The sequence below is a fragment of the Lynx rufus genome, unplaced genomic scaffold, assembly GCF_022079265.1.
Source record: "Lynx rufus isolate CCGP_SWC_20201006 ecotype Redwood Valley unplaced genomic scaffold, mLynRuf1.p SCAF_7, whole genome shotgun sequence".
In the NCBI taxonomy this organism is placed as follows: domain Eukaryota; kingdom Metazoa; phylum Chordata; class Mammalia; order Carnivora; family Felidae; genus Lynx; species Lynx rufus.
The window spans coordinates 74485477-74607372 of NW_025814889.1; the positions used below are offsets into that span (position 1 = coordinate 74485477).

At 46.7% G+C, this 121896-nt stretch overlaps 3 protein-coding genes across 4 annotated transcripts; all 3 read right to left on the bottom strand.

Annotated features, from left to right (window-relative positions):
• Positions 1–10471: 10471 nt before the first annotated feature.
• Positions 10472–52549, bottom strand: RPAP3 (RNA polymerase II associated protein 3). The gene is made up of 17 exons (XM_047066023.1): positions 52491–52549; positions 49669–49852; positions 48274–48414; positions 44748–44870; positions 43805–43932; positions 34128–34249; positions 33341–33411; positions 32084–32209; positions 31016–31143; positions 26791–26912; positions 25322–25392; positions 25103–25204; positions 18290–18510; positions 16634–16820; positions 15711–15808; positions 14894–14994; positions 10472–12081 (listed from the first exon to the last, which is right to left on the bottom strand). The coding sequence occupies exons 2-17, from the start codon at positions 49819–49821 to the stop codon at positions 11996–11998; spliced, it is 1980 nt and encodes a 659-aa protein (XP_046921979.1). The 5' UTR covers positions 49822–49852; positions 52491–52549; the 3' UTR covers positions 10472–11995.
• Positions 52550–64751: 12202 nt separating this feature from the next.
• On the bottom strand, positions 64752–79934 carry ENDOU (endonuclease, poly(U) specific). The gene is made up of 10 exons (XM_047067155.1): positions 79880–79934; positions 74795–74917; positions 72427–72495; positions 71749–71883; positions 71103–71274; positions 70499–70698; positions 67641–67754; positions 66927–67033; positions 66028–66170; positions 64752–64872 (listed from the first exon to the last, which is right to left on the bottom strand). The coding sequence occupies exons 1-10, from the start codon at positions 79932–79934 to the stop codon at positions 64752–64754; spliced, it is 1239 nt and encodes a 412-aa protein (XP_046923111.1).
• An 11738-nt stretch (positions 79935–91672) lies between these two features.
• Positions 91673–121066, bottom strand: RAPGEF3 (Rap guanine nucleotide exchange factor 3). 2 transcript variants are annotated; one of them, XM_047067000.1, is made up of 28 exons: positions 121014–121066; positions 112893–113105; positions 107181–107234; positions 106990–107096; positions 106517–106638; positions 106204–106372; positions 105564–105648; positions 105165–105225; positions 104980–105056; positions 104643–104789; positions 104004–104116; positions 103609–103697; positions 103226–103304; positions 102869–103019; positions 102702–102784; positions 101826–101865; positions 99293–99374; positions 98816–98962; positions 96563–96660; positions 95965–96090; positions 95693–95874; positions 95372–95462; positions 95211–95261; positions 94233–94320; positions 93810–93874; positions 93122–93176; positions 92945–93016; positions 91673–92088 (listed from the first exon to the last, which is right to left on the bottom strand). In XM_047067000.1, exons 2-28 carry the CDS (start codon positions 112983–112985, stop codon positions 91970–91972), a joined length of 2646 nt encoding a protein of 881 aa, XP_046922956.1. In that variant the 5' UTR covers positions 112986–113105; positions 121014–121066; the 3' UTR covers positions 91673–91969. The 2 variants fall into 2 exon arrangements, with proteins under 2 accessions (XP_046922956.1, XP_046922955.1); XM_047066999.1 differs by lacking the exon at positions 121014–121066 and adding an exon at positions 113587–113907.
• Between the last annotated feature and the right edge of the window lie 830 nt (positions 121067–121896).

Below are 121896 nucleotides of genomic sequence, written 5' to 3' on the forward strand. Positions count from 1 at the left end.
GTGCCCTAATCTTTTCTTTATAAGGGCAACAATCACACTGGATTAAAATGACCACATGTTAACTTAGTTACCTCTTTAAAGACCCTATCTCCAAAGACAGTCACATTGGGAGGTACTGGGGGCTAGGACTTCATCATATTCAGCCACAACACCTTCCACATGCTCCTTCATGCAAATTCTTTCTCTAACACCCTCCGCCTTCATCTTTCCAAAATTTGTTGATATCTCATTTCCTAACCCCCAATTGCTTTTCTTTTTGCTGTTTATGGTTTATTCATTTGTAATTATTTACTACTATTTTTGTAAGATCTGAGGAGAGAGAGGAAGAAAACTAAATGTGCTTGAGACACCATCTTTATCCAAAAGTCCCGACCCATCCCTTTAATTCCCACCTCTGAAAAGTCTTGCTGAGGTCAGGCCACAGCAATCTCTCCTTCCTCTTAACTCCTAATTCATTTAATACATAACTATCTTCTGTTTTATTATTATTAGCCTTGTGACTCCACATCTAAGTTTTAAGCCTCTTAGTGCAATGATAGCTTTTGATATTTCTACTCTACCTGCTGAAAATCCGGCACAGGATTAAGCATGGACTATTTGCTTGATAAAAAACAAAACAAAACAAAACAAAACAAAACAAAACCCCCAAAACCCACCACATTAATTTTATGAATTTAAAATATAATCCCAGTCCTATAACTCAGACTCAATGTTGTATTATTGTTTTAATGTAGTGAACCAATGAACACATTACATCGTGGATTTCACAATGCCCCGCCCTATTATCCATTTCAGTTCAAGGGAAAAAAAGGAGGTAGAAGATTTCACATCCAAGTCGCAACACAAAAAGCACACTGCCATCTCCTGGATCAAAGTTAATAATGCAGTCCTTTAAAAAATGATAATCATACAGCTCCAGCTAAGAAAAGCAGATCTACAAAAAGTAATTATACGTGCAAATGAGACTCTGCTTTCCTTCTAACAAATGTTAAGGACAATGTCATTAACATCAATATTGATCACAATAGTAATGAAAATCTTAATCCTGAATTCAGGTCATTTACAAGCCAGTCAATTTGGCCTATTAACATGAGCTTCCAAGTTCATCTAAGGACCCTCATTCCCCTAGATGCTTTATTCTTTTTCTGAATCTCTACCAGGTCTGGATTCACAGTTCTCTGGCGGTTAATGATGTTGTGCGTTCAGTTAGTGACAGCTTTGTTCTGCTTTGCTCTACCGAAAGCAATGACAAAATCAAGTGTGGCACTGCAGCCTGACTTAGAAACATTTCAGACGGCAAAGGCTAAAGTTTGACAGACTATACACTCAGTTTGAACATTCTGACTTACTCTGATGACCCAAATCAGGCTTTCTTGGGTGGAAAAGAAGATGAAAAGGATGAGTAAAAAGGGCCAAGTCAAATCCCAGGTACCCAATGTAAGACACAAGGCTAAAATAAATAAATAAATTAATTAGTTAGTTAATTAAAGCCAACATTTGGGGAATCACAAGCATTCTCTGCGCATTCTGTATTAACTGGACTTTGTTTTTCTCTTGGGAAGTTTTTCCTATTGCTCTGAGAAAGACAAGTTGCATTTTGGTCAAGCAGATCTAAGGCTAAGTGCCTACCCACTCATCTTTCTGGGAAGTCCTGAAGATGGGAGTAATCCAGGGCCGGGAGCAGAGGCTACGGAATGAGAGGCCGAGCCTTCAAATGTAAAAGCTACCTTCACAAAATAACCCTCTGCACAGACTGTTAGAGGAGGGCACCTGGGTTTTGCTTTATCTGGTTTGGGCCAGCTGGGAGAGAATTCTGGACTTGAGGAGGGGCACCATGCAAGGAAGCAGTGGACTCCAAGAGCGGGGATGCCTGGTTTCAAGTTCTCTTTCTGGCCTGTAATGTTCTGATGACATCCTCAAATGTTGGATGAAGTCTTGTTAAGCTTCGCCTTCTAGTATCCCCTGTGTTTGGGAGGCTAACAGAGAGGTCTGGGCCCACACTTTGGGTTGAGCAGGCTTTGGGAGGTGCAGAAGCCAGAAGAAGTCGTCACAGGGTGGCCATGGCCAGAAAGCCTGCCTCAGCTGTCCATAGAAGCTGCTGACAAGGAGCAGTCAGGATGGATTTGTGCACGTGTAAACACTCCAGGGTGGGTGTTTCTGGGACCCAACGGAAGATGATGTCTTCCAGGGACACAAGTAGGAGGCTCAGGCTATGTCTGGGGAAAATCAAAGAAATGGATGGCCCACTAGAGCTGGAGCCCTTGAAGTTCTCCTGGTGAGTTACAGAAATCTATTTGAATCTGGATTCTGCCGTGTGAGGGCTTCAGATGGCCTTGCTATTTGGTTTGCAATAGGGCTGAAGGTAGGTGGGAGCCACTTACAGCATCCTACTGAAACTTCCCTCCCACCACCTTGCTCTAGTGTTTGCTGGGGTAGCAACAACCAGAGTACCTAACACTGAACTGACCCAGGAGAACACTCACCCTGGAGACCCATGGATACTTACATGAAGGCTGTGAGCCTAGGACCTCAGTGTCTCCAGGCCCCACTCAGGCAAAACTTTGAGCCTGTGGGAGGTAGACAGGGTCCATTTGCCTTCCTGTTCTCCTTCTCCAGTTGCCCTAGTTAGGTCACTCCCTACACTTCGGATTACTTGGAATCTCACCCTGGCTTTGGCCTCCCAAGTCGGCCTTTGGATCCTTTTAGCATCATCCTCTCCAAGGCCTGAGGGTGGTATGGATTTTATGAGATAAAATCCTCTCTGTTAATGGGCCAATTAGCTCTTTCAAATTATAATGCCCGGGCCAAGGTAAAATTGTCTCCAAGAGGTCTAGAATAGGTTTTTCAGGCACTGCAGCAAGCCAGTGGGGAGATGTACTTGGCAAGGGGCCCTCTGGCGCTTCTCGGTGGCCGCCGAATCCAGGCCCAGGGCTGAGGACCCGACTGAGTCTATAACCGAGCAGAGTTTCTACCACTGTTAGACTCTAGAGATAATACTGCCCTGGGCCTCAAATTACAGGCTTTTAGGGCTACAATCAGGTCAGTAGCAACTTCAGCTGGAGAAACAGCCTGGCACATCACTTTATTGCTAGGCAATAAATGGATGAGTCCTTCCCTTTGGTCCTTTTGCCATCCTAATAAGCTCATTTCTGCGCAATGAGCAGTGACCAATCACAGAGAATTCAAGGATGTTTAGCACTCACAAAAGGCTTGGTTCAAAGAGTAGAAAAGAGGATTGAACATGGCATAATCTTCAGGATATCGAACCAATGACCACAAAACTATGACAACATCTTGTTCCCAACTTGGCTTTTTGCCATGACAAATGCACCAGTTTACCATAATCCTGGATCTGCCTTGACTTCATAGTCATCATAGTTTTTGCTCTGATGTTATGGAACATGCACATTGAAATTATCCCAGTGAGAAATACCCAAATCACCATATTTTATTACTTAAATGGACTCCGTAAAGCAAAAATCAAAACAATTTCTTGATGATGGAAAATGGGAAGCAAAGAAAGTAGAAGAGAAACAGATGGCCAGTAGCTAAAACAGACCTGAATATCATATACAGACCCTTAGCCATTTCCCACCGCACATACACACGCACACACACGCTCCTCTCTCCTCTGTCCCAAAGAAGGACAGACCATTTCTGCACACTCATTTCTAACTGCATTTTGTGACCTCGTCAAAGTCCAGTCTATTTTTATTTTAGATCCCGGTCCCAGGTACTAAAGTACTGAAGGGAGGAAGAATACCCCCACGCACACCCTCCTAGTCCCTAGAAAGATCTTGTGACGCTGTAGAAAAAGGGATGCTGCTTGGCGTGGAAAGATGGAGCCTCTGATGTAGCCACAGCTGGGCACTGACTTTGATGTGTGCTCCCTGGCTGGACATTTGCCCAGTGACCTCACAGCCTCCCTGTGTGAACACATCCAGGGATGTCAGATGACTTTGGCCAAGACAGAGTGAATCCAATGGCTCATAACGGGGCTCAAACAAACACTAACAATACCCTTTCCTGTGTGCCAGCTCCCAAAGCCAACCACCCTGATGCCCGGCACAGAGGAGGTCTGCAGGACCTGTTAGTCAACAAGATGAACTGAAGAACTCACGCAGGACCAGACTTAACAAACTCTTGGCCACACTCTGTCCCTTCCCCATATCCTCCTCCCAGGTTTCAATACGGAACAACACCATCAAAGGTTAGACCTTCACGTTTGCTAAAAGTGCTAGGAGATTTCTACAGACGCTGAAGAGCCAACATCTTGCTGAGAAATTAAAATTCACTCTCATTTGGATTCCTATCAGCATGCTGTCTGTCATGCATGCGCTATTTTCTGAAGATGCAGTGGGTGGCAGTGATACCAAAGAAATGCCAGCTGCCAGCCTGCGTGTCTCCAGTCACCCTACTTCTGTGTTATTGGGGAGAGAGCTTGGCAGTGACTAAAGTGTGGAAGGAAGAGTATGAGTGTCTTAAGTCAGACTAACCTCTGTTCAACTCCCAGCTTCCCAGAACAGCTTCTTTCTGAGCCTGTTCCTAGGACGGAGATAGCATGTGCAAAGCCCCGGGTACAGTGCTACCGCACACACAACAGAATGCATATAAATGGCAGGTAACATTATCACCAAGCCTTTTGAATTGTTGTGACCAATAAGAGAGTTCCACATGAGAAACAAAATTCCTATTCCCTTTCCGCATTCATTTAAAATTCAAAGAACATTGGGGGAGGGGTGAAGTTCTCTGAACACAATCCTGCGGAACAGAATTAAAATAAGCCTCATTGATGATGAAAGGTCTTTAATGTTCAGGCAAGTGCTTTGAGCCAATTAAAAGGCTATTCGCCTGGAGGCTTCATCTCATTCCATAGTTTCATTCATTCATTCAGTTATTCAGCAAATATTAACTTCATTTTATGTGCCAAGTAAGGTGCTTTGGAAACCATCCCTTGAAAGAAATCACATTACATGTCTATAATCCCACTGATATGCAGACTAACTCTAGTTCCCACTGAGCCACCACTCAATGGTTTGTGGTGCTACGAGTTGAGTCATAAGATCATTACTGGATTCCATGAGTGGGGACCTGATTGAAGTTTCTAGAACCACCACAGAGTTTTGAGTTATGTCGCAATTCACACGACTTTGGGCAAGTAATTTAACCTAACAGCTGCCCTATATATCTCACTGGATAGTTTCAAGGGTCACAAAGGAGCAACTGAATGCCATGCAGCACCAGAGCACGTATGATACAAACTCTACCTTCAGGGCGCCTGGGTGGCTCAGTTAAGCGTCCGACTTCAGCTCATCATGATCTCACAGGGCATGAGTTCGAGGCCCACTATGTTGACAGCGCAGAGCCTGGAGCCGGCTTTGGATTCTGTGTCTCCCTCTCTCTGCCCCTCCCCTGCTCGCACTCTCTCTAACATACATTAAAAAAACAAATAAATAAAATAAATAAATAACCCACTTTCTACTATGGCCCTGATTCTTTGAGACAGAGTTCCAGATGTATTCCGAATGGTACTGCAAATTCCATTCTGGTACCTGATCAATAGAATGACTGAGTCATCTACCCTTGTGTGTTTCCACTACTCTGGCTATAGAATGGCTGCTTTTAAAATTCTCCTTTTGTAAGATCAAATTAATTTACAATCGCTTCCGCCTGGTGTTGGTGGACAGGACTCAGCGACAACTGTCTTGAGCTTTACTCACCTTTCAATCAGTGAAGTGTTAATCGAGTGCCTACTCTGCTCTGCTCTATGCAAGTCAGTCTCCATGCTGAGGGAGGAAACAAGCTTGTGTGGTGAGAGACTCATTACTAAGAGAGGCAGACCAGGTCAGAAAAGCATTTGATAGATTTCAGTAACTTACTAGCAGCTGAGAATCTTCTATTATTGATGACATCTTTACATATTTTTCAATACTTCTTCCTGTCTCTACCCAATCTCTATTAATCTCATTTTATCCTGTTCTTCGGTCCCACATCTCCCAAAGGATGCCCTAGTTTTATGAAACTACTGTTCTCCCGACTCTCAGCCTCAGCGTCATCTTCAATGTGTTCATTGGCTTTGGTGATTTTAAATGTCAGTCGGCAAGGCAAGCAGTAAAGTAGATTGAAACAGAACTCAGACAGGACTTCCTCATTTATGCTATTCCCTGAAGAGATGATAAACCAAAAGAAGGATCCTAATGAGGCCTAAATTTGTAGTTCCATCTGCGCGGATTGTATGACTGTTTCCTTTGATTTTTTTTCTCTGACCCCTCCGGCTGGTATTTGAAAAGTGTGAAGTTTAAATGCTACAATGTCATCATGTAAAAATACAAGAGCCTCCAGGAGACGCACCAGAGGACAACTCTACTACTCACGGTTCTCCCCCAAGGGATCTCCTGAGGGAACAGGACTGGGCTTTGCTGCCCCATTCAGAAACTGTCACAGCGGTTTCCATGCTGCCACTTTGTTGTCCATCCGTAACCCCTGGCAGCTAGGGTCACCTCTCTTCTAGCGAACCAGATCCTCTATGCCCTTCCAGGCCGCTCGGACCTCCTCACGCAGCCTTCCCTGGCTATCCCCGTTATCTCCAGCTCCAGAATCACCAGTCAAGTCCCTCCACTGCTGGGTCTTTCATGACACACAGTCCTGCTTGCTTTGCCGCCATCAACACAGCACCAGTCGCTGTAAAGGCACAGTACTGATTCCATAAATCGACGGTGTCCTACCTCCCACGTTGGACTGGCTGGTTGCAGTCAGAGAGATCAACAAAAACTCAGAGTATCTTCTTAGATCTGCTACCCACAGCCCCGTGTCCCGGGACGGGGAGGGCCCAGAGGTACACAGACCAAGCCCACCCCACCCGCAACACCACCACCACCCCGCACTGCTACCCGTGGTCCCCTCCAGAGTGGAAGTTCAGTGTGGCACCAGGGAAGGGCTGTGTATACACACAAGCTGTATTTCTGTTGATGGCAGGGTGTGTGTGTATGTCTTGTCTTTCTGTTATTAGATATGGATATTCTAAGAGAAATATAGATGAACATTTATTGGATAAAATTACCCAGAGGTCTTTTTTACTTAATTTCAAATGCCATTGTAAGCATCAGCCAATGAAGGATTATTTCCAGATACTTGAGGTGCTCCGACTTCAGGAGCAGCTGTTTCCAGAAGAGAGATGTAGAATTCGGCTCCTCACGAACAGGTTAGAATCAGCAGTGCACATGGCCTGCTATATAAAACAAATGATCCATCTCGTTAGAAAGGCTGCTCTTAGGGCTAATGTAGACGGAGGCTTTCCATCCTCACTTGAGAGGGAAATAATTGAATTTTCAAACCTATGTATAATTCAAAACAATCATGTTAAAAAGAATTGCTAATCAAGTCCTATTGTTGCCCCAAATTATTTGACAAAACATAATCAAAGTGATTTTGAAATAACCTGTACCATGTATAGCTTCACTCTTCTCCCTTTCAAGTAACTATTCTGGAAAAAGTTGTGAATAGTGTGATTCTCCAGTGAATTAGAAATTTTGCTTTATTTTTTAATTTTCTTTTTAACATTTATTTTTGAGAGACAGAGCGTGAGCAAGGGAGGGGCAGAGAGAGGGAGACACAGAATCCAAAGCAGGCTCCAGGCTCTGAGCTGTCAGCACAGAGCCCGATGAAGGTCTCTAACTCACAAACCATGAGATCATGACCTGAGCCGAAGTCAGATGCTTAACCAACAGCCACCCGGGTGCCCCAAAATTTTGCTTTACTTTTTAATGTGACCTGCTTCATAACTCACTTCAGAAAAAACTGAATCTCTCACACCTTTTTCAAAAGCAGACGCTCCTGAAAGTCTACTTTCCATACCATTTCAGATTTTTAAAAGCATGAAAACAAGATTTAACTACCTCTGTAAACACGAGCCGTCACAAAATACCTGCCATCCGCGCCACATCAAGTCGCAGCCCCAGAAGAAAGGAGACGTAGCACCGTACTGTTAACTGCCAGTTTTTTGGACTCCCTAGCTACACTGAGAGTCACCTGAGGGTAGAAGCTGTGTCTGGCTTTCCCCAGTGCTTAGTCCCCTACCTTCCTGTGTCACCCTCTGTGGTCTCTATTTCTGCGAATGAAACCACCACTCTCTGGGGGGAAAACTGGGCATGGTCTTCAATGCTTCCTTCTGCTTCTCGGCCTCTCACCCCAATACTCGTTCCACAACAGGATCAGAAGGCTGCACAGATAGGAAGCATTCACAGTACGTCCAGGGGTGCCATTCCCTAGGCAGTCGGTGCGAACGGGCGCTCGCTGGAGTGACGCGCTGAATGTGGAGGCCCTGGACCCAGAGCCAGGTCTCATCTATTCTACTTCCTAAATATTTCTCCGTTCTTACCACTTCTCTCTCTCCTTATGGCTAGTACTCACCATAATCTCTTACCTTAATCACCCAAAAAGTCTGCCAAGTTGCCCTGACTCCAGAGTTCCCATGCAGCTGTGCTTCCCACAGCAGCCAAAGGCAACTTTGTAAGATACAAACCTGACGGCCACTCCTCTACGTGAATCCTCCCTAGTTTCCCAGTTCGCTCACGGGAAAGTCCACGTCTCTTATGATCTTGGCCCGGCTTTCTTCTCCCGCTTCATTTCTTACCGCTGTCTAGCTCCCACTCCATGCTCCAAATTGAAGTTTGTCACACAGGGCTTGTATTTTGCATCTGTTCCTGCTGTTTCCCATGACCCCCTCGTATTACCTGTCATAACAGCTGTCATACCGTTTATTTTATCCCCCACACCCTTTTAAGCTTTGTGAAGGCAAAACCCATTTTTAGTTTGTTCATTTTGTATTTCCAGTGCCTACTAGCGCCTGGCATTAGATGTGTACTCAATAAATACTTGTTGAATGAATGAATGAATGAATGAATCAGTCAAACAATAGTTTAATTAACATTAAAGGTTTTAATGTTAAACAGAATTCTGACAAATATCAAACATTACGAAATTATAAAAAGGTAAACTGAGCTTTGGTACTGTGTTCAGAAATGCTTTCTCTTGACACAAATAATAGATTTGTAGGTTGGGAGTAAAATCTTTCTCAAACGCATTAACATAAATTACTGAAATGGTAGGGACTTGGGTACACTGTACCCATTTGTTGAAATTAATGCAAATAAAAAGCCTGGAAGGAAGTCAATAAATGGTAGGCGTGGTATTTCTGTCAATAATGCAAGATTATGATTTAAATGTTGCTATCAAGTAAGGAGATATTATTAACACTGAAGAACTAGATTTTTAGAAAGAAATCACTTGGGAAGTTCTGCTTTTGTGTTTTTATGTCAATTAGTGATATTACTATTATTAACAAAAATAACTAAGCACTATATGACAGGCACTGTATTAAATGCTTATATGTATCAGCACATTTATCTTTCCAAGAATCTTTGAAGGAGGCACTTACTATTTTTCTAATTTTACGTAAGGAGAAACTGAGGCTTAGGTAGGTTGAGCAATGTGTCTGAAGTCACAAGCAATTTAAGTGCAAATAGGATGTACACTCGGAATACAAAATGACTCTCTTTACCACTGTGCTATTTTGCAGTAAGGCAACAATAAGACATTCCCTAAAGACTATACTTTATTCCAACAACTTTCAGGAAATGAGGGTAACTATAATAATAATAACAATAGTAACTTAAAGTGCTTGCTATATATCTGGACTCTGTTCCAAACACAAATGTGTCCACTCCTTTAATCCTCATGGTCACCCAATGAGGTAGAAACTACTAGTATGTCCATTCCACAGCTCAGGAAACCAAAGCAAAGCAAAGTGATTGGTCCAAGGCCCTAAAGCCAGAAGAATGAAGCCAGAATACAAATATGAGAAGTCTGATTCCAAACCTTTGTCTTAACCACTACATGAAATCTTCTCTGGGGGAAAACAGGCTAACATTAAAACTAATACAAACTCTAAAGTAAATTTTGGGATCCATACTTCAGTCAGTCCACAGTCTGTACGGAAGTAATGCAAAATAAATATTCCAGGTTGGACTAGTTCAAATAGCTGTAGGTTACAAATAGAAGACACTATATTCTGAACCTGTTCTGCTATTTTTTAGCTCTGAAATCATGGAACCATTTACCCTGTAAATCTCCTTTTCTTGTGTTAAAAATGGCAATCACCTATCGATAGATGAATGGATAGAGAAGATGTGGTGTATATATAAAATAGAGTATTATTCAGCCATAAAAAAAGAATGAAATCTTGCCATTTGCAACAACATGGATGGAGCTAGGGAGTATAATGCTAAGTGAAGTCAGTCAGAGAAAGGTAAGTACCATATAATCTCACTCATATGTGGAACTTAAACTAAATGAGCAAAGGAAAATGAGAGAGACAAACCAAGAAACAGACTCTTAACTATAGAGAACAAATTGGTGATTATCAGAGGAAAAGTGGATGGAGGGATGGGTGAAATAGGGAATGGGGATTAAGGATGACACTTGTGATAAGCACAGGGTGATGTATGGAAGTGCTGAATCACTGTTCTATACCTGAAACTAATAGAACACTATACTATGTTATACAGTATGTTAAACAGTATGTTACTACACTGGAATTAAAATTAAAAACCTAAAAAAAAGGCAATCACACTACCTGCCCTAACTAGTTTGTAAGCCTTTTCTAAGGATCACTCAAGAAAATAAAGAACATTTTTGCCTTTGGAATGCACTTCTGTACATCAAAATCATTAAAGTCATTCAAAATTCAATACTTGTAGCTTATGTGTAAGCTATACATAAAAGGCTCAATTTCATTGCCTTTCCATAGGCCAAAATAGAATACACTTAGCAATGCGTAACACTAACGAGCTCTATCCTAAGTGTATTGTAAAATACGGAAACTACACAAATTATGATCATTTTAATAATGCATACCATGAACTGGGAAATTATCTTTGTAAACACAGTACGATTATTACTCAAGCAATTTTAAGCATATGTACGATGTAACAAAATAACCAACAGTATAAAATAAAAGTCCTAAATTTGTCTTACTGATGCTGGTAACAGCTACAGAATGGTGACCTAATATTTTAACAACCTGATGGCCTCTAAAATTAACTTAGTTTTAACATTTACAGTATGCCCAAAATTTGCTAGGGTGCTATTTTAAACATTTACTAAAGTTGATTCCTATGGTAAAACTGAATTAAATTGTGTAAATACCAATTGAGTGCTTTATTATGTGCAAAGGACTGTGCCAGGTAGTATGTAAAACAAGGATGAGTAGAATACCAGCCTTGCTTTCAGAAGCTTTACAGACACCACACTTAACACGCAAACACACACGCAAGCTACATGCTAATTACAACTTTAAACATTCTTAGTTTTTAAAATTCTTACACTTTACTTTAGATAATTGTCTGCCTTTAGAAGACATAAATGTGGATATCAGGAGGAAAAAAACCTGCAGCATGAAAACTGAAGGATGCTGTGACTCTTTGATTAACCTGTTCAAAGAGTCTAGTTAACAGTGTCCTTTCAACATAAATACTAAAATTATACACCCTGCAATTAAATAATTTTATATTACTTAACTAGCATAATGATATTAAAACTATAGAAACTATTTATCTACTTAACCCCTATACCAATATAACTTTATTCATATGCTAACGAGGAAACCTTGTCACATGGCTACAAAAACATGAAAATATAAAAATACTGTTATAATTATGGGGTACTGAAGAATGTAGATTTAAAATTTTAAATGACGTAAAATATTGATCTTCATAAGTATACATTATATTTTTATTTCTGGAAAATGACTTATAAATAGTTCACTTGAGGACATTTCTAATTACTTAAGTCACAGTTCACTGTATAATTAACTTACGTCTACAGATAGTCCTTTCCTGTATGATTTCATTTTCTTAAAAAGCAAAATACTTTATTTTCAGTAAAAAAAAATTTACATATGAAAGTCAAAGACAATAATTTCAGTAAACAATGGAAATCAGCCACCATATCTTTTCTTAAGTTCTTCAACAGACTTATCCTTCAATCCTGATTTGTCTATGTGATTGAACAACACATGTGCAACTGAAAAAAAGAGAAAAGAATCATTTTAATCTCCATTTTTTAAAAACTAAGTGAAACAAAAACTAAAGGCAATAACCTGATTTGCGAAGTAAAACTCTTCATATTTTAAAGCAATAATCATTAGGATTATTTATAAATTCTAATTCAGATATTTAAAAAGGTTATCTGAGAAAAAAACACAGGAAACTAATGACATTTCTTACCAGAATATTCTGTAAAAAAAATTCCCCTACTTTCTCAATAACATTAAACTTGCAGATTAAACTTAACTGATTCTGTACTACCTTAAACACTTTTGCCTGTGTAACAAGTATACTTTTAGTTTCTTAATATTTCAATTAACTGTTTTTCAAACTGAAACCATTTTATTTTAAAAGAAAATTCTGGATCACTACTGTAAATTAAAACTTCCTAATAACATCACAAAATCATGTTAGTGATACATTTTTATAATATCTAATAAAATATGTAACCCTTAAAAGTTAAAACAGGGCGACTGGGTGGCTCAGTCTGTTAAGCGTCTAACTCTTGATCTCAGCTCAGGCCATGATCTCATGGTTTGTGGGTTCTAGCCCCAAGTCAGGCTCTGTGCTGACACTATGGAGACTGCTTGGGAGTCTCTTTCCCTCTCTCTCTCTCTGCCCCTCCCCTGCTTGTGTGCTCTCTCACTCTCAAAATAAAAAAATAAACTTAAAAAAATAAAACAGAATTTGCCTATAAATCATATAAAATCACCTTTCATACCACTGAATGGCCCACATTCAACACTGGAAAACTCCGTTATAGTTCATATATTTCTCAACATTAAAACCAGCTACTGGTTGTTAATGATACAACAGATAACAACAGCTAAATATTAATTAAATGCTTAGTTACATGCCAGGAGCCCTTCCAGGTGCTCCCGTTTAACTTGGCTGGCAATGGTGACCCAACCAAGACAGTACTGTTGGTAGGCCAGTCTAAGGAACCAACTCCCATTCTTTTTTTTTTTTTTTAATTTTTTTTTTTAACGTTTATTTATTTTTGAGACAGAGAGAGACAGAGCATGAACAGGGGAGGGGCAGAGAGAGAGGGAGACACAGAATCTGAAACGGGCTCCAGGCTGAGCTGTCAGCACAGAGCCCGACGCGCGGCTTGAACTCACGGACTGCGAGATCATGACCTGAGCCGAAGTCGGACGCTTAACCGACTGAGCCACCCAGGCGCCCCCAACTCCCATTCTTTGAATACACTTGAACTTCCCACATGACAGTAGCAAGAAGCTCCTTTCTTCAATGCATCTATACTGACAGGCTGTTATGCACTAAGCACGGTTCTAAGCCCTGAGGCCTAGAGAACAAGGTACACAAAGATCCTGTTCTCAGGGAGCTTTCATTCTAACAGGGAGAGAAAAATAATAAACAAATACAGGAAATATTTTCAGCTAGTTACATACTATGAAGAAAAGTGAAGCAGGGTTAAGAAGCCAGAGGTGATGAGGGAGGGCAGGGGAGCAGTTATTCTGAGTAGGTCTATTGAGGAAAGGTGCTTCTGAGGTGGCAACTCTCAGGTGAAAACTGAATGAAGTGAAGAAGTAGGCAAGGGGAAGACATTCTAGGCTGAGGCAACGGCCAAACGCAGAGCGCCGAAGGCCAAAATAAGTTTACTAGCTTGATATATCTAAAGATATAAAGTCAGTATAGTGGAGCAGGAAAAAAAGTAGTACAAAAGATTAGAACAGTAATTAAGAGAAGCCAGTATTTTTTAGGGAATTTCAGGGGCTATTTTTGACTTAAAACAGAAACGTCTTTTACTTTTTAAACTCTACCCAAAAAGTTCATGTAAAATTACATGTCCACTTCTCTAAGTACAATATAAAATGTATTTTTCTTAGTGATTCAAACTCAATGTTGCTGCGAGAAACATAAACAAGAAAAGGAGCCCAAAGTACGTTTAGTCCAGGAGGTATATGAAAATGGTACACAGTTTTTGCTATTTTTAAAACTAAACAACCGGTACTCTTGTATTCTAATACCTTTCTCTTTTTCCTAAAACTTAAGTAAAGTCCCAAACTCTAAGTAATTGAAGTTCCCGCACAGTTCGATTTTAGTCAGGTTTCCCTAAGCTGACACCTCATGGTAAAGACCAAGATGTAGAAATAAATAAGGAATACAATTCTGCAGGCTCATCACCTGCCAATTTCCCCCCCATAATCCAGCTGCACTGTACTATTTTAGTTTCTGAATTCAGTCTGCTCTCTCCTGCCTCAGAACTTCTGCATACGTCACTCCCTGGGTCAAAACTCTTCCCCACCCTCTTCATTAATCAACTCCTGTCCTTCTTTGAGGATTCAGCTGAAATCAAACACAAGAAAATTACTCTCATAGTATGAGTCCCACCTCCTTGCACTCATGCCCAGTTACCTGCTCCTGTGGTAGGTACCCTTTACGTGGTCCACGACAGCAGGCTCTCCACCGTTATGCTCTGATGCATTTTCAAGAAGAGTCCAGACTATAAAGCCAGACTGCCTAACGTTGAATCCTGGGTCTGACTTCCTACCTAGGTGACTTTGGTCAAGTTCCTTACCTCTCTATGCCTCAGTTTCCACCTTTGTAAAAGGGAACTGATAATCACACTTACAACTCATAATGCTGTTGTCAGGATTAAAAGATTTTATTTCACTTAATTCAATTTAACTTAATTGTGATTAAATTTAAATGTATGTGCCTTACACATAGTAAATATTCAATACATGTTCCCTATTGTTTGTTGAAAACATAAAGGAACATGTCAGAATAAAGAGATCTGGAAAAGCTTTCTTCACAGAACTTACTTTTTTTCTCAGGTTCTGACATAAACATCACTGCCATATCAAACCTTTTTAGTTCAGAAAGTCTCTGTAAGATTTCAAAGATGAGTGATGGCTCTTCTTTCCTGAAATAATCCAAATATAAAACAAATGATTAAAAGTAGCTCATTTAATTCTGTTTTTTTCTAACACAGTATTTCTAATTATATAGAAATAAGACCTCCATTTATCTTTCTCCCTGGATACAGTCTATATTTTAAGTGCCCAAAGGAAGAGATTTATCGTCAACTGAAGAAATTACAATATTCCTAAATGTGAAGCTTAGCACAGACTTTATTAACTTGCTATCACATCTGTCACTTCTACACCTTCCTTTCTTTAAAAAAAGTTTTTTTAAGGGGCGCCTGGGTGGCTCAGGCAGTTAAGCGTCCAACTTCGACTCAGGTCTCATGATCTCATGGTTTGTGAGTTCGAGCCCCACATCAGGCTCTGTGCTGACAGCTCAGAGCCTGGAGCATGCTTCATGCTTCAGATTCTGTCTCCTCCTCTCTCTGCCCCTCCCGTGCTCATGCTCTCTCTCTGTCTCTCAAAAACAAATAAACGCTAAAAAAAAATTTAAAAAAATTTTTTAAGTCCTTTTTCCTCCTACCTAGTCATTTCTCTTTTTATTGCTTGCATTTGTCACCTTTTTACAACTTCTGTAATGCTGAAATTTACTAAAAAGCTGATTTAGTTATACAGAAGGTAGTAATAATGAAATCCAAGAGAATGACTTTCCCAAATCACTAGAAACAGCGTAACATTACAATACGCAGGTATAAGGGGAAAAAATTCAACTTACTCAATGTAAAAGTCATGCAGAATTTTAATGATTTGGTTGAATACATCTGGATCTAGATTCTTCTGAAACAACTTAGGATACATGGATGGTTCAATTTTCTTGGAAGAGATATAAAGAGTTAGAAAACTACATTATGGCAACATTCACATATCACAAATTATGTATATAACAATTGCTTAGGTGAATATGGTAAAGAATAACTATTATGCATTAGTCCTTACTGAGTAATAATGAGGTCACAGTGAAATGTAACTGTGACAGAACAAAAGTTAGAGGAACTGTAAGATAATCACTCTGCTCAAGGCAGAGAAAAATCTCATGAACAGAGAGATGGAGATGTACACCCCCTTAGGAGAGACAGGAAACTTGAGAGTGCTCTCAAGGAGCAATAAAAATAACCAGACAGTTTAAAAAATAGAATTACATGAGACAATGTATTTAGAAGTAATTGCGTTCTGGAAAATTGCAAGGGATTATTACTATAATCACACTTGAGAAAGACAATGCTAAAATCCATTGTTTGGTCAATTTCATAAGATTTGTTCTTTTTCTGGGAGCAAATAAGAGCTCATTTTCAGGAGAATGACTGCCTAAATATTGCAAGCAGTTGCTTGGGGCACACGGAAGGCACTCAATGTATTTTAACTTCTTAAAGAAGTTAAAGAAGAATGAAGAATTAAGTTTAGGTTATGGTTTTTCAAATTAGATTAAGTTATTTTAGACCACAGAATTTAACACAGAACCTATTTCCAAAGGCTTCCTGGTTGCAAATATGTAAAATAGTCTGGCCAGGGTAATATATGCATTCAGCAAGTGCTCTACAACCCTCTTATACAAGAGCAAATACAGTACTCTTATTATATAGTGACAAAAGCAGCTCTGACCTTTCTCTTAACTAGAACTGCTAGCTTCCTCTTTCTTACCTTCACATACCGATACAACAGATCTGGGGAATTTTTAAGTTGTCTGAAATCAGATTCAAGCTGAAACGAGTTTGCAGGAACAGGAGGAAGAACAGTAGTGATAAACTGAGCAGGTGCTCTGTCTATCTGTATAGAAGTCTTCTCACTCAAAGACTGACATACATCCTGTTTCAGGTTGACTTGGGGTCTGAAATATTTCAGAAGCATCAAACAATTAGAAAAGAACCACAAATCGTCAAACCTTATATAAGGAGACATCAACAGAGATTTTTTAATTTCTGACTTTACTAATGTATTATTGTAACTATTTATATTCTGCACATAGCAAATTCTTTTAGCTGTCCATATCTGTATTTTTGGTAAGACAGATTATACTTTTGCAAATTTTCACATACTGGCTATATAACAACTATTCTCATCTATAGGGCTAATATAACCTGGTCACCTTTTAAAGCACACCATTTCTATATACGACATTACTACATCACATACACTCACAACTCAGCCTTTCCGAAATCTGAATTAGCACGTGTCAAGAAAGATACTCCAAGACATTAAGTGCTTCCTCCTTTAAAAAAAATATCTGCCTAGTGTTTTCCTCAAATCACTTATCACTATCACTTTAAATAAAACCACTGAAATTCAACATTAAAAAAAAACTTTTAATAGGATTGCTGAGTGGCAATACAAAAATGGATGAATAAAGCTTCAACATCCCAAAATAAACCTAATTAATCTATATCTTTTATGTTCTTACCATTAAGCATACATATGACTATTTTAAAATTCCAAGCATAATTTAAGGAGCCCACAAATAATCTTATGTATTAATGACTAGAATAACGATGACTAAATTCTACACTTTTTATGAAGCTTCCTTTTAAAAAATTAAAGATTTTTAGGAGTGCCCGGGTGGCTCAGTCAGTTAAGTGTCCGACTTCGGCTCAGGTCATGATCTCACAGTTCGTGAATTCGAGCCTCACATCGGGCTCTGCGCTGACAGCTCAGAGCCTGGAACCTGCTTCATACTCTGTGTCTCCCTCTCTCTGCCCCTCCCCCACTTGTGCGCACTCTCACTCTCTCTCTCTCTCAAAAATAAACATTAAAAATTTTCATAAAAAAGAAACTAGGGGCGCCTGGGTGGCGCAGTCGGTTAAGCGTCCGACTTCAGCCAGGTCACGATCTCGCGGTCCGTGAGTTCGAGCCCCGTGTCAGGCTCTGGGCTGATGGCTCGGAGCCCGGAGCCTATTTCCGATTCTGTGTCTCCCTCTCTCTCTGCCCCTCCCCCGTTCATGCTCTGTCTCTCTCTGTCCCAAAAATAAATAAAAAACGTTGAAAAAAAAATATAAAAAAAAGAAACTAAAGATTTTTCTAAATTAAAAAGTGAAATACATACACTGAAGTTCTAGAACAAAAATGCACAGAATCAATTTGCTCAAGATACTTTATTTCTAACTCTCCCACTATGGTATAGGAATAGCGAAACCTCTCTTACAGTTAAGTACAAATGAAAAAGAAAAACTAGAATGTGAAGTTGGGCAGTTCAAAGAATTTTGGTGATGAGCACAAACCAGAAGTCTCATCAGTAATATCAACTTTCTAGTGAATTATAACCATTCCAGATGAGTATAAAATAAGAGTATTTCTTCTACTCACGGCCGGGATGAAGTATCACTGATTTCTTCTATTTTCAGTACTTTTGCTTTTGGAATATCACTTGTGGGCAAAAGGTCATCTTGGCTTGAATTTTTCTTACTTGTAGCGCCTGCACTTGCTATCCCATTTGCCAGAGTAATGTTATTAGCAGCAGTATCTGGCACATCAATAGTCTGTATCAAATTACCAGTTTCTTCAATAATAACCTTCTTGAGTGGTTTCTAAAACAATTAAAATCAATTCTTTAAATCAACGTATTAGGGTTTTCTATTTTAGGATCACAAATTAAAAGGTTGCAGTGTTCTTACAGCTGATACCGGCTACGTATTTTGAGAATGTACTTGGATTTTAATTTCCCAGACTAACAGTTGTAAGTAAATTCAATTTGATGGTTAGACACACAACAGGAGTCATACTCTGAGAATATAAAGACTAAAAAGATACACAGTCCCTACCATATGGAAGTCTAAATGGGAGAAAGAAGAGATGCTCCTATACATAATTACAAGACAATGGGATGCATGCTATAAAAGGTGAAGTACAAAATGCTAAGAGAACAAGGGAGGCTTCACAGAAAAAGGACACATGAACGGCAATGTGGAAGGGCACTGCATGGTCAGTGGAAATATGAGAAGTCCAATGGGGCTGGTGCAAGGGGAGGAGTGGTGGTATGGACAAAGCCTGAAAGGCTCCTTAAAGGCAGTTTATAAAGGAATTATGCATCATGTCAAGGAGTTTGGACTTCATCCTACAGGCAACAAAGCCAAGAAAAATGATAGCCAAACCTACAGTGGGCTAACTGAAGACACGCAGAAAAAGGTCAGGCAGTTAATTAGTATTCTGTATGAAACAGACTAACATTAAAATCGAAGTCAATTTTCTAATATGTAGCAGCTGGATAAAACCAGCGAAGGATTAAAGATCTGCCAAATGTATTCACGAAGTTGGTCAGACTTGACCATATAGTTTTTAATTTAATAAAATAAATAGGGTTCACTCTTTCAGTCACTGTGTCAAACACGTTCAATTTCTTCTTAAGTTTACATATAATACTCTGTTAGTAATAAAAAATTTTTCTTCAATATAATCTAAGTGTTCATTCCAACTGTATGGTTGAACTTTAAATCAAAATGTTGTAGATACAAAAACTTTTGGGGGGCGCCTGGGTGGCTCAGTCGGTTGGCTGAGCATCCAACTTCGGCTCAGGTCATGATCTCATGGTTTGTGAGCTCAAGCCCTGCGTCAGGCTCTGGGCTGACAGCTCAGAGCCTGGAGCCTGCTTTGGATTCGGTGTCTCCCTCTCTCTCTGCCCCTCCCCTGCTCATGCTCTGTCTCTCTGTCAAAAATAAACAAAGATTAAAAAAAAAAAAACTTTTTTGACACATATACTGAACTCAATGACATACAAACTCAATGTTAAATGCAGACATTCTATTAACACAGCTAAGACTAACAGTTAACAACCAAATGTTACTGGATGAATATAACTTTTAAAAGCCATTAGCAAATTTGTTAACAGAATCACAGTAGCAGTTCTATTTAAAGTGCAATTACGTTAAGCTAAGGCCTTCGCTTTGCTGAGAAAAATCAACAGCAACAGTTTTCTATGAAGATATTAACCAAGAATGGGCATGTGTTAGTGCTGCAAAATAAACTGTCATTTCTGACAGGCAATAATCATTGAACCAAATCAATATAGTCCCATTTAAAGCCAAATCCTTTCACGGACAACAGATGTGTCAACATGATCCCAATTTTAAAATTTCCTAATCGGTGGTCTCTATTAAGTGTAGGCAGCTCCCACTGGGAGCTGCTGAGGGCTACTGATGGTTAGGGGGGCAGGGGGAATGACAGTATGCTGGTTAACAGGAGTCAAACACAAAAGATATCACTACAGAAAGATGAAAGAATATATGAAAGCTTCAATTAACCATTTTTTTAAATTAAATTTAGATGCATGACATTTTACTTAGCTCTATATGAATATGGCCATTTCAAGAAAAGGAAGAGAAAAATAATAAACAGAAAGGGAGAAAGAGATGGGAAGTACCAGGTAGAAAGGTGAAGTTTTGCTACAGGAAAACAGAGAAATGAAAATAAAGTATTTCAGCAGAGGCTATGAGATCAAGAAACGCTTCATTTACTACCACCCATTAGGGAGCCCCAGGTCCCAGATACTCTACATCACTGCTCTTCTACATTCTCTCCGGAGATTTGCCAGAAGTGCTCTCAGGCTGTCAGCCCTTGAAACAGAGACTTCCCTGGCCTAGGCTCTCACTTGACTAAAATCATCCTAGGACTCTCTCCACGTCCTGGGCTTTCCTCTCTTTCCTGACCACTTTTCCCGTGATCGGGTTCCTGAAAAGGAAATTAATATTCATTTCACCTAAAACTGCCTTAGCGTTAATCGGTATTATTTCCTTTGATCTAAACTAACCTGTGAGTTATTCTCAAGGAGAAAAAGTAAGGATCACACAGGGATTTGGTAACTGGCCCAAGACTTCAAAGTTTATGAAGGGGAACTAAAATCAACTCTTAAAAACATTACATCAAACTGCATCTTTGATTTTTTAAATAACACCCACTTTTTTACTATAGAGACCTATTATAAAAATAAACAGCAATTTTCCCTTCCCCGCTAGGATACTGATTTTGTTTGGGATCATTTACAGAATGGTTTACCTCAGATGTTTCATTTCATAGAGGTGTTTTGTTTTGTTTTGAGGTCTTCCCACAAAAGATTTAAATACATGTTGCGTTTTCAAACTATTAACATAAACTGATTTTTAAAGTGAGGGAGAAGAGAACCTAACAAATATATAAAAGCTCCTCAGGGCACACTGGCCATGGTACATCACATACACAGATATTTGGTTTACTACATGTCAATGTTTTTATAATTATGGACAACGAAGTCTGACAAAAGCTTTTTAAACCTTGTGAATTAATTTTTGTGAAAACATCTTACAAAGATGTAAAAGTTTAAACCACTTTTAATTAAACATCTGATCACCTTTACTGAAAAGAACAGAATAGCAGCACATTAACATAATGTATGAAAATGAATACAATGTATAAAAGCTACTAGGTTTATGCCTGGCATATGAACAAGTAGTCTCAGAATAAAGTCACAGTAAGAACACTAGGGGGCGCCTGGCTGTCTCAATCAGTAGAGCATGCAACTGTTGATCTCAGGGTCCTGAGTTCAAGTCCCACGTTGGGTGTGGAATTAAAAACAACACTGGAAAAGCATTAAACTAAGAAATTCTGTTACTAACCTGAAATATGAACTTGACAAACTTTCTTTGCCTTTCTTCCTTTGTAAAAGGAAGACAAAGTATCTGTTCTGACTTCCTTACAAAATTATTTCTCTCAAAGTATCTGCCATGCGTAACAGTTACTTCCAGGAGGCAGGGAGAGAATCACGAGCAGTGAGGGGCACACAGGGAGATTTTGGGGGCTGACACCTTTCAAGTTTTGACCTAGCTGATTTCATGGGTGTTCACTTTATAATTATTTTTTAAATCTTAATTTGTCTTGTGTACTCTTCTGTATATGTGAATGTTAGAAATTACCATACAGTCATATCATATATATATATACTTATATATATATATTTGCCCTAAATGAGTAACTTTAAAGATCCAGCACAGAACAAATTGCTAAATTCACGCCAGCTATTCCTTCTAATATTGCAGGGGGAAAAAACTGGCTTTGTTGGACTTAATGAAAAATACTACAGTATACCAAAAACAATGTGCAATGGTATATTTTTTTAAAAAAATTTTTTTTTCAACGTTTATTTATTTTTGGGACAGAGAGAGACAGAGCATGAACGGGGGAGGGGCAGAGAGAGAGGGAGACACAGAATCGGAAACAGGCTCCAGGCTCCGAGCCATCAGCCCAGAGCCCGACGCGGGGCTCGAACTCACGGACCGTGAGATCGTGACCTGGCTGAAGTCGGACGCCTAACCGACTGCGCCACCCAGGCGCCCCATGCAATGGTATATTTTTAAGGACGATTTGCATATACTACATTTTTGCCGTAGGTGCTGGTATTTTTTTTTTTTTAAGGTGTAGATATAGTACTGAGGGCTTTGCAATGTTAGGGTAATAAACCTGACTGAGGACATTTTAACGATCCTCAGGTTTCTCAGGACATACATGCGATGGGCTGTGTCATTTCCCCACACAGAGCTGGGAGCAGGTGTCTCTCAGAGAGAATGAGACTGTTTACAGCAAGGTGGACATACCACTTGTGCAAATGTGCATTGTACAAAGACCATGTGCTGGATTCTTCAAGCCACGAGGCACACCTCTAACTTTATTTCCAGCTGACTGAGCCCCAGGCTGTCCCCAGTTGTTTGATGAGTTATGAAAACACCCGAACCAGGGCCCTGTGGTGTCTTCACTAAGTAAAAGGGACAGGTCTCCCCCTTATCCTTGGGGGTCACCTGAACATGTGAAAAACTCTCTGCTTCTGATCAGGGACCTGAGAGTAGAGAGTTTAAGATGGTGAAGGAACAAATGGGGGTTCGTTTTAATTCTGCACAATCTATGCAAATCACAATAGGCCTCCAGTCCTCCTAGGGCCTTTATCAGATCCAGAGGCTGGTGCTGCTCCCGTGAGGAACAGCAGCTCTGTCTCTACCAAGGGTACAGAGGACAAGAGAAACGCTGCGGTCATTTTCAGTTGTGACTCTTCCGGGAAACCTTCATCTTTTTGGACAGCACCCTCTCCTGGCCTTACCTCTGTTTTGTGTGTTGTGTGGTGTGTCTGCTGCGTTACTTATTTTCAAAGTCCAAACTCTTAGCTCAGGAGCCTCCAGGCTTCTCTGTTTTCAGCTTGTTGTCTTGGTTGTGCCTCCAGAAGCCAAAAGCACTTAAAGGCTGAGGACCTTAGGGCTTTTACCGCGCATTTCTGGGAATAACAACGAGGATGGCACCACACTCCATACTGAAGTCTCATGGCCTGGCTGACTCCCAAGAACTCCTCTATGTGGGATCGTTGTTGTTTGCTCCTTTCCTGTCTCCAGTGAGACAATTAACCTGTTCAGAATGTCTGCGGTAATCCTCACAACTGGAAAATGTGAAACCTCATCCCTCCAACTTTACATTGTGTGCTTTGCGCCATTTTGAATGGTCTTAGGTAAATTTCCTAACTCATCACTGCTCCTTCTCTGGTGGCAGATGCGCTACACGGAATCCCTCCAGTTGTACCCTGGGTAAAAATATGCTTAATTATCAGAAGTCACCCAATTACCAGAAGTCTAGTATTTGTGCTAGAAAACGTACACTGGAAATGGAAGTTATGAAGAAAGAAAATCAGTTAAAACTGCAGGGCCAGTTCCCCACAAAGTCCTTCAGTTGCGTTCACATGAGCACGTTCTGCTGTGTCCTGAGTCACTGTTAGAACGGATACCACCCCTCATGATACATCATGGGAGTTTTATACTAGAAGCTGAAACACATCTGTGTTGACCCTATCATTTAGAATTTTTGTCTTTTTCCATAGAATATAATCACTGTGTCTCACAGTGTACTTAAAAATCAGAATTGACAAATTAACATAAATATAACTGAGCTTAGTTAACATTTATAAGTAACACGCTCCTCTCAGAAAACACGTTTTCAGTTCCCCTGTAAGACTCCAGACATCCCTATCCAACCAGAGGTCTGAGGCCATTGACAGAACTTCCAGAGAAGACTTCTTTGTCTTGGAGGGACACAGAGGGAGGTCAGGGCTGACAGGCAGAACTTTTCCATGGGAGTGGCTATGATTCCACGTGCAGAGTATGGGCTTTTGATTCCCATTCGTTCTCTTCTCAATATACAAATAACAACCTTCTGTGGCCACGGAGAGGGAGGGATGCGAATGCCTGTCTGAAATGCTACTTTATTAGTCTGTAATTACTTGTGTTCATCCTCTAGGATGCGACCCCTTGCTGTTCTACATTCGCAAACATGAGCAGTGACGGGTGGTGACAGTCGTTTAACCTCCTGGCATCTATTCCCCCAAGCTGTAGGTGACACCCAGTGGGAAGGGTAGCGTTTTCTGGCACTGATGCTGCTCTCTTGCAACCTGGTGGTTGGAAAGGTGGCAGGTGCTGACACCTGCTTTTTTGGGTTTCAGCTGCTGCTGGTATTGGTTCTTCTGTCATATCAACATAGCTTTCACTTCTGTTCTGCAGGTCAATATGGATGCAAGAGAACTTCCTCCCTTACCAGGACCATCCTGCACGTCCTACTCCATGCCCCCCCCTCATCACCATTCATGCGCTACAAGCCACCTCTACCTCCCACATCTTGGTGGCCCCGGGGAGTGCACCTACCACCTCCACCTGCAGAGGATGTGAACAGTAGGAGTTGACATGCAAAGCACATTCACCTTATTTCTGTTGTGGTTGAACTCAGGTGCTGATTTTAGATCAAACCCCACACAAGATGCAAAGCTCTTATAATAAAATCATAATCTCGAACAAGAATGGTACTAGCAATTAAAAATATTTAATTATTATAAAATGTAAAACGACTTCAAATATCTTTAATATCAGAAAACATATAGAAATATTTAAATTTATACCGCTAAATTAAGTCACTGAAAAAGTTATACCAGAATTCTAAATAGCTGAATTTTCTCCAGTTTTATTATGTCAATAATCCTAAGAAGTGTTTTTTAAAGATTCTAAAAATGGTCCTAAGAACTTTCAACATTTCAGAGTTTATTAATTCAACAGTTTGTTTCCAACTCTTATTAATACAACACTGATACTTAAAATGGAAAAAACTGAAAGAAAAGTGCTTTTCACTTACAGTTGACCCAAGATGAGATGGATTATCAACAGGTTTTATCACGTTTTGCCTTTGTGCAGAATCGAGAAAAACATCATCCCAGTGTCCTTTCTCAATTAAGTCCTTGAAAATAAATTTGTAAGCATGACTATCAAAATATCCTCAAGTTATTTATGTTAACAGATAATGTGTTTCTGTTTCAGAAAATAAGACCGTATTTTGGTGAAAAGAACACATTACCTTTTTAATTTTGGAAAGTTCAGTTACTGCTTGCTTATTCCCAGGTTCCAGAAGTAAAACAGTTTCAAAATCTAAAGTGAATTTTTAAGAACTACAATAAATTAGTGAAAATACTTTATGGAGTTCAAGACATGATACATTTAGTTAATAACCATGTTTATCTCAAGAAGTTTTACTCAGGATGCTAGAAACAGGGGAGCAACAGTAAGAGCTAAGCATTTACTAAGTGCTATTCTAGTTACTTTATGTGAATTCTCATGTAACCCTCATCACAACGCCACTTTACAGATGATACAAATAAGACCTAGAGGTCATCTAACTCACCAAAGCTCACACACACTATTAAAGAATGACAGGGTCACTCAGCAAATGTAAGATAGAATCTAAGAGACCATATAATGGAATATTGTTCAGCCTTAAACCTTGAAGACATTATGCTAAGTGAAATAAGCCAGACACACTCCCTCTCTCTCTACCCCTCCCCCATTCATGCTCTGTCTCTCTCGGTCTCAAAAATAAATAAACGTTAAAAAAATAAAAAAAAAAAAAAGAAATAAGCCAGACACAAAATGACAAATATTGCATGATTCGACTTATATAACGTATGTAGAATAGTCAAATTCATAGATAGAAAGTAGAATGGTGGTTTACCAAGGGCTGGAAGCGGGGGGGCCAAGAAGTTCTTATTTAATGGGGAGATTTTCAGGATTAGATGATGAAAAAGTTCTCAAGATGTCTGGTAGTGATGCTTGCACAACAGTGTGAACGTACTTAATGCTACTGAACTGTACACTTAAAAAGGGTTAAGATGGTAAATTTTGTTCACGTTATGTATATTTTACTACCATTTTTTAAATGCATGAGCTACAGCTAAAGCCAGGCTTAGAGAGAAACTGTCATATTTAAATGCACGTATGAGAAAAGGCGGCTGAAAATCTAAGTACTGATGTCAAAGTATTAGAATACACGCAAATTAAACCTAAACAAAGCTGAAGAAAGAGCAGAAATAAAATGAAACAGAAAACACACACAATAAAACCAAGTTGGTTCTTTAAAGAAACTAACAGAATGAATACTTAAAATCTGACAGATCCTGGAAAAATAATTAGTACCAAGAATAAAAAGGCGCATCACTCCAGATTCCACATTATCCTCTAACCCTGAACAGCTGATCCCCTTCCCTTTTCTTTCTGCCTTTTCCTTTTCACTGATAATTCAAATTATTCATTAATTTCTACTGGCAGTTAGCCAGATTAGACTATATGCTATTAAAGTAAAAGATAATCAGGTCCACTACGGAAGCCATATTCCTCCAAATATGCAAACTATGAATAATCTAAACTGAAAGAAAATTTACTTCTCTAAGTTCTGTATTCTTGAACCCTGGAAAAGCTACATGAATCTCTGCTTCTGTAACTTGGCAGTCTCATCAGGACAAGTGAGTGACAGTTGTCATAAAACAGTCGTACCTTGTTTGGCATCATTTAACTTTCCCAAAAATGTTCTTGCCGTTCCTCTCCTGGCAAAAGCTTTAGAGTATGAGCCGTCTAATAAAATAGCTTGTGTGCAGTCTTTTTCAGCTTCTTCATATCTATTAAACACGACAAAATTACCAACTGGAAAATGCAGCTTATAAAAAAACTTCACATACGGGGCGCCTGGGTGGCGCAGTCGGTTAAGCGTCCGACTTCAGCCAGGTCACGATCTCACGGTCCGGGAGTTCGAGCCCCGCGTCAGGCTCTGGGCTGATGGCTCAGAGCCTGGAGCCTGTTTCCGATTCTGTGTCTCCCTCTCTCTGTGACCCTCCCCCGTTCATGCTCTGTCTCTCTCTGTCCCAAAAATAAATAAACGTTGAAAAAAAAAATTAAAAAAAAAAAAAAAAAAAAAAAGAAAAACTTCACATAAACTGGAGTTCCTAATGTAAAAAGCAGGCATATTATTTCAACTAAAAACTCCCAAATCTGTCTTTGAAGGAAGACCATTTCTTTTTTATTCTTCATTCTCACCAAAACTTGGGATCATCTGGTAAGGAGGGAAAAGGTACCAGATTAAAAGAAAGCCAGAAAAAAGTGTGCTGGAAGGATGCAATAGAATGATGGTAAAGCACAAGCAGAGCAGACGAAAGAATCCCACTGCTGGCAGCCTACCTCCCCTCTAACTTTACGTGCAGTACACATAAGTACTACACTAACAATTAGAACTGGCACTAATTTTCAAATACAACTTCATGAATATTTACCCACAATAGACACCACCTAAGGAAAACAAGACCATGGGACCTAGGACTCCTTATATCATCTAACGCTTTTCATAAATTCTACTCAACCATGCAACCAGCTATCAATTCAGTCAGACTGGGTAGTGCTCTATAAAAACAAAAAGCTAAGGAGACCTTAAAAAAAAACCCAAAAACTTAAGACCCTCCTATATTTGAAAATGACATTAATGAATTACTGTAAATTTATTTGGCATGATAATTGTATTGTGGTTATGTACAAAAAATCCTTTAGGGATTAGATGTCATAATACCTATGATTTGCTTTACAATAATTCAGAGAGAAAAAAGCTAAATGTAACAAAAAAAAGTACGGCTTGTTAAAACTAGATGATTTGGTACATGAAGTTTATTATATTACTTTCATGAAAGCTGCAAAAATTTCATAATAAAAATATTCTAAAACAGTAGAATCTCCTGTGATTACATTCTCCCCAAGGCCTACATGACTGCTATCCTACCCTTGAAACAAGACCTCCTAAGAACAAAATAAAATTTCTAATGAACTTAAACATCCCTTAATCCTTTAATTCGCTTTTCAATGAAAGAAAGAGTATGTCTGTATATGTGCAAATGTGTGTGCCCTATGCCTCTACCAATATATTTTCTACTTTGCTGATTAGGTCATTCTCCCATTCAAGACATGAGCATGGCCCCCTCACTTTTCAGGGTACAGTACTTTAAAGAGCACAAAGCCAAGGGCTTGTCTGGCTCTCCAGCCTTATCTCTATCACTGGACCCTGCATAACAGTCATAATACGAACCACTTGCCCTTTCAGAAGTTACATGAACTTTTCCACTCTTGTGCCTTTATACCTGAACTGGGACACTCAACCTATTTTTCACCTGTCAACCTATTATTCACTCTCACTGATCAAAATAATGTGTATCTCTAATTGTGTCTATTTTTTTAATTTTTAATATCTATTCATTCTTGAGAGAGAGAGAGAGAGAGAGAGAGAGAGAGAGAGGGCAAGGGGCAGAGAGAGACGGAGACACAGAATCCGAAGCAGGCTCCAGGCTCTGAGCTGTCAGCACAGAGCCCAACACAGGACTCGAACCCACAAACCACGAGATCATGACCTGAACCAAAGTTAGATGCTTAATCGACTGAGCCACCTAGGCACCCCATGTTTGTCTGTTAGTTTAAATGAGGATATATATAAACAAAATTTACTTATATAACAGGAGTTCCTAACCTGAGGTCCTTTGAGAGATGTGAAAAGCTGAATGGAAAAAAATACTACATGCTTATTTTCAGTTACTTACTTTAAATGGGATTTAGCTTTTCTTTCCATTATAACTGCAGACAATAAACCATGGTAGCAAAAGCAGTAGGTGATTTTACACTAATAAGTATCACTGATATTTTCATATCACATTACAACTGTTACAAACATCTCAAAATACTATTTATGCTCACCACTATTTCAGAATTACAGTAGTAATTTAACCTGCTGTTTGTTTGTATGTGATCACAGAATCCCTGTTTATAAATGCTCCTATGACCTAACTGGCCAACTATCGGGCAACTCTGTCCCTAGCAGTCATTCAGATGCCAAAGAGTAAGGTCATGTGTTATCACACTGGGAACACAATCATCTGTGCACCTTTTTGGGTATTTCCTATCCACACTTATCAGTTCATCAGTATGTGGAAGAAGATGTCACAGATCACCCCAAACCTAAAGTTTCACATTATGTCTTTAAAAAAAATTTTTAGCTTAAAATTTACCTGTATTTTTTTTAAAGTAGGCTCCATGTCCAGCATAGAACCTGAACTCACAGACCTGAGATCAAGACATGAGCTGAGATCAAGAAGTCAGACACTTCACCAACTGAGCCACCCCAGCACCCCGAATTCGCCTATGTTTTAAATGTAGTTTCTCATTTTGTTGTGGTATGTATATCACTGTATCACAAATTTTTAAAAACTGTTTCAATAAAATTGGTTTCCTTTGTACTCTCAAATGTATAATTATACATGGAAAAATACTATTCTGAAGAAGGTTCCCCATGCAGCCAAAGGGGTCCATGGCACCAAGGTAACTCCGAATCCCTATTTTAAGTATTTACATGTTTTTTTCTTAAATTCTGTCACTAGTGTATAAAATATTATTACAACAGATACAAAGAACCATGAGACACAGTTTCTGCCATCAGATATTATCCTGATTGTTCAACTTGGAACCCCTGAGTACATCCCGAACAGTTGTTTAGTACCATAGGACCAAGTTTTAGCTGTATATATATAATCAATCAGCTTATCTCAATGGCAACAATTCTCTTTTGTGATGTATGGATATGCATATATAAAACACTTCCAGATAAAAATGTGCCCAAAAGGTTCTGAGGTTAAAATAATTTTTAGGGACACCTGGGTGGCTCAGTCAGTTAAGCATCCGACTTCAGCTCAGGTCACGATCTCACAGCTTATGAGTTTGAGCCCTACATCGGGCTCTGTTACTGACAGCTCAGAACCTGAAGCCTGTGTCTCCCTCTCTCCCTGCCCCTCCCCACTCAAGCTGTCTCTCTCTCAATAAACATTAAAAAGATTTTTTTAAATAATTTTTAAATCATTAATTCAGAATAACACGCATGAAACAATTAATGTTAAACTGTGTAATGGCAGACTATTAAAAGTGGGAAAAGGGGTGCCTGGGTGGCTCAGTCGGTTAAGCATCCGACTTCAGCTCAGGTCACAATCTCGCGGTCCGTGAGTTCGAGCCCCGTGTCGGGCTCTGGGCTGATGGCTCAGAGCCTGGAGCCTGCTTCCATTCTGTGTCTCCCCCTCTCTCTGCCCCTCCCCCGTTCATGCTCTGTCTCTCTCTGTCTCAAAAATAAATAAAACGTTAAAAAAAAATTTTTTTTTAAATAAATAAATAAAAGTGGGAAAACAGGGGCACCTGGGTGGCTCAGTCAGTTGAGCATCCGACTTTGGCTCAGGTCATGATCTCACAGCTCATGAGTTCGAGCCCCGCGTCGGGCTCTGTGCTGACAGCTCAGAGCCTGAAGCCTGCTTGGGATGCTGTGTCTCCCTCTCTCTCTGCCCCTAACCCACTCGCATTCTGTCTCTGTTTCTCTCAAAAATAAACAAACATTAAAAAAAACAAAAATAGTGGGAAAATAATAACAAGAGCTAATATTTACCGAATACATACTGATATTCAGTCTCTCTCTCTCTCTCATTTAAATTTAATGCTCAGCTGCTTCTGATTCTGTGTCTCTCTGCCCCTACCCCACTTATGCTCTCTCTCTCTGTGAAAAATAAACATTAAAAAAAAATTTTTTTTAATAAAAAATAAATTTAATGCTCAGGAGTAAATAAATTATATTTTACTTAATTGTCTATCTAATAAGCCAATTTATGGTAAATTTCATTTTCACCCTGAAAAGCTATTAAATACATCCAACACTTACTTCTGAATCTTCAGATAGGCCATTGCTCTGTTAGCCGGAAGAAGGGCATTAGTGCCATCTGCTGCTATTCCCCGAGTGTAGCATTCAATTGCCCTTTCGTATTTCCCCTCTTTGAAAAATCCATTCCCCTATCATTTTGGAGAGGAATATAAAGAAGAACGAAAAAAAATGCCAAAAAGTTAGTTGAATTCAAATCTTAAGTAAACACTACAAGAATACTCAACAATATTAAACCAGTAATTAAAGTATATTTTAATGTTAAAAATCTAGTCCATGATATATGCTTTAGAATGTTAGTTTAGGTGGTTTTTTGTAATGGCATTCTTCTCTTTTCAGAACTAAAAAGAAACATACACCACTATACTACTTTGCAGCATTAACCATTATTCTACTAATTAAATGTTAAAGCTTAAATTTAAAAACACATTGTAATATAGGCTCAAATATTATACTCTAGTTATACCAAAGGTTGCACAATAGAATTTCATAACCCAAGTAATTTTTGTGAAAGGACAGAGTACCAAAATTGTACAGTTCATTCTTTGGTAACATTAACATGTCTAAACACAGGATAAATTAAACCATATTAGAATGTGCATACCAGATTACCCTGTAACATTCATTTATAGGCTTATCACAATCAATAATCATTCCATAAGTATTTATTAAAAATCTTCTGTGGATCCATGAAAAACTATAGATGTATTAAATTAAATCTCAACTCACAATTTCTAAACAAATTTATCAGAAACAGTCTAGTGTGAATTAGCGGAAAAATAATTATATATAAGAATGAACTGTAACTTATTTCTATGCTAAATTTACATCTATATGTAAATATGTTAAAATAATCAGAGTAATTTGCTCCCTAAACTATGTTTTTTTTTTTTTTAATTATGTGCCAAGTCATCAATTACTCAAGTTTTGAATTATAAGCTCCAGAGGTTTTTAGTGTAATCTGCAACTCCTACTGAAGAATTTAAATATTAGAGAAGACAGAAACAGACGAACAAGAAACAAAGAGCAAATTCAACAAAACATATGTATGTTGAAATCCCTCTGGATTACCAGATCTTTCTGTGAAATGGCCTGCTGCTTATTCTGTTGCTGTTCAATGTGCTTTTTCTCTTCTTCAGTTGTCTTAATCATCGTATCAGCTCCCTTTGGGCATGAATTTTCTTTGGATGCTAAAGCCTAGGAGACACAGTAGTCCACTAAAATAAAACAAGTAATACAAGATGCATACATATTTCATTGTGAAATACTAAATTACTCAAATATATTAGAATTTCTACATTTCAAATTAATACTGAAATAATATCTTTTACTCTAATTCAAAATCTAATTCAAATTAAAAAACAAAACAAATACATAATAAATTTAATACACATCTTATTCCAATTAAAATCACTAATGGCAGTTGTTCATTTATTTATCCAACAAGTATTTACTGAAATTCTACACAGGCCAGGCACCATCCTAGAAACTATTTTCAAAAATAAACGGATAATCAAGACATCACCAAATTTCTCAAACTTCATATTCACAGTCATTACTTGACCTCAGACAAAATACAAAAATATATAACACAGTTCACAATTATAAGACAGTTGATACATTTATCAACAGATTTTATGTGCTATAAGTAATGGCAATATTTAAAAGCAGATTTTCCCCAATCATTGTCACTTTTTTCTCAAAGTTTCAATGCACAGCACAATAATTATAACTCTGATTCAACAGCAAAGTGAAAGGAATATGTAACTGTACACTATAATTTGACAAAAAACTTTTTAAGTATTTTCTTACTGTTAAAAAATTAGTATTGTTTTTGCTAAGATATAAACTATAAACACAGAACAACTTAAAACTAACAAAATCAAAGAAATATGCAAAAACTTAGTACAGAAATAAAAGCACAAGCCAAAAAGAAAAATTATGGGGATAAAGAAAAATAACTGTCATCTGGGAAAAAATAAAGCAGCAGGAGTTGAAAAACCTCCAGTGATTTTTTTTGAAGATTTTAAGTAATCTCTACACCAACAGTGAGGCTCAAACTCACAACCCCAAAATCAAGAGTCTTATACTCTATACCAAGTGGGCCAGTCAGGTGTCTCTCAGATGACTTTTTTAAATGATGATTCCTAGGGATCCTGAACTATTCTACTTCCTCTAGCTTGCAAATTTGTTTAGTAAAACTGTACAGTACAAAGAATTAAAATTTTAAAAAGTCTATATTAAGTAATCTATGGTACAAAGACTATGCAAAAACCTTTACTTCATCAAATAAACGTTAAGTAATGCACTTAAATAACTATGTTTTACCTGATTAATTTTCCTGAGTTCATTCGTTGCTTCAAAGTTATTTGGTTCTAGTTCTAATACTTTTTCATAATCTAAGTAAATTTGAAGATAAAGAATATGTGAAAGACAAGATATTAAAAAATTCCATAGAACAATCATTTGCTACATGTGACAAACAGGCATGCATCCTGCAGCAAAATTACGAGGAACCGAGAAATACTAACCAACAGGAGGTTACTGGACTATCTCCATTCTCCACCAAGACAAACAAAATCCTAACAGAATCCCTTGCAAATCACCCTCTTCCACCAGCCCCAGGAAGGACACTTACTATCATTAAGTTGTACATCTTAAAACCAGAAACAGCAGAATCCTATTAGATTATCAACTTTATTCAGATTTTATGATTTATAGTACACAAACTTATTTTATGGAGTAACAAAAGGCTTAGACTTTACAAATGAAGAAAAACATGTCAAGGACTCTATGTGCCGTGCCTCTCTGCCTCACGATATCCAACAAGATGCTTTAATCCCTATTTTACGGCTGAAAAACTGAAAATCACTGCGGACCCACAACCTTCCCCTTGGTCACATAGCTAATACACAGTGGAGTAAGAATTTGAACCAAAGTCTGATTGGTGGCAAATAATGCATTCCTTCCCAAAGTAGCAAAAATGAGATTTCTTCAAATACAGAAAGCTCTCTGAGGGTAGTAACTGTGATTACCTAGTATTCTTTGTATAGCATCTGTTAAATTAAACTATTAAAGAGTGTTTTAGATAATAATAAGATGAAAATATTAATACCTTTTTTGGCATCCTCTAACTTTTGCAAAGCAAATCGAGCAGCACCTCGTCTTGTATAAGCCTTGGTGTAACTTCTATTCAAGGCAATTGCTAAATTACAATCAGACTCAGCAACAGCAAATCTGCAATTTAAAAAAGTTGAAGTTAATAATATTCATTTGTCAAACCAAAACTTCAAAATTTGTTTCTGAAATCCCATCTTCTTTTATTTACTTAAGGCTACTGAAAAGCATTAATTCATGATGGTGAGATGTAAGTAACATTCCCTCTAAAGGAAAAAGAATGCCCACTACCACTGCTTTCTGTCAGTATTATATTAGAGGTCCTGGCTAATGCAGTTTCACAAGAAAGAAATATACAGCTAAAAGACTGGAGAGGAACAAAACTCAGATGATGTGATGGTCTACCTAAAAAACTCAAAACAATCTGGAGACACTGTTAGTAATAATGAAAGTTTGCAAGGTGACTGCTTTACTAAAGATAAGCAACAACAACAACAACAAAAAAAACAGAAATAAATCTAACAAAAGATATGTAAGACCCATACGCAGAACATTTGAAGACTGTCTTCAAAAACATTAAAGACTTAAGTGAAGACGTATCATATTCATGATTTACACTAAGTCACAAAACCATAGCAATATAATTCTCTCCAAACTGATCTACAAATCCAAAGCAATTAGAATCAAAATACCTACAGAATTTTTCAAGGAGTTTAACAAGATGATTCCAGTATTTACACTGATAAGCGAAAGTCCAAGAATACCCAAGACATTCCCAAAAAATAATAAGGTAAGAATACATGTCCTATGCCAAATATGGAGACTTATTATAATGCTATAGCAATTAAAGGTAGTATGGAATGAGTTATACGGATAGGCAACAGATCAACTGGAGAACAGAATGATGAAAAAGAGATCCATGTGGGGCACCTAGGTGGCTCAGTGGGTTGAGCTCAGTGGATTTCGGTTCATGGTCTCATGGTTTATGAGACTGAACTCCACATCAGTCTCTGTGCTGACAGTGCGGAGTCTGCTTAGCATTCTCTCTCTCCCTGCCCCTCCCTTGCCCTCTCTTGCTATCAAAATAAGTAAATAAACATTTAAAAAAAAAAAAAAAAGAAAAAGAGATCCATGCAAACTAAGCATACGACAAGGTGGCACTGCAGATCCATGGGGAAAGTGTGGATGTTCAATAAATAAGACTGACATGACTGAAATAGTCATATGAAAAGATATGAAATTAGACTTCTACCTTCAGCATACATAAAGACTTAAACATGAAAATTAAAACTTAAAAACTTTTAGAAGAAAATATAGAAGACTATTATGAGTTCAGCATGGGAAACTATTGTTGTAACAAATTATATTTTTTAAAGTGCTAACCTCTAAAAAAAAAATCAATAAATTGAAATATATTAAAATTAAGAATTTCTGCTCATTGATACTTCACAGAGAAAGAAAAAAAGCAAAGCTGCAGATTGGGGGAAAATAATTATTATAAACAAAACACTGAAGGATTAGTATCCCGAAAGAATTCTTAAAAATCAATAGAAAAACAGACTTACAGAAAAATGCCCAAAAGACAAAACAGGCATTTCACAGGGAAACAAAGGAATACAGGTGGCAAATAAATATATAAGATGTTCAACCTTATTAGCAGTTGTGGAAATGCAAATTAAGACCAAGGTGAATTACCATTTTGCACCCACTTGACTGAAAACAATTAAGAAGCCCGATTCTACCAGTGTTGGTAAAGACACGGAGCAAGCATCCACACATACTCCTAATGAGAACATAAACTTATACAACTACCTTTGCATTACTTGTACAACTGGTCATCACCATGTAAGTAGAACATATATATACATCCTGGGACCCAACCCCAAGAAACCTACAAAACTGTCAACATTATCACTGCTTTAAGGAAAGGAGAAAAGGGTGGTAGGGAGGGAGAGAAGGGGGGAAAGAGGGAGAAGAAAAGGAAAGAGTGAAAGAAAGGAGGCAACCAACAATCCAGCACCAGGAAAATGGATATAGGGAGGAAGCCCTGGTGGTGAAGAAAGATAAGAGAGAGGAGAGCACACCGGGAAACGCACGGGGAGAACACTTCCCCAAAGCCACTGGTTTGGAAAACAAGGGACTAATTTTCTAGTTTCTGCAACCAGCAGGGCTCAAAGCCAGGAGTTTTAGAGGTCATAGGGCAGGGCTGGGATAGAGCCCTGAAGGGCACTGCCCTACTCCTGGAGGGCAGGCAGGCCAACAACCCTGGGGCAGACAGTACAGTGATCTGAGGATCCCCTAAAATTGTTCCCTCTTCTTGGAGCACATCTATGAGAGGTGGCTTTCAAAAAGGGGCCTCTCCGGGGATGAAAGAACCATTTCCATCCCCCCACACCTCTCAGCGTAGGCACAGAGACACTGACTGAGGGCAGCTAACCCAGACACTGGCTATTTAACCTGCTTTGCTCCAAATCCCATGACCCTGAGCTACAGCGATTGCCCTTCTTGGTCAAAACTGCATCCATCCCAGCACAGTGAGACCCTCCTCCAGAAGACCAGCGAGGGTCCCCACCAGACCAGGTCCCTAAAGTCTGGAGTTTTAAAAGTCAGCAGCCTTGGCTACAACAGAGCCCAAAGTGCACTGCACTGTTCCAGGCAGGCAACATAGAAAGAGCATGAAACCAGCAATCTGAAAACCACCTGGGATGCACAAGGGAAAATTATTTGCTCTTCTGGAATGCTTCCCTGAGAGCACAGAGACCCCTCTCTGAGGACAAAGGAGCTGGCTGACACCAGTTCCCTCCCCTACCACCCAGCATAAACCAACTTCAGTCAACAACACGGTGCCAACACTGGCTGCCCTACCTGCTCACACCAAGTCACACCCACCTGTGCTCCACTGGCACTGCTTTTCTCAGGCAAGAGTGCCTAAGTCGCAGAGCAGCGGGCCCCTTCCTCAGAAAGCCAGCAGAAACCTCTGCATGCACCACATCTACTGGCCATAGAGTTCTGCAAAGCTCTGGTTCTAGTGGAAGTAGACTTAGGTCTCATTTAATAAGTGGACCAAAGCACACCTAGTTAAAACTCCCCATACTCTGGCTAATCCAAACACTGCCCACTGCAGGCAAGGAGAGCCTCTGCAGATGACTGACCTGAAAGACAGAGCAGCCAAAACCCAGCAGCAGAGTGCATGCAGCACACACCAGGGACACTTCCCGAAGCTCCAGGCCTTGGACACTTATATGACCTCTTCTTCACAAAGCCATGACTCTCAGGAGCAGGAAACATAACAGGCTTTTCTAACACAGAGGAGAAGACAGAGACTCAGACAAAATACCAACATGGAGGAATTCATCCCAATAGAAAGAACAAGAAAAGATCCTGAACAGAGATCTAATGGAAAAAAAGCATAAGTAATATGCCTGATGGAAAATTTAAAGCAACACTTAAAAGGATACTTGGTGGTCTTGAGAAAAGCATGAAAGACATCAGGGACAGCCGTACCACAGACAAAAAAGAGCTAAAAAACAGTCAGAAATGAGAAATGCAAGAACTGAGATTTGAAACAGACTGCATGTAATGACCACAACGATGGAAGAAGCAGAGGAACAAATAAGTGATACAGAAGATAGAATAATGGAAAATAATAAAGCTGAACAAAAGAGAAGAATTATGGATCACGAGAATACTAGGGAACTCAGTGATTCCATCAAATGTAGTAATATTTGTATCATAGGAGTCCCAGAAAGAAAGACAGAAAAGGGTGCAGAAGGTTTATTTGAGGAAATAATAATTGAAAACTTCCCTAATCTGGGAAAGGAAATAAACATCCAAATCCAGGAGGCACAGAGAACTCCAATCAAAATCAACAGAAGCAGGCCAACACCAGACATATTGTAATTAAACTTGCAAAATACTGTGATTAAAAAAAAAAAAAAATCCTAAAAGCAGCAAGACAAAAGAAGTCCCTAACCTACAAAGGAAGACCCATAAGGCCAAGCTGCAGATCTCTCCACAAAAACTTGGCAAGCCAGAAGGGAGTAGCATGATACATTCAACACACTAAATGGGAAAAATATGCAGCCAAGAATACTCTATCCAGCAAGGCTGTCATTCAGAATAGGAGAGATAAAGAGTTTCCCAGACAAACAAAAACTAAAGGAATTCGTGACCACTAAACCAGCCCCGCAAGAAATATTAAGGGGGACTCTTTGAGTGGGAAAAGACCAAAAGCAACAAAGACTAGAAATGGATAGAGAAAATCTCCAGAAACAACAATAAAATAACACTAAATTCATATCTATCAAGAATTACTCTAAATGTAAGTGGACCAAATGCTCCAATCAAAAGACGGTGTCAGAATGGATTAAAAAAATAAGACCCATGTATATGCTATCTATAAGAGACTCAGCTGCAGACTGAAAATGAGGGGATGGAAACCATCTATCATGCAAATGGAAGTCAAAAGAAAGCCAGAGTAGCAATATCAGACAAACTAGATTTTGCTTATTTTTTTTAAGTTTATTTATTCAAAAGAGAAAGTGCACACATGTGTGCAACCGGGCAAGGGACAGAGACAGAGAGGATTCCCAGGATCCCACGCAGGCTTTGTGTAGCCAGAACTCACAAACCATGAGATCATAACCTGAGCCCAAATCAAGAATTGGGACACTTAACTGACTGAGCCACACAGGCGCCCCCAGACAAACTAGATTTTAAACCAAAGACAAGAGAGGAAGAAGGGCACCATATCATAATAAGGGGACTATCCAACAAGATGATCTTAACAATTATAAATATTTATGCCCCCATATGAGAGCACCAGATATGTAAAACAATATCAAACCTAAAGAAACTCATTGATAATAATACAATAACAGTAGGGGACTTTAACACCCCACTTACAGCAATGGAAAGATTATCTAAGCAGAAAACCAGTAAGGAAACAATAGCTTTGAATGACACACTGGACCAGACAGACTTAACAAGTATATTCAGAATATTTCATTGCAAAGCAGAATACACATCGTTTTCAAATGCACATGAGACATTCTCCAGAAGAGATCACATACCAGGTCACAAATAAGGCCTCAACAAGCACAAAAAGAGAGACATCATACCATGCATATTCTCTGACCACAAAGAATGGTCTGAAACTTGAAGTCGACCACAAGAAAAAATTTGGAAAGACCACAAATACATGGAGTTAAACAACATGCTACTAAAGAATGAATGGGTCAACCAGGAAATCAGAGAAGAAATAAAAGAATACATGGAAACAAATGAAAATGAAAACACAACGGTCCAAAACCTCTGGGATGGAGCAAAAGCAGTCATAAGAGGGAAGTATATAGCAATACAGGCCTATCTCAAGAAACAAGAAAAAACTCAAATAAACAACCAACCTTACACCTAAAGCAACAAGAAAAAGAACAAATGAAGCCCAAAGCCAGCAGAAAAAGGGAAATAATAAAGATTATAGCAGAAATAAAGGATACAGAAACTAAAAAACCACCAGAACAGGTCAATGAAACCAGAAGCTGATTCTGTGAAAAAATCAGTAAAATTGATAAACTCCTAGCCAGACTTATCAAACAGAAAAGAGAAAGAACCAAAATAAATGAAATCACAAATGAGAGAGGAGAAATAACTAACACCACAGAAATGCTAACAATTATAAGAAAAAAATTATGAAAAATTATATGCCAACAAACTGAAAGACTGGAAGAAATCGAAAAATGTCTGGAAACATATAAACTACCAAAACTGAAACAGGAAGAAATAGAAAACTTGAACACACCAATAACCAGCAAAGAATCAGTAATCAAAAATCTCCCATAAACAAAAGTTCAGGGCCAGATCAACTTCCCAGGGGAATTCTACCAAACAATGAAAGAAGAATTAATGCCTATTATTCTCAAACTAGTGCAAAAAAATAAAAATGGAATGAAAACTTCCAAATTCATTTTATGAGGCCAGCATTCCCAATTCCAAAACCAGACAAAGACTCTGCTAAAAAAGAGAACTAAGCTCCAATATCCCTCATGAACATGGATGCAAAAATTCTCAACAGAATACTAGCAAATCAAATCCAACAATACATTAAAAAAATCATTCACCACGATCGAGTGGGATTTACTCCTGGGCTGCAAAGGTGGTTGCAAATCAATTAACGTGATACACCACATTAATACAAGAAAGCAAAAGAACCATATGATCCTTTCAATAAATGCAGAAAAAGCATTTGACAAAGTACAACATCCATCCATGATAAAAAAAATCCTCAAAAAAGCAGGGATAGAGGGAACGTATCTCTACATCACAAAGGACATATACAAAAAAACCCACAGCTAATACCATCCTCAATGGGGAAAACTGAGAGCTTGTCCTCTTCCAGTCAGGAACAAGTCAGGGATGTCCACTCTTACCACTGTCATTTAACACAGCACTGGAAGCCCTAGCCTCAGCAATCGGACAACAAAAAGAAATAAAAGTCATCCAAATTGGCAGAGATCAAACTTTCATTATTTGTAGATAACATGATACTCCATACAGAAAACCCAAAAGATTCCACCAAAAAATTGCTAGAATTGATATACAATTCAGTAAAGTCGCAGGATACACAATCAACAGAGAAATCTGTTGCATGTCTATACACCAATAATGAAGCAGCAGAAAAGAGAAATCAAGGAATCCTTTTTACATCTGCACCAAAAATTGTAAGATACCTAGAAATAAACCTAACCAAAGATGTAAAAGATCTGTACTCTGAAAACTATAAAACATTGGTGAAAGAAATTGAAGACAACACAAAGTGGAAAAACATTCAATGCTCCTGGATTAGAAGAGCAAATACTGTTAAAATGTCTATACTACCCAAAGCAATCTACACATTTAATGCAATCCCTATCAAAATACTGCCAGCATTTTTCACAGAGCTAGAACAAACAAGACTAGTATTTATATGGAACCAGAAAAGACCCCAAATAACCAAAGCAATCTTGAAAAAGAAAGCAACACTGAAGACATCAGAATTCCAGACTTCAAGTTGTATTACAAAGCTGTGGTCATCAAGACAGTATGGTACTGGCACAAAAACAGACACATAGATAACCCAGAAATGGACCCACAAATATATGGCCAACTAATCTTTGACAAAGCAGGAAAGAATATCCAATGGAAAAAAGACAGCCTCTTCTGGGCACCTGGGTGGCTCAGTTGGTTAAGCATCTGACTTCGGCTCAAGTCATGATCTCATGTATCGTGGGTTCGAGCCCCAACTATGCTCTGTGCTGACAGCTCAGAGCCTGGAGTCTGCTTCGGATTCTGTGTCCCCTCTCTCTCCCATGCTCATACTCCCAAGCTCATCCTCTGTCTCTCTCCCATGTCTCAAAAATAAATAAACATTAAAAAAAAAAAAATTTTAAGCCTCTTTAACAAATGGTGTTGGGAAAACTGGATAGCAACATGCGGAATGAAACTGGACTACTTTCTTACACTATACACAAAAATAAATAAATTCAAAATGGATGAAAGACCTAAATGTGAGACAGGAAACCATTAAAATTCTAGAAGAGAACACAGGTAGCAACCTCTCTGACCTAAACCATAGCAACTTCTTACCACGCATGTCTCCTGAGGCAAGAGAAGCAAAAGCAAAAAAGAACTACTGGGACTTCATCAATATAAAAAGTTTCTGGGGGCGCCTAGGTAGCTCAGTTAGTTAAGCATCTGGCTATTGATTTTGGCTCAGGTCGTGATCTGGTGGTCATGGGATTGAGCCCTGTGATGAGCTCTGCACTGATAGGGCAGAGTCTGCTTGGCATTCTCTCTCTCCTTCTCTCTCTGCCCCTCCTCCACTTGTGCTCTCTCTCAAAATAAATACATAAACATTTAAAAAAATAGCTTCTTCACAGCAAAGGAAATAATCAATAAAACTAAAAGGCAATCTTCAGAATGGGAGAAGATATCTGTAAATGACATATCTGATAAAGGTTTAGTTACCAAAATCTATACAGAACTGATCAAACTTAACACCCAAAACAACAAATAATCCAGTGAAGAAGTGGGCAGAAGACATGCATAGTCATTTCTCCAAAGACGTACAGAGGGCTAACAGACACATGAAAAGTGATGCTCAACATCACTCATCATCAGGTAAATACAAATCAAAACTGCAATCAGATATCACCTCACACCGGTCAGAATGGCTACAATTAACAACGCAGGAAACAACAGATGTTGGTAAGGATGTGGAGAACAGGGAACCCTTTTACCCTGCTGATGGGAAGGCAAACTGGTACAGCCACTGTGGAAAACAGATGGAGGTTCTTCAAAAAGTTAAAAAAAGGACTACCCTAAATTCCAGCAATTGCATTACTAGAAATTTACCCAAAGGATTAAGAAATACTAAATACATGCACCCTGATGTTTATATCAACATTATCAATAGCCAAATTATGGAAAGAGCCCAAATGTCCATCAACTGATAAATGGATAAAGAAGATACGGTATCTATACACAACGGAATATTACTTAGTCATCAAAAAGAATGAAAGCTTGCCATTTGCGTCAACACAGATGGAGCCAGAGAGTATTATGCTAAATGAAATAAGTCAGTCAGAGAGAGACAAATACCATATAATTTCACTCATATGTGGAATTTAGAAAACAAATCAAATGAACTGGGGTGGGAGAGAGGAGACAAAGCAAGAAACAGACTCTTAACTTTCGTGAACAAACTGAGGGTTGCTGGACGGGAGGTGGGTTAGGCTGGGGTGGGGAGATAGGTTAAGCAGATGATGGATATTAAGGAGTGCACTTGTAATGAGCATCAGGTGTTGTATGTAAGTGACGAATCACTACATTCTATACCTGAAGCTAACATTACACTGTATGTTAACTGGAATTTCAATAAAAACTTGGAAGAAAAAAAAAAAAAAATGAAGACCCCATCCCCACTTTCAAGGGAAGATGACAGTTATCTTTTTATGATGTATGGTTCCCAAATGCTACTCTGCATGCAAATGCCAAAATTTGGGACAAATTTTTACCACTTTATGTTGAAAATCTGGAAAAGAAAGGCCATGTGGGAAATTTTTATAAAGCGAAATTGATTTCATTTAAAAGACTGCTCTAAGATTATGTCCTTAATACTGCCAAATGCTCTTTTGTTCAAGAAATTATAATGAAAGCAAATGATTGTAGGTTTGTTTTACTATGCTTAGTAATGAGAATAAAAAGTCAGTAACACTATTAAAAAAAAAAAAAGATGGGGCGCCTGGGTGGCGCAGTCGGTTAGGCATCCGACTTCAGCCAGGTCACGATCTCACAGTCCGTGAGTTCGAGCCCCGCGTCGGGCTCTGGGCTGATGGCTCAGAGCCTGGAGCCTGTTTCCGATTCTGTGTCTCCCTCTCTCTCTGCCCCTCCCCCGTTCATGCTCTGTCTCTCTCTGTCCCAAAAATAAATAAACGTGGAAAAAAAAAAATTAAAAAAAAAAAAAAAAAGAAGAAGAAATATGTGTCTGGAGTTTCTCTACAACTTTTCAAGGCTTAGTAACTCATGCCTTTTTATCTCTGAATATTATGTCATTGCCTGGGTGTATGAAAGATTCTTTTCTTAAATCAGTGTCGATACACACATAAAATATTCACAAACATTATGGAAATGCCTTACTTTTTCAACCTAAAGTATGCTGACGCTCTGTTTGTTGGCAACACAGGATTATACGGATCAGCATCCATGCCTTTGGTGTAGCATTCAATTGCTTCATCATATTTTCCTTGTTTGAAGTATTTATTGCCCTGAAAAAGCATATGAGTCAGATACATACTGGCACAGAATTCCAGAGACATTTGCTTTCAATATTATGTATAGCTTTCTAACTCATTAGCTCTGTAATCAAGGTTAACAGTAAAGAAAAGAGAATTAAGCAAAACGGTCTTTCAACAAATGCTGATAATTCACTATATAGTCATAGTATGGGCACAATCCAAAAGCCCTGGTAGAAAAATGAGTAACACACCTAGCACTATATACTTTTTACTGACAATAACCCACAGAAATGTAACAAAAGAAAGGCATCAAGATGAAGTTTAATCTGAAAAGAGTTCCATCTTTTTGAAAAGCATTATTAGTTTTATAACAAGGCTTTTCCAAAGAGGGATGTTTAACATTCCAAAAAGTAACCAAAGATGGCCTGTGATATGGAGGAGTGGAATTTAATACTCATGTCACGCTGATTTTAAGTTACTTTTGTCTACTACAAAAAATCCTAAAACGACTCTCTGTACAGTCCATGCACTTTACATATAATAATTCCCTTAATATTCATAATAATCCATTGAAATTTACTAATAATATTAATCTGATATTTACAGTTAAGAAAACTGAGGTACAAGCAATTTAAAGAACTTGTCACAGGATCTGAACCCATGTAATCTGGTTTCAGAGCATACATTCCTAATCAACAAGCTCTACTGTCTCTTGATATGGGTACAGCCAATAAAAACTTAAAATTTGAATACCCCCCAAACTATGTTGAAGAAATACTGGGAGCCATGTGATTTTCTACATATCCTGCTTACATGAAGGAAACTAATGCTAACCTAAAGAATACCTTTTCTTTTAGAGTAAGAGCCTTTTGTGAATCTACATGAATCCCATCTTCTTCTGACTCTGATTCTTGAGACACAGAATCATGGGTACTCTCTTCTTTATCAAGCTCATCAAGGATGCTGTCCTGAAATTGTAAGTAGGAAAACTTAGTGTTCATAACTACATGACCATTAAAATAAAGAAGACATAAAAAAAGAAAAAAAAAAAAAAAAAAAAAAGGACACTCAATAGAACTTAGGTTGTTATCACCTAAAGACCTAAAGGTCTAAGGTTGCTTTCAACCCAAATAACCCCTCATGGTTAGGATTATATCCAGAGAAAAATGTACCCTTAGAAAACCAAGATCCAAACCACTTAAAGAATCTACCTTTGAACACATAAAGTAAGCTAAGTCAATAGGGTCCACAAAACACCCCTAAGTCACAAACTATTAGTAGTGAGGTATTAGCTTGACATAACCAAAGTTTGCAAATAACCCCAAATTAATATAATAAACAACCAATAGCCAAGAGTGTTTTTTACTAAAATGCATTTTCCTTCCTTAATCTTAAAACATTAAAAACTGCTTGTAGAACACAATAATTCCTAATTGTCAAAAAACCTATGAGGTAAGTATAGTTACCCATTTTTCACTGCAAGGAACCGAAACACAGAAGTTTGTTAACTCAACATCACTCAGCTAATAAGTGGTCAAGTCAGGATTTGAACCCAGGCAAATCTGACTCCTCTGTCAGCAGCTGTTATACTGTTTCTCAGCGAATTCCAAAAATATAGCAGACTATCAAAGAAAATATGTATTATGCTAGTCCCGCAATTCCCAATCTCTTTGGGATCACACTTTCCTTTCATGGTAATAAATCATCTCATGAACCCCATCAATATACTTTAAATATATATGATAAAAGAATGGTTTTTACAAAGAGATTTTAAACTAGTAAGCATTAAAGAGTTCACTAAAGCTCATTTAAATAGTTTAATGTTTTTATTTATTTTGGGGAGAGAGAGGCAGAGTGTGAGTAGGGGAGGGCAGAAAGAGAGAGAGGGAGAATCCAAAGCAGGCTCCAGCTTCTGAGCTGTCAGAGCAGAGCCCGACGCAGGGCTCCAACTCATGAATGGTGAGATCATGACCTGAGCCGAAGTCAGATGCTTAACCGACTAAGTCACCCAAGCACCCCCACTAAAGCTCATTTAAACAAAAACTTCAATTATGTAAACAAAATGGTTTTTGCATTTAACAAACAGCATACTATTTTATGTAAAAAAAAAAAGTATTGACAAATTAAAAAATAAAATCTATGCTTAGTTACACTGAATGAACATTAAGAGATAGACTGAAGCTTAGCTGTGTGTTAGCATGAAGATTCCACAAATACCACCACCCTACCAACATTAACGAGACAAGATTATCCATTCCTGCTATGTTTATATGTGTATAACACCACCAGCAGCAGGACCCTAAAGCACGATGCTCAAATCTCAAAACAGGAGTTCAATCAGTATCTGTGAATGAACAAACGTTTGTGTAGAAAGCACCTCTCTAGGTAATGATCTGAGATGATGCTTTTCAAGAAAAAGCATTATAAGATACCACCTTATGAAAAGGAAAAGGCTACATAATGAGGGGTAAGGTCACAAAAAATGAAAAGTGGACTATATAATACTCAGCAGAGTAAAAGTCATGTTCAGAAAGTATCATTTCCCACAGTAATAAATCCAAGACCTAAAACCATACTTCTCTTACATCAGGACAATACTGAAACAGATAGCAAACTATTTAATTAATAGTGCCAGCTCCATCTTGAGTCAATTAGCCTTGGTTTCATTAAGAAAAATACAACTAATTTGGAAAACCACTAAGCAGTATCTTCTAAACCTAAATGTGTATATAAAGTATGACCTGGCAAATTCCCCCTGGGTGCTTATATCCATCAAAAGACACATACAATAATGTTCATAACAGGTTTGTTCATAATAGCAACCCAAATGTATGTCAACAGAAGAATGGATACACAAATTGTGATATACTCTCACAATGGAATTCTGATCAGCAATGAAAAAAAGAAATTACTGCTACTGACAATACAGATCAATGTCAGATAATGCTAGCAACCAAAGCTAAACAAAAAGAGTGCATACTATATGATACATTTATATGAAATTCCATAACCGGCAAAACTCATCTAAAATATTAGAGATCACAACAGCAGCTACCTTTGGGGGGCAATCAACTGAAAAGGGAGGTTTCTGAGATGCTGGAAATGTCTTATATCTTGATGTGGATGGTGGTTTCTCAAGTATATATATGAGCAAAAATTCCGATTTTTGCATTTACTGTATGTGTAACCTCAAATAAAAATGTTAAACAGTAAAGTGCAAATAAAATAACAAACACAAAAATCACAAGAGTGGTTATCTATGGAAGTAGAGGGGGAGAAAAGAAGATGGGGTAGGAAAGGAGCACACTGGTAGCTTCAACAGGACTGAAAAATTCTCTGTAAGTTACATGGTGGGCTCACATATTCATTTTATTATTATGCTTTAGACCATATATCTTCACTTACTCTTTTGTATAAATCGACTATTACATTAACACTTTCAGAAAGACTAAAAAGGAATATATATTTCAGATCAATCAAACCAAATCAACCCTTAAGGTGGGTGAGAGTCTAGAATAAGGCTGACCAACAGATTGCCTTTCACAGGCTGACCTAATGATGGCTGCTTGAAGCACTACGTAGAGGGTTCGGAGGCAGAGTACTGGTGGTAATTTTCCAGTTACACCATGTGTTACATGTGGGAGATGGGAGGCAAACAGATTTACCCTCATCTAGAAGGGTGAAGCCCATTCTCTGGGGATCAAGATAGGCCTACTTTTATTGTCCCATAGCCACAGCCCCAAGACTAGACACTAAGACATTCCCTTTCCTTCAGTCTATAAAAACATATAGCAGAGTCCTTCTTTTCTGGGAGTTATTACTATCTTAGAATTCTGGCTGTCTAGGGATTAGAGACGGCGGGGAGGAGGGATGTGGGTGCAAGTATTAACAGACAGCACAAGAGAGATCTTTGTGGCGATGCAGTATTTTTGAGTTCTAAATGCCATGGTGGTTACCCAAGTGTTCATGGGATAAAATGGCACAGAACTATATACATTGTACCATATCGATTTCCTGGTTTTGATACTGCACTGTAGTTAAGGAAGATATAACCACTGGGGTAAACTGGAAGAAGAGTACACTGGACCTCTACATATTATTTTTGCAAAAAGAGAAAAAAGGAAGAAAAAAATAGGAAAGAAAGAAAAGAACACTGGCTGTTTTAGCCACTATACACTGAAAGAGGGCTGCAGGAGAAAAAAATAGTGTAGCAAATTGAAGAGCACTATGAATGAATTTGTATCCACATAAAACAATCCAAATGACAAAAACAGGCATGAGAACTTTATTTTTCATTTAACCCATGACTCTTAGCTAACTCTAAGATAACTTTTTTCAAATACTAAGAAGCACAAGAGTAGATTAACTTACCACATCAAGTTTTGCCCATGCTTCATAATCATAAGATTTTATCCTGTTTTTTGTGTTTTCATCTTTGGTTTTTTTAGAAGACTCTTTAGGTTTGCCTTTCTTCTTTTTCCTAAAATTCCCATTTCGAATAGGAGGTAAATTCTAGGGACAGGGGAAAAAAACACACACAACGTTTTAAGCCCTGCTCTATTAATTACATTTTTGTGTAACTAGCAATGTTTAAAATTCGCACTAAATTATACCTTCAAGTAGGAAGTACTTTTTATTTTTTAAGTATGTAAAAACATCAATTTACCATCTTCACTTATAATAATTCATGCCTGAAATGTTAAATTCATTCTCTGACAAATGTTGAACATTGCTTAGTCACAAGAAAAGTTAGTATCTAGAAAGTTTCATTATACATTTAATTTGCAATCCTAAATGCACACTTCCAAACCTGCCTGATCTTCAGCCTTACTATAATGAATTAGCAGTAGTACAACAGCAAACTGAACTGCCTCCACATCATTAGTATGAAAAAGCTATCCATATTTAAATGCGTACTCTTTTTTTTTAAATTTTTTTTTTTCAACGTTTTTTATTTTTATTTTTGGGACAGAGAGACACAGAGCATGAACGGGGGAGGGGCAGAGAGAGAGGGAGACACAGAATCGGAAACAGGCTCCAGGCTCCGAGCCATCAGCCCAGAGCCTGACGCGGGGCTCGAACTCACGGACCGCGAGATCGTGACCTGGCTGAAGTCGGACGCTTAACCGACTGCGCCACCCAGGCGCCCCTTAAATGCGTACTCTTAAGAAAAACGTTTGGTTGTACCATCTACATTTTACGCTAACAGTGTATGTTAACATATCATGAAATATATAATTATATACGATCTGTATAATATATATACACACTAAATATTGTATGATGTTACTCATTTACGTTAAGAATTATCACATGGCCTTCCTTTCAGGAACTATTCGCTAAGTCTTAAAACGTCTTCATGTAGTTAATATAAATAATTACAAAGACTTTAAAAAGCAGAATTTTTCAGAATGCCGACAGGCAGCAAATCACTTCAAATTCAGTATTTTCACAAAACATTTTAAAAAGCTGTGCTTTGGGGCACCTAGGTGCTTCAGTCAGTTCAGCGTCAGACTTCGGCTCAGGTCATGATCTCATGCTTCATGGGTTCAAGCCTCGTGTCAGGCTCTGTGCTGACAGCTCAGAGCCTGGAGCCTGCTTCGGATTCTGTGTCTCCCGCTCTATCTGTCCCTCCTCTGCTTGTGCTCTGTCTCTCTCTCTTTCTCTCAAGAATAAACAAACATTAAAAAAAAATTTTTAATGGTTCTGCTTCTCTTTAAACTAGTTATGCTGGAGGCTAAAGTAGGATTTAATTAAGAAATTTACCTCTTCAGGAACACCATTCTGTCTTCTTAGTTCCATATCCTTCTGCTTAATATCCTTTTCCCAGTTTTCTAAATCTCTCATAAAGTCTTGTAATTCTTCTGCATTTTGTTTCACTTGTAGTTGTAATTCAATTGCTTTATTTGTCGAAGTCATTATGGCCTGCAGAGTTTTGACCAACCAATCTCTGACAAGAATTAAACAAAAATATTTGATTTTTTTGAAGCTTAGCTAATTATTTTTTACCACTTCATAAATGGTCAAAAAACATAGAGGAGAGCCTAAAGTGATGCTGAAGAAAGAAAACATCAGTATATTATTTTTTAGATGAATCAATGTTTGCTGAATGAACAAATGAAAGACAGACAAGTCTGGGAGTTGCTGCAATCAATGTAAATGAAAGGCAATGAGGAAATCACTGAAATTAGCAAGTAGCCCATGGTAGCAGACTGTCCGCCCATCTCTAGCTTATAAATTAATCCTAATTATCTCCTTTACTCCTTTTCAAAATTTATTGAACTTCTGCTATGTGACAGGCCCTGTAAAAACAAGACAAGGTCTTACGTCTAGTGGAGAAGGAAGCAAAATAATCAAGTACTGAGCAACAAAATATTAGGCTAGGCAGGGTTTCTTAACCCTAGGGCTATCAATATTTTGGGACAGATTATTCTTTGTGGTAGGAGATGTGTCCTACGCATTGTAAGATGGTTGGCAACATCTCTGGCCTCTTCCAACTAGGTAGCGGTATTCCCCCTCCCCTCCAGACTGTGACAAAGTGCTCCAGACATTGTTAAATGTCACCTGGGAGGCATAATTAACTCCTGGTTGAGAGCAACTGTGCTAAATAGAGGTACACAGAGATGCTGTGGGACTGACAACAAAGGACAGGCATAAATCAGATGGTGGGTAGGGTGGTGGGTTCAAGGAAAGAGTCCCCAAAGTTGCTGTAACTAGCCAAGCTTCAAATAGGCCAGCCAAGTGATTAACCATGGAGAAGTGGGCAGGCAGACTGAAGGACTAAGAGAATGATGAGAGAGAAGGCCAAGGTGGCTATGGGACAGGTCTTGAAATGCCATGCCATGAGGTCTGAAAGCTATGTGAAAAGTATTATAGTGGGAAAATAAAAGATACTTGATGACTGATTCACATAAGGAGTGGGGGAGCAGAGGACTTAACCAGTGTCTTAGATTTCTGGCTTGGGAGCCTGGTTAAATGAGTAGTGCCATTTTGAGGCTGGATCACAATTTTAAAAGGAAAAAAAGGGTGCACCTGGCTGGCTCAGTTGGTGGAGCATGTGACTCTTGATTTTGGGGTTATGAGTTCAAGCCCCACATTGGGTGTAGAGATTACTTAAAATATTTTTCTTTAGACCTTTAAAAAAAAAGAAAGAAAAGGAAAAAGCTTCAGGATTGAAGGACAAGAGGAAAGGCAAATATCTCAGTTTGAGATATGCTGAACTGGGTGCTTATGGAAGATCAGGATATAACCAGTAGGTACTTATAGGTAGTCACACAGGGCTAGAGATACAAATTTGAGTGTCGCTAGCATAAAGGTGGAAATTGCAATCATGGATTTGGACATGCTTAATCACTGTAACTACAGGTTTAGGTGGGGAAGGACTGGAACCTGGAAAACACTATCATTTGGGGAACAAGCAGAGGAAGAGATGCCAACACACATAGGAAAAACTAGGCAGCAACAACTAGAGAGTTGGTAGGAAAACTTGGGCGAGTAATTTCACCGAATAGAATTCTTAAGAGTTCAAGGTGAGAGAGGTTAGCAGTGCCAAATGACACAAAGATCATCTAAGAGTAATGAAAGTGCATTATATTTGGTCATGTAAAGATTTATTAAGAATTTTATTGAGATTTAAAGAAAAAGTGGAAATAAAATGAGATGCTGAGTAAATGAGATTATATTGAGATTAGCGTGATTCTGTAATAATCTAAGATTGCTCAGGAGTATAGTCTGGCGAAGACAAACAAGATAAAATCTAGGAAAAAGGGTGAGTGATGGGATAAAGTTCCCAAAAAGGTGGGAGGGGACTCAAAGCTTAAGAGGAGTGGGAGAGTAGAAAGGGAAAGAGAGAAATTAGAAAAATTAGTTTTCTAACGGTTGCAAATGCAGATAGGTCTTCTGACCCCTAGCCTGGCCCTAGAACCTAAACTAAGTTTAAGATTCTTTTCAGGCAGTGCCCATGTTTGATCACATATGTAGATCTCATTTGAAAAAGTAAAATAAAGCGAAACCAATATAGTGCTTTGCTGGGGGCTCAAAAATAGGAATAAAGCCGCAGCAAGCCACTGTGATGCTGCAAAGCGTCGAAACCCTTTTCCATTTCATTCATCACCTCTGCTGCTCCCGCAGGCGCAATGGCTGCCAACGGTACCTGCGACGAGGCTCGAGTCCGAGCAAGCACCCAGAAACTTCCAGCACGGGGCGTATCGCTTTCACACTCAATATCCGAGCGAACACTGCACACCGACGCCGACAGGGGGCGTGCCCCACCGCAGTTCTCTCGGGAGAGTGGATCTGCGGTCCGACCACCGCAAACCCGCCCAGTACCCCGGGCAGCCGGGGTGGAGGGACGGTCAGCAGAGCAGGCCGTCCAGACCCGGGCGCGCGGAGCAAGCCCCTTCCGCAACGCTCACCCGGGACGCCGCTACCCTGGACACCGCCGCGCCCTCGCCGCCCACCCTCACGCCCTCACGCCCTCACGCCCTCCGCCTCACCCGGGACCCACGGCCGCGCGCCCCCTTCGAGCCACGCGACCCCAAAAGCCCCGTCGGCTGTCAAAGCCGGCGATAACGACAAGGCCGACTCACCTCACTAGGCCGTTACTGCCCGCAAGGCCGGCATCCCAGGCTCCCAGCAACTCACGCCGAGCCCCGCCTTCCTGAGCTTTCCCACAAGTCCCCGCGTGCCGTCGCCCCGCCCCCTGGCGTCCAGGCGGAGCATGCGCAGAAGGTCAGGTACAGTGCGCGGTTCTTCTCAGGGTACAATTAGAGAATTGACAGGTGCGTTAAAGCCGAATCAGACGCCTTGCCTGCTTCCACTATAACTAAACTTCACGGGAGATAACCCCCAAACTGCAGAGTCACCCTGACTTGTTCCTATTGCCAAAATAATAACTCCTTGACTATTTCCTTGGACTCCCCTCAAGATGATTTCATTCTGAATATTTGCCCTGCGGGTGTCTATAGGTCACGACCTTTGTAAGTACGATAATCATCTGAGAAAGTTACTGTTTATCTGAACAAACTGTGTAATCTTGTAACTCTGACAAATGTGCAAGGTTGTTTTGTTTTGCTTCCTGTAAGTACTTGTATTTGACAAACCAATTCTTCAGTCTGCCTCTCTTCACCTTTGCGAGTAAACTCTGCTTTTCTAAGTGTATCTGACTCTGAGTCTTTCTTGGTCGTGTGTCAGTACTAAGGTTTCTCTTTAGAGTGCCCTGGCTTACAAAGAAGAAAGAATGTGAACCTTTTAACATTTCTTGCGTCTGCTTCCTGTATGAGTGAGCTTTCTTTAATTTTTCAGGACAACTCTAAAATTGTAAAACAAAAATAATTTCAAAAGTCCATGAAAACAAACGGAAGCAAAGAAACCTGTCAGTTCGAAACAACTCAGTGATCTCAGACATTAGCCTCAAAATCCAGTTCAGTGGCTCTCAGGCTTGACTGAACTTTGAAATCATCTATGGAGCATTTTAAAAAAAAATCTTATTTCTAGATTTTGTCCCCAGAGATTCCGATTTAATTTCCAGTGCAGCCTGGGAATCCTGATTTTTTAAAGCACAGGATACAATTGTTCATTTAAGACTGGGAGCCACTAATCCAGATAATCATCAATGAAAACCCACCCTGGGGTCCTCTCTTACAAGGGCAGATCATTAGCTCATCTTTCCCACTGTATATTTATATAGTATCTTTGTATTTTCACATCATAATAGTCAAATCATCAAGTGTATCATCAACATATTTACTAATGAAATGATCCTTTTGGTTTTGTGTTTTCAATTATAATAAATCATTTTAAAACAGATATTGATTTATGGATGTTCTTAACAAAAGCAATCTATTTTTTTAAATGAATTCTACCAGAGTCAATTGAGATGAGAGGGATGGGGGCTGCTGGCTCCTTTAGTAAAACCTCATAGACCCTTGGGTGAATCCTCCCTCCTATTTTTCTTCCTCTCAAGTCACATAATAGACAATTTCTTAGTGAGTACAGAAGCAAAGTGAAAGGAGTTAAATCAAATGGTCTTGATGGCCTTTGTTACCTAATTCTGAGGCTCACATTGTTCTACCAAAAACAGCTATGCCTGTAATGACCGCCTTCTCTCTTGTGAGCCCAGACATGGGCCATTGTAAGTTCTTTTCTAGAGTGCAGACTTCCCCACTTCTGTTGACATGTCTTCAAATAGTTTTCAACAAGGTTGGTAAATTATGCTTTTATGTCTCATTAATTAATTTCTTTTTAGGGAAAACAAACCCCAGTCATCTCAGTTGCACTTATTGTTAATATATGAATAGTCACTTTCAAAAAGGTGTCTCTATGTGTTCTATATGTTGAATTTCTAATAGTGGAAGTATATATAAATGTTTATTATTGCAAGAGTAAAATGCTGCAATTAATGATTATGAATGGTGTTAATTTTGTCAATGGTGTTAATGTCTGAAAAAATTATTGACATCTTCAAAATAGCTAAATAAGGAAACACTCTGAAAGTTAATACGAATCTTAAGAAAAGGAATACTAGAGGCTCCTGGGTGGCTCAGTTGGTTAAGCGTCCAACTCTTGATTTCAGCTCAGGTCATGATCTCACAGTTCATGAAGTAGAACCCCACATCGGGCTCTGAGCTGACAGTGTGGAGCCTGCTTGAGATTCTCTCCCTTGCTCTGTCCCTTGTGTGCTCTCTCTCTCTCTCTAAAAAATAAATAAAACAATTTATGTATGGGGTTTAATTGCATGTGAGATAAAGCCCAGTATAAGAGTAGCTTAAACATGAGAGAATATTTCTCTCTCAAATAAAAGAAGACTGAATATGAGCAATCCAGGGTTGGTATTTGTCACAGACTTTGAGTCTGGAGTTCTCTCTTGTCCAGCAAGAGAGTGGATGCAGAATTGAATATGAAAGAGGCTAATGTCTGGGAGGAGACAAGAGCCCCCCACAGAGGTTTCATCTCCATATTTTTTGAGCTCTCAAGATCTTATATACATGGTGAATGTGAAGAAAACTATCAGATAGTAATCATTAACTCGGTATAAGAAGCAAAGGGCCTGGGGGCAAGTGGAGTTTGTGATCAGGTACATTGGTGTCAGATGGAAAGGAATTTTACTCATGATCCCATTACAGTATCTCGCTACCTAGCCTCGGGTGCTTTCGCCCCATGGTGGTGGCTTTGTGCCCGAAGCTTTTTCCTAACCCATTTATGTAAGTAGAACCTATTTCTCCATAGGTATGATAATTTCAGTGTCAGACCCAGGCACCTTCAACCTTATGGCTCCATCATCTTCAGCATATGGCTTCCCTGGTGGCTCAAGATGGATGCTTAAGCTCCAGCCATCGTATCTGCAATCCAGACAGCAGGAAGGGGCAGAGTGGGAATAGTGGCCTTTAAGAACACTCCTTTTTCCATGCCACTGGCCAGGACTTAGACACGTGGCCACTCCTGGCTGCAAGAGAAGTTTTTACTCTTGGAAGTTATGTTGCTCATCTAAAAACAATTCAGGAAAAACAAGAGGAGAGCAGATATTGAAGGGAAATTAGTAACCTCTCTCATAGGCCTTCGTAAGTATTCTTTGAAAGAATGACAAACACGTAAATGAGTCAATACTGCTAGAAATCCAAGCTCACTCTAGCCAGAGGAAAGGGGTTAAATTTTGTAACCCTGTTCTGCTACTTACTGAGAATGTGGCTTAACCTAAGCCTTAGTTGCCTAGGTAAAATTAAAATGGTAAAGATAGAAATAACTAATAGACTGAGCAAAATGTATGTAAAAACCCAACCTAGCACAGTCTGGGACAGCTTGAGATCTTAAATATTAATTCCTGCCCCTCCCTCCTTAGCAAAGCTAAGATCCAGACTCTGGGATGTGATTACTCCTACATTTCTGACTCTGTCTCCCACTTGACTGCCTGGAATACCTCTGAAGAGGTCTGTAAGGAGGATGAGTACTAGGCACCAGTAGATGAATGTTAAGGTTAATCACAGGGAACATGAGCTACCTCTCTTCATGAAAAATGAAATCTGTGTAATAAGCGAGACAGGTAAGCATTATCGTAAGTAATAAGCGTATTATACTTTTTACCTCACAACGTGATGGTAATATTATCCCCATCATACCAGTGAGGAAACTGATCTGAATAATTAAGAAATTTGCCTAGACAGCCAGCAAGTGACAGGGTTTGGGGAGGTACCTGGCCATTCTGACTTCAGAGCCAGCACCTATGGCCACCGTGTTCTACTGACTCACTGTCTTGTTCATTTGACTGTTAGCTCCCCTGAGGAAGGACAAGATGAGGCCCTGTTTCATCCATCTGAATTTTAACTTGCCTGAGGTATTCCTTCCTACCTGGCATTTTCCTAGCATCTGTGACCTACATCATCTGTTTACAGGTAAGAACTCTCTTTTTATCTCTATCTCCTCCTCCTCCCTCACTTCGGTCAACTCCCACAACCACAGAAGCTACATCCAGAAGCGTCCTTACGTTCCTTGTGGATGTGGTCAAGGGGGCTGGTTACAAGAGCTAGGGATCACCAGTCACCATTTACTGGACCCCATAATCTATGTGCAATGCTCCTTCCAATCTTTGTTTTTAGACTTTATTTTTTTATAGAAGCTTTAGGGTTCCAATAAGCTGAGAGGAAGGTACCGAAATTTCCCATATACCTCCTGCCCACACATACCTAGCCTCTCTCATTATCAATATCAGTCATCAGAATAGTGCAATTTTTTACCAAAGATGAACTTAACATTGACACATCACAGGCACCCAGAGTCTTAACTTAGTTTAACTAAGACCCAGAGTCTAACTTTAGTTTAACTAAAGGTTCACTCTTAGTACTGCACAGTGGGTTTGGAAAAATTTATAACAACAATACATCCATCATTGTATCATATGGAATATTTTCACTGTCCTAAAAATCCTCTGTGATATGTCTATTCATCCCTCCCCATTACCTGCAATTCCGGGAATGACTGATCTTTTTTATTGTCTCCATAGTTTTCCTTTTTCCAGAATGTCGTATACTTGGAATCATACAGATGTAGCCTTCTTATATTGGCTTGTTTTCACTCAGTATAATGAATTTTAGGTTCCTCCATGTTTTTTCATGGCTTGATAACTCATTTCTTTCTAGCGCTGAATTATATTCTATTGTCTGGATGGACCACAGTTTATCCATTCACCTACTGAAGAGCATCCTGTTTGCTTCCAAGTTTTGGTAATTATGAATGCAGCTGCTATAAACATTCACATGCATGTTATTGTGTGGACATAAGTTTTCAGATCCTTTGGGTAGATACCAAGAAGAATAATTGCTGGATCATATGGTAAGAGTATGTTTCGTTTTGCGAGAAATTGCCAGACTGTCTTCCAATGTAACTGTCCATTTTGCGTTCCCACCAGTAATGAGTGAGAGTTCCTGTTGCTTCACATCAGTACCAGCGTTTGGTGTTGTCAGTGTTCCAGATTTTGGCCATCAAATAGGTCTATAGTGGTGTCATGTTGTTTTAATCTGCATTTCCCTGATGACATTTGATGTGGAGCATCTTTTCATATGCTTATTTGCCATCTGTATATCTTCTTTGGGGCGGTGTTTGTTATGGTCCCATTTTTTAATTGAGTTGTTTTCTTATTGTTGAGTTTTAAGCGTTCTTTGTATACTTTACAAAGAACACAGTCTATTATCAGATGTGTATCTTGCAAATATTTTTTCCTAGTCTGTAACTTCTCCACCAATGCTCTTGCTACTGTTTTTCACAGAGCAGACATTTTTAATTTTAATGAAGTATAGCTTATCAACTTGTCTTTCATGAATCATGTCTTTGGTATTGTATCTAAAAAGGCATCACCATACCCAAAGCCATCTAGGTTTTCTCGTATGTTATCTTCTAGGAGTTTTATGGTTTTGTGTTTTACATTTAGATCTATGATCCATTTAGAGTTAACTTTTGTGAAGGGTATGAGACCTTTGTTTAGACTGATGTTTTTTACATGTAGATGTCTGGTTGTTCCAGAATCTTGTTGAAAATATCTTAACTCCATTCTATTACCTTGGCTCCTTTGTAAAAATCATTGGCAATATTTATGCGAGGCTATTTCTGGGCTCCCTATTCTGTTCCATCGAACTACTTGTCTTTTCTTTCACCAAACACCACACTGTCTTGATTACTGTAGCTGTATAGTAAGGCTTGAAGTCGAGTAGCATAGTCCTTCAACTTTGTTCTTCGCTTCCAATATTGTGTTGGCTCTTCTGTGTCTTTTGCCCCTCCATATAAAGTTTAGAATTGATTTGTCAATACCTATAAAATAATTTGCTGGGATTTTGATTGGGATTCCATTGAATCTATAGATCAAGTTGGGAAGAATTGACATCTTGACAATATTGAATCTTCCTATCTGAACATGGAATATCTATCCCTTTACTTATTTTTACATCTTATTCATCAAAATGTTTTAATTTTCTTCGTAAAGATCTTATATTTTGTCAGGTTTATACTTATTTCATTTTGGAGGATGCTAATGTAAATGGTACTTTGTTTTTCATTTCAAATTCTACTTATTCATTGCTGGTATATAGGAAACCAACTTACTTTTCTATATTAACCTTGTATCCTTTAACCTTGCTATAAGCACTTATTAATTCCAAGAGGTTTTTTTGTTGAGTCTTTCAGACTTTCTACATAGATGATCATGTCATCTGTGAATAAAGATAGTTTTATGTCTTCTTTTCCCAATAAGCATACCTTTTACTTCCTTTTCTTGCCATATTGCATTAAAAAGAGTATTGTGTTGAAAAAGGGTAGTGAGAGGGGACATTTTTGCCTTGTACCTGATTTTAGTGGGAAACTTTCAAGTTTCTCAGTATTAAGTGTGATGTTAGCTGTAAGTTTTTTGTGTATTTTTTAAATCAAGTTGAGAAAGTTTCCTCTTTTTCCTAGTTTACTGTGAGCTTTTATTATGAGTGGGCATTGGATTTTGTCAAATGCTTTTTTTGCACCTATTAATATGGTCATGTGATTTCTCTTTTTTAGTCTGTTGATGTGCTAGATTATATTAATTGATTTTTGAATGTTGAACCAGCCTTGCATACCTGGAATAAATTCTACTTGGTCACAAGTATAAATCACAAGATTTATATAATTCTTTTTATACTTTTTTTTGGATTCTATTTACTAATTTTTCTTGAGGATTTTTACATCTATGTTCATGAGATATATTGGTCTGTAGTTTTCGTTTCTTGTAATGTCTTTGTCTGGTTTTAGTATCAGCATAATGCTGACCTCATAGAATTACTTAGGAAGCATTCCCTCTTTTTCTATCCTCTGAAAGAGATTGTAGAAAATTGGTTAAATTTCTTCCTTACCTATTTGACAGAATTCACCAGGAAACCCATCTGGGCCTGGTTCTTTCTCTTTTGGAAGGCTATTAATATTATTACTTCTTTAATAGATATAGGCCTATTCACATCATCTGTTATTTCTTGCGTCTTTCAAGGAAGTCATTCATTTCATCTAGGATCGAATTTATGAGCATAGAGTTGTTCATAGTATTCCTTTATTATCCTTTTAATTTCCATAGAATCTGTGGTGTTGTTCTTCTTTCATTTTGATATTAATAATTTGTGTCCTCTCCTTTTTTCTTGGTTAGCCCAGCTAGAGGCGTATCAACTTTTTTGATCTTTTCAAAGAACTTTTAGTTTCATTGATTTTCTCTATTGGTCTCCTGTTTTCAATTTAATTGATTTCTGCTCTAATTCTTATTATGTATTTACTTCTACTTATGTTTTACTTAATTTTCTCTTCTTTTTCTAGTTTCCTAAGGTGGAAACTTAGATGATTTATTTTAGATCTCTCTCCTCTTCTAATATATGCATTAAATGCTATAATTTTTTCCTCTAAGCACTGCATCTCACAAATTCTGGTAAGTTGTATTGTCATTTTCATTTAGTTCAAAATATTTTCAATTTTGTCTTGAGATTTTTTTTTTCCTCGACTCGTGTTATTTAGAAGTGTGTTATTTAATGTCCATGTATTTTAGGGTTTTCCAGTTATCTTTTGTTATCTTTTGAGAGCAGACATTGTAGGATTCTATTCTTCTGAATTTGTTAAAGAGTATTTTGTTGGCCAGAATGTGGTCTATCTTGGTGAATGACCCATATGAATATGAATATTTGATGAAATAGTTTATGGATGTCAATGATATTCAATGTTGATTGATGGACAGTTTAACTGTCCTTAGTGATTTTCTGCCTACCAGGTCTGTCTGCTTCTGAGAACAAGATATTCACATCTCCAACTATGATACTGGACTCATCTGTTTCTTCTATTTTATCAGATTTTGCCTCTTGGAATTTCATGCTCTGTTGTTATATGCATACACATTAAGAATTGTTACATCTTCCAGGTGCCTAGGTGGCTCAGTAGGTTAAGTGCCTTGACTCTTGATTTCAGTTCAGGTCATGATCTCATGGTTTGTGGGTTTGAGCCCCACTGCCCAGGATTCTCTCTCTCTCCCTCTCTCTCTGCCCCTCCCGCACTCGTGCATGCTCTTTCTCTCTGTCTCTCTCAAAATAAATACACATTTTAAAAAATACAAAGAATTGTTATATCTCCTTGCAGAGTTGACTCCTTTATCGTTATGTAATGCCCTTTTTTTTCCCCTGATAACTTTCCTTACTTTGAAGTCTAGTCTGTCTGAAATTAACATAGTGATACCTGCTTTCTTTTGATTAGTGCTAGCATGGTATTTTTTTCTCTATCCATTTACTTTCTATCTATGTGTGTCTTTATATTTGAAGTTGGTTTCTTGTAGACAACATATAATTGATTCTTGTGGGGTTTTTTTAACGTTTTATTTCTTTTTGAGGGTGGGAGGGGCAGAGAGAAAGGGACAGAGGATCCAAAGAGGGCTCCATGCTGCCAGTGCAGAACCAGATGCAAGGATCAAACTCACTAAGCATGAGATCATGACCTGAGCTGAAGTCAGAAGCTTAACCGACTGAGCCACCCCCCTTTGATCCACTGTGACAATCTCTTTTATTTGTTGCACTTAGACCACTGACATTCAAAGTGACTATTGATATAGTTGAATTAATATGTACCATATTCATTACTGTTTTCTATTTGTTGTCCTAGGTCTTTGTTCCTATTTTTGTTTCCCATTCTTTTTCTGGCTTTTATGCTCTTTTAAAAAAATTTTTTTTTTTACATTTATTTATTTTTGAGAGACAGAGTGCCAGCAGGGGAGAGGCAGAGAGAGAAGGAGACATAGAATCTGAAGCAGGCTCCAGGCTCTGAGCCTGGCTTTTATACTCTTAATTGAGCTTTTCATGTGATTCCATTTTTTTCTCCTTTCTTAGTAGATCCATTATATTTCTTTTTTTTTTTTTTACTTTTTTAAATCATTATCCTAGATTTTGCAATATACATTTACAATATTAATCCATATCCACTTTCAAATAACACTGTGCCACATCATGGGTAATTGGAGTACCTTATACTAACAAAATAACTCTAATCCCTTCCTCTCATCCCTTGTACCTGTTATTAATTTCATTTATATGTAAGGATAAATATATACATATATATCCATAATACATATATGTATACAAGTATACATAAGTATGTGTGTGTGTGTATATATATATATGCATAATATATGTGATAGAACACATTATTGCTGTCGTTATTTTGTATATGTGCAGCCAAAGTGAGCACTTGCTACTGTTATTCTGAACAAACTGTTGTCTTTTAGAGAAATTAATAATAAGAGAAATAAAAGTTTTTACTTTATCTTCACGTTTCACTTCTTCTTTTCCTTCTCTCCAAAGAACTTCTTTTAAAAAAATTTGTTTAATTAAGAAAGTCTTTGGGGCACCTGTCTGGCTCAGTCAGAAGAGCATGTGACTCTGATCTCAGGGTTGTAAGTTCGAGCCCTACATTGGGTACAGATGTTACTTAAAAATAAAGTCTTCAAAAAAAAAAAAAAAAGACAGTCTTTATCTCTCCTTCCATTTTGAAGAATAATTTTTCAGGGTCCAGAATTCTAGGCTGGTGGGTTTTTTCCTGTCAACATTTTAAATATTTCACATCATTCTCTTCTGGATTGCATGGTTTCTGAGGGGAAATCAGATGTAATTCTTATCTTTGTTCCTCTGTAGGTAAGATTCCCCCCACCCCTGGCTTCTTTCACAATTTTTCTTTATGTTTGATTTTCTATAATTTGAATATGATATGTCAAAGTAGAGTTGGGTTTTTTTGACATTTATTCTGCTTGGTGTTTTCTGAAATTTCTGGATCTCTGGTGATGTCTGTCATTAATTGGGGGAAATTCTCAATCATTATTGTTTCAAATATTTCTTTTGTTCCTTTCTCCCTTTCTTCTCCTTCTGGTATTCTCATTATGTGTATGTTACACCTTTTGTAGTTGTCCTAAGGCCTTGGATATTTTGTATATGTGCAGCCTAAGGCCTTGGATATTTGTCTTGGATGTTTTTCAGCCTTTGTTCTCTTGCATTTTGGTTTTGGGGATTCTTTTGAGCTATCTTCAAGCTCAGAGATTCTCTCCTCAAATGTGTCCAGTCTGCTAATAAGCCCATCAAAGGTATTCTTCATTTCCGTTATAGTGTTTTCATCTCCAGAATTTCTTTTTGGTTCTTTCTTAGGCTTTCCATTTCTCTGCTTACATTTTGCCCATCAGTTCTTGCATGCTGTCTACTTTATTTATTATAGCCCTTAGCATATTAATCAGTTGCTTTAAATTCCTTATCTGATGATTCCAACATCCCTGCCATGTCTGTTTCTGATGTTTGCCCTATAGCTTCAAATTATGTTACTTTGCCTTTTGGTATGCCTTGCTGATTGCCAGGCTTGGTAAATAGGCCTTTAGTAACGTGGTGGTGAGGTGTGGGGAGAGGGGAAACGTCCTACAATGATTGTGGCTGAGTCTTTTAGTGAGCCTGTGCCTCTGGATTGAGAATTTCACGAGTGTTTCTCAGAAGGTTTTTTTCTCCCCCTTTGTGTGTGAGAGGATGGCTAAAGTGGGTTGATTTGGGTATTTCCCTTCCCCAGATCAGTTAGGCTCTAATAATATTTCAGCAGGTTCGCCTCTGGCTAACAAGTTTCCCCCAAAGGCAGGCTTTGTTAAGGACAGAGTGCTCTAGTTATTTCAAAATGATTCCACCTCTCCTCCCTATGCCAGAAGCCCAAGGGGGTTTCTCTCTGATACACTCTATGGGACCTGGCGGAACTCCAAGAGGTAAATCTCACAATACTGTGGCATCCCCCTGTGACTGGGTTCCTGGAGTTTTTAACTCTCAGAGTAGTCTGTACCGCCCCTCCATCAGGCAATTCATCAGTTGCAGTTCAGATTTTCCTGTCTTGTCACTGCCTTCTGCAATGGTTTCTGCCTGAGAGTCTCCGCCCCAGTAAGCTGTCTTTCCAAACTTATTCCAATCTTTATTTGCCTGACTTTCCAATCCTAAGGACATCTGTTTGCCTGTGTCCTCTCCTCTCTTCCAGATCCAAGAAGACTTGTTGCTATTTCAGTCTGTTCAGCTTTGTATTTGTTGGTAGGATGGAGTAGTAACTTCCAGGCTCCTTATATGTGGAACCAGAAGCCATAAGTACACTCCTTCCACTCTTCCCGTTACAAATCCACCAGGAAGAACTCCCTTCCCCTGTTGGCTAGAGAGACTTGGTGAGTCCTCAAGGACTTCGAGATACCGCATTCCCACACCATCCTGAAGAGACACTGAAGCCAGCAGCGCTCCCAGCCCTGCTCCAGGGAAAAGGCAGGGAGGGAGACAGACACTTGGGTGGGGTCACATACAAAGAAGGGACAGATTTCAGGTTTTCTTAATGACTTTAATTGGAGACTCGAACGCTGTAAACCATCATTCAAACCTAGTTCCGTGAGACAGTATCTGGTTCTCCCTGAGGTCAGGGAGAAATGCGTAACTGAGGTTGGAAGAGGGAGTCCCACTCTCCCTGGTCTTTAATTCCAGAGTAAAATGATGGCTGCTGGATAAGCCCTTAAAATAACTGTTAATGCCACCAAGCTGTAAATTCCTTTGTTCTGATGCAAAATCTTCTTCCCATTTGGGGGACTCTTTCACAAAATATGTGGGGTCAAAATACACCTCTGCACCTGCACTAAACAAGTAGAATGCTTCTTGATGCAGGCACTGAGCTGGCTGCAAAAACACCCAGGCCCGGAGAAGTTCACTCCCTCCCAGGTTCACTCACAGTGCCAACCCATTATCCTCTCCATCAGGCATCAGCGTTCTCCCAGACCCTGTTCTGAGAGCATATAACCCTAGAAAAGACCAAACGGCCACTGCTTAATTTCCATGACCAGAGTCCTTTGAGGCCCTGACATAGGGCTGAACTTGAGTTTGCAAAGCTGTGTACGATAACAGCCGTTACAGTGACCTTAAATTTTTATCTGCTGTTCTTCTTAAGAACAATTGAAAACACCTTCACGGTAACGATACCGTCAGGTTTGCCCTCTCACCAACCTACCCAAAAAGGAAAGGGGGAAAACTCCTTCCCTTTACATTCAAAGGAAACATGAGGCCTAGAGACGTCAAGGACTTGTATCCATCAGGGCAAAGGGCTGTGGAGGGCTCCCATCTTCTCTGTCTGGACTCTGTTTCCAAAATGCTACAGCACAAAGATTTGACAGTTTCTCTGCATTTTTCTTACTTGTTTCTTTTCCCTCTTTCCCATAAGGGCATTTTTAGACTTGGGAATCCCCCCTCCAGTCTTCCCCATCCTCCTCCAGCCCAGAGCAGATAGCACCTGAGTCTTGCAAGAGCTCCCACTGTCCTCATGCCCCTGTCTGGCCCTAAGCTCTATTGGGTGGAAGATACCACATAGGCTGTGGCGATGTATTTCTTGCCATTTCCATAGGTGGACTTGTCCCACGTATAGGTCTGGATGGCCAAGGGGTATCCACCCAGGCTTAACTGGCACCTGTGGGGAAAGACGGCCAAGTCAGAGGGGCCCATCACATCTCTCCGCACCCATCCCCTGCCTAGGAAGATCAAGCCCGACCCATGCAGAAGGGCTCCACCCGGACTTGAGCAGCCTTTAAGAGACCTGCCACAGCTTTATTTCAGCCACTACCTCCAGCACAAGCAGCCCTTCAAAATCTGTGCCTTATTTTCTATCTTCTTAAAGAACACTGCTCCTCATCTCCTCCAGAACAGTATTATTCTAAAATCTCAGACTCTAGGGCTGAACCCCCCAGAAATGAAATGTCTTGTTAGGGTTTTAGAAGTAGTAGGACCCCAAATCCTCAAATGTTGGAATGCATGGGGCCCCGTGGTTTCTAGATATACTCTCTGGGAGGTCAGGTTCCCACTAGGAGCCTTGGGGGCCAAAGAGAGAGACTCGGGGTCCCAGGGCAGCTCCATTTTCTCACTGTTTTATTTTTTTTAATGTTTATTTTTGAGAGAGAGAGATAGAGAGAGAGAGAGAGAGCAGGGGATGGGGCAGAGAGAGGGAGACAACGAATCCAAAGCAGGCTCCAGGCTTCGAGCTGTCAGCACAGAGCCCGACACAGGGCCCTAATCCACAAGCCTTGAGATCCTGACCTGAGCCAAAGTCAGACACTTAACCGACTGAGCCACCCAGGCGCCCCTCACTGTTTTATATAGGAAGGTTCCGCATAAGATTTCACAGGTGGTTCTGCAGCTAAGGTAAAGTTTGGCAACCACCAGTCTTTTTTTTTTTTTTTAAATGTTGATTTATTTATTTTGAGAGAGAGCACGCATGTGCATTAGCAGGTAGGGGCAGAGAGAGAGAGAGAGAGAGAAAGAGAGAGAATCCTAAGCAGGCTGCTCACTGTCAGTGCAGAGCCTAATGTGGGGCTCAATCCCACGAATCGTGAGATCATGACCTGAGCTGAAATCAGGAATCAGACGCTTAACCGACGGAGCCACTCAGGTGTCCCTGGCAACCACCAGTCCTATCTAACAACTCCATTTCACAAGTGAGAAAACCGAGGTCCAGAAGGGTGATTTGTCCGAGCCACGGAGTCACAGAACCCAGCTCTCCTGACGGTCCTGGCTGAGGATGACGTGTGGCCCCAGTCTGCTCCCCGGGCCTGGCCGGCCCAGTACTTACACTTTGCCGGGCCTGGCAATGAAGCACAGGGAGTAGAGCGCAAACTCAAACTCGGGGCTGCTGCCGATGAAGGCTGAGCCCACTTCCTTGTAGTAGCCGTCCCAGTTGAACTGCATGGCTAACACGTCGGGGTAAGAATCCCACTGTGGAGAGTAGCAGAGAGGGCCTGGTGAATACCGCAGAGTGGGGTCTGACAGAGACGTGGCAAACGATTAGCAGCCGGCCAAGATTTGGCGATGGCCCGTCTGAGTTTTCTGGGGAGGCTGGCTTCTTCAAGTCGACCAAGGAGACAGTCTGGCCCGCTAAGGTGTCGGCACCCTCCGTCTGGAGCTGCCAGTGTGCATCTCCCAGGGAGGCCAGAGCCAACATTCCTGTGACTGACAGCCGGAGCTCTGTTTCTTGTGGCCATTACGTGTGGAGGAGGAGGACAATTTATTGCCCCCAAATTATTTCCTGGCACAGGGCAGCAAAGATTTCTTTTTTATAAAATGTAAGGGGTTGAACTCAGACTAGCCAGGCTGAAACTTCCAGCCAAGGCCACCTTCTAAGGAAATTCAGGCAGGGGGTAATGGCACATCTTTGAGAGCGGTCTCCCGCCCCCCCCCCCCCCCCGCCATGAGAATCCTCCCCTCCCCTCAGCCTCGCATCCAGAGATGGTGCTGTCTGCCTCCTGCCCTCTGCAGCCTGGAGCCTTCAGTGTTTAGAAGGGGATCTCGGGGTCCCAGCTGCCTAAACGTGCTCTCCAGCAGATAAGGAAGTCATATTCACAATCCCCACTAGGTGGCCAATGAGAGTCACGGTGAGAGGCAAGTCTGGCTATTTGGAGTGCAGAGTGAGGGCAGGAAGTCTGACTACTCATAAGGCTTCTTCAGCTCTTGGGGTCATCACTCAGTACTCACAGGGCCGTCATAGATGTGACTGTAATAGTCAACCAGGCCCTCCTTCTCTTGCATGTAGAAGCGGATCCAGTTATGGAAGCCAGTGACTTTGCCTTTTTTGACTTCACCTATAATAAAGAGTTCAAGGTGGGTGATCTGGGCCTCCCCTCCAACCCCTACGGCCCCTCCCATGCCGAGGCTGTCCCCCTTCTTCAGGCTTTGGCTTGTAGCATGCACACCTGCTCAGTCCCTTGCCCTGACTTCCCAGCATCCCACACATCCCTAACTCTCACCTAGGAAAGCCTCCCCCACAACCCTTTCAGCTCAAGCTCTTGGGAGGATTCCTCCTCCTGGCTGGCCCTGGTGATCAATCTGGATACTCCTCTCAGCCATTTCCCCAGGAGCAAGCCAAACCTGGTGGGAGCTTCATGGGTTGGGACAGTGAGGAGAAAGCCCATGGCCCTCTTGGAAAGCAGAGGACCATCCAGAGGTAGACGGTCATACCCCCCAAACACATCTCCCTTCCTATGTGTGCCCTTGGGGAGCCCCAGTATCTGGTCTCCTTTCCTCTCCAGATACTCCAGAAGAGACCGTTCTTCAAAAACAGCTCCTCAGACGTGTCCCTCCCCGTTAGCTGGCTTGGCTGCCGATTCATCAATGCCCAATGCCGTCCTACTCCTGAGGGAAGCTCTCTTCATTCCTCCAACTCTTTATTTCCAAGCAGAATAGTCTCACCTGAGAAGACATGTTCAAAGCCACTTGAGTCTTCCTCTCCATTGCCTCTTGAATAGAGCCCAAACCACATGTTCTTCAAGTCACTGACAAACTCTTGTTCCGAGCTGTAGCGGTCTGCGGAGAGGAACACGGAGGACTTAGGAGAGGAGAAGGTGGGACCAGGTCCTGGGGAGCAGGGAAGGGTCGCCTGCTCCAGCACATCAAGAGACACACGGGTTCAACCATCAAATATGTATTCAGTTGTGTATTCAATAACTATGCACAGTGCCTCTGTTCTGTGCCAAGCCAGATAAAGGCTGAGGATCCAGCAGGGAAAGGCAAGGACAAGATCCTTGCCTTCATGGTTTCTGTTCCAGTGAAGAGACAGATATTAAACAATGTGATTGAAAATAAGTGCCATAAAGAAAATAAAGCAGAGCATCCCATGATGACTGGAGGTGGGGTGGGGGTAGGGGGCTCTTCTAGAAAAGAAGATCAGAAAGGCTTCTCAGAGAAGGTAGCACTAATCAGAGACCTGAAGGAGTCAGCCATGTGAAACCAGGGGGAAAGATTCTTCCACGTAGAGGGAGCAGCAGGTACAAGGCTCTAAGATGACTTGGGCTTCGTGTTCAGAGCGAAGAAAAAGTCAGTGTGGCCGGAGCATAGTGGGCTGCAGGGGAGAGTGGTAGGAGAGGCGGTCTGAGAGGTAGGCAACGGCCCCCCACACAAGCCATGGCAAGAAAGCTGGGTGTCAGCCAAAAAGTAATCATACAAAAATATTTTAGATGTACCGAGTGCGTTCTATGTGCCTGAAATGTTTTAAGTGCTTTCAGTCCGCACACTGACGGTTCACATAAGGTTGATACTAATTATCCCCAATTTAGAAATGAGGAAATCGAGGCAGATCTAGGCTATGTAACTCACACAAGATCACGGAGTTAATGACCGGTAAATATGGCCCATGAGCTCACGTGATCGTTACCTACGGCAACTGGTCTCTCGACTCTTTTATAGCTTCTGAGAGGACAAAGAGCCACCAAAAGGTTTTAAGCAGGGAAATTATGCGATAGCTTTGTTTTCAAAGGCTCACTCTGGCAGTATATGTAAAAAGCCAGCAGGGACACCAGTTTTGAGGCTAACGCCTTGTCCAGGTCTGAAACCGCGGTGACAGCCATGGAGGAGGGGTGAGAAGCAGGGAGATAGATCTTGAAGGAGGATGTGCTGGACATTACTGATGGGGCAGTTGGAGGTGAGGAGCTGTGAAGCAAAGAGAAGAACTGAATATAATTCCCGGGGTTTGGGCCTGAGCATTGGGATAAGCTGTGGTGTCACTGATGGGATGGCACAGCCCGAGGAAGGAGGTCTGGAAGAAGAGGTGGGAAGCGTGAGTTCTCTCCCCACTAAGTTCTGAGTAGATGCCACGAGAGCCACGTGAGACGTCAGAGAGGCAGCGGGGAAAAGTTGGGGCTGGAGCTCTAATTTAGGGAGCCATCAGATATCGACTGCCTGCCGCCCAGAATTGTGTGCTGGAGGCTACCAAAGAGGTACCAGACATCTTCCGTCCTTTCAAGGACTTAAAGCACAGCCGGAAAACAAGAAAGAATACACATGAAATAAGACAATGGTTTCACCATCTGAAGGGCTACCACTTACCCGGTGCTCGGCTTTCCCTTCGGTGCTTTACATGCATTAATCTGCCGAGACCCCATTTCACAGATAAGGCTCAAACAGGGAAGATCATTTGCCCGACAAGTGGCACGGTCTCTCCGGCCCAAGGCGATTTGGGGCTACCCCACCGCCCCCCCCCACCGCAAACCCTTGACCTCTGAGGAGATGCTGAAAGCCAGCAGTGAGCTGGGGCAGGTGCAGCTTCAGCAATGTGGGATGTGAGCTAGACCTGGAAGGACGGTCTGGATTTGGACAGGGAGAGAGGTGAGGACAGGATAAGTAGTGGAACAGCCTGGCCCCAGTATCGAATCCCTGGGTCCCAGAGAACTCGCAACGTCCCTCATGGTCTCAGACAGGTCACCTAGCCTGTGTGAGCCTCCGCTTCTCTCCTCTGACAAGCTGGAGGGCTGCCTTGACCTCCAAGACTCTCTCCTGTGTTCACTGCAGAGGAGCACCAGGGGGCGATGCCGGCTCGCGCTCTCTTCACAGGGATTACTTGTGTGTCACCGGCTTTACCTAAAAATGCGTGTCACTCACTCTTAAGGGAAGGTGGGCAGGTGGAATGCAGAGGCTCTGAGGCAGGGGAAAGACCTGGACAGAGCTGCCCACGAGGCAGAGCCCAGCTGCCTGGAGTTCACGAGAGGCATCTGCACGACCCTAACAAACACAACCCCATGCCAAAAAGTCCTGCGGCTCAAACCTTTTTTTGGTCTGATTCAAATGTGTCCCTGCCTGGAGCCGCTCCAAACAGAACCCCTCCCGGGAGAACGTCCCTCTCTGAACTTTTGGTGATTTTCTGTTGCTGTTTCCCCAGAAAAAGGAGGGAGGAGAATCAGGGACCCTACGTGCCCAGAAAGTAGCGCTGCCCCTGGGAGCGGCTGCGGTGGGGTGGAGTGGGGTGACTCCCCATCCTGCAGAGACCCTGAGACTGAAGCAGTGAGTGGCGGGGATAAATGAGGCAGCTAAGGGTAGATCAAAAAGAGAGGCGACCTCCAAGCCAGACAGAGGCCTTCTTCAGCCCCTGAGGGCCACGGTCTGTCCTGGGCTCCTCGCTGGCCCCTTCCCTGCCCCTCACAGGCATCCACTGGCCACTTCACGGTCCCCACCTGCTCTCTTTGCCTCCCCACCATGGAGCCCCAGGGCTGGCAGGCTCTCCTGCAGACACCCGCGTCCTCGGCACCGCCTCCTGGGGCCTGGGGAGGCTCACTCACTCTGGTGATGGAGGAAGGCATAGAGTTCCTTCATGACCACGGTCTTCATGACCTCTCTGAGAAAGGCATCCTGCTCGGCCAGCTGCTGGGCACTGAAGTGCTCCCCACGGCCCGTGGCCCGCTGGTAGTTGTTGAGGAGGTTGATGAAGGCAGCGTAGGTCGGCTTGGAAAACAGCTTCTCGTTGACATATGTGAAGAGTCTGGGGAAGGCAGAGGGAGGCCCAGTGAGAGGCCGAACATGGAGCAAACCCCCCCCCCCACGGGAACTGCCAGACAGGCCAGGGCAGGCAGGGGAGGGTTGGGTTGGGGAGCAGAGCGGGGACTCGAGACGCTCTCCAAGGGTGTACGTGAGGTCACTCTTTTCTTCCCCTTCAGCTCTTGGAAGGTCAGTTCTATTATCGGCCCAATCACAGCAACCCTCCCAACGGGACACCCACAGTCCCTCAAGACAACTTTATTTGTCTCTGGAGACCTTTTTTTTTTTTTCCTCAACCTTTGATCCTTCCCGCCTTGAGGAGAGAAGAACGGGGGCAGGGAAGAAAGCAAAGCCAGGGTGGGAGTGGGTAGGGGGAACTTTGCTGGAAGAGGAGTGACAAGAACTCACGGCTCTGGGCAGCAGTCCACTTGGTCTCTGGTCTCCGAGGGCGAGATGCGGTTTTGGCTGTTAATAATGACATCTTCCTTCTGGGCTTTGTTGGTGTCTGCCCTGTAGATCTTCTCAGAGATGCTCTGCAGTTCCTCCTTGGTTATGGCATCACTGCTGTAGGAGAAGCCCTCTAGAAGGAATTCGGGAGGGGTATCTCAGCCCAAGGCAGGCCCGGCGGGGGAGGCAGCGATCTGTATGCCCCCTCTCTTGGGCAACTTCCAGAAGCCAGCAGCCAGGGAGACAGGCCGCATGGGTCACCCTCGTGGTTGGAGAGCAGCGGCTTGGGGCCCAAAGGATACTTAAAATCAGCACGTGGCCTTGCCCACAGAATGTCCACACAGTGTCCACACCGCCCCCTCCTCTGGGGAGGTTCTCAAACTTGGGCATGCACCAGAATCCCCTGGAAGGCTTGCTAAAACAGGTCAGGGGGCCCCACCCCCAGAGTTTCTGACAGTGGGTCTGGGGGAAGCCCCAGAGTTTGCATTTCTAATAAATCCTCAGGTGTTCCTGCTGCTGCGGGGTCCAGGGACCACCCCCTGGACAACCACTGCTCTGGAGAGTTCCTCCGTCTCTGGGGCTGTGCTAAAGGGAGCAGGAGACTGACCGTGGCCACACAGGCTCTCGAAATCCTTGCAGCAGTTCCCAAACTCTGGGCAGCGGGCATCACAGTGGCATGGTTGGTGCCTGTCGAAGGCCTCCTGGCAGCGGTCCCGGCAGGAGCTGGGCGCCGAGTACAAGTCTGAGAAAACAGGGGAGGGCGGGTGTGTGTGTGTGTGTCTCTCGTGTGTGTATCTGTGTGTGTGTGTGTGTGTGTGTGTGTGTGTGTGTGTGTGTCCGCGGCAGACCACTAGAGGGCGCCCTCCATCCGACGGCCAGTTCGCCCTCTCCAACCCCCCAGCCTTGCCCTCGCCCTCGTGCACTCCTATTCCAGATCTCCAGGGAAGGAAAACAAACAAGCTAAGTTGGTGCACACCCTTCGCAGTCCGGAAGCCCTTTCAGAGAGGCCGAACTCTACTTTCTGGCCTGTTGTTTTTATAATCTTCCCACTCTAAAAATAAAATCTCTTCCCCCTTCCCTCTGTAGGCCTCAGACTCCCTTCCTGCCTACAGCCCAGGCTGCAGAGGCCAGCCCTCTCACCACCTCCAGGTGCTGGGTTGGGGGGGCGTGTCCATCTGGCTTAGGCCTGGGCCTGTGGCCACCGGGATGGCTGACCCCTCCTTGTCACCCTTTCATGTCCCCCCTCCTCTGGCCTGAGGGCCCCGCTTTAGGAAGGCCAACTTACGGCTCACTGGGGCCTCTGTCTCTTCCTCCAGCTCCAGGAATGGCTCTGGCACGTTGGGGTCCTCTTCCACTATAGGTCAGAGAAAGAAAGTCACCAACCACCCCCGTGGGGTCCCTTCCCTTTATCTCGGTTCTCAGATCCCCCAACCTCAGGGACAAGCAGTGCAGCGGCAGAGAATACAAAACAAGGGCTGAGGCGCGGGGGGTAAGGCCCACATGAAGAAGGAGACAGACTGAAAATGGCTGCAGACTGTATAAAAAGCGAAAGGAACCTCCGCAGGGGACAACTCTTGCTTGCCACGTTAGCATTCAGGTATTCGGCGGGATCGGCTGAAGCGGGAGATCTATTTGTATTTGCTCATCTGTGTAAAGGGGAGGGGTGGCAGAGGTGGTGCCTTCTGGACTGAAAACTCTGATTTTCATATGACTTTTCTTTAGTCTAAGTTGGTAGATGGACAGGCTTGACATTCTCCAAATGACAAGGCCCTCACTCACTTAGAACATCCCTTACCTATAACAACTCCCCGTCAGAGTCAAGGGTGAACTCCACCCAGGCCCTCCAGGACGGAGAACTGTTTGCTGAGATACCAACTTCCCTTCTTTCTTTACAACACTTGGCAGTGGCCACAGAGACTGTCTGGGGGGAGGGCGTGTGCAGAAAAGCACGTTTTTAATGCTGCCCTATTCCCTGGCCTGCCGGCTGTGTGACTGCAGCCCCGCTCTGGGCAGAGCAGGGTGGGCGGAGTGGGGGGTGGGGAGGAGGAGGAAGGCTACTCCTGGGGACTCTGAGCTCCTCTCCCAGGCGCTAATTTGCCCCAAAGAAGCAACACTATTACAAAGTACTTCAGAATCTGTTAGTGAGCTTTCTGGAAAGTGTTGTGTTATTACCATCAGAACTGCGGGTCGGCTGATTGATTCAGCCAACCGATATCTTCTGATCACTTACTTTGCGCCAGGCTGCGTGTTCTAAGTGCTGACAATCCACAGGGTTCTCGACGCAGCCAATGTTATGCTAAATGGACTTTCAAGGGCTGATTTAGAGTCTGGAGCGTGAGCATTGTCTATATTTTTTTTTCTGTGGGGAAAGGATTCTGCGTTGCAAATCAGAGACTTGGAGATGGACTGGCTCCAAAGCTAAGTATTGTCTCTGCTGTGAAATGCCAGCCCGATGGTCCAAGGTGAACGGGCTCTCCTGTGTCTCCTGAATAGGGCACAAGGCAGGGAAAAGGGGCAGGCTCTGATTCTGGCAGTGAGCTCCGGACCTGGGTTTCCCTGCCTGGGCCTGATCAGCAGAACTTCTGCTGGTGGTGTTTTTGTGTAAATTGAACAAGGGTTCCTTCAGGGTGGAAGCAGCTCGGTGAACACATGGCCAGGTCAGCAGATACCAGAATTTACTTCGGGAAAATTAGGAAAAGGTACTCCTTCCTCTCAGCAGACCGAGCTCTTCATCAGGGCACATGGCTCAGCAAGAAGGGTATCGATTCAATTTTGGTCCAGCTTGCCTTCTCAGCCAGGTGGCCTTGTGCAGTGCACAACCTGCACAACCGTATGCGGTGGTCTTGCTGGCCATTGCCTACCGTTGGCTTCAGTGATCACGTTTACCAAACTGAGAAGCAGGGCACATGGTTTGGCAGTGAACTTAGCAAGGCTTTGTGTCACAAAGCAGAAGACCATTTATCTGGTGCTCTACAACACTGGAGGCACCCAAGCGGAGGAATTATTCAAAATTCTTTTTTCAAACGATTCCTTTAAAACTATGTTGTTAGCATAGCAGACAAACAATTGGCTTTTGAAGGTGGTGCGTGTCCCGTTCAATCGCTAGGCAGGGAATGACAGATTGGAGATGTTGCAGCCACTGGGTCCACTCATTATAGGACAAGTAGAGTGAGTCACAACAGTACTGTGACGCGCGCAGTCTTCCCGGTGGCTTGAGCATCGGAAAGTTCGATGCCGTTATTACACTTCTGCGATTTAACGTGTTGAATAACAATTGGTAACGTAATTCACACTATATTAATGTTTGCTGTCATTTTGCTGTTGGGGGAATTACTTAAACTTCCCAGATAGGACTGTTAATCCTGACGGTTCAGACATATACTCCAGGTAAATGCTATCTATTTTCCTTTACGTTGGGGTTTTACAATGGGGACGTCCTAAAATACCTGGGACGAATAGTGGCCAAATCCCTGACCCTTGCTCTGTGCCTCAGTGTCCCCATTCGGGCCCTTTGAGCCCTGTCATCAGTCTTGAACCCCGCGATGAACCACTGGATGCCCAAGCCAGCGTCCCTTCAGGCAGGCTGGGCATGCGCCTGGACTTGGCCTGGCGTGCTGTGCCTCCCAGAGCCCTCACTCCTCAAGGAGCCTCACCGGTACACAGCTGGTCATAGTCTTCACAGCAGTCCCCGTGCCGGGGACACCGGCGGTCACACTGGCAAGCAGCATCCCGGTTAAATTTCTCATTACAGCGAGACGCACATGACTCCATTTTTCCTGTGGACAGTGAAGGTCACAAACTCAGTGCTGTGAGGCTCCTATTCTCCTCATCCAGGTGCCCCCTGCAGTAGGGTTTGCAGACGGGGAAGCAGGGAAGATCATTGCTATCTGCAAGGGAGAGATACATGCGTAGCCTCCCGAGCATGACATAAGCCTCGTCCTCACCGCCTTCCACCCACTGTGTATTGCAGGGCTCGTAACACAGATGAGGCTCACAAACTCAAGTGCCTATTGAGACCAGACCGCTAGTAGAAGCAGGTAAAGAAGCAGGGGTGGGGCGGGCGGTAGGAAGAGGTGGGGACCGTGACAAACTTGGCAGGGGTGCTCTGCCTGAAATCGGCAGCCACTCTCAGCTCCAGTCACTTGCTGCCATGTCGGGACGCAGGCTCGGTGTTGCCAGAGCCTCTAGTTTTTCAAGAGAAGCCTTCATTTTTAGGTGAAATTTCCCAATTTAAAAAAAAAGAAAAGAAAAAAGTCAGGCAGACCAAAGAAAGAGGTCCGTGGGCTGGTCGTGACTCACAGGCCACCCTTCACCCGTCATGCGGACGAAGGCGAGTCACTGCCGCCCCAGGGATCCCACCTGCCCTCTCCCCTCTGCCACCCCCTTCCTCTCATCCTGCCCCTTTTATGTCTTCTGCTGCTTTGTTCTTTGCTCCCCTTCGTCCGGTCTTCCCCACACCCTGTTTCCCCCTGGGTCCCAGCTTTCTGTTTCTGCTAGCCTTTGGAATGCGTTTGAATTAGTTCATGCTGGGGGTGGGGGGGGGGGGTACGAGGAGGGTACAGGGTGAGATCTGGGTTCTGGAATAGGCTCTGTGATGGAACCGCAGACCACATCGCTAGCTCCGGCCAGATGACTTTTGCAGAAGCAAATTTTCAGTCACGAAGGGCGTGAGACAAAAAAGTCTTGAAAGCAATGGCACAAACCCACTACCACTCCTAAAGACGCAAGCCCCACCAGGGTGACAGCTGGCCTTGGGGGCCCCTTCCTTCCACTTTGAGCTTTAAGGGTAATTACAGAGTCTCTGTTTCCACTTGAGGTTCCTGAGGTTTGGATTTAGCGAAGGCTGGGCTTGGGGGCCAGGCTGTGGGCTACGGAGGAGGTCAAGATCAGAGTCAGGGTGACTGTTAGCATCGGAATTTGAATGAACTCGGAAACGGAAACCTCACTTGGGCCAGAGTTGGGATTAGGCTAGGTTGAGACGACCGGGATTTGGGCTGGAGTTACATTTGTTGATAAAAGTAACAATTTTGTCTCGACGTTTGGGTGAGGAATGTGGGGGATGGGTTTAAGACCGCTTCAGGGTCGAAGAATGTGTCAGGATCAGGAGAAGGGAAATTATCCCAGTTTTGCCTCAGATTAGATGTGGGGTTTGGGTCCGGTTGTGACTGCACACAGGTACGGTGTCTCAACTTAAGCCTGGAGTGGGTGGGAGGTGGGAGGTGAATATTAGGGATATGGATTCAGTTACTGGTTTGGGGTCCGGGAGGCGGGTTTATCCTGTGCTAATGAGGGGGGAATGGCAGGGAGGTTGAGAAACCAGACCCGGTGCCCAAACGGCAGGGAGCTGGAATTCGGGTTCTTTGGCTTTCCAGCTACAAGATCTTGGGCAAGTTATTTGACCATCTGTGCCTCAGTTTCCCTATCTGTGAAAGGGTCATAACGATGGAGACCATCTCATAGAATATTTGTAAGAATGAAATGGGTGGATACCGGTAAAGCACTAGACAGCACATGACACGTAGTGGCCGCGTGTGTTCGATAAATGCACAGTGACAATATTCCATGCCCACCTTCAACGTGGCAAGCGTTCAGACAGGCTGAAGCAGTCTTCCCTGTCGACATACGTAATCTAGCTGACTCCCTCCCCGCGTTTCAGCTGGGCCATCCCTTGGACTGGGGTGTCGGTGCATTTATGTTGCTGACGGTGACGTCATTGCTGTGAGCCTGTGTTCTTTACCTCAAAGAGGTGTCAGGTCAAGGTTAACCAGATCCTGAGGCAGCCTCAAGTTGCGCACAGGGCCTCCAATGTGGCCAGGAAGGCAGGCCTTTGATCCGATGGACTGTCCTTAAAAACAACCAGGCCCGGGGCGCCTGGGTGGCTCAGTCGGTTGAGCGGCCGACTTCGGCTCAGGTCATGATCTCGCGGTCCGTGAGTTCGAGCCCCGCATCGGGCTCTGTGCTGACGGCTCGGAGCCTGGAGCCTGTTTCAGATTCTGTGTCTCCCTCTCTCTCTGACCCTCCCCCGCTCATGCTCTGTCTCTCTCTGTCTCAAAAATAAGTAAACGTTAAAAAAAAAATTTAAAAAAACAACCAGGCCCAAGGCCACTGGTCCCTTGGGGCTCAGGGGAAGTCCTCTTGAATCTAAATGATGCTCCCTTGGAGCCCCAATGCAGAGATCTTAAGGAGAAATTTTTAGGCCAGGAGGAAGGCTTGGTCAGCTGCCCGCTCGGTCAGCCTGGCAGTACACCCAGAATCCAAAGGGAGAAAATCCAGACAAATCAGGGCAACATTTACAATGGGCCAGATCAGCAGAGTCCAAGGAGAGAATTCACTTCTTTCCAGCAGCTGGCACCAGTTGAGAAGGCCCCAAGTGAATGGTCTGTTCTGGGGAGCTCAGAACACCCCCCACTGGCCCTGGCTGCGGGGACTTTTTCATCTCTGTTCAAGAACTTTGTCCCCAGTAAGAACCCCCTTCCAGGGGTTCCCTGTAAACTTGGTCTTCTTCCAGATGACCTGGGGATTTGAGGGGGGATTTGAGGGGGGAGGTAGGAGGGACTTTTCCTCGCAGGCGCCTTGCTATGCTGTCCTGGGGACGCTCAGTGGACTAGTCACCCTGACTCCTCACTCCAGCATCCCCGCCCTGTGCCTCTGGGCCACACAAGGCTCTTTGTGTGCCTCACCCACTGGTCAGGTGCAGTCACTGCTTCAGCAACCATCTGTCCCTTGCCCTTCTGCCTCATCTCTCCGAGCCTCTGCCTTTCTTCGTTTTGGCCTTTTCTATCTCAGGTTTTCCCTCCATCCCCCTCTCCTCCTCTCCCATGAAATGTTAAATTTCTGTGCACTCTTCAAGACTTCAGTATGCCAGAATGCCCCCTCCCTATCCATGCTGCCCACCAAGAGAGTCTGGTCCCAAGCCTGAATGTCCCTATTATATTAGGCCCTCTGATGATTGGGGCATCCTACATCCATGCCTGTCCAGGAGCCCCGGATGCTGTTTCCCTGGAGACCTAGTCAACCAAGAAGATTCATTTCTAGGACCAGCTTCCTGCCTCGGTTCACTTGAAACAACCAAGGTCCTGAGGCCGGCAGTGACTCCTTCATCTGATTCACATTCTTGAATCTCAGTTCTGAGATGTTGGAACCAGGAGAGACGAGCAGAGCCTCTTCCCTCCCACCTTAGGAAAGAAGGCATCGCCCACTGGCCCCTCCTCACCTCCCCATCCACCCCACGGCCAGATCAGATCACCATCCCAGACTCAGGGGTCCACCTGCACTTCAGAAGCCACTGTTGCCTCTGCCCTCAGGGGTGTCCGCCCGGGGACCAAATGTCTCAAGCCGCTCTCCTCTCCTGAGACTGGGATGTGCCAACCCAGCGGCCACTCCTTCACGCTAAGCTAAAAGGTGTCATGCCCTCCCTTATTGGCAGTCCACCACCCAGGGCCCAGACAGAGCTGACTCCCAGCTGTTCTGCTGTGGGTGCCAGAGTAGAGGCGGTCCGTCCCGGTGCAGAGAGCCTGGGAATAGCTTTCTCCTCCAAACCTTTTCCATTTGGGCATCCCGCTAGGGGTCTCCTTAGACATAACCTGACTGGAAAGGACTCCAAGAGGGAGTTTTGCCCAGGAATATTTATAAGCATAATCATAACCAAAACCCCAGTTCATTGGAGGCACCTGGGTGGCTCAGCCAGTTAAGCATCCGACTTCGACTCAGGTCATGATCTCACGGTTCGTGAATTCCAGCCCCAGCATCGGGCTCTGTGCTGACAGCTCAGAGCCTGGAGCCTGCTTTGCATTCTGTGTCTCCCTCCCTCTCTCTCTGCCCCTCCCCTGCTCTCTCTTTCTCTCTCTCTAAAATAAATAAACATTAAAATTTTCTTTAAAACCCAGTTCATTGAGATCTCACTCCGCATAAGGTACTTCTTATGCATTCTCTTAATCCTTACAACAACCCTATATAGGAACGACCTGGGTTGGGTGGGATGGATATCAAGCTCTGATTCTTTCTCCTCCGGCAGGGGAGAATTCCCCACACACCTCTCAGCTCGGCCCCCTCCCTTGGCACTCGTTCCTACTCACCCATTAACCGTCAATTAACACATCGGCATCAGCATTTTGCACAGCTACCAGGCAGGAAGCCGCCGGTCCCACCTCCGGCACCGCTTAGTAACTGCAGGCGGGACCCTTCTCTGTGCTCTGGTCCCTCTGACACTGGGTCAAAGAGCCATTCCTCTGACCACTTGTACAGCTGGGAGAGCACATGGCCCACCTCCTGGTCAGGGGCTTTTCCAGTCGCCGCCCCCGCCCCCGCTCCCAGACAACCTCACCCAACCCCAGGCAGTGGAGCCAGTGACCAAAGGCAACCAGGCCACTCAAACCCAGCAGGCCCCAGCCCCAGCCCCCAGCCCCAGCCCCAGCCTTATACCACATAGTGAGCCCGCAGACAAAACCTTGGTGAGATCACAAGTCAGGTTGGACTAAGAGATGTTTGGAGCTGGTCTTCCAAAGAGTCACGAAGGAGCATCCATGACATTAGTCCATCAGCCCTGCAGCCCCCTTTACACAGTCCCCTTCACCCCAGAGATCACTCCTGTACTCCAACAGGGACAGGTCTAAGATGCTCCGTGGCTGTAGAACAGAGCTGACCCTCTCTTGTCCCACTACCTTCACTTTCTACCAAGTTCCCTACCTCTCTGCCTCTCTAGGCAGGACGCTTTTCACCCCCACCAGATAACGACTTACCAGCCCAGGCCAGGCTGCAGAGCATGGCCACTATCAAGGGCACGCAGGCCCTCATGGTGCCCGGTTGGAGGCCAAAAGGGGACTGGCTGTTGGACTTTCACTAGAGTCAAGGTGAACGTCACAGCTCTCAGATGAGCCTTATTTCCCAGGCTGATCCTTTTAAAGGCATCGGAACTTGTGGATCTGGTACCTCCAGATCCTTCCAGGAAGAAAAAAGGGAGGGAGGGATGGACAGGAGGTGGAGAGGGGGTGGGGCCCTGCAGCTGTTTGAAGCCAGAGGGAAGGTGACTAAGCAGGCAGGTAATTCCAGATGTTTAGAACAGGTAATGCTAGCTGTTTGTAGCCAGAAAAATAGGTCATGCAAACAGTCACAGCAAGATGGATCTAGTTTGGGGGGGGGTTCCTCTGTCCAAATTGGGAGCACTGATGGGCTTATCTTTGGGTGATGCTCTCCAAACACCGACCACCTGCAAGCCACAGGCCTGACTTTCCAAGGAGCTACAGCCTCGCTTCATCTTTAAGTTCCTGGGGCTTAATATGAGGAACATAGAAAGGTGGTCATTACAGGTCTGAAAAACAGTAAGTGCTCAGGCAAGCGTGGGGGCCAGCGGAAGGAGAGATATAGGAGGTGTGGGTCGGGAAGAGGGGCTGCCCTTGTTAACATCAAGCCACACAGAGCTCAGTCACCCCAGCAATAGTGTGCAAATGGTCTCTAACTCTTGCTGAGTCAGCAGCTCAGGTTTTACATGTTCCAGGTTCTCACGGCTTCCCGATTTACGGTCATCCAGGCCAGGGATGGGCAAGAGGCCTTAGAGGGAGCCAGAGGGCCCACCCTTCCTCTCCTGGGGGCCCAGCAGCCTGCTCCCTGCATCCCTTACTTACACTCGTCTTCCCAAGGACCCTCCCCAGAGAGATGAGGCTTCTCAGCATCCTTGCTCCCCAAGTCCAAGAGCAGAAGTGCAGGACCTTGGGGCTGCCACATTTTCCCTCCTGTCGAAGGTAAAATCTGCTAAAACGCCCTGTTCCAGAAAGAACGCTGCATGGAGATTCTGCCCTCTCAATAGAAGAAAACTCTCCAATGAAAAGGCACAATTAATGAACGATTGAGACTACTCTATAGTGACTTTTTGCCAGGGGTGAAGTAGGAGGGCGTGTCCCCCTCAGCCAGTGTGCTTGAAACGTGAGACACTTCCCCTCTCTGACCTCAGTCTCCCATCTCTGAAATGACAGGGTTGGACCTGACAATCCCTTCCAAGTTCATTTCGGGGCTTCCCGCCCCGGCCCAGGGTTAGGGACGGTCCTCCACCTGCGCCGTGTGGAGAAGAGGCCACAGGTGGGGTCTCCAGGGTGCAGGGGACAGCCTGCGGCAAGCCACCTCGCGAGGGACTCACAGCAGAAGCACAGCTGACGAGTCCGCCTGGCCCTTTCCTGGAGGGGGGAGGCCAGTGGAAGGAGTAGGAGCAGAAAGGCTGCTTGGCCTGCCTGAGTTTCGTCTGCACAAGCCGAGAGCAGGCAGCGACCCCCGCCAGCCAGAACCCGCGGCCTCTGGGGGTGGGCAGCACAGGCCCAGATCTCAGACTCTAGTTAAAGGAATAAAGGAGACTGTCACTGGCTGGGCCAGGAGAATGACGCCTCGGAATTCGGGGTGGACGGTGCCCTCAAGGGCCCGGCCGGGTGAACCCTGGCTAAGGCCAGGCTGTCGAGCCCTGCCGGTGTGGCCCTACTGTCCAGCTGACCTGCCTGTGGAACAGAGCTTCTGGGGCAGGAGCACCTCCCTCCAACAGGGGAAGTGTAGGCCAGGAGCAAGGCTGGGAGCCAGGGACGGTTGAGACTGACCCCATAGAGCCAGAGGGCGCATCAGAGGACCCGGCTCTCTCAGACCCAGGTCCCCAGGCAAGAACTACAACGCCAACGTTGAGGACAACTGTTAACACCGATGAAGCATGTGTCACTTGTCACACACGAAGCCCCCTGTGCACCCTCTCCTTTACTCTCCCTGCAACCCTTAACGGTACCGTTGCTATCCTCACTCACCGATGAGGAAACTGAGGCCCAGAATGGTTGGGAGACACGGTCGGGAGCACATCGGTGAGCTATGCAGTGGGGCTTCCCACCAGAGGCCATCCTAAGGGGCACTGACGTCCCGTTGTCTCGCAAAACGCATCAACAACCACTTAATCGCGTCTGGGTTGCTATGCAAGGGGGTCTGCACTCAGACTCAGTGGCAACTAAAGTATGGTGTTGCAAGCCCTTACGCGATCCTGAGAGGCTATCCTGCCTCCACCTGAATGCCTCTGTGCCTCTCGGGGCTGCTCATCCCCACTCCCCGGATCGGATCCCCAAACCCCAGGACTCTACATCCCAAGACGCGCTGACATGGCCACAAGTATAGGACAGGAGAAAAAAAGTCCACCCGCCAAGGTATGAGCACACATCTGTACGTTCACACGAAGACGCCTCCTAGATAAACTTAGATGCACGTACGTATGTACATAGAGACGAACGCATTAAATGGTATTGCAGACAGCAGCTGGTCTAGACAGAAACCTCTGCTGTTCCTCTTTCTGAGTTCTCTCACCGGCTGGGTCTTCACGTGGGCTTTCCACCCTTGATCGAAAGCTCTTGCCATGGGGCCAGCCAGCAAGGTGGGAGGCCCAGGAGGCTGCATTCTGGTGACAGAGGGCAGGGAGGGGGTGGGGAGAGGTGCGCGGGAGATGGTGCGCCCGTGATGAGAGCACCAACGGGGGGGGGGGCCTCCTCTCCATCAGGAAGTGAGGATTGCGTGCCGCTGTGGAAGGTTTAGAGGGCGAAGCCACCTGGGCAAGGATCAGGAGGCAGGCGGGCTGTCAGCAGTGTGAGCAATGAGCATTCCATCAGCAAGTATTTACGGAGCGCTCACCGTGTGCCTGGTGCTATGCCGTTTACTGGATGGGCAGGATTCAGGCTGGGCTGGAAAGCTGTTCTTAGAACCTTGGTTTCTAAGTGGGACAGAGGACAGAGATGGCCCAGCGTTAGACTGCTGATTGAAGTAGACCCCACGCGTCTCTGGGCCACCAAGGTGGTTGCGGGGGGGGGGGGGGGGTCTCAGAACCAACAGGCTATGGGAGGGACTGACCCAGGCCAGCCTACCCACCATCCTTGTCCTCTGTGAAACCGAGCCTGGGTCACTTCAGCACAAGACCAGAACGGAAAGGGCCCTGCAGCTGGCCCAGCGCAGGTGAGACCTAGCCACCTCCCAAGGGGACCCCCGGCACCTAAAGGTGCTAGATCTCCAGCCTCCATGCCACTGTGGCCTAGAAGTACCCAGGGTCGAGACCCAAGACAGTCACCCACATCCGGTCGCTTGTGAACCACCCTCGTCTGTAGTTACGCCTTACTGAATGTGTTTTAGAACGGCTCCGTGTGTGTTTTTCGTTCGCATGGGTTCGTATGTTGTGTGCCACCGTTGGATTTCCAGGCATTTCTTTTTAGGTTCGTGGGCAGCCCTGATATTCAGCATCACACTCGCCACCTGCCCCGGATGCATGAGTCAGACACGCCACCCGGGCCATTTGTCAGAGTCCCAGGCTGTGCGTCTGGTTCTGCTGGCCAAACCCCAAGCCTGTAGTGCCCTCCCCGCTACTGTCCATGGCCTACTCACCTCTCGTCCCGGGACAAACCCACCCTTCCACACAGCCTGACTTCAGCCCTCCTGCCAGGGTAACCCCTCCTGCCTGTGAACTCAGCTCTTGATATTTGTCCTGGGCGCGTCTGGCATATCACGACGCCTCTGGTGTTATTGCCGATGTGGTGTCGGTTAGCACCTGCCCTGCCATTTAACTTCATCCATACAGGTTGTTTCTTCAGCTCACCTCTGAAATTCTTTGTGACAGGGAGTCTGCCTTCTGGATCCCCTCTACCACTTTGTATTGTCATTGAATGTATCTTCAGTAACCATGTTAACATGTGCAAGGGACCAAGAAGGAAGGAAGGAAGGAAGGAAGGAAGGAAGGAAGGAAGGAACCGAGCCTTCCAGCCCCACTTGTTATAAAGGCTTGATGGAAGATAATGAGCAACACAGAGAGCAGACAGATCCCTGTCTGAGGCTTGGAGGCTCCTGAGTATGCACAGGGTGGGCGGCTTATGGGCAGTGGGTAGAAATGGGGTGTAGGCATTCACTGGGTAGTTACGTTTTTGTAGCAAACACACCATTTTTGGCATTATTGCACATTTGTTTGGAACTAATGGAAACTTAGGGGCATCTAACCCCCCAAGCCACCCCTTAGCACCACCACTGCAGGGGTCAGACAGGACCCGGGATTCCAGCAGCTTCCGAACCCACGACGTAACAGATAACTCAACTTAGACTGCTTTTTAGGATCCCAAAGTAACCATCTGCCTACATCTTATGCCAGCTGTGCTGATGTTGGTTTTACACTGCCCAATAGTGTTCATGAAATAAAATTTCTATTTCGTGTCCTCAAACCCCAGTAGTCTGGGGGAGGGTCTGGAGGCAGAGACAGGAACAAAGAGAAGCGGATGAGACAGGCAGACAGAGATAAGGAGGTTCAGAGAGACGGCAAGGGAGTGAGCAAGGGCAAGGGCAAGACAGAGGAGCCGGGAGCAGCCAAGCAGGAGCCAGGCACTGGCACGAGGCCCCTCACTGGCCTCTTGCCCCAGGTGTGTTGGCACAGCTGGCCGTTCCGCCCTCACAAAGACGACGTTGGGACTGACGGGAGTGGTTCCTACCCATGGTGTGAAGATCCACAATCTGTCAAAAGTATCATAATTAGTGTCTAAGGTAGTTAGCTTATGGGCACTTCACCTCTCTCAGCCTTTGTTCATTCACTTGACCTTGCTGAGCAAAGTGGATGAGAGGACAGGGAGCTCCGCTGCCATAGGGGGAGGGAGACCATGGACAAAGCACACTGCAAGCTGTGACTGGGGGAGCAGAGCACAATGCCAAGACCACTGGTTCAAAAGCCAAGCCACCTGGGTTCGAATCCCAGCTCTGCCACTCGCCAGCTGTACCAGCCTGGCTGGATTTCCTGACCTCTCTGTGCCTTGGTTTCTCCCCATAACTGTAAAATAGAGAAAGTAGGAGTACCTGACAAGGATTCTGCGAAGATTGAATGAGTTAATCCTTGCAAAGCCCTTAGAACAGTGCCTGACACATAGCAAGACCAGGTTAAGTGTGTGTTTAAAAAAAAAAAAAAAAAAAAAAGACACATAGATCAATGTAACAGAACAGAGAGCCCAGAAATAAACCCACACATCTATGGTCAATTAATCTACAACAAAGGAGGCAGGAATAGGCAGCGGGGGAAAGACCATCTCCTCAATAAATGGTGCCAGGAAAACTGGACAGCTACATGCAAAAGAATGAAATAGGACCACTGTCTTCCACCATACACAGAAATAAATTCAAAATGGATTAAGGATCTAAATGTGAGAGCTAAAACCATAAAATTCCTAGAAAAACAAAACAAAACATGGGCAGTAATCTCTTTGACATCAGACATAGGAACGTTTTCCCAGATATGTCTCCTGAGGCAAGAAAAACAAAAGCAAAATGCAACTATTAGGACTACACCAAAATAAAAGGCTTTTGCGTGGCAAAGGAAACCATTGGAGATGTTTGTAAATGATATGCCTGACAAAGGGTTAATATCCAAAATATATAAAGAACTTACACAACTCGACATCGTAAAAACAACCCAGTTAAAATATGGGCAGAGCTTGAAAAGACATCTTTCCAAAGAAGACATAAGAATGGCCAACAGACGCATGAAAAGAGGCTCCACATCACTCATCATCAGGGAAATGCAAATGAAAACCACAATGAGATATCATCTCACACCAGTCAGAATGGCTAGACTCAAAATGACAAGAAATAACAAGCGTTAGTGAAGATTGCGGAGAAAAGGACCCTTCATACACTGTGGGAATACAAACTAGTACAGTCAGTATAGAAAACGGTATGGAGGTTCCTCTAAATTTTAAAAATAGATTTACCAGGTGATCCAGTAATTCCACTACTGGGTATTTACCCAAAGAAAACAGAAACTAACTCAAAAAGGTATAAGGACCCCCATGTTTATTGCAGCATTGTTGACAATAGCCAACATACAGAAGCAACGTAAGTATCCACTGATAGATAGATGGATGAATAAAGAAGTGGTGTGTGTGTGTGTGTGTGTGTGTGTGTGTGTGTGTGTGTTATATCATATATACATAATGGAATATTATTCAGCCATAAAAAATAGTGAAATCCTGCCATTAGCAACAACATGGATGAATCTAGAAAGTGTTACGCTAAGTGGAGTAAGTCAGAGAAAGAAAGACAAATATCATATGATTTCACTCATATGTGGAACTTAAGAAACAAAACAAATGAACAAACCAACGAAAACGAGACAAATAAAAAACGACAGAGAACAAACCGATGGTTACCAGAGGGGAGATGGGTGGGGGGGATGGGTGAAACAGGCGACAGGAGTTAAGAGTACACTTATCATGATGAGCACTGAGTAATGTACAGAACTGCTGAATCATTCTATTGTACACTTGAAGCTAATAGAACACTGTAGATTAATTATACTTCAATTAAAAAATGCAGGGCCACAAAAGATCTAATTTAGATAGGATGGTTAGGGACGCCTCTGTGAAAAAATAACATTTAAGACAGCCATAAAGCATGAGAAAGTGTCAGTTTTCCTAACCTAAACTCTCCATCATGTGATTTCTTTTTATAATTCCATGAACAAATTTGTATTTTAAAAATGTAATGCGCTTTTGAGTATTTTCAAGTTTGGAGGAATGACTTCAATGAATCGCACCGTCGAGCTCACCTGGTTTGATTGCCAAAGGGGGTGGCTTATTTTCTGGGCGTGGGGCTTGCAGCCCCATGACATGATCTGGGGGAAGCTAGGAGCATCAGGGGGGAACAAATCCATGGCTCTGTGATCTCTTTGATGATATTCCCAGCAGCTGCCCAGCACAGAAGTCAAGAACGAAGAGAAGAAGAGAGATCGAGAAGGCCGACCTCCTCCGTGAGCCACCAGAGTCCACGTGGGACCCGCAGACTCCTGTTCTGCATGGGTTGCCCCTGCAGGACCGGCCCCAGCAAAGCCGAGCAGGTGAAGCCGGCCACCTGCCTCGCCCTGGGGTGCCCTGCGCTACCCAGTGCTCCCCAAGTGATACTCTGGGCCTTGCCCCTCGCCCAGTGTCATAAAAACTCCCCTACTGCCTTGCCTCAGGGCTCTTCCTTTCTAGTTCTCCCTTGAAGTGACCATTAGAAGGATTAGAATCCTGACCATTAGACCATTAGAATTCCCAAGTTATGTAGCTACACAACAGGGGCCTTCTACAGACAACCAGAGCTCAGGCAGGCTGCAGGAGGCAATACTTAGGGGTAGGGGACTCTCTGAAAATCCTTCTAAAAAAAGTTGTTCGCAGCTGACACTCCGTCCTGGCTGGAGGCCACCACTGGGAAGATGCTCGGAGAGTCGCAGCTTTATGACCAAGAGGGGTCGCTGCCCCCTCATCTCCTGTTGCCTTGCACAGCCTGAGTCAAGACACTGAGAGTGGGAATACAACCCAAACCCTTCTAGTCAATATCCCTGTTTATAAATCGGGAAAGCAAGGGAAAGAGAGGAAGGGACTTGCCCAAGGCCACGTGGCCGCTGAGGCCTAGGCCCCTCTGGCTCCACTCGCTGCCACCCACGGAGGGCTGCCCTGACACCCACCTGTGCCGCCTTGCGCTCTGGTTTACAGGGCACCTTTCTGGAAGGCAGAGTAAGCTAAAAATGCCTTGCTGTCATGACCCCAGCAAAAAGTCACCCTCCCTCCACCCGTCTGATGGCTACAGTCCCCTTGGTGCCAGGAAAGCCTGCATTCTCCTCCATTCAGCAACCCAGCAACCCAGCTCCGGCTGCCCACACCTCACACCCCAGCCAGACAACTGAGGCCTTGAGTTCTCCCCAAGGGCTGAGAACTTGTCGGGCAGAGTCAGATGAGGCCCTATACATAGGGCTCCTTCACCCAGCGTCCACGCTGGTCGAAGTCTAAACATATGCAAGCAACTAGAATCCCACACCTTCCCTTAAAAAGTGGATCTGAGCTCTGGACGCAGCTTTCCTCTTCTTCTGGGAGTCACTGGGCCCATGTTCCTTCCACAGTGTTCCACCTACCACCAGCAGCATCCCTTCTGGCCCCAGCGGGGCCACCTGCTCCAGGAAGGCCCCAGGCATGACTAACAAGATGCTCTGAAAGCACAGCTGAGTCAGACTCAGCTTCTCAGAGGGATCTGCTCTCATCATCACAGGGAGGGACAACAGCCGCTCATCACCGGGGCCACAAGGCGCCATGTCCAGCTGAGCAACAGGAGGGCGGGGCTCGGGTCTTGAAGAGTCTGGAATCTCAGGGGCAGATACCTGGATTGTCTGGGGCAACTGGACAGGCCTAAGGGGACTGTTAGGTCAGGCCCAGGCCCCCCTCCGCCCACCTCCGGCAGCTGTGTGAGAAGCCTAGCACTTGTGTACGGGGCAGGGCGTGAGGATACATTTGGAAATGCATTTACATTCTGGTCTATTCGTCCGTGGGAGGGAAGAAGGAATCAAGAACAACCGTCAGGCCAGAGTTTGCCCCGGCCAGCAGCCACTATACCTGTCTGATGCTCAGGATACTCAGTGGCTCTCACCAGTGGTAAGTGGAGAGAACCCCCAACTCTGCGAGGCAGAGCTGTGCCTAAATGCTTGGGGGTGAGCAGTGAGACCGCACGGCCCTAGGCACCCTCCACTCTCTGGACTTGCTCTCTGCGCATCCTGTCCCTTCTGACAGCCTCATTCTGTGTCTGTCTGTCTGTCTGTCTGCCTGGCTGGGTGGTCTGCTCCATGAGGGCCAGGACTGCCTGTCTCATTCACAGAGCCCCTACCATGTAAGATTTCAAACATGAAGTGAGGGAGGGGGGAATGTCCATGCCTGGGCCCGTTCCTATAAGAGAAGAAAATGTTGGGGTTCAAGGGAGATTGCATCTGGAGCGCCAGGGGCACCAGGAAAGGGCAGGGGTGAGCTAAGGCCCATGGCACGGGCCCAGCTGATAACACACCCAGTCTCCACCAGTCCACCTGCTTATTAGCCAGCTCTGTGACCTTAGGCAGATCATTCTGTGCCTCAATTTGACTGTACAATGGGGGTGGGGTGGGGCAAAAACACCTGCCTTATTATCAGCATAAAAATAAGATAATAGAGGTGAAAGTATGCTGGAGAGGATGAAAACTCTTCAAATCTAAATCAGCATGGGAAATACTGAGTAACAGCAATATTGAGATTAATCTTTGCTGCTTGGGAAGCGTAGCGGCCAGAGGCCCAGGGCTCGTAGAGAGAGAGAGGAGGGCTGGCTCCCAGGGAGAAAAGCTGGAGGAGACGGAAGGTCCGACAGTTGGGCTCCCGGCCTGCCCTACCCTTTCACCAGATCCTGCTCGGCCTGCTGGAGAGGCGTGACCCTCCCTGGACGCACCCCACAATTAGCGTCCCGGCCTTCACAAGGAAGCGAGGGGTCAGGGGTGAGGGAGGGGTGAGTACGTGGGTGTACTGGAGAGGAAGAGTGATCTGCTACATTCTGTTCCTCCTCTCGGAGCATGTGTGCACACGCGCGTACGTTCCCTCTCTGCTTTACCTCCTTTTAGGTAAGAAAGGGTTTTTTTTTAAAAGGCCTTCTCCTATACTTTCTTCTCCCAGCAGTCCCACGAGTTTCTCCACCCGCCACAGCTGTCCTGAAGCCGGGACACCACGTGGGAGCCCCCCGAGCACGGCCTAGGCAGCTAGGACACGAGAGGATGCCCCCCAGCACCCCCATGCCTAGGCGGTCAGGGAGACAGAGGTGGTGTGGCCCTAAGAGCAAGAAGCCACCGTGACCTGGAGCCTTTCCCTCCTCCATGGTGACCCAGCCCAGGTACCAGGGTCTCCAGAGCCCCGTCTGTGACTTCCTGCACGTCCTGGGCACTGTTTTCCTGGCAAAGCCTCTCCCAACAGGCTCGAAAGGCATGTCCAAGGGACTGAGGCAGCCGGGAGGTTGTGGGGTGGTTCAAGGCAGAAGGGACATCGATGTGGCCCCAGAGAAGACAAGTAGGAATGCTGACAAGGACACCAGCCCCGACCAGCTTGGCTTCCACGCTGTCTTTGCAGAGCCGGTCTCGCCCCCGGGTCTGAGAGGATGGTGAAGGGCTGTGGCCGGCAGGCCGGTCTGGCCTTTGACCAAACCCCAGCAGACAATGCGTTCAGGGGGGAAGCGAGCCCCTGGGAGTCCTGACTCACCAAGGCTGGGGCCTCATGTCATGATTGCTCAGCTCTGGCAGCTTCCGTGCCCCGTGGTCCTGCATCTCCACCCACAGGCAAGGGAACGGGCTTGGGCACCCTGCCACCTGCCCTACCAGGCTCTCCCTGGAGGAGTGGGCTCTGCCCAGCTTCACCCCGTTGCTGCCACCCACCCCGTCGGGCCGAGGCCGTCTCCTTGGCCCTTGAGGCAGAGCTATAGTTCGACTTGCTTTTCACTTAGAGCTGGACTGAGACCATCACACCCACCTTACCCATGGAGAAATGGAAGCGGAGAACTGTTCCTTAACTTGCTCACGGTCACTCAGAAACCTGAGGTACGATCCCAGCTGTGCCGCCTCCCGTGAAGGGCTCTAATTCTCTCCGGAAGCAGTTTGTGTGTGTGTCCATGACCACAGGGAGAAGAGAGGTCTGGCAGTGCAGGGGTGAGGGGAGGAGGACTTGAGCGAGTACGGAGCCACACCAGCTGTCTAGTCCACCTCCAGGTATGGGCCCATGGCCTCCAGACGCCCTAGGGCCCGGCTGCTCAATACCTACTCTGGGGTCATCCCCAAGGCCAAGAGATCCTTCTCCGGGCCAGACAGGGCACCTCCCCCCGCTGAGAGGAAGGAGGCCCTGGGGAGAGAGGGGGCTGCTGCAGGGCAGGGGAGGGAAGGACTGAATGCTGACGGAGCTTGCTGGGACCATTCTCATCCCTGAGAAGAGACTGGATTTCCCGGGATCCGGCTGTGGCTCAGAAAGGGATGGGCTCCCCTCCGAAGCCTCGGCCTCAGTGTTCTCTACGCATCACCTGCCGCTTCTCTGAGGCCCCGGTTCATGGTGAGGACCACCCAACAGGCTGAGACGTGCTGCAGGCAGAGAGGGACAGCAAGTGCAGCCAGGAGGCGAGGGTGGAGGAAGTTAGTCACAGCTGGGCTGTGACAGTGCTCGCAGACCACACTGGAGAGCCAAGGGTCGCCCCGGCCGGCCACTGACAGGGGCTCCAGGCTCCAGCAGCCGCTCCGGCCCCTGTGGTCAGGGGGTTAGGTTTGGATGGCGGTCAGCCATCTTGGCGCCCTGCCTGGACCCCAGAGACCAGCGGGACCGTTTGTCAGCCTCTCTGGGTCCACTCTGGAGCGCAGCACCTCCTCCTCAGCTCTTGAGTTTGGGAGGGTGTCGCCTTCACTGCCATGCCCCAACGGGGCTGGCCTGGGAACACAGCATCCCGGTTAATTCATGCTAATGGTAAGGCTCCCCAGGGACCATCACGCCTGCCCCCCTGCCCGTAGGAACAGCCCTGGCCACACCCGACTGTTTATCTCCTGTGCTCTGGGAAGAAAAGCAGGACGGCCCCTCCCCCGCGCCCCTCCCCAGGCGGCCACCCTGCCCCTGCCACACACCCGCCCCACAGATGTGACAGGCTCCCTCTGTCCGCTGCGAAAACAAACCGCCTACAGATGGCCTGACAACAAAGCCACAAGACACAGAATCTGGGAAAAACCTGGTGTGGAGAGCTCTCTATTGAACCCAGAGTCCCAGCACCTGCTCTGCTCTCCCACCCACTCCAGGGCCTCTCTGCCCCCCATTCCTTGGCCTTGGGCCCCGGCTCATTCCATTCCGAGGTCCTCCTTGGCCACCCGTCATCACAGGGGACAGCTGCCTCCACGCTGCCCGCTCCAGGGCCTTGAGTCCACTCTGCGGAGAGCCCTGCCCAGCTGTGGCCAGCCTGTGGGCCTCTTGGCCCCGGGCGTGCCCTGGCTTTCCTGACGGGAAGTGCCCGCTCGGGCCCCAGCCTCCTCACGGCTCCAGCTCCCGGGACAGGCGGGAGAGTTCCCGCTGGTTGTCGATGACCTTCAGCTGCTGGACATAAGCCCAGGTGCTGGCTGGACTCCGGGTGTTCAGCGACTGCTCGGAGCCTGTGGGGGTGGGGGAAGGGGAGGGCGTAGGGGAGAGTGGTCAGGGGGGGGTCACCCATGCCACTTGGGAGTGGGGGTGGGGAGGAGAGTGGGGGGGGGCACCCATGCCACTCGGTAGAGCCCATCCCTTCTCCCACAAGGAGCAAACGACCCTTGCTGCCCTCCACCCCCCCACCCGGCCGCTTCCCACAGCCAGTCCTGAAGACTGTCCACCCCCCCCCCCCCGCCCCAGTCTGGAGCAGAAGGGTGGTTAAGAGCTCAGACTCAGAAAAAAACAGGTCCCCAAGACTCCATACAGCATAGTACTCCTTTTACTAAATTCAAAAACAACTGAAACTAAAGAATATTTTGTGCTCATAACATATCTACGAAGCACGTTAAAGAGATATGTACACGTACACGTGTGTGTATGTATGTCTATATATTTACAAATATATCTAAATAAATATATTCTAGCGGCACAGGAAGAGGAAACAGTCTGTAGGGAGGGGAAGCTCTTGTCAATGCGCTCACACTTGGCTGGGGCCCAGCGGTGTTCATCATATTATCACAATATATACATACATAAAATAAAATAAAGGGCCGGTGATGACAGTGTTACATGAACTGTGGCTTATGATTTAATCCCATTTCATGCAGCTGAAGACCAACCAAAAAAAATCAGGCCTGGAGTCACTAACTGTGGGGCCTTGCCCAAGTCACTTCAGTGCTCTGGCCTGTTTGTGCATCTGTAAGCTGGGATAACATTCTACCTACGTCACAGAGGTGTGGGGGAGAGCTCAGGGCATCATACGTGCAAGTGCCTGTAAACGCCAGCCGTGGCTGACCCGTCAGCACCCAGCCCTGCCCCACTTACACGTGGATGTCCTGGCTGCCTGGCTGTCCTCGTGGAGGTGGGAGACGCGGCTTCTGAGCGGTGAGAGGGGCACTGCGTGGGGTGAGGCGGGGGGAGTCAGGGAGACTGGGCCGAGCCAGAGCCTGGAAGGGGACGAGGTGGGGCAGGGGCTCCTAGCAGGGTTATCAGCCCTCTCACCATTGCTGTGGCTTCGGCAGTGATGCAGCATCCTCACGGCTCTGGCCATCATTCTCTGTGAGGACAGAAGACCAGGCCTGAGGGGCAGGACCCTGGCGTGGCCCGTGGGTCAGCTGGTAACCAAGCCCCCTTTGAGCGGGGCGCTCCCGGGGACTAGATGGGGCCATGTCTGCTTTAGCCCCGGCCTACCCAACGGCCCCGCGGGGAGCAGGCAGTGAGAGAAAGAACAGAGATCAGGAAGGGCTTAGAGCGGAAGAGGCCTGGAGGGCCTTGGTTGCAGGGTGAGGTGATAAAGGCTGTCGTCTCCACTATGCAAGGGAGTGAAGCAGGGGCTATTTAAAAGAAGTATTCGTATTTGTATTATTTTTTGAAGTTTATTTACTTATTTGGAGAGAGACAGAGAGCACACAAGCCAGGGAGGGACAGAGAGAGAGGGAGAGACTCCCGAGCAGGCTCTGCAGGCCCAGAGCCCAACGTGGGGCACGAACTCACGACCCGCAAGATCACGCCCCGAGCCGAAATCAAGAGTCGGACGCTTAACCGACTGAGCCACCCAGGCACCCCCATAGCTGTATTATTAATAATACCTTTAGACTATCTCCTGCCCCACCCCCCACCTCCTTCCACGGCCACAGTCATATCCCCCAGCCCACTCTAGGGGCAGACTCTCAACTGTCCTTGAACTCACCATCTTCTCAAAGTTGATGAGATTCTCTACCAACGTGTGGTTTCCCTCATGGATGAAGGTCATGTCTGTCAAGAGATGGGTTTTGCTTAAAGGTCCCCAAAGCTCTTCCCCTTCCTGCAGCCCAGGAAAGGCAAAGGGCCAATAATGAGAGCCTTGGGTCTGTCCCAGCCCCACACTGCCCTCTTCCTCCGGTTCCCCTCTGACCTCCTGGAGCAATTTCCTTGTATCCCTTAGGCCTCTCGTATCAGACACCATCTGATGTCACCAGCACTTGCCTGCATGTCTCAACACTGCTTCTAGCCTGGGAACTCCTCACTCATCTTTGTGCCCCCAACGTGTCAGCACCCCGAGGGTCAGATAGACATACAGACGGGCACAGGACTGGAAGGGCGGAGGCAGAAGGGTAAGCTCTGGTCCTATTACCTTTGAGAAGAAGGGGCATGAAGGGGATGATGGGAGGGGAGAGCTTGGTGAGGGCCAGTCGATAGACTCGGTGGTTCCATGAGGGGTCCTGAGAGGGAAGAAGCCACAGTGAGCGAGGGAGGGCCCCGCTCAGCATGACCCACCACGCACCGCGACACAAGCAAACACCATTCTCTCGGAGCTCCGCTTCCCCTGGGCCCCAGGTCTCACCACGGCGGGCTCTGCAGAGGCGGGAGGAGACCTGAAGCACTCGGCCAGCCCCCCAAGCAAACTTCACGGCCATTAGTCTCTCAGGGGCCCTCCAGGTTTCAAAACTCTCTCTCTCTCGTTTCTGCCCCTGTCCCTCTCTAGCGAGTAAATTCCTTTGAACCTCTTGAGCCTGCAAAGGGAATTTTGTTCCCAAGAGCTCAGAGCCAGGCTGACAAAAGCACCTTTGTGCCAGTTCTCTCTTGAACACTCTCCAAACCTCTTAGCCCCCCAACAATTCCTAGCAGGGAGGAGGAGTGGGAGAGGCAGTCGGCTCCCCTACTCTTCCCTCATCATTTGGCCTAATTTAGCCCACGGGCTCCTCGCATCCCCTGAGGGGCCACTGACAGGCCCCGGTGCACCGTGGGGTCTGGGGCCAGGACTTGCTTCCAGGGTCCTGAGGCAGGTCGGCTGGAGACCGGCGATCCCCTGATGTTCCCCTGGTGCATCAGAGCCCAAGGCCAGACCCCACGTGGGCCCTGTCCTGGTCTTCACACAGGACGTCATAGCCACGGCCAATGCTCCCCACACTGAGGGATATAATGCACTGCGCAGCTCCCTCATAATGCTCACACTCCGTCCTTCGGCCAGCAGCCCAGACTCTCAGCCCAGAGAAAGTCAGGCTCTGACCCAGGGCTGGAAACCCTGGAAGTGACCAAAGACACATAGAAGGGCTGCTGGGAAGCCCAGAATCAGGGTTTCTGGAAGGAGGAGCCAAGGCCCAGTGCTCACCAACAGCCTCTCCAGGGCCGAGTACAGCTTCCGGACTTTGTGGGGCAGCCGCTGCAAAGGACAGGCAGATGGAGCGGTCACTGCTCTGGGACGGGAGGCCCATCCCCAACAGGGACTCCTGGGATGGGCACCCCCCCCCCATCTCGCCAGATCATACCTACCTCCCAGGTGTGGGCCAGGCGGCTGATGGCCGAGTTGCTGAGGCCAAACATGACGGCAAAGAAAGAGTTGAGATTCTTTTGCTCCTTGAGGCTGTGAATGGAAGACCCAGAGGCCCTCAGGGGAAGCAGCCACACCCACGGAGTCCCCACACCCAGGCAACAGCCAGCCTGGGGCCAGGACCAGGCTGGGCCAGCACTGCCTCTGTGCGGGCTGGGGCTAGATGGGGTGGGGACCTGGGGCTCGACTGAGCAGGGACGGGGATGTGAGAGAAGGTGGCCTCAGGGCTCTGCCACACACCCACCGGCCCCACAGGTACTCACTGGGCAGCCAGCTTGATGAACTTCCTGAGCAGCTGGGCCCGCAGGCCGGGTACAGGGCAGAGACACAGCTCTGTAGCCACCCAGTACTGGAGCTCGTTGAAGCGGCGCATGAAACGCTCCAGGTTGGCGGTGGTGACGTCCCGCAGATGCTGGGGGCCCAGCACATAGTGGATCAGCTCCACCTGGATGGGGGACAGCAGGGGAGATCAGCCCACACCGGGCGAGGTGCCCCTGCCGTCTGCGCCTGTCCCCTCCCCTCTCTGCCTCCGCACCTGGTGGATACTGTTGAAGAGGTTCCAGTCGTGGTCCGTCAGCTGGCCCGCCAGGTCCTTGGCACTCACCAGGTCCAGCCCCTCAGCAGAGCCCACGGAGGGCCCCAGCTGCTCGGGGAGCGGGGTCTGCAGGTGGAAGAGAGCTCAGGAGGGGTGCCTGAGCAACCCAGGGGACAGGCGCAGGGAAGGAGAGAGTTGGGGGCGGAGACTCCGTGCCTGTGGTTGAAGGGGTGTCTGGGCGGGTAGGGCTGCTACCAGGAACGGAAGGGCCTCTGAGGCATAGGGCTTCCCAAAGAGGCATCTAGTCTCCCGCTGGCTCCCCAGTGCGGAGACCCCCTCCTTGTACGGCTCCTGTCTCCTGGGGGAGCCCCCAACAAGGGGGGGGGTCTTGTTTCTCCTTGAGAGCTCTCAACCGGCTCTCTCCCTTCCCCAGCAACTGGAACCTTCCCATCCGCTGAGTCCCACTCCTTCCTCTTCTCCCTCACGTCCAGCAGCAGCCAGAGCCAGGCCCCCCTCTCCCCTCTCTATGACCCTCCCCTGCACCCACCTCTGCCACCCCTAAAACACAGCTCCTCCCTGGCACCCTGCTTGTTCCTACCAGCTCGCGCACTTCCTGTGGGTTGACAACAAAGAGCCGTTCGTTGAGCCCCAGCGATGTGGCCACACCACGGGCATCTGGCTGCAGGCCAATGGCATCTGCAAAGAGAGCAGAGAGTGGGCTGGGAGGGGTCGGGGTGCAGAGAGGGAGGCCAGGGAGCCCCTGAAGGCAGGGTAGAGGCCCCATTTGGGAGGCTGGGAGGCCCCTTCTTCCAGCAGCCAGGTTGGAGTCCTGGGCAGATGCTCTGAATGCACAGGGGCAGGTGCCCACACACCCGCACTGCCCAGGTCAGCACACCCGAGGAAGATGAGACAGGGCTCTTAGCAAGACAGGCAGAGCTTGGGCAATATTGGAGTCTTCCTGAGCTTCCTCCTTGGTCACATGGAGACAGCAAGACTTACCCTGACTACTCACGACTCTAATAAACTAATTTATGGAAGTAGTGGCCATAAGTATACGATGCATAGAAAAGCCCTTTGAAAACTGGAAATGCCTTACAGAGGTCTTAGTGTTGATTTTCACCACTTCCTACTGACCAAGACTGTGTTTTTATTTTTATTTTTTCCAACGATTTTTATTTATTTTTGGGACAGAGAGAGACAGAGCATGAACGGGGGAGGGGCAGAGAGAGAGGGAGACACAGAATCGGAAACAGGCTCCAGGCTCCGAGCCATCAGCCCAGAGCCTGACGCGGGGCTCGAACTCACGGACCGCGAGATCGTGACCTGGCTGAAGTCGGACGCTTAACCGACTGCGCCACCCAGGCGCCCCAAGTCTGTGTTTTTAGTCACGTTCGAGTCCCCAGTCTGTAGGCCAGTAGCCACCAAAGCCAGATTTACGAGACCATCCATGTGTCCAAAACAGTATTACCTCATATTCATTTTTCTCTTCTGTTTTGCATTTTTACGTCGCAGGCGGCTTGATACGATGTTAGTATAGGACTATATGCAAATGACTTACAAGCAAATATACACATAGAAGGGGGCTTGTGGTCAAAATATGAGTCACTGACGTGGAAGTCCATCTAAACAATCTGAAGGTCAGTGCTCTAAACAGCTTCTGCCTCATAGTAGGGTGTCAATCAAGTCCTTGGACAACTGTAATTCTCCAGGTGGCCACCAGAGGGCGGTGCTTCCCAGAACAGAGCACAGGCACCCATGACTTCATCCTGTCTCCCCACTTCCTGAAGGGGGAGAAGGTTTTGCTTTTCTGGCCTCCACTCCTTGCCTTCATTCTTTGGGTACCCCTAATTCCTGTCTACCCTGGGCTCCAGCTGTCAACCCCGGGGCTGTGTCCTTCACGGAGAACTCGCAGCGGTTTCTGATGGCCCAAGTTCCCTGAAAGCAGGTCTAAATAATTCTCACGCTGCCCCGTTCTGAGCACTAACTTTGTGCCTCCTCGTGCTGAATGTTTTATATACGTTATCTTGTCTAATGGCCACAGCAGTCCTGTGAGATAGGTGCAGTTTTAGTGCTCATGTGACAGACGAGGAATCCGATTAGCGCTCTGCTCAGACCAGGATCACACAGCTAGTCAGCAGTGGGTCCTGGGATCCCATCCCAGGTCCGGGAGTCCTGTTTCTGGTCCTAACCATCAAGCTCCTCCATCTCACCTGCCATGGTGCCTCTATCTCCCAACACCTCGCTGGCCCACTAGCTGACTCTCAAATACGTTTGCCGGCTGACAGAATGAATGAGGACTACCTAGAGTCAAAAGCCAGAGTCTCTCATTTACTATGTGGACTTGGGAAAATTGCCTATAACCCCTTTGAGCTTCAGTTTCCCCGTCTGCAAACAGGATGAAAAGTACCTATCTCAATAAGGTCGTTACTCGGATTAAATGGATATATGAGCATGATAATAATAAAACCTATGTACGAACTGCTGTGTCAGACGCCATTCTAAACCTTTAAATAAACGAGCTCATGCACTGCTCACAGTTCCTCTATGAAGTAGGCACTCTCATCAGCCCCATTTTACAGGTGCTAAAAAGAGCACAGAGAGATTAAATATCCTGCTCAAGGACCTACAGACACGGCGGGGCTCAAATGCAGACAGCAGGCTCCAGAGCTCATGCTCTTAAACACCACACACCGATCACTTTGAAGACACATAACGAACCGCCCTTAAATGCTAACCATCATTAACATCGATGAATATGATAAAAATGATGATCTTAATATGGGGGGGGAGTCTAGGCACGGATCCGAGGGGCCTCTCCCTCGGGGCCACCCTGCCCAGAGACACAACTCACCGCCTGCAGAGTTGACCTTCACCAGCTCCTGCCCCTTGGTCCAGCCATCCTCCTGGGCCAACGCTGCCATCACCTCTCTCACTGAGGCCGTCACAGGCAGCTTCAGGGTCAGCACTGAGTGGTCCGGCCGGTAAATGTCATAGGGGACTGGAAGGGGGAAGGAAGACGGGGCTGAGCTGGAGGAAGGGGCTCCTTGGTGCCCCTACCCAGAAGTCAGCGGGCAGCAACGGTAGCAGTGGGGGCGGGGAATCCCCAGGAAGCAGGACAGGTGACAAGGGGAAGCCTGGGGGGATTCGCTGCACGGAGTAGGTAGGGAGGCCCTGAGCTGTGGCGGGACACACGGGGGGCAGACTCTGTCTGGCAGCTGGGAACAGAGACCCCGAGGAGTCCAGCGTGCCCTCCTCGGCCAGGCAAACTAAGGTCAAGGGTGACGACGGCAGGGTGCAGGCTATGCCCTGGCCGGCTGGGACCACCAACCTTTGTCCCCAACTCGAATGGCACAGTTGCTGCTGGGGAGGGGCTGGTCCTGGCCGGGGAGCCAAACAGGCATGTTCCTGGCCTAAGAGGGAGAGAAAGTAAGGCCCGGAGGACACAGAGGAGAGCACGCAGAGCCAGGGAGAGGACTCTGTCACGGGAGCATGGGGCCCACGCATGGGGTCTGCTGGCGGCCGGAATCTGAGCCCCAGCGGGCGTCGGGCGCCACGGCTCTGTGAGAAGAGCCAGAGCAGGGCTACAAACAAGCCAGTGCCCAGTACATGTGTGTTGCCCCTTTGCCAACTAGATCCAGGGCTGTTCTAATACGAGCACACCTCAGCTGTTGGCCCTGGTTTTCTCTTCCTCTTCCTCCTTTGGCTCACATTTGCTAGTTTGCTATTTGCTACACGCCAGGCTGAGCACAGGCTTATTCTAAGTGTCTAACTATTCACAACAGCCCTTTGACGAAAATATCATCATTCTTATTCCCATTTTATAGAGGAGATAAATGAGGCTCAGAGAGGTTAATAACTTGCATGAGGCCACACAGCTGTACGTGGCACAGCTGGAATCCTAACCTGCTCCTCCCTCCCTCCCTCCCTTCTTACCCACCAATGCTCTACTCCCCCGTGTCACCTGCCCTGTCCAGTCCCACAGCCGCTCCTCACTGGGCCCCAACACTGGGCCGATGGGGCAGCCCTGATGGGCAAACGCCTCCGGGACGCAATTCCTCTGCCCACCCGACTGTTCTTCCAATGCCTGTACTGACTCTTCCTCCTCGAGCTCTGCAGGCGGCAGATCCTCCAGGTTCAGACCCCGCCCCCCGCCCCTGGCCCGGCTTCCCCACAGCTTGTCATCTTGTTCTGGGGGTTCCTCTGCGCCCTTCCTCCCAGCCCAGGCCAACCTCCTGTTCCACCTGCCCAGTGGCCTCCCTCCTCATGTGTTACAATGGCCCTACTATTCTCTACCCTCGGCCCTCGGTCGCCTCCCGCCCTCCTCCTCCAATCTGCGTGACCTGAGCCAGACTAAGCTTCCTAATATAGCTTCAAGGCCATCATTGTCTGCTGGATAAAGCACAGGCTCCTTAGATGACTTACTCAAAACACACATCTGACCTTGTCAATCCGTGGCTCCAACACCTCCAGTTGCTCACATGGTTTGGAGAACAAGCACCAAACCCCTTACCGAGGCTCACGGGGCCCTGCATGTTGTGGCCCCTGCATGCCTCCCCGGTCTCCTCGCTCCTTCTCACACTCCCTTCTGCAGGGTCCCTAACGGGTGGACTCCCTTCCCCTTGAACCTGACTGCAGTCCTCTACTGCCTTGACCCTCACACCCCGCAGCTCTCGGCTCCTGGGGTCGCTCTCCCTGATCCTGACCCCGAGTCAGCCCTTCCCTTTTCAGAGACTCCCTCCTTTCCTGTCCTGCATCGTGACACTGCTCAGCAGCTCTGTCCCTCACTTGACTATGACCCCACGAGGCCAGGGGTGGCTCTCCCCTACTACCGCATTGTCAGCACCTAGCACAGTGCCCAGCACACGAGGGCGATTCCACACTAGTTCCTGAGCATCAGGCACGAGCCGGGCAGTGTGGGAGCCCTGGGGAAACAGAGGTCCAGGCCCTTCCCTCATTCTAGTGGGACGTGACCGACACTAACAGACAATAAGCAAGTAGGCAAAGAAACAAAACGACTCCACCTGGTCATAATGCTTTGAAGGGAATCATGGAAGACACCTTGGAGGAAGCAGAGAGGGGGCCTGCGGGGAGTGGGGAATGCTCTCGATAGGGAGATGGGAGGGGGGCCTCTCTGAGAACCAACATTTTGGCTGAGATCAGAAAGATAGGAAGGATGTAGGTGGGCAAAGAACCAGAGAAAGAAAGTTCCAGACCCTGAGGGGGGAACAAGCGTTGCCCGTAGAAGAGGAGGAGCTGTGAGAGTCTCTGGCAGGAAGAGCAGGAGTGGGGACAGGCAGCTGGGCACAGAGAGCCCGGTTGTTCTTCCCAGGGCAGCATTCCCCACAACCAGCCCCATCCTACCTTTCCAGTCTTTTTTTCCTACCATGCCTCAAGAAATCTCGGCTCCTGCCCCCTGTTCTCGTTCCCCTTTGCCCCCTGTGGGCCCCCGCCGGGAACGGTATGGGCCATCTCTGGCTCCCAGAGTGCTGGGCACCCGGAACCCTGGGCTTCAGAGGCTGCCTTCAGGCAACCACCCCTCACCTCCCAGGGAACTGCTAACAGGCTCTGTGAACATGGATTCCCTCCCAAATGCAACAGAAGCCCCTTGGGGTGAGGGAGGGGTGGAGAGGTGACCTTGGACCTCTGTGTCTCCCATCAGGCCAGCTCCCAGTGCCACACATGGCTCGTGCTCTGTGAACACCTGTCCCTGCCCCGGGGGTGTGTCTGTGCATGGGGATCCCTTCCCAGGCAGAGCCCCTGGGGTGGGGGCTGGAGGGGCCGTGTGGTCCCGGAGGGAGGCGGGCAGAGAGAAGAAGCCGGGGCCAGACAGAGGTGAGAGGAGCCAGTTCATAGGCAGACACCTTCATCTGAGGAGATGCATTCCCACAGCCGTTTTCCATCCTGGGGAACAAATGAGAAGGGAGGTGAGATGAGACCAGGGGCCCCCGTGGGCAGGGCAGGGCAGGGCAGGGGCAGGGGCAGGGAGGGCTGGCTCCGGATCCCGCCCACCCTCCTCAGAGGCTCAGAGTTTTGCACACGTGGTAAGCACCGGCTACAGAGGGGCAAAGCGGGGGCTTGCAACCCAGAGCCTGCACTCTGGGATTTCCCCAGGCCAGCAGGGGAAGGAGAGATCAAGGAAGTACCCCAGGTGTCAGACTGGGCAGGGGCCACTGCAGGTGAGCTCTCCCTGAACCTCACCTGCCCCCATGGGAATGTCTGGGAGGGCCAAGATAAGCTCTAGGGAATTCACCGGGCGCGGCCAGCAGGAACCAGCCCTGAGGATGCTTGGTAATAAATATGTGCAGAGTGGAGGAAGTGAGGACAGCAGGTGCACTCGGGATATGAGAATGACACGGGAGTGGCTGCGTGATGCAGGAGAATGCACGAACATGACGTGAGGTGGACAGCAAGGGGACTGGTAAGAACAGCTAATTGAACGAGCAGGTCTAGACAAATGAGCAGCCCCAGCCGACGCTCGTGGAGCACACAGGGCGTGCAAGGCACCGCTCGGTGCTCTTAAGGCGCGCTAACATTTTGTCCTCCTGAGATAGGATCTCTCCTGGTTTTCCAGACTGGAGCCCAAAGTCCTGAGAGGGAGGAACGTGCCCAGGGCGGCACAGCTGCAGGCGGTGCAGCTTGGATTTCAAGCCACATGTTTGGCCCCAGGGGTGCTGTTCTCAGTCCCTGATGCACTGCCTGGCATGCATATGGAAAGTTGACTGGGAGCCAGGCGTTACCTGTGGTGTTTCCGCCTCTCCGGCCACTGCTCCCGTAGCAGGATGCAAAGCCGGGCGTCTCTGCTCACCAGGTCTGAGAGTTTCTGGGAGGAGCCAAGATTCATCAACACAGAGGTGGCTGCGTCTACGCTGGCAGCCCAGTCCAGCCCTGCCTCACTCCCAGGTACCTGGAGAAAGCTGGTGGCCACGGGGTCAGCGTAGAGCATGGGACCATACAGGGCCACCCACTGGCTGACCAGCCGCAGGACCTGCTGCCTTTTGTTGCAGACGTAGGTGCTGTGCTCCTGCTCACTGCCTCCTGAGGGCTCCGCGTGGAAGGTGGGCACCAGTCAAGGGAACCACAACATCCAACCAGACCACCCACCACACGGCGGGAAAGGAGGGGCAAGGATGCCCAGGGCCCACTGACAAGCTGGCCTTGGCATGAGGCTGGTACTTCAGAGGGTTCGGCACAGCCATGCTGTGAGGGATGCCTTCCCCCTGCTCCATACGACATCCTAGTCACCCCGGGGCTGGAAGGATATTGGTGCAGGAGGGCAGCACAAAGCTGGGCGCTGGGCATGAAGACGCTGTGGGTCAGGAGGAAGTCGCTGAGAAATGTCTCTGTAGGGTAGGGACAAGGGGACAGGAGGAGGCTTCAGAGATTAAGTCTACTGAGCACTGACATAGGCATAGCTGGAGTAGACCTTCTCCCGGTCCCATAATGGGCGGTGTGCCAGCAACGTCCAGCCCCTGTGACAGCTCTCCCCACCCAAGCCAAGGGCACAGGAACAAGTACTTCTTGCCGACTGACCACATGGACCAGCCCAGCAGCCAGTGAGGTCAGACTCAGGGTGCCTGGCCCTCTCCCAGACTACACTGCCCACCCGCTGAGTCACACAGCAGGCAGGGTGTCTCTTGCCCCTACCTGTTGGGTCATGAGCACTGGAATCAGGCCGCATGGCCTCCAAGAGCAGTTCTAGGATCTTCTCTGGGGTGCCAGACATCACTGTATACCTAGCAGAAACAGCCAGTCCATAGCACACGTGCTACCACTCCCACTCCCATATCTGGGACAGACATCAATAATCAATCACATCATCTCACTCTTCCCTATTTGCCAGTTCTGTCCCACCTTGGGGTTGGAGGGAAAGCTGGCTCTGGGGGGGCACATCTTATCCCTGGGTGCCCCTCTTCCCCCCATCCCCAGGAGGCCAGCAGGCGGGGTTCGGACACAGAGGAAGGGAGGAAAGCCTGGGAAACGGAAGGAGAGAAGGTGGGCAAGAGAGAAGGGGTGCAGAAGGAGCATGGCGGGTGTGTTACCGGTTCCTGCCTGGGGTTGGGGGGCGAGAAGGGCCAGCGCCCTGGGAGGCTCTCTCCAGCACCAACACCACTTTGCCATGCTCTTCTAGCCTCATGGTCTTTGCTTCCACATCCTGGACAACAAGCCATACCCAGTGCTCAGCACACATCATGGCTTCTTTCCCCATTTTAGAGCATCTCCCTCCACCTCCATGCCAGACCCACAAGGCTCCCACAAGGGCATTCAGCCCTCCTCCTACCCCATTCCATGCCCATGGCCTTGGATCTGCCCTACCAGTCCTGTCTATCATGCGGCCTGAGCCCCTCTCTACCCATCCCTCACTGGCCTCCCTCTGTGGCTCCCCCTTTCCATTACACTGCCTCCCCTCACACCCTAGTCCCCTACCTCTCTGTGACCCCCTACCCCCACGGTCTCCCGCACTGAGCCGGAGTTCTTGGGTCTCGCTAAACTTCTTCAATGTGCTATGGCCCTCCTCACTTGGCCATACTCCAGCCATCACCTCCAAGTTCCCCCATCTCCTACCTCTCCCTGCTCCTTACAGGCCCTCTCTGTCCACGCCCCTTACCTTACCCCCTACCACTTCTCCAGAGACATGTCCCTGCCATGTCCCCTGCCCTCCCCACCCCCGGTAATGGCACCTTGATGATACGGTTGAAGTCCTGCTTATCCACGCGGAGAAAATGACAGTTATCTTCTCGCAGGATGATGGTGGCTGCCCGGGGTGCGTCATTCACCAGAGCCAGCTGTCCAAAGTCATCTCCCTCATGCAGTGTGGTCACCAGCCCCTGCAACCAGGTCTCAGTCACAGCCCAGCCAGGCCCCCCAACACTCAGAACAGATGCACGGTGGGAGAACCCCAAGGCAGGAGGAAAGCTGGAGATTGGCAACCTTGGGTCCATTGAAGGTACTTCCTGGGAGGACTTGGACCAGGGAAGCCGGTACAACCCAGGGGCTGGGGAGACAGGAAGAACTCACTTTGCCATGGGTCACCACGTTGACAGATCCCTTCCAGATAATGTACCACGAGGTGCCCTTGTCTCCCTGGCTGAACACTGAGAGAAGCACAGATCAGACACTCCTGTGGGCATCCCCCACTTCTCCGTGGCCTCTGCCACATCCAGGTCCCTGCTGCCCAGCTTCCTATCCCCTGTCTGACTTACACACGGTCCCTGCTCTGCTGTGGGGTTCAAAGAGCAGAACTGCTGCTAATTCCCGCTTCACCTGTGAGGTGGGGAGAGGAGGGTCAGTGGGGTGAGCCCAGGGTACGAGGCGGCGGGGGGGAGGCGGCGGGGGGGAGGTCCAAAGACACAAGTGCTCGGGGGCAGAGATGTGGCTAGGTCGGATGCCAGGGATTCAGCAGGATACAGGGCAAGGGGAGGAAATGAGCTAAGAGAGGCAGAAGGATTTCTGAACGAGGATGCTGGGAACAAGAAATTAGATGGACATTTCCCAGCCATTGGCACAAGGCGAGGGACGTGTCTTCTGGCCCAGCAGTTGGGGCCTCAGGGGCTCACAGGGAGAGGGGGTCCTGGGGAGAGTGTGAGGGCGGGCAGACTGACCGAGTTGGAGAGGTGGGCCACGGCCTTGATATGCAGCAGCTCCTCAAAGATGAGGTCCAGCTCCTCGTCTGTGCGCTGACCTGGGCTGCGGGCACGGAAGGGCCAGGAGGCACACGGTGTACCGTGGGTCTAAGGGCACGGGAGCCACTACACCCACCACGCTCTGGGCCCGAGGCCAGCTGGATTGTTACCCGTAACAGGCCAGCCACCACTGAGTGCACACGGCGTGCCAGACAAGGGCTAGGCGCTTCAAGTGCATTATTTCTGCCCTCATGACAACCCCTGATGTGGGCATCGTTATCCTCCTTTGACAGAAGAGGAAGCTGGCACGGAGAGGCACGGAGAGGCCCAAGGCCACCCAGCTAGTAGCCAGCGGAACTGGAATTTGAACCCAAACCTGCCTGCAGACTCCAAAGCTCCCCCGTCTCAGCCACTGCGGCACCTGAGCGGACAGGTCTTTGGAGGTGCTGTGCCCCCCACCCACAGTTACAGAGGAAGAAACGGGTTCAGAGGTGGGGAAGGAAGACTCCAGATGACCCAGCGAGAAGTAAGGGAAACTCTCAGCGATGAAACTGAGAAACTACAGAGTCTGAGAGCCACGTGAAGCCCAGGATTGTGGGGTGCAGGGCACCCGACTCACGGCTTTCGAAGCGCCACAGTGAGCAGGGCATCAGGCCCCCGCTGGGAGAGCAGGGCCATAGCCTCCACCAGTTCCTCCTCCAGCTCATGGACTCCCACGGGCTCTGGCTCTGGCCCGGGGAAACGGTAGAATTGGGTATCTCGGTCCTGGAAGGTCCAGTCGTGTTTCACTGCAGGGCAGAGGCCCAGGTGTGAGGAGAGGAAATTGAGGCCGCGTGGGTACAAAGCCCCCATTGCAATTGCAGGCACCCCCGGATGCCTGCTCCCCAGGACCGGCCGGCCCCACGGGGGCCCCACCCTGGGCTCGGGCTCACCATGGCAAAGGGCACCTTCATCCAGGAGCACCTGGCAGATTCCAACGGCTTGGTTTCGGGAATGAACTCCAAGGCTCAGTGCCAAGATCCCATCCACCAGCTCCCGGCCAGAGCAGCACTGCCTACAAGAGGTGAGGGGACAAAGAGGAGGGAGAATTAAGCGGCAGAAGGGTGGAGGGCAGAAGGAAGACTTTCCGTCAGAAAGGTGCCTTCCCTCTGTGGTGACAGCACGGAGACTGCTTGGGATTTTCTCTCTCCCTCTCTCTCTGTCCCTCCCCTGCTTATGCGTGCTCGCTCTCTCTCTCTCCCTCCCTCTCTCTCTCTCAAAAATAAATACATCAACCTTAAAAAAAATTTAAAAAGAAACAAGTGCCTTCCTAAGCTAGAAGCAGGACTCAGCCCCAATGTCCAAAGTAGAGCAAAAGGGAGAGAAAATGGGGGTGGGCAAGGAGGCGGCTCAGGCCTCCACTCACCGATAGAGCCTAAGGTGGTACTTCCGGTCTCGGATAAGGGTCGGGCAAGTGGCCAGGAGGTGTCGATGCAGCTGCTTCCCGGCCCGGAGCACCCGCTCCGTGGAGGCCTAGGACGGGGGCAGCACAGCAGGTTCAAGCCCTGACCCCCGGCGGTGCTGTCCCCTCCCGGCTCCACCCCTCCCGGCTGGTACCTGCTCCAGGCTCACGCTGAAATCCAGGGACTCCTCACTGTCCGTGAGTGGCGTCTAAGGGCAGGGGTGGGAGGAGGGGGAGGGTCTGCATGTTAGTGCCAGGACTTCAAATCCAGCTCTTAGACCTCGGCCCTCCCCCGTCTCTCGCAGTCCCTGCCCAGTCCCCAGCTCCAAACACTCAGTCAACAAATACACTAGTTCTCCCCGACCACCCCTGTATGCCAGGCACCCGCCTCCTTCCACCCTATCACCAGAACTTTGCCTTCCTTCTAGACTCACGCACTGCACCCCCGCAGATGAGCTCCCCATTCTGCTCACTCAGGGCCCAGGTGTGCCCAGGCTCCCAGGTAAACCACACCTGTGCAGGGGAGAGAGCTGAAGAGCATGAGGATGGGAGGTAAGGAAGGCCCATGATAGGCCAGGAAGTGAGTGGCTTGGAAGGGAGGCCTAGAACACCTGCTCCTGGGCCAGAGTCACAAGGCCTGATCCTGAGCCAGGCTTTGTCCCCAACCACAAGACCCTGAGACGCCTGGATTCAAATCCCTGATCCTCCATTTCCTAGCAGCGTGATCCCGAACATATGGCTAACTTCTCCCTGCCTCAGTTTCCTTGTCCATAAACTCTATAAAACACTCGTAATACCAATACAGAGGCTTTGGGAAGGGTTATGTGAATGATTCGTACTGAATGTTTAAAGCACTGCCTGGCAAAGAGTTGTATGTACATGTTAGCTATTATTACTCATCTGTGAAGCAGAGGGCGGGCTGCTTGCTGGAAAGCCCCTCATGAGCCTTCTTTTTTTTTTTTAATTTTTTTTTTTTTAACGTTTATTTATTTTTGAGACAGAGAGAGACAGAGCATGAACGGGGGAGGGGCAGAGAGAGAGGGAGACACAGAATTGGAAGCAGGCTCCAGGCTCTGAGCCATCAGCCCAGAGCCCGACGCGGGGCTCGAACTCACGGACCGTGAGATCGTGACCTGAGCTGAAGTCGGACGCTTAACCGACTGAGCCACCCAGGCACCCCTCATGATCCTTCTTTTGCTGCCACCTGAAAACTGGAATTTGTGGACCTCTCTGGACAGGATGCCCTACCCTCTATGAGCCCTCCCAAAGGCGCAGCACTTTATAGTTTACAAAGTGTGTCTCCCTCCACGATGTCCTGATTCTCTACAGAATAGGACCAGATATAAAGTAGGCACAACAGGAATTGTCCGTCCTCTTTGACTTAAGAAACAGAAATCTTGGGGGTGAAGAGCCCGTGTAACTCAGTCACACGTACTTGGGACGGCCAGATAGCCGAGCATAAATTCCAGAAGTGCTCACATTCTTGGTCTCACCCCACCCACCGCACCTGCCTGGTTCCTTCCCTTCCCCCTTCTCGCCAGCTCTCTCTCCTGCTTTCCCATCTACACTCAGCCCCTGAAAAGGACCTGGCTAGGAAGCTGGGGTACAACCAGACTTGGGGCCAGAACCCCCTCTGCTCATCCTGGCATCTTCCCACTGTGTGCCAGGCAGAGGCCTGAGGTCTGGCATGCATAGGCGCCTGGCCCGGGGCTGGGCGGAAGTCGCTAGGTGTCCCAAGGGTATCCCTGCCCGGGTCATGGGGCCCAGCCTGGTGCCAGACACAGAGCCCTGGAGACTTAGCAACAGGAAATGAGGAGGAGGAGGAGGAGGAGGAGGAGGAGGAGGAGGAGCCAGGGAAGGAGGAAGGGCAGGAATGCTACCCAGCCAGCCCCCTGTGTTGGAACAAACAGTGCTGAACACTAATGACTTGTTGTTGTTCATGTCAAAAGGCCCAGGTGGCCCCGGTCCCTGCCCCAACTCTCTGGTGCCCACGACCCAGGCTCCAGCATATGCTCCCTTCCTGGTATTATTCTGACCCTGGAGGGCACATCAGGAGGGGAGGTGCCAGCTCACAACCCAGATCCCAGATCTCCAGGCCTTGTTTAAACCGTTTCCTGCCCTGCCCCAGGGAATAAGCAGGAGGGTCAGAAGAAGGAGGCTCTGACCCATCAGAGGTGAGGAAGTTTCCTGAAGGCATCCCTCCCAATTTGCCAAGGAAAGCAGGAGCCCAGAAAAGATGAAGTAACTTACCCTGAGTCACACAACTACTCAGAAATTCAAGATCCTACTGAATAACCAACAGTGGCCCCGAAAGTAGGTGTTTGTCTGCTGTTTCACAGCTAGACAGAAGGAGGCTCCGAGGTTACATAACCTGTCCTGAGAGTGGGTAAACAGGGCCACCAGGATTCACACTGTGCCTGTCTGATTCCAAAGCACAGGTCACCATCTGATAGGCACCTCCACTGCCTCATGTTTGTCCCACTTCATGCTATGGAAGGGTAAATTCTGCCCTCAGGAATGTTCCACGGGCAAGTAAGTCTGGAAGACACGGCGTTAAACAAAGTTCTGTGGGTTTGTCATAGTCCCCCTGGGACTACGTCCAAATGCACTGGGAGCCTCCTAGGCTAGGGGTGGGGGTACTATTCAGGATACGGTCAAGGGCATGGGCTCGCCATCCATGTGTCTCGGCCAAATCTCAGTTCCTAGTTGTGTGACCCAGCTAGTTGTGTGACCCTGGCTGCTCATTGACCTCTCTGCCTCAGTCTCCTCATCTGTAAAATGGGGTTCGTGATAATAGTAGCTATGTCACAGGTAATTATGAGGATCAAATGAGTTAATAACATAAAGCACGCAAAGCGATGCTTGGCTTGTGGTAACCGCTTAGTAAATGTTAAGCAACTCGATTAAACTTCGTTATTTTATGATGGGTGCCTATTACCTGGACACAATGCAAAGAAGTGTTGTACCTTGGCTGACCCTCTCTCTGATGTGATAACCCCGAGCGTCAGCTTGGGGTTCTCAGTTGGAAAGAAGTGGCTGGGGGGAAGGCTCTTGACCACTGCCTCCTCTCCCGCCTGGACAGGAAGGACGCAGGGTAGGAGAGGAGGGGGTAGCTAGCTTCCCTGCACCAGCACCATAGCCTACCCCCCCTCCTTCCCTCCCTGTCACTCAGTGTCAGAGCCACGCTGAAGGGGCAGGCACAGAGCCAGAGAGCCTCGTGGGGACCTGTCAGACCAGTTCCCTTAGGCCATGGCTAGGGTCTCAGGCCAGGGCTGTGTGTGTGCTGGGACGGGGAGAGGACGCAAGGGGAAGGGTGATGCTTTGGGGTGTCAGTGTTTTCATTTACAGCAAAAGAAAGTGCACCATGAGCTCAGACTCTGTGGCCAGGTCACCTGGGACAGAAGCCTAACTTTGTCTCTTAGCCGATGTACAACGCTGGACCTGTCACTTAGCCACTCTGTGCCTCTGTTCTCTCATCTATAAAAGGAGACAATGACACTGGTATCTATAGCTCACACGGCTATTGTCGGCTCGCTTGACATGAAAAAGGTAAAGCTCTTATAATGCTGCCTGGGACACAAGTATTATACAACTATTAGCTACTACCGTTGTTTGAACACGCTTGCGTGAAAGCATGTTTTCTGAGTTAGAGAATCTGGCCACCTCTCCCCAAACAATCGCTCAAAGGGAAGCATCCCAGGCTTCTCTGAGATTACGGGACCCCCCCAGAGGTCATCCTGATCTTGCCCCTGCCTCCAGATAAACTGATCCCTCTCTGACTCCTGGGCATTGGACAAGATCTCCTCTCCTTCTCATGCTTCCCAAAGGAGATGTTCTTCCATCCCATCCCAGTGTCACTTTTGCCATCGATGGTAAGTCCGTCCTCTGTCTAACCTCACCCTCCTGTAACCTGCTTTCATTTCTCTTGTCCTGATCTAGTAGCAACAGAAAGTACTCTCTTCAGACCTCAGGAGGTTGATGGGTTTCCCCCTGGTTTTCTAAGAGGCAGGCATGGCCGGAATAACTCCCAGCACTGTTCGCCTAGGCTCCACCCCTTTACAACATCCACCCCCTACCCTACATGTGCACACTCCCTGACAAGCCCTTCTTCCCTCATGTGAGCCCCTCCTAGGCCAGACGAATCATCTCACAGGTGAGAGGAGCGACTTGACCCGTCCCCAGAACCTCTTAAATGCAGCCGCAGCGGGCTGAAGCCACCCCACTCACCCATTCCCCAGAGACGGTCAGCAGGGCGGGGTGTAGCCCAGGCCCCTAGCCTTAAAAATCTAAGTACCCTTTAATCACCAATTCCCACCTACCCCCCCCCCCACCCCACACACACCTGGCTAAAGAGGGGCTGTGTTTCTGTGACTTTCACCCTATTTACACTCCAGCAACCCTCACATCGCCCTTCTGGCTTCCCCGTGCACCCCAGCTCTTCGATTCTGGGGGTTGAGGGAGTGAGGAGACAGCCTGGCGGCCTCTTCCACCCCTTCCCAGACTCTGGGTCCCAAGGGATCCTCCAGTGACCTCATTGTCCTGGCACCTGACCTTTCCCCCACTCACCACCTTGCCTCTACAAGCTGGGAAGGGGACAGGAAATGCACAAGTAATTATAGACTGAGAGGGAAGGAGGGAGGGAGGGTTCCAGCCCACGGGCTCCAAGCAATAGCTACTACCAGTGACCTGGCGGGGTGGGGGAGACAGCTTAGCCCAGAAGGGGCCAGCTCCCCTGCTCCCTCCAGAGCCCCATCTCGAGCAGGACCCAGGCCCAAGAGGGCCCTGACCAGGAAGACCCAGGGAGGGAGTGCGGGAGGGGTTGGGGGGGAGAGCTAGGGACACCTAGATTATCCTCCCAGTTCCGACGATGGTGAGGAAGAGCGCATCACCTCCGCAGACCTTGTTTTTTCTCACTCAGCCTCCTATTTGGATAAATATAAAGGCCATTGGGCAAGAGGTGGGAGGAAAGACGCAGAAGGTGGTAGTCACTCCACTCAAAGGGACTTGACGACAAGAGACATAAGTGACAAGCTCTCCCAATTCTGTCGTCTGCTCTGGTTTTCCCTCGACCCCTTTGCCCAAGTTCCCTCCTGGTACCAGCGCCCCCTCCCCCAACCTCCTGCCAATGCTGTCCCCGTGGGCAACAGAACAGACACACAACTGAATCTCACTGAATCTCAGGTGAAGGGACTCGGTGAAGTGTGGGTGGTTGGAGAGAGCTTCTCCGCTGATTGGGATCCTGCGACCATTATCCTGTCCCCCACCCCGCCCCCACTGCTCTTCCCCTCCTGCCCTCTCCTTCATTCTCGCAGCTCCAGGATGTTCTTCACTGGCAAAGGGAGACTCCAGCTCCAGTCTCCAAACTTCTCAGAGTCCCCCCCCCCGAGCCCCCCAAAGCCAGATGCCAAGCACTGTTCACATGACCACCTCACCCCAAGATCAAGCAGAATTGACGCAGTTCTGTTGCTCACTGAGGGAGAATGTTGCCACGGTGATGTACCAAGAGCAATAAACAAGTTTACCTCACCTCCCACCTTGACCTGGCCCCCAGCGTCTCACACATGCCTCCCCTCACCACCTGGAGAACACACAAAACCACCCACCTCAGGGCACACAGAGGTGACACAAATGACAAATCCCTCTCCCCTTCCCCCAGGCCACAACGGGAAGACGCGAGTACCACATGCACATGGACTTACACGGTGCAGCTGTGTGAGCCACCCACGCGCACAGCGGCCAAGCTGCTTGACCCACTGTCCGGCCCAGCAGGAGCCCCCACACCCCCAGAAGCATGCTCTTTCTCCCAGTCCAGGCCCTCCTGCAGTCCTTGGTGCCTGGCCCTGGCCCGACAGACAATGGGCACTTACCCAGCGGAGCCCCTGGATGCAGCTGGGGCGCTGGTGCTCAAGCAGCAGCTGGTAAGAACAGCTCCGGGGCCGGTGCATCCTCTTCAGCACCATGTTGAGCAGGGTCCCCTCCGGCACCACGTCCGGGAGGCCTCCCACCTGCGATGCTCCGAGAGCTGGGCTGTCCTCCACAGCCAGGCCCACCTGCCAGCGGCTCTCACCTGGCCAGCCCACCTGTGACGCAGGGAGGAAGGCAGAGAGCCATGGGGCTGGGGCTGGGACTGGGACTGGGGCAGCTGGACCAGGGCACAACTGCCCCAGGCAGAACCACTTCCTCTGAGTCCTCTGGACTGGTCAGGCGGAGGTGCTGCAACCCTGCCAGGAGCCGGGGGAGGGACAGGAAGACCTTCACTGGGGCCTGCCGGTCTGGCGCACTTAGGGGTCTCCAGCTGGCGGACCGGAGATCGGGCCTTTCTTCCCGGTCTTCTTTGGACTTCTGCCCCACCCCACTGCCCATGTCCCTGGAGGGATCTCCACCACCTCCCAGTATGAGGCTACCGACTCACTGGATCCCCCAGAAATGCAGCTGCAGCTCAACCCTTCTTCGCCCCTTCTCCTTCACCCCTGACCAGCCCTCTCTTTCCCACCCAAACACCCCACCCACCATGTCAGCTTCCTCTCCTGCTCCTCCCCACCCTGACCCCACTTTACCCACCTTCATGGTCCTTTTCAAGCTTGCACAGCCCTGCAGGCTCTAGCAAAATGTTGGGTAGGGGGAGACCCTCATCGAGACCCCTACTCCTCCTGGAGGGGTGTGGGCTGTAAGCCCCAGGCGAAGCGGAACAGGGCTAATTCCTAGCTGGACTGGCTGCCAGGGCGACCGGCTGGGTGTAGAGGCTCCTTTTGGGTGGGTTGAGGGCAGGGGGCGTAGGGGGGAGTCCCCCCCCAGCGGCAAGGAGCCCCAAGCCTCCACCTCCGTCCCAGACGAATGAGCCAGCTGGCACCGGGCGCCGAAGCGAGGCTGCAGCTGGCACTGGTCCGGGCGGGAGCTGTCACACCCCCTACGCTGCCCGCCCCCTTCCCCTCCCCGGGACAGGCTGGGAGGGCAGGGAGGAGGCGCCCGGCCTTACTGTGGGGGAGGGCACAGGGAAGGGGGCGGGCTGGGCCGGGGGTGGAGTCTGGACTCCGGGGTTGTAGGGCGGGCACCAGTCGGAGGCCTGAGAAACCCCAGGGGGGCAGGAGCGGCCCAGGGTTGTGTGTCGCGGCGGCCGCGGCCGGAGTGTCGGGGTAGGGGTGCCGAGTGGCCGCGCAGGCCGCCACGTGGCCGGGAGGAGAAATGCAAACACGGAAACCAGGGGAAGGGGGAGGGGGGTGAGTCATTGCGGCCCCACCCGGGAGGGAAATCCGGGCTGGGGCCGCTTCCCGGCCGGGGGCGTCCTGCCTCCTGTTTCGGTTCAGGGTCTCGAACAGTCCGGGGGAGGGATTGGGCTGCTTTCCCGTGGGGAATCCCCCTCCCCACCCTACCCCCGCCCGACACACACACACACACACACACACACACACACACACACACCCCACACGGACGCGGGTGGAGAAACTGAGGCCAGAGGAAAGGACTGCTCTCCAGGATGGGTGGGGCCGGAGTTGTGGCTGAGCTTCCGAAGAGAGAGGGTTTTAGAGAACCACGCCCCCACCTCGTGCTCCCGGACTCCTGCCTGCGGGGGGGCGGGGCGGGGGATTGGGGGGTTGGGGGGAGGGGGTCAGGAAGCAGAACCTCGGGATTCCAAGGGCCGCAGCAGCTCTGTACCAAGGCCCGTCGCCTTCTGGGCTTCACTTTCCACCCCCGCGCAGATGGCCCAGAGCCGCCCTCTTCTCCCCACTCCAGCTTCTGAGAGGCGGAGAGACAGTGGCTCCTGGACTGCGACTCCCTCAGCACCCAGTAATTGGTGAGGACGTTGATGAGGGGTTTGAAAGGAGTTACACGCCCCGCTCCCAGCTTTCTAGGACTCACTTTTTTTGTCCCAGCTTTCTAGGACTCACTTTTTTTTGGTCCCAGTCCTTGTCCCTTTCTCTTTGCTGCTGAGCCTGCCTGAATTGGGGAAGACACTTGTCTAACAAACCATCCTGCCTGCTTTGGGACGCTGAGCCCCTACCTCCCACCGATGATTATTTTCTTGGAGACGGATTTTAATTGTGATTAAAAGCTCAGTTTTAATGTGTATTTAAAAATCCTCCCTTCCCCCAAATTCAGATTCAGTTCTGTTGGCACGAAATGGAAAATCTGTACTTTGAGCAAATGCCCCAAGGTTATCTGCTAGGTTCACATCTTTTTAAGTCTATTTATTTATTCGGGGGGCGGGGTGTCGGGCAGAGAAAGAGAGAGAATCTCAAGCAGGTTCTTCGCGGTCAGTGTAGAGCCCCATGCAAGGGCGCAACCTCACCAACCCTGAGAGCATGACTTGAGCTGAAATCAAAAGTCAGTTCCTTGGGGCGCCTGGATGGTTCAGTTGGTTAAGTGTCTGACTCTTGATTTGGACTCAGGTCTTGTCTCAATGGTTGGTAAAATGGAGCCCCTCAGCAGGGCTCTGCACTGACAGTATGGAGCATGCTTGGGATTGGGATTCTCTCTCACCCTCTGCCCCTCCCCCCAACTCTACATAAATAAGCATTAAAAAAAAAAAAAAAAGAATGTGATGCTTAACTGAGCCACCCAGGTACCCCTGCTGGGTTCACCTTTTGAGAAATGGTGGTGGAGTTTTAAATGCCCCTTTCAGGAAGGAGGGAAGCCCCAGGCCCAAACCCACCCACCCCGGTTCTGGGAATTTGGAAGAGGGGAGAACAGCTTAGTTGTTGCGAGGAAAGGCTAACAGGCTGGGGCACAGGGGTGCATGCAGAAGAGAACTGAGGGGGGCTTGGGGGGCAGTTAAAGTTAGGGTGCTGGGGCTAGTGACTTGATCTAGAAGGTCTGACAGAGGAGTTTCAAGGGACCGGCAGTGGGGTCAGAAAGGGATCCCCCATTTCTTCTTTATACTTGCCCTTGCTTGGGCAGGTGGAAAAGGAACTTGGAAATGGAGCGGGACATCTGCGTACCTGTAGGCCGCAATAGACTGTAAGTGCCTGGCACTGTTCCAGGGGCTTCATGTATTTAATCTCTGCCAGTACCCTAGAAAGTAGCGCTAGCGTTATTCCCACTTTATATGCGCGGGGCAGCTGAGGCTCAGGTATTAAGTGACTTGCCAAGGTCACACAGCTAGCAAATGATGAACTGGGGCTTGAACCCAGGTTGCCAGGCTCCACTAACCCGCCCCCCTCGTGCTGTATTGCACTGTGCATACATTGTATTCATTCTCCTAAAAGAGGGAGCTATGGACAGGGAAATGGAGCATGTGTGTAGAAGTGGGGGGGGAGGGGTGCAAGTCTCCAAAAAAAGTCATTCAAATGAGTGAAAATGAAGTGTCTCAAACCTACCCCCCCCATCCATGTTCTCTCTCAACACTACTCTCTCTTTACCTTTCTCTTTTTTACATCTCTTCCCCATTTCCCCCTCTCTTGGGAGACTGAGAACATGGCTGGGGTGATTGCCTGTTCACTGGTGGCCAGGGCGGGCACAGGAACCGGACCTTCCATTTGTCTCATTCTTATTACTGGCAGGCAAAGCCCCCTGCCTTCCACCAAGGCAGGTGATGGGGCCAGATTTTTCCTTCTCAGGATTCCCTGGTGAGGGCTGGCTAGTAAAATGACCACTCAGCAGATATTTAAATAAGGCTGAGGCCTGCAGGGGACAGGGGACTAGGGGAATGTGTCTGAGTAAGACATCCCAAGACAGATAGTGAACATCTTGGGCACAGTCATGCCCGGCCCTGGTACAACCTTCACCCTCCCCTGACGTCATGAGACACCTCCTCCACGCCTGGAAGAGTGTTAGGACAGACAAATAATAACAATTGCTAACATGCATCCGTCTTTCTTCCTAATACTTTATATACACTTACTTTCTTAAGCATGACAACAATCCTGTGAGATAGGTATGATTGTTATCCCATTTGACGGATGAGGAAGCTGGTCTATCCAGACAATGAGCTCTCTGCCAGGACAGAACCTCTCCTAACCCTGCCCTGTTCCCTTCAGAGGAGTGCAGAGGCTCCCAGACAATAATCAGGGAGAGTAAATGGGTAAGGAGAGCTTCCCGGCCCCTGGCTTTGACTTGGCTGCATTCCTCCCACCCAGGCCTCTTTGCTGAGCTGTCCTCTTGAACCCACAGCTTCCCAGATCTTCCCTCGTGCCTCTAGGTAGGCATGTCTGAACTCCCCCCTCCTGCCCTGCGTCTCCCAGCTGCCTGCTCCAGGAGCCCCACGACCGCCTGAGCCAGGAACTGGATTCCTCTGTCTCTCCTTCTCCCACATCAAATCAGCCAGCAGGTCTGGTTGATTCGACCAACGCATAATCTGTTACATTCATCCCTTATGCCCCAGCCCTGCCACCACTGCAGTGGGACGGTGGTGGCCTCTCCCGGCAACTTACCATGTGCCGGGTGCTACGTCACTTTGCAGACTTTACCTTTTAAGCCTCAGAACACTCTCTGCTCGCAAGGGAAGACACTGCGAGGCACAGAGAGGAGAAGTAACCTGCCCACAGCCCCGCGATGGAGTCTGGTAGAGCCAGACCCGGGCAGTGGGATTGCGGAGCTCACGCTCCACACAGTCTTGTACCGCCTCCCATCGCTACTCTCAGCCTCTCGCCTTCCTCACTCTTTCCCGTGCGAGGCCGCAGGAATCCTCGGTTCACTCCACGGCGACATTTACCGTGAGTGCCAGAGATACAGCTCAAAACTGGAAATCTGCAACTGGGCGGACCGGGGGCTGCAGGACCACAGGGCCAAGCGGAATTTTCTTTATCTCCTTCATACACCGATCTGGTCAGGCCTCCCTGCCCAGCACCATGCATGACGTAAGGATCAGTGGTGGGGGGGCACCCCGGTGGCTCAGTAGGTGAAACATCTGCTTCTTGATTTTGGCTCAGGTGGTGATCTCACGGTTCACGGGATCGAGTCCCGCATCGGCTCGGGCTCTGTGCTGACAGTGCGGAGCCTGCTTGCGATTCTTTCTCTCTGCCCTTTCCCTGCTCACGGCCTCTCTCTCTCTCTCAAAATAAACAAATAAACTTAAAAAAAGAAAGATTAGGGGTGGCAATGAAATGAATAGGAACTGTGGGAGACCAGCAGGTGCCCACCAACGGCCTGCACCCCAGGCCAGGGGAGGGAGAGGAGCTACTTTTCCAGCTCCAGGTGGTCCAGCTTCCAGGGCAATTTGTTCCATCTCCCTCCTGCTTCGCTGTCACTGACTCTTTTCTGCTGTCCCGGACTGCAAACTTTGCTGGCAGGCTCACCTATGTCATTTGAGGTCAGTTGGTGGGATGGACAGTGGGAAGATAGAGGAAGATTTAACTAACAGGCCTCGGGTGGGACCGCAGACAAGGGGAGACCAGACGATGGAAGAGCTGGGCCGGGGTATCCGGGCCTGCTTCCACTTCCCTCAGCATCCCTGGGATTCTACCTTGGCTGTGGTTGATCCACAAGCGGGAGGAATGAGAGCCCAGTACCCTCATGGGAGCTCTACCTCTTGGAATCTGGAAGATTAAAGTCCTTCAATACTTGCCCAGGCACCTTCCCCTGAGGGCGGTTCCAGTTCAGCTCCCCCATCCTATCCTGCCCATTCCTGGGGGTGGGGGACAGAGGCAGGGAGGCGGAATGCAAATGGGCACGGAGCCAAACCTTCCCAGGACTAGCAGGTCACAGCCAGCCGATCATGGGCCACTTTGACAGGGGTGGAGCGGGAGGAAAAGAGCATTGGGCTCCTGCCTTCTCCAGGTGGGGGAGGTAGGCAAACTGGAGGGAAGGCTGGATAGGGCTGGGGATCCGTGGGGAGCTGACGGAGACAAGAACAGGGACCCCCACACTTTCCTGGCTGGTGCTCAAACCAGTCAAGTGTGACAGGGGCAAGGGAACAATCACAGAAAACAGGCCCGTGATGGTGACTGTGGTGGCCGGAGGGTAAGGAGAGGCTGGGAGAGCAGGAGGGAAGGCAGGGACAGGTCTAGAGCTGTGTGGGAGGGAACAGGCCTGCCCAGCAGGCAAATGTGCTGTTCTGTGAATGTGCATAAATTAGTAGCCGCTTTCTCCCTGCCAGCTTCTGCTTCTCAAAGGTTGTGTGTGTGTGTGTGTGTGTGTGTGTGTGTGCGCGCGCGCGCGCGCCTGTGTTCCGAATACCCAGAAGACACTGCATCTGACCTTGAGTGATCAGTGTTCAGAAGCGGCAGCTCCATTCCAGCTGTAGCCACTGTCCCTCAGGCTCAGAGTGCCTCTCCTTCTCCTTCACTCCTGCAGCTCTGTCCCAACTTCCAGCCCACATCTGCCTTTGCCCACATCTGCCTTTCCCTGAGGCTGACGACCTGCACTGCCCCCTCCCCCTTGCCCCTTCCCAACACTGGAGCCCTGCACAGCTCCAGTCTTCCACCCCATCCTAGGCCCGTGGCCTTCGTTCAGGACTCAGAGGCTGTACCCACTTGGCCCTCGTGTTTTTAATGTTCTAGCAGGAGCAGGTGCAGGAGCCCAAAGGAGGGCTCCTAGGAGGGCCCTGGTCCCTGCTTGTGAAACGCCCAGTTCTCTCTGGATCTAGAGCACTGGCCAAGGATGGGCAGGGATGTGGGTAATCAGGCACGCAGGCCATGGAGAGAAGCCCCTTCCTGGCATCAGAGCAGACCCCAATCCTGTCCCCAAATCCCAGTCAGGAGTGGCTGGTGCCTGAGAAGAAGCTGAAAAGTCCAAAAACTATCTGACGTCAGAAGCACTGCCCGTTTCTTTCCTCCAGAGAGGACACAGTAACAACCCAGAGGAGGTTACAAAGATGGGGTCCAGAGAGGGAAACAAGAGAGAGGAGATCTGCAGGTGTGACTGAGAGAGAGAGAGAGACAGGTTGCTCCCTCTACCCCTGGTGTCCGTCTTGGCCTGCAGGACAGGGAGGCAGCACCAGCTGCTCAGACCTCCCACCCCAGGCCTGGGCCTCAGGAAGTCCTTCCTGCCCTTGGCCTTGGCGCCGCCCCCTCCTCGAGAGGCTTTACCTCCAGAAAAATGGACAGTCAGCGTACTCGACTTAAACACGATGCAGGGGCCGCACAGAGCCCCCCTCGGCATTTCTCTTCTCATTCCACAGAGGCCTCTTGAGGCCTGAATCCTGATTTAATCCTCCCTGATGCCTTCGGTTCTCCCCCGGGCCCCTGCTCCTCAGGCCTTAGCTGAAGGCAGGTGCCTTCCGGGGCCCTGGGAACCAGCTGCCCCCATGGCCGGCAGGGCCACACATTGGATGCTCCCTACAGCCCAAATTCAATCACTTCCCAGTTATTATTAGTGACCCCTCCTTCAAGAGAATGTGAGCTCCCAAAGGGCAGGAACTGGCTCTACCTTGTTCAGGCCAGCACACCCTTTGTAGTCAGGGCCTTGAACACAGAAGGTCCTCAGAAGAGGTTTCTTGAGTTCAGCACGTAAATGAATCCCCCACTCCCCCCAACCCCGGTCTCCCGCGTGGGTCCTTTTTACCTCCCTTGTGGCTCCCCCCACATCTGTCTTCTTCCTGGTACCTTTCCATCCAGCTCTTGACCAATCTCCATTCCTGGCCCTGCCCTGCCACAGGCCATCTCTAGTCTATCCCCTCCCTCTTCCAGGAAGCACCCTTAAATGTGGCCCTCTTGAGGCCACTATTCTTGGGCTCCGTGCCCTGGACCAAGTGCAGGTGACAGCCTTATTTCTAGTCCCTTTACTTCAGCCAGTGCCCTTGCAGCTGGACTGGAGTGGGACCCACATGTATTGATTAAGCTTCTGTGGTGACTTTCTCAGTCAATCAACCCAATCACCAAACTCCAATCAAAAGGACAAGCTGCATACAACTCTGTGCCAGGCTTTGTCCTGTGGGGAAAGGTCCGCACGCTCCTCTCCTGCCCTCAGCCCTACTGTTCCCTCACTCCCCACAGCTCTGGGAGTAAGTCTATATGGAGGTGAAGTTCAGGCAAGCCCTCCCTCCCTCACCCCTCCCTCCCTCCTCACACAATAGCAACCCCACAGGGAAAGGGAAAGAGAGTTGGAGCAGGTACCTGTGACCGGGGACTCAGATCCAAAGATGAAGGTCATCAGAGCACGCTAGGAGAAACTAGCAGGCCTGGGCCCCAGGATGCCCTCCCAAGCAGTACTGTGGGTGCAAACACACTCCCCCTCTCCCCACCCCTCTGCCTCTGGCTTAGCCTCTGATGCTAATTTAGCACTTGAGCTCAGACACCTGCTGCTTGTGCTGAGCATCTTCTCACTCAGCATCCTGCCCACTGTGTGGACTTCTAGGCTGTCCGTGGGCAGGCAGAGGAAGTGGGGTCTCCGCAAAAAGTCAGACTCTGATTAGTTTCATTCTCACTCTAGGAAGCAAAGACACCCACTTCCAGGGGCAGAAGTCAGCCCCAGCCCCAGGGAGGAGTACAAGCGGTGAGATTTGCAAGGTGACCCCTGGTAAGCCCACAACTCAGAATGTCTTCCTGCAGTCTGGACAGCTGGGATGCTCATGATGGGGCCAGACAGTGAGCCCCATTCGGTAGGTCACCTGCTCCTCCTCTCTAGAACAGTCTTTTCCACTCTGGTCGATGAGCCTGGCCTCAGGAGAAAGACAAAGCTACAGGAGGTGGGAATGGAGTGTGGTGGGGATCTTATTCAGGGTTCTCAGCCTTGAACTCCACAAAAGCTGGGGGTGGGCAAGGGGGCCATGCGATGTCTGGGGAGAATCTTGTGGAACTCACTACCTAAATTCAAGCACAGGAGATTTTTAGCTCAACCTTGTAACTCTGGGTCTCAGGACACAAGGTTGGAGGAGACTGCCCCCTAGAGCTAGGATCGAAGAATTCTTGGGATCAAGAGTCAGATGCTCTACCAACTGAGCCAGCCCAGGGGCCATTAGGATCGAAGAATTCTTAATGGACAGCCGGCCGTTCTTAT

Coding starts and splice junctions, on each gene's coding strand:
- RPAP3 (XM_047066023.1), bottom strand. CDS start 49,821: ATGACTTCGACAAATAAAGCAATTGAATTACAACTACAAGTGAAACAA. Junction 31,144..32,083: donor CCATTTCACAGAAAGATCTG/GTAATCCAGAGG, acceptor CCAAAATGATAG/GGGAATGGATTTTTCAAAGA. Junction 15,809..16,633: donor TGTTGTATCGGTATGTGAAG/GTAAGAAAGAGG, acceptor ATCTCTTCCAAG/AAAATTGAACCATCCATGTA.
- ENDOU (XM_047067155.1), bottom strand. CDS start 79,934: ATGAGGGCCTGCGTGCCCTTGATAGTGGCCATGCTCTGCAGCCTGGCC. Junction 72,496..74,794: donor CTATGACCAGCTGTGTACCG/GTGAGGCTCCTT, acceptor TCTGACCTATAG/TGGAAGAGGACCCCAACGTG. Junction 71,275..71,748: donor CGAGAGCCTGTGTGGCCACG/GTCAGTCTCCTG, acceptor AATTCCTTCTAG/AGGGCTTCTCCTACAGCAGT.
- RAPGEF3 (XM_047066999.1), bottom strand. Junction 101,866..102,701: donor GAGAGGCGGAAACACCACAG/GTAACGCCTGGC, acceptor TTTGTTCCCCAG/GATGGAAAACGGCTGTGGGA. Junction 92,089..92,944: donor GGCAGCCAGGACATCCACGT/GTAAGTGGGGCA, acceptor CCACCCCCACAG/GCTCCGAGCAGTCGCTGAAC.